The sequence below is a fragment of the Phaenicophaeus curvirostris genome, chromosome 8 (genome assembly GCF_032191515.1).
Source record: "Phaenicophaeus curvirostris isolate KB17595 chromosome 8, BPBGC_Pcur_1.0, whole genome shotgun sequence".
Lineage (NCBI taxonomy): Eukaryota > Metazoa > Chordata > Aves > Cuculiformes > Cuculidae > Phaenicophaeus > Phaenicophaeus curvirostris.
In genome coordinates, this window is record NC_091399.1 from 33,672,081 (window position 1) to 33,779,090 (window position 107,010).

Sequence of the window (107,010 nt, forward strand, 5' to 3'; positions counted from 1 at the left end):
TCACTGATTTCTTTAGTGCCACAAGTCATCTTGTTCTCCACAAGCTATTATTAAAGCTGTGACAGACTGTTTCTCTACTGGTAGGTAATAAGATTGTGCTCTGTTCTGTGTGTCTGTACGTACAGAAGGGACTGGTCACAAACCTTTTTCTGAGTAACCAGAGTAGGCAGACCCAAATATGGGAATGGATAAAACCTGCCTATTCACAGCCACAGGAATTGAAGTCTTAATGTACTGTAAGAAAATGTCTTTTGATCAGTTGCAGTCAGCACTTGTATTTCAGAAGACACTTAAGGACAAATAATGCAGTGGGAAAACTGAATTGGTCTTTATTCTGATCTTCACCCTAAAACAGGATCGTCTGTTATCATGTGGACCATGAAAAGGTTTTATACTTTTTTCTTATGTGGACCCTAGGAGCTAAAGAAACACCCAAAACTCACCTGAGATGTTGAACTCTGTAAGTTTAATTAAATAATTGCAAGTTCTGGTGGTGAGTGCCTGCCTTGTCCTCGAGGTGTATTTATTAAAAAAAGTAAAGTTACTACCTGGTTGCATCTCCTCCTTTGTGCATCCCTTTTGAAGCGGTACAAGCCACAAGAGATGCCAGCTGCTGTCAGCAGCCTCTCTGAGATCCCCTCACTGTAATCTTACAGGCTGTCCAAATGTCGCCTGAGGTTAGTATGGGTCAACCAGTGCCCCCAGTTTGCAGTGTGGAGCACGTGAGCGCTTCTGCTGCACACACACTACAAGCTCGGTGTGTCCTATGCCCACAGACTCTGTTTCAGGATATCAGCAAAGCTCTGCCAGGCCCATCTCTTCTTGGTGACTTTCTCCATGTCCTCTCCCAATCCTGACACCTTCATTGCTGAGCAGCCCTCAGGAAGGAGATTATTTTTCTTTTTAGAATCTGTTTTGGATACCTTCAGCTCTTTAGGGCATACACTGCAGAGATTTTTTTTTGTCTTTACTTCATTCTTAATATATGCCAATATTTTTTTGTTTGTTTAGGATTCTGGGATGCAGAGTTACTGCATACAAGGAGAAAACGGCCTATACATTTCTTCTATTTAACAGCTAATAGTTTTGCCCAACATGTTTTCAAGATGACCTAAGTGTATAGCTCTTGGTCCAGCTCTTCTATCTTGATATTAAAGCTGGCAGTAACATTTGAGCTGAAGATTCACAGGCTCAGCTTTGCATAAAACTGACTGTCTGGAGGAACTGGAAAAGATTCCCGAGGGTTGGACTCAAGACTCATAGGGCAGGAGAAATGCAGAGAACAAGAGAATGCTTTAAGGGACGAAACACAGAAAGGACGTTGGGGAAGAAAGACAAAAACAGAGATGAAAAAGAAAGGGGCCAAAAAGGCTTCATTTTCCCTCAGGGTGATGCTGGATGTGACAACAGGATACTCGATACCTGACAGTAATCAAGGTTTTAATTACTCTATAGAGACCAGATTCTCCCCTTCCAGCAATCTCATCCCCACAACTGCATTTTTTTATGCCTTAGGTTATCTACTGAATCAGTTTGCTACTCTTTAGTTCTCCCTTCCCTCCCCTGTGCAATACAACCAGTGAGGAGACTGGAGCTGTGTGGCTTGTGAAGGAAGCAGGAGGCCAAGGACGACCAGTGTGAGACTGGAGCCGTGCAGCTCGTGCACAAAGCAGGAGGCTGGGAATGGCTGAGTCCCAGTGCTGTGATCTGTTCATTAGCTGTAGTTTGTGTGACTTCTGGAAATCCCTTGAAATAGAGGGTCAGCGAGGGCACAGAGTGCATGGCTCCCAAGGCTGGCTTGGCTCTGAAACATCTGATCTTCTATAGTTTGCCTGTGGCAAACCCACTCACAAGGTGTCCTGCAGGACTCTCAAGAACTTGGATTCTCCTATATTGTAACCCATCACAGAATTGGTCCCTCACACCCTGCTCCATGCATTACCCATCAGGCTGGTGGAAGAAAATACCCCTCAAGCATCCTAAAGTTTGTCCTTGCTGGCCCAGGCATGCATTTCTCCTCAATTCTGCTTTTTCTCCTCCTTCCTTGGCAGTCACTGTGTGGTGCAGACCAGCCACAGGGTACCATAAGAGATGTTACAAAGACAGGGACTCTCCACAAGCTCCTGTCTTCACGGTGGGCAAACCCTTTTAGATTAAAAGGAAGGATGAAAGGGCTGAGAGGTGGCTCCCTTGTGCAAGGTTTCTCTGGCACGCTGCCTTTGAAATAGTTGCTTCCCTTTTTACAGGGGAAACCGTCAATGAAGGAGTCACTCAATCTGGAAAAAAGAAAAAAGGTTCTGGTTTTCCCCCTTTTCTTGCAGGTTAAGCCCAGACCACAGATTTCTATCAACAAAAGGGAAGGTAGAGCAAACAGACCTATAGAGACCAGCTGCCCCCAGCAGAGAGAGGAGGGGAAGCATCTCCTACCCTCCTCCCCTGCCTGTGCTCCTGCCCCTGAGGAACACAGGGTGGGCTCAGAGCAGCATTGGGAGGGATGAAGGGGAAATTCACCCCTGCCAGAGCTGACTTCTGACCCTGGCTTCTGAAGAGCAAGTTTGGAAAGGCATCGGGTGACAACTTGCTCCGCTCCCCATCAGCAGGTAGGGCTCAGGAAAGCTTTGTCCTGCAGCAAATTACTTGGGCGAAAGAAGACAGGACTACACAAGACCCTCCCTGTCCTTTGGAAAAAGAGAGTGCGCAGCAGCTCACCATTTTTCATCTTTTAAGAGGCTCTTCAAAGGTTTCTCCACAAAGAACCTGAAGTTTTAGATCTCATTTTCTTCCCTGGCAGCCCTGTAATATGAAGGGTTTGCTGGGCTGGCCCTGGATTAAGAGATGTTAAGGCAAGGAGCAGCCACCGATGTTTTTTGGAGCCTTGATCATTTGAAGGAGTCTCCAGGAACTTCACTCCAAGGGTATGTTAGCACACAGCCGGGCAGGAGGGTAGGATGAAGCAGAAACTGGGGGCTGAAGCAGGGAAAGGATGGATGGAAGCAGAAAAGAGGAGAAAGAGGGAGGGAAACACATCAGGGAGTTCTCCAGCCCAGCCGGCTGCAGCCAGCAAACCCTCGCTCCTCCTTGCAGCACTCAGCATCAGAAGCACTGCATCTCCCTGGCTGTTTTAAATGGCTGTGGCACTTTTAAAATGTTTTAGTGGTAATGGGGGAAGCTCTCTCATAGCAAAGATCGTGTTGTGGAGGATACTACAAGGGCTCTTCATTTGTTTAAACATTCACCTGCACAAGTGTAGATATTGCAGGGTAAGTCCCCATGTTCAGGTGGATGAACAGGCATCTCACAGGAGGGAAAACTGAAGCATGAATGGACTCTGACATGCCACAGGATGCAAAAAAAGGGAAGCCCGTGCCAGGGTTACACTGCAATTAATGATGCTCTAATTCTTCTGCTGGCAGTCCACTCAACAACATCCACGGTCTCTGTCAATTAGACTAGATTATGGGATAATCCTTGCTAATTATATATTATTATCTAAGAAGCAGTTATCTCCCTGTAAAGGGTGCTCCTGTAATGGACAAACACTGTTCTTGTAGCACAGTCAACAATATTTTGTCCAAGCTGAGATTTTCACATTGCAAACACCACACTCCTGTCCCATATCAGGGAAGGAGGAGGAGAAAAAGGGCTGGAACATACAGAGTCAACTGCAAAGGGGAGGCAGCCCCTACAGCCGGCTGGCATTGACCAACTGAGCAAGCAGGTTTAGTTGCTTCCCTGCAGAAGGGGGGCTTCGGTTTGTCAGGAAGTGGGTTTCTGCTTCCATCTGAGGCCAAAGGGATTAGAAGGTCCCGTTTCCCTTACTTCTGGTCTGCATCACGGGACTTCAGTCTGTGCTGGGACACTGTAGGGAGACTGGATGGCCAAAGGCTGGGCACAGGTCACTGACGGGGAAGTCAGAAATTGCAGGAGTGAGGTCTGAAAGCCACTTGGCTCAAGAAAATAACTCCTTGATTTTCTAGTGCTCTCCTGTCCTGGTTTACCAAAGTTACTTTGCCATTTAACACAGATGCAAGAAAAGGCGATCTGTCCAAGCTGTGAGCTCAATCAGAGCAGAAAAGTAGCTGTAAACCTACTTGTGCTTTAGCTTTTGTATGCTCTGTGTAGAAACAAACAGATAGTTACTCCAGGTCTAGAAATAAATAATCCCCTTTTGGGAAGTCAAATCAAGTCCTGGTTAGCATCGTAGAATCATTACATTGGAAAAGATCTTTGAGATCATCAACTCCAGCTGTACCTATCCACTACTAAATCATGTCCCCAAGCACCACAGTCTACTCACTGTTTAAATACCTCCAGGGATGGTGACTCAACCACCTCCCTGGGCAGCCTGTTCCAGTGCCCTTTCTGGGAAGAAGCTTTTCCTAATGTCCAACCTAAACTTCCCCTGACGCAGCTTGAGGCCATTTCCTCTTGTCCTATCTCCTATCACTTGGGAGAAGAGACCAACCCCCCCGTCTCCCCAACTTCTTTTTAGGTAGTTGTGGAGAGTGATGAGGTCTCCCTTCAGCCTCCTCTTCCCCAGGCTAAACAAACCCAGTTCCGTCAGCTGCTCCTCCTAAAACTTGTTCTCCAGCCCCTTCACCAGCTTCGTTGCTTTTCTCTGGACTCGCTCCAGAGCCTCAACATCCTTCTTGTGGTGAGGGGCCCAGAACTGAACACAGGATTCGAGGAGCGGTCTCACCAGTGCTGAGTACAGAGGGAGAATAACCTCCCTGGACCTGCTGGTCACGCCGTTTCTGATCCAAGCCAAGATGCCATTGGCCTTCTTGGCCACCTGGGCACACTGCTGGCTCATGTTCAGTCGCTGTCAACCAACACCCCCAGGTCCCTCTCCTCCGGGCAGCTTTTTAGCCAGACTTCTCCTAGTCTGTAGCTGCACAGAGTTGTTGTGCCCCAAGTGCAGGACCTGGCATTTGCTAGTTCACTGCAAGAGCACAGAGGTGAATGGCTTCTGGAGGGAGTGGAGCGCCGTGGCCAGTGTGAGCTCAGCGCCCCCCCAGTACCACTTACCTCTCTGGGCAAGGCTGGCATCGCAGCAGAAAGCTTTACTGTGTATTACATAGAATAAACCACCAAAGGGTGGTTGCCTGGTAAGGGGTGAGCACGCAGCTGGTGCTCAGGAAGCTTTTATCTTTCTTTTTGCAGCCACCAACGTAAAACATTGGCTGTTTATTTCCATTTTAAGAGAAACAGGTGAGTCAGCAGAACCTCACTGCACCCCTTGGGCCACATAAATCTCTAACGAGCATAGTGTGCGATGCTTCTGCTTAAGAAAGCATCAGAACATCCTTTGTTTTTTCCAAGCATGGAAACCTAGGATCCATGAAACATTCCTGAAAGGAGAGGGATCTGAGCTATATGTCACAGCCGAAGCATTGCTTTGGAAAGGAGAAGCCCCTCAAGCAACTGGCTCCTGCACAGCGACCCCCAGGGCTGGGTTTGCAGCCCCTAACCCGCAACATCTGCCTGCCTGCAAAAGCAGGGCCAGACCTGGTGTTCTGAGCTTGCGTGAAAAATGAAGCAGCTCTTTCTTAATTACAGTGCTGCAGCCAGAGGGGCCTCAGCCCTCTCCCCACGCCAGCAGCCCAGTGGTGTGTGCACCCAGGCAGCCGTGCACAAGCCACCAGAGAGCCCTGAGCTCTACCTGGCTCTGCAGAGACAGAGCCAGTGTCCCTGGGGTTCTCCAGCACAGGCACCGAGGGGTCACCCAGCCCTGAGTGATCTCCAGAGCTCACTCAGCTGCAGCACTGCTCAGCATCTCGCCTCCCTCATGCCAGGTGGCTCCAGGGGACTGGAGAGCAATGATGCCAGCTCATGCTAGCAGGCACTCTGGCTGTACTGTGCTCCTTCCACCCCACAGCTGTGTCCAGTTTGTATCTTCAGGAGAGCATTCCAACCCTGGGGCTTCTCCAGGCTTCTCACGCCGGCAGAGCATGACTGCCTGCCCCTGAATGGGCTTGCCTGGGGTGAAGGTGGGATCTTCCGAGACTGTCAGAACCTCATGTTGTGGATCATGACACCACGTGCTTGCTGGGAGCACTGGTGGGATGCTCCATCCTGCCCAGTGCCCCAGGCCAGTCCCGGGCAGGGGGACTAGGGTCTTGTGCCAGCAGCAGTGCCCATTTTGGGGCACTTTGACCATTGTTGCTCTTGCCCAATGCAGCAGCACAAAAGCACAGTGCCCAAAGCACATCCCACCACTGCAACACGTTAGGAAAACCTTCCCAGTAAACAGAGAAAATGCAGAGAGCATGGCTGGGATTTTTAGGATATATTAGCCCAGCTTCTCTCTGGTAGAAGCGATTCCCCTAGGGAGGGAGAGGAATAAACCAACCAGTCTCCTGGGGGTTCTTCCAGTCCTGTTTTCTATGATCTACAATTTTCACTGACCATTCTTCATCAGATTTGCATCAGGCATTTGCAGAGAGATAACAGAGGCTCTTGCTTGCGTGCAAGAGTGAAGTCTTTGTCTACTCCAGAGGGATGGGACTCCACATCCATAAGCAAAGCCAGGAGATGGGGGGCTGCATTCTGCTCGGTGCAATCAAATCATCAGGCTCTAAATAAATAATCAGATGAGTAATGGGAGAGCTGCCTATGCTCGCCGCACTCCCTGCCTTCTTGGGAAGTGTCAGGCAAACGCTAAGGAGGGAAACTGAGGTCTGATGTGTGAGGGCAATGGGCACAGCGGCTGGGAGGGAGTGCTGGTGACAGATACCTGCTCCAAAGGCAGCAACAAGTCCTCACCACACAGTTCTGGCTGCGCTCTCCTCTTGCCACAGCTCTTGGTGGAGACCCTGGGTGGGAGTCTGCTGTCTCTGCATCACAGTTTCACCAGGCTCTTCATAGGATCATAGAATCACCAGGTTGGAAGAGACCCACTGGATCATCGAGTCCAACCATTCCTATCAAACACTAAACAACCATGCACTTCCCTGAGTGTCATGTTAAAGCTCAGTTTGGTGTAAAGGTAGGACTGCTGGTAGGTGGGGATTTTCCCTGCTGCTGTGTATCTATTTGCAATGCATCCAAATACCTTTCGCATGAGAAAAGAGACCTGGGCAGTCCCTCTCTCCACACTCTGTGCTTGCATCATCCCTCTCCTTGGCTGCATTCTCTTCCCAACCCCAGGGACTTTGCACCAGCTCACCAGGGATCTTCTCCCCTCCCAGCTGTCCCAATGCAAGATCACATGCTGCTGAGCTCTTCATCTGCAGGGCTGGGGACAAACGTGGTTGCCCAAAAAGGATTGCTGTGGGTGCCACCCCTGTCCTGGTCCATGGCCTGGCCGTGCTCAGCAGCAGTGCTGGCGGTGGCAGGAAAACCCTCTGGACCACAAAAGTGTCCCTTGATCCACTTCTGGCAAGCTTGGGTTGCACAGAGGAGACTGGATGAACACAGATTTCTTATTAAAATTAATTTGCAAAGCTGGAATAGCTCCAGCTCCTGGTTACGCCTCTCCTTTCCCCTCCTGGTCTCTTTCCGTTAGCTCTCTCTGCAGCTCCCACTCATTTTGTATCACATCGCTGATCGTGGTGAGAAACGAGCTGGTGCCTCCCCAAGCTCCACTCTGTGCTGGGTGTCGCTGCCACAGCTGGCTCTAGGTAGGACCCATCTGGGCTGTGGGAAAGGTAAGGGACAGCTCTGGGAGACCTTGCCAAGCCCTTGCCCCCGAGGAGAAACTACAGCCACTCTCCTTGTCGTGCTCAGGAGCTGGGCGAGCGTGAAGCGCCCTGTACACAGAGCCCCATTGATGAGTAAAGGTCGCCCGAGGCTGGGACAGTGACAGCAACAAGGGGCTTTTGTCCTGGGTGGGATAGGGACATGCAGGAACTGCTGCCAGGTCTTTCTGTGTGCGGGTGTGGGATGCTGGGGCTGTCCCACTCTGGGACTGTGTCCCAGCCAGCAGTGTCACACTTATGGGCTGCCTGCAGCGCCTGGGAAAATGTGCTGGGGAGGGGTACCCCAAACATAGAATCATAGAATCACTAGGTTGGAAAGGACCCACAGGATCATCGAGTCCAACCATTCCCATCAATCACTAAACCATGTCCCTCAGCACCTCATCCATCCATCCCTTAAACGCCTCCAGGGAAGGCGACTCAGCCCCCTCCCTGGGCAGCCTGTGCCAGTGCCCAGTGACCCTTTCCATGAAAGTTTTTTTCCTGATGTCAAGCCTGAACCTCCCCGGGTGGAGCTTGAGGAAGTTCATAGGGGCAGGGGGGAGCTGGGGAATCATAGAATCATAGAATAACCAGGTTGGAAGAGACTCACCGGATCATCGAGTCCAACCATTCCTATCAAACACTAAACCATGCCCCTTAGCACCTCGTCCACCCGTGCCTTAAACACCTCCAGGGAAGGTGAATCAACCACCTCCCTGGGCAGCCTCTGCCAGCACCCAGTGACCCTTTCTGTGAAAAATTTTTTCCTAATGTCCAGCCTAAATATCCCCTGGTGGAGCTTGAGGCCATTCCCTCTTGTCCTGTCCCCTGTCACTTGGGAGAAGAGGCCACCACCCTCCCCTCCACAACCTCCCTTGTAGAGAGCAATGAGGTCTCCCCTCAGCCTCCTCTTCTCCAGGCTAAACAACCCCAGGTCTCTCAGCTGTTCCTCATAAGACTTGTTCTCCAGCCCCTTCACCAGCTTTGTTGCTCTTCTCTGGACTCGCTCCAGAGCCTCAACAACCTTCTTGTGGTGAGGGGCCCAGAACTGAACACAGGATTGGAGGAGCGGTCTCACCAGTGCCGAGTACAGAGGGAGAATAACCTCCCTGGACCTGCTGGTCACGCCGTTTCTGATCCAAGCCAAGATGCCATTGGCCTTCTGGGCCACCTGGGCCACTGCTGGCTCATGGTCAGTCGCTGTCAACCAACACCCCCAGGACCCTCTCCTCCAGGCAGCTTTCTAGACAGACTTCTCCCAGTCTGTAGCACTGCACAGGGTTGTTGTGCCCCAAGTGCAGGACCTGGCATTTGGCCTTGTTAAACCTCATGCCATTGGACTCTGCCCAGCGGTCCAGCCTGTTCAGATCCCTTTGCAGAGCCTCCCGACCCTCCAGCAGATCCACGCTTCCACCCAGCTTAGTGTCATCTGAAAACTTGCTAAGGGTGCACTCGATGCCTTCATCCAGGTCATTGATAAAGACATTGAACAGGGCTGGACCCAGCACTGAGCCCTGGGGAACCCCACTTGTCACTGGCCTCCAGCTGGATTTCACACCATTTCCCACCACTCTCTGGGCCCTCCAGCCAACCAGTTTTCCACCCAGGAGAGTGTGCGTCTGTCCAGGCCAGAGGCTGATGGTTTCCGAAGCAGAATGCTGTGAGAAACTGTGTCAAAGGCTTTACTGAAGTCCAGGAAGATACATCCACAGCCTTTCCCTCATCCAGCAGCCGAGTCACTTTGTCATAGAAGGCGATCAGGTTAGTTTGGCAAGACCTGCCTTTTGTGAACCCATGTTGACTGGGCCTGATCACCCGGTTCTCTTGCATGTGCTTCATGATAGCACTCAAGATCACCTGTTCCTTGACTTTCCCTGGCACTGAGGTCAGACTGACAGGCCTGTAGCCCCCTGGATCCTCCCTGCGACCCTTCTTGTAGATGGGCACAACATCAGCCAGCCTCCAGTCCAGTGGAACTTCCCCAGTCTTCCAGGACTGTTGGAAGATGATGGAAAAGGGTTTGGCCAGCACATCCGCCAGCTCCTTCAATACCCTTCGGTGAATCCCGTCCGGCCCCATAGACTTGTGTGTGTCTAGCCGGGCTAGCAAGGCTCTGACCACCTCCTCTTGGATCATGGGAGCCTCATTTTGCTCCTCTAACTCCTGGGTTTGTACACAGACGGAACAACTTCCTTTACAATTAAAGACTGAGGCAAAGAAGGCATTAAGCACCTCAGCCTTTTCCTCATCCCCTGTCACTGTTGTTCCTTCTGCATCCAATAGGGACTGTATGGTCTCCCTAGTCCTCCTTTTATTATTTATATATTTCTAGAAGGATTTTTTGTTATCTTTCACAGACTTTGCCAATCTGATTTCTAGTTGAGCCTTAGCCCTTCTGATTTTTTCTCCACACAATCTCACTTCTCTCCTGTAGTTCACCCAAGAGGCCTGTCCCTTCTTCCAGAGCCCATAAACATTTCCCTTCTTCTTGATATCGCTCAAGATCTCTCTGTTCAACCAAGCTGGTATTCTCCCCTGCTGGCTTTTTTTTCCGGAACATGGGGATGGCTTTCTCCTGAGCTGCTAGGATTTCCTTTTTGAAGAGCTCCCAGCCCTCACGGGCTCCCTTGCCCTTGAGTACTGTCTCCCATGAGACTTTGCCAACCAGCCTTCTGAAGAGTTCAAAGTCTGCCCTCTGGAAATTTAATGCTACTGTCCTGCTAACCACCCTCTTCACTTCACCTAGAACAGAAAACCCCATCATCTCATGATCGCTTTGTCCTAGGCGTCCACCTCCTGCCACATCCCCCGCAAGTCCTTCTCTGTTCACAAACAGCAGGTCCAGGAGGGCACCTTCCCTTGTTGGTTCATTCACCAGCTGTGCAAGGAAGTTGTCTTCCACACCCTCCAGGAGCCTCCTAGACTGCTTCCTTTCTGCTCTATTGTACTTCCAGCAGATATCAGGAAGATTGAAGTCTCCCACAAGAACGAGAGGCATTGATCTAAACATTAACCCCAGCTGTTTATAGAAGAGCTCATCAGCTGCTTCTCCTTGGCTGGGTGGTCTGTAACAGACTCCCATCACAAAATCTACCTTCTGGTGGGCTCCTCTGATTTTAACTTACAGGCACTCAATCTCCTCTTCACCACAATCCATCTCAATAGTGTCCAAGTCCTCCCTTACAAAGAGGGCTACCCCGCCTCCTCTCCTGCCCTTCCTATCCCGCCTGAAGAGTTTGTACCCCACCATAGCTGCACTCCAGTTATATGAGTCATCCCACCATGTTTCTGTGATGGCAACGACATCATAGGCTCCTTGCCCTATGACAGCTTCCAGCTCTTCCTTCTTATTCCCCATGCTGTGTGCATTGGTGTAAATGCACTTTAGCTGAGCTGCCGAGCCTTCAGCTGTTAGGTGATTTGGGGAGTGCAGGATGTGTAGGGAAGGAGGGTAAACCAGCTGGGAGCACGTTTTGTCTGGGAATCCAGAAGGGTTTATCACCAGCAGCACAGGGATGGGGAGGCTTGGCAAAGCCGCGGGCATGCTCTGAGCTATTTGGCTGTTGCCATTTTGGATGGAAACTGGTGCTGCGGAGAGGTGGTGCTCCTGTATCCCGGCCACCAAACCAGGAGGATAGTTGGGGCCCTAAACTCAGGTGTTGCCTCTGTCCCCCTGATGTTCGCTTTGTCCCACAATGCCAGTGTGGCTCTAATTGGGGTCTTCACACTCGGTGATGTTGGGTGCCTGAGAGCATGGAGGACACCTGGCCAGCACTGGTGGTGACAACTCCAGGTTTTTTGCAGAAGCAGCTTCCCAGGGAGTCAAATTTGGACCAGAAAGGGAGGGCCCTGTATATCAGGGAAGACACAGTTGAACAGTGGATGTCAATGAGCAAAATCCTGTGGGGCAGGGGGAGACTGGATGCCAGAACTTAATGGAGAAAATGAGAGGCTGAGAACACTGGATCATGGCCAGAGGAGGAGGAGGGATAGTGCTCAGTGAGCACAGGAGGCTCAAGTACCAGCTCAAGTAGCTACACGGTCTTGCTCTGCCCCACGCTCTTACAGCATCTTCAGGTCCTCTTAATCGCCTGGATATTGCTGTGTGGGGCCAGGAGTACTGGGAAGACTCTTGGCTCAGGGGGTGGACCTGCTTCCGCAGTGCCAGTCCTGCATCCCAAGGGATATGTGCACCCAAGTGCACCTGGGGATGCTCAGGCAGCTTCAGATTGGAACCAGAGCTGGAAACCCTCCCCGGGGTGAATGCAGCAGCGGTCCATATTGCTGCTGGACTCTGGGACCAGGTCCATCTCCTTATTTGAGTACAACATCAACAGCTCCCCAGAAGAGCCCCTGTTGCTCTACAAACTGCAGGGTGCCAGGGGTTCCAGCTGGGCAAGGAGGTGCCTGTCCTGTGGGCTCCCTGCCAGGCACAAGTGGCTCTTTCAGCAAAATCTGGGCTGCCAGGAAAGTTAATTATGTCTTTAAGTTTCTTCAGTTGTCAAATCTTGTAACTATCGTATCAAGCTGACAGTTATATACCTAGCAATTAACTGGCAGCAAGGTTCTACAAGCAGCAGGGGGGTCTGGCCTTGTTTCCCATCTATGTGCACAACACGCTTTCAAACTGCTGCCTTAATGGAGCTTAACAGTGCTGGCAAATATTTCACTCAGAAATCTTGTATTTGCCGAAGTGTTGCACCAACAAACAGCAAATCAATCAGGGCTCTGATAACGAAGGCTCCTCGTCAGGAAGCACGCGCAGATTTGTGCTTTCTTCCCTCCCTAGATGCCCTCTTAGCATCCATAGGGTGGTACCAACCAGGAGAAAAAGCCTCTTGGTCACCATCCTTTTCTTTTACTGCTGCTTCCTTTGATGCTCAGCAGCAGGTACACACCTGTTCCAGCAGCCACGGGAAACAGGACTTTGGTCAAGAAAGCCTTTCACCTATGGGACTCTCCCATCATCCCGTTAAAAATCCTGCAGGTGCATTCCGCAGCAAGTGCAGTGTGACGCTCTCACAGGAATGGCTGGGATCCTCCTTAGAGTGGATCCCCCTTGAGAAGTAGTGCTACCGAAAAAAAAGCTTCTGGATTACTCACTGCTCTCAACTTCATTTTTTTTTTTACCCTTAAATGACCACATCTGGACATTTTAAGATCTCTCACAGCACCACAGTGTGTTTTATGCAGGCAAGGGTGGCTCCCAGGGCTGCAATCACCCTGCTTCTGCAGTGCAAATTCACATCGGCTTTGCCATATGTTGGGTTTAACCCATGCCTGGACAAACACAGGATGCTCTGCTCTAGACACCCACTGTGTGATGCTGAAAGGAAATTTCCTTTACATTGGTTGGGCACAAGAGGCAGTCAAATAACCCTTGTTTGGCTATGCAAAAGTTAGCAGCATCAGGGTTCTTTGGGAGGAACCCAAGTTTCCTCTGGAGGTGCAGGTGACCACAGGACTCCGGTTTCCATGCCTTTGGCTGCTGAGCTCACCTTCTGTGGGGACTATGGGTGCAGGTCTGGCACTATGGATGCAGGGTCCCAGGGGAGCCAGTCCCTCCTGCCAAGGCCCTTATTTACAAGGTTACTAAAACCTCCATGCTTCAACATCTCTCCAGGCTCCGGATCATCACAGCCTGCTAAACCCCAGCAGGATTTTCTCATGATTTTAGACTCCAGGAGTGATGCTGGCACAGAATTCACAGCAGTGGGTGCCTGGATGTGCTGGAAAGGAGGAAAACACAGGGGAGACGAGAGATCACTCTCCTTCTCCCCAGCTGCTGGTGGCTGAAGCCCTCAGGTGAGTCCTGTGAGAAACGGGCAGGTTAGATGACATGCAAAGATCAAATGAGGAGCTCCAGGGCACAACAAATGTGTTTCATCACGTTGCCCACAGACATTCAGAAACATCACAGCTACACGAGCTACATCTATCCTTGTCAAGTGGAGATACCCATAACACAGCCCTAAGGTACCCCCTGCCACAGGCAGGAGTGTGGAAAGTATTTGTTTGGAATATTGTTATATTTGGGGATGGTTTGTACCTTCAAGAATTCAGCTAGAAATAATTGACAGGATGATTTGCAGCCATCAGCAAACAACATCACTTTCCTGAAAGCAGCAGCACCGAAGGGAAAACAAATTGAAGCAGGTGCGGGAAGAGTTAGGAAGCGCAAGAATTGCATTCTTGAGCCAAATGGACAGATTGAGTCAGAGGGAAACAAATTGGGAAGGGAAATGACTGCCTATTGCCCAGATTTTTCAGGTGCTGAGAGGAGGTGAAGGTTGGGTTCAAGCTTTGTTTTGAGGCCTGGGAACTGTGTCTTTGCTTGAGCAGCTGTGTTAGATGTCAGCCTGGAGTGAGAGTAGATTTTGGGGTGTGTTTCCACCCTGGTAAGGGCTTGGATTGCAAACCCTGGAGATCTGGGGACCAGCTTCCTACAACAGCACCAGCCCCACCACTGCAATGACCATGAGGAGCCCCGCCAGGATGCAGATGCTGATAAAGACGATGTCACTAGTGTCTTGGCTCCTGATTTCACGCGAGTCCGTCGCTCCCCTGTCCCGCTGCTGGACATCCACCAGGTTTTCTGCCTGGCTGACCCGGGATGGGTCAGGGCCGGTGATGAGGTTCACTGAGGCTTCCTTCCTCTTCGGTTCACACTGCACCTCATACTGGTGGATATCCTTGTGGTCACCTGCTGAAAAATCAATGTAGAGGGTGCTGACGATGACAGACGTGTTGTTGCGTTTCTGCAAGACAAGGGTTGCAGCTCATCAGGGCTTTGTGCAGCTCATTTGCGCAGGGCTTTGGAAGGCAGCTGGCTATGAATCAGACCAGTATCTACTGGGAAGATGGGGGAGGGACTGGGTATTGCCCTCCATGGCCCGTGTGACTGGCAGGGGGCTAACTGCCTGCTCGGCTTGCTTTAAATGCAAGTTTGCTGACCACTTACCTGGGATTCAGTGCCGCAGGTGTCAAACCTTGTATGTATTTTAAAGTTCCCACCAACCACATGGGCTGCACAGGAAGGAGTCCCCAGATAAACCCTATTCCTCTCCAGCTGGGCCAAGGACTGCACAGGGATCTGTATGTGGAAGTCTGTCCGGGTACAGCTGACATTCATCGGCACAACTGTTGAGACAGAAAACAAGGTCCATGTGAAGTTCTGCTGGGAGGAGTCTCCCCAGGCTGCAGCAGCTCAGTGCAGAGCCACAGCCTGTGTCCAAGCTTGCTCTCCCCATCACACATGAAGCAGGTGACCAGTGGTGCCAGGACTAGCAAGGACATCGACCCCACGAGTTTGTTGTACATTTTGCAGTACCTGGCCTTGCTGCTGTAGGATTCACGTGAAGAGATGATTTTTCAGGAAAAAAAAAAGAAGCAGAAATGCAGAAAGCATTATTTTATATATTAGCATTTTAGCCCTGCCCTGTGCCAAGGTCAGACAGGGTTGGCTCCCAGGCATTGCCCTGCTTTCTGCCCTGGGGACAGACCCCACTGCCATCCCCCTTGAGCCTCAGACTTCTTCCCAGCTCTCTGAGTGACACTGAGTGCCGTCACAGGCGACACCGTCATGCTGTCACTGCCATAAGCAAAGAAGGATTTACCCTGTGAGAGCAGCTGCTCTCCATTATTGCGAAGCCAGCAAAACATCTGAGTTGCTGCCCAGGATTAGATCATGAGAGCTTTGCTGATGGCTTGCTGTGGGCACAGAGCTCTCCTACACACTACAACAACCCTGTGAGAGAGACTTTTACAGTGATGAAAGGGAGGAGATGCGTGTGGAGGAGACCCTGCCTGTCTGCCCTGGAGTGATGTTGCTGTGTGGCTGCTGCATGGTCCCCAGGCAAGGGTGAGCCCGATCCCTGGCCCCAGGGCATCCTCCTGGGGGACAGCCCAGCCTAGCTCCTGTCCTAAGCATCATCAGCTCTCCACCATCCCTGGAACATTATTTTTTTATGGGGAGCTGGTGTACATTGGCAGGAGCTGCTGCTGAGCTGCCCACAATGCTGGGAAGAGGAGCGAGGCCATGGGTGACCCAACCCCTCTCCATCACTCTCTCTCTAGTACTGTATTTGGCCCCTCTGGATGCAGAAAGCACCCATGCAGGGAAAGAAGCAGGGAGAAAAATACCCCCTTTTTAATGTTAATCCTCGCTCAGCTTGAACTGACCACTTGGGCAGTATGAATTATTGAATTATTCCAGCTCCCTCTGAATCTTGGCCTTACGAAACTGGTAAGATACAATAAAATCAATACGAAAATAATAGTGTCACTTTGCTCCACTTAGTGCATTATAAAACCATTAGAAGATTTACCAAATAACTGAAGTGCATTACATCAGGAGGAGCAGGAAGAGAAAATGGATCCTCTCTCCTGGCGTGAAGGCTTTTGCTCAAATGGTTATAAATCACAAATGTCTGTCCCGAGTCTTGCCCTTTTGTGGGCCCAAATGGAAAATATCCACACGGATGAAGAGCTATGGATGTGGAGGCTGAGGTGACCCTTTGCCACTGAGGATTCCCAAGGAAGCTGGTGGGAGGGAGAAGCTGGTGCCTCCCAGCGAGAGCAGCCGCTCTCCTGGCAGGGCGCTGGCAGCTGGATGTGCCACACAGGCTGCTAATTGCGAGCAGATGCCCGAATCGCCTGGCAAACAGAGCAGGCAGCCCTAGCTTTATGGAGAGAGCTTGGTGTCATATCCAAGCTTTTGTCCTCCCCCAACACACATCCGGCAGTGTTTACTGGGGGGTGTGGGAGCCTCGTGCAGCTGTGAGAAGAAGTCATGTTCCTCTCCGTGATGGTGCTTCCCCTCATTCTTCAGCTGGCATCCCATGGATCTGTCTGTGAGCTCTGTTGGGAATGGGATTTCTCCATGGCCAGACACAGTGAAGAGAAGATTTTTCTCCCTGCATACTGCTGTAAAAGAGTAAGAAATAAGCAGGATTGACAGGGACAGACCTGCTGTGCACACTAAACCCTACTAGATGTCCGGCACAACCTCTCTTTCTCCACAGGCTGCACAGAATCAGGACAAAACTCCATCCTGTCTCTTACTCTGACAGCCACGTAACCCCAAATCCTGTCTGCTACACTGAAAACGAAGATGGATTTTGCTGCTGAGGAATAAAAGCTCATACACGCAGAGCCAGCCACCCCCAGGTCCTGTGCCACTGGCCCAGCAGCTCTGCTCTGGCTCCAGTCCACTGGTGAGGCTGCCCCCGTCTGAATCATCCCTGACAAACAGGTCAGCTCAGATGTAATTATATTTAAATACAACAAACACCATAAATTCAATGGCTTTTGAGGTGCTAAGGTTGGTAAACACACAAGAGAGGTTACACACCGCTCCTCCCCACCAGCTGCGGACACACTGGCTGGGACACAGGGCACACGGGCATTGGCAAGGTGCTGGGCAAGGCTGGCCAGGGGGGTTTGGAAGCACCATGTCCTCAGGTTTCTGCCCTTCAAGCTTTGCTGTTGTGTAGGAGACCCCACAGTTCGTATCTATCTGTTCAGCCATGTGCTGGCAGGGCTGGATCATCCTGTGGACATGGGAAAAGATTCGTGATGCCTGAGCTGGTCACCTCCCGTGGAGCTTTGGTTGCCTAAAAGCCCCACGGTTTTTCTCTCCTTGACACCCAGAGAGCAGCATGAGTGTGGCAGTGGCAGAGACGTGGGGAGGAGAAGCTGGAAAACATCTCCTGAATACGAAACACAGTGTGGAGCACGTGCATCTTGCACTCTGCAAGAGCCGGAGCTCACCTACTGCATCTTTTCCACTCCATCCCTAAAGATCCATGTGCTCTGTTCCTGCAGATGAGTATCCTCACTGCACAGTCCTTCCGAAAGTTACATGGTCTAGGGCACATCCCAATAGAAACAGCATTAAGCAGCACCCAGGTGAGACCTTACCTCCCACGTAGGTGATGGAGAAGCCCCTCTTGGCTGTGTTGCGGTCAGTGTGGAGCACCAGCAGCAGCTGGTTGCTGTGGGAGGTGATAGGCACCAGGCTCTCCCGTCTGCACCATTGCCCCAGCAGGGAACCGTTCTCGGTGCCGCCGTCGAAGGCAGCCAGGTGGTCGTAGTCGCAGCCGCCCGTCAGGCTGCTCCGGCCCTCCAGCTCCATGTCCAAGAAGACGACCTTCACCCGGTAGCCCGGGGGAAGCTGGATGGTCCACTGGCACTTGAGGTTGTTGGGGTAGAAGTTGGGATAACGAGGGCTGGAGAAATTCCCTTTGATGGTGGTGAACACCTCCTGACACTCACCTGCTCAGGTAAAAAGAGGAAAAGAAAAAATGGAAGTAAACCTGAAGTCCCCTGAGTGCGGACAAGCTGGTAGCTGAGCAATCACTCATTTTATTGCCAAGGCGTGCTCTGCCCTCCACCTCACTGCTCCCCAGCCTTGTGTTTGGCTGATGGACACCCATCAGTTTTGTGGGATGGCAACACCCAAGGTGGCCAAAGTCCTACAAGAGCAGATGGGAAAACCCATACCCCCAGGGAATGGCATGAGGAAGTGTGAAGGACAGCTCTTGCTCAAGAGAAAGGCAATCCAAGGCCTGAGATAGCCACAACTGATGGCATTTGCACTACGTGGTAGTTTACACTTCACACCATCATTTAATGAGTTCTCCCCAAAGGGTTCCCTTCTGTGATCATCTCCTTTTGCTGCTGCAGGGGGGAAAGCATCATCACTACCCCCTTGGGGACCCATTCCCATGTCCTTCCCACCACCCCACTACCCTGAGATCCCCTCACCTGAGTAGAAATGGGCCTTGAAGCCTCTGCCACCGATGTTGAAGTCCGACTTGAAGAGGATAAGAAGGTGCGAGGTGGAGGAGATAGTGCGAGGCGGGCGGGTGCTGCCGCAGTAGCGTCCCAGGTGGGGGGCGGCAGCAGTGAGGCCATCAAAAAGGGCCACATAGTCAAAGATGCAGCCCTGTCCCCCTTCCACTTGGAAGTCGGTGAACACCAGGGTGACGGGACCACTGCTGCCGGCTCCCCCGATCCTCCAGCGGCACTCGGCATCGTTGGGGTAGCTCTCAGGGTAGCGGGGGCTAACGATCTCCCCAGACAGCCCTGTCAGCTGCCCACCACAGGCATCTGCAAGGAGGCACGGATGATGAGGAGGGTGGGGGAGAACAGATGAAGGGGTGCTCCACCACCACCATCCCTCCTCACTACCTTTCTGGTAGGCAGCGCTGAAGCCCCGCTTGGCCACGTGCCGGTCAGAGCGGAAGACGACAGTCATGACGTGCCAGGCAGAAGAGAAGGACGGCGGCGGGCTGCGGCCACAGAAGGTGCCCAGAAGGTTGCCCTGGTCTCGGGTGGCTCCATTGTAGACCTGGAGGTAGTCATAGGCGCACGCAGCATGGTATTCCAGTTCAAAGTGGCTGAAGGAGAGCAGGATGGAGGAGCCCTCGGCCACCACAATCAGCCACGTGCACTCCGTCTCGTAGGGGTATGGCCTTGGGAAGTTGGGGCTGGAGAAATTGCCAGAGGGTGCTGAAAGCACCTCTCCACATTTGATGCCTGGGGGACACAGAGGTTGATGTGATGTCCTCTTTCTAGGGGAAACCTAAAAGGATGGAGACAAGATGCACAGCGCCAGCTCCACCCCACCACTGGTGCTACTGAAACACCGATGCCCTGCAGATCCCCCTTGGACCCAGCCACCCCTTCTCCCTGGAAAACATCTCCCCTCGTCACCTTTCATCCCTCCATGTAACCTTCTTCTCCCCTCGCTCCCCCTGTGCTGCCCTGCAGTGTGGCTGTAACAGGGCTCGGCCGTGTCTATGAGCTTGTCCTGCCAGCGGCACTGTGCTGTCCCCACCTATTTATTGCTGGGAAAAAGACAGTAGGAAGCGAATTCTAAAGGCTCGGTTGGTCCAGGCTCATCACTGCCCTGGCTACCCAGCTTTGTGCCTCCTGATGATGCTTCCTTCATATAATGGTGGTATCGATGAATTCAACTGGGAGACGTAGGGGTGAAGGGCTCAGTGCGCTTAACCATGAGTTATGCATGTATGGATCGATTTCCTAACAAAATCTTTCTACTGAGACATGGTTATTATAAAACAAGACGGAGGGAGGGACAGCTGCCACCTGCCCCTCAGTCTGATTAGGGTTGGGGTGAAGGGGCTGATATAGTGGGCACATATATCATGTCTGGGAGGGACGCAGACCCTGTGGTAGCCTCCGGGGGACACATGCAGTTTCCCAAGCAAGGCTGGGCACTCATTGCCATCAATCTGGGCCAAGTATATTGCAAATCGATAGCCAGCCAGTGCACATTGCTTTTCATCACGCTTGCTGGTGCGGCAGCCTCCCAGTGAGGGGGGAAAAGGGAGTCCTATGGATGCAGCATCGCAGCAAACGGGTAAGGGGGAGTGTGTGTGCATTGGCACAAGCAGCAGGGCTGGCCAGATCTAAAATCACCTCGCTGATTACTGGGCAGAGGTAACAAGGTAATGTGGGGCTGTACTAAAGGGATAATGTTATTGAACTAAATATCCAAGAGGGGAGCCTGCAGGAGGGGTGAGTAGCCATGGAGCAGGCACACTGATCGAGTAAGGGCTGGGTGCCTCGAGGGGCTCAAGGAAGCCCAGGTGGATGCAAGCAGGGGGGAAACATCAGGGCGGGTGCTTGCCCCTCGGGAGCACTCGCACCAGAGCTGGGGTGGGTTTCGATAGGACCTGCCGTTTTCCAGAAGGCGTTTTACTCGTCAACTGAGTTACTGGGCTGACCTGGCCCACCTTGTCCCCCAAATTACCACGTTGTCTGCAAACCCTGCCCTGCATCAGGGGGATTATTTTATCCAGGTAAGGTGAGGGGTTTATTACGTGCGCAGCAACATACACACGCATACATACATTCACCTATATGTCTGTGTGTATATATACATTGACATAAGCATGTGCAACTCCAGAAGTTAACAGAGGCTTCAGCAAAGCACAACAGGACAACCCCTATCTGCAGTCTTCTGTAAAACAAGCACAAAGCAGAAACTCAAGCACATGGCAGTGTCCTGTCCTTACTGCCACACACAATGACTACCGACCCCAGCTCCTTTCCCCGGGCCAAGCTGGGCAGCCCCTGGCCTCAGCGAACCACTCACATTGTGAGAGCTGAGAGCTGGGACCCACTCGCACCCCAGTGCCACAAGCAGAGCCCCCAAACAGCCCTCTCCTCCCCAGGGACCACAGACGCCTGTCTGGACCCAGACACTCCACCAGGAACTGGGACGGGGCTCTTACCTCTGCTGGGAACATCCCCGAGAGCTCCACACAGCACGACCAGCACTGCCAGGCAGCCCATCCCCATGCACCCCATCGCCCGGATGGCAAATCTTCCCTCACCAGTGCCCGAGCATCCTTTAGGAACTGTCTGTCGGGGAGGAAAAAAAAATAAATAAAGAGAGAAATAAATAAAGAGCAGGAGGACTGTAGAATTAATAGCAGAATGAATAATTCATCGCTTGTTTGAATTAAGAGCGGCAAGGTAACTTGATCTATTCCTCCCTTCCTTCACTCAGTTTTAATGATCTGGATCAAATGTCCCAAGGATTTACACTATACCAGATACCTTGTCAATACACTATATTTAGAAGAGATATTAATGTTTCAGATATGGTGTATAACGGCAGTAAGTCTGGGCTGACAATATGCCCTTAAGGGGCTATGAAAATAATTTAGTTTGCCAGGCAAGCCAGCGAACCAAAATGGGAATTTCAAGCTCACCACGGAAAAGCACCTCAGGAATTAACGTGATTTATACTGCGGCACCCACTGCACAAAGCCAACTGGTGGTAAAGGCTAGAGCAACAGCGAACGGGATTGAAACACAGCCGAGTCTCCACATCGGCTGCCAGGTCAGCATCCCTGCAGCAAGTGCCTGGGCTCAGCGGGATGCTCAGCCCAGGAAAACAGCAGTCATGAGCACTAAAGACAGCAAATCCCACCTCATCCAAGGAAGATTAGAGATGAATGGTGACTTACAGGCAAACCCCATTGATTATTATAGAACCTGCTAAGGCCTTAGAGAATTATCATATTCTTCGATGTTGATTCACGCTCCTTCTCACCCAGGCTCTTGGATGCAACCAGCGGAAGGTAATCAAGTTCAGTGGGAAAGATGTGCTGCTTCTGCTGTGCCATATTAGCTGGAGAAACCCCAAACACAGCAGCAGTTCAATTCCTTCCCTCTTGCCCAGGAGAGGAAAGACTTTCCTGCTGCTGTAACCCACACACAGATGAATGCCAGGAAACAAAAAACCCACAAGGGCCTCCCAGCGTGAGGTACCCGTGCTAAAAAAGTCACCTTCAAAGCAGGAGGGAAAGAAGCAGCCAGTATCTGTAAATCTCAGGCCAGGAGACAAGTTGCATTTATTAATTAAGCAATGAGGATCGATGCCTGAGACATTTCCTGTGGGTTAATGATGGGCTGGGAGGAGCTGATGGCCCGAGGTGCAGCTAAGGACCATTAACGCCAATTGGTCATTAATCCCCAGGAAGTGCTCCATGCCAAGGTCATTAAGTGCCTGCATGTATTTATGGGTAATAATAACAATAACAATATTTGTACAGGGTCTCTCCGTGCTGCCTGGCCTGGCTGGAGACATGCCAAGGGCTCCTGGGAGCATCGGGTCACCCCACCAGGAGTCCTCCATCCTAAGCCAAGGCAGGGAACGTCAGTGCCTCTGTCCCAAGGTGTCAGACACTGCATCACCCCAGGAGTAAATGCACATTTGAACAAGGAGACGCAAGGCAGCCCTCCCTGTCCCAATGCACAACACAAAGCTCCCACTCCAGTGCAGGCTCTGGGAGATTGTTGTGATGCTGCCATATCTCCTTCTGACCTCCCAGGGACACTGCGGAGCTTAATTAGCTGCTTCCCTCACAGGCTTGGAGAGGAGGTGTATCCCTATGCCTCGCACAGCACATGTAGGGCCAGAGCCCACGGCAAAGAGGAAGGAGAGGTCTGGCAGCACAGCCTGTGGTGCAGGGGCCTCTCCTGGGTATTTCCATAACCATGGCCCCAGCTCAGGCAGGACAAGTGCTCAGCTTTGCCGGCTACGATCCCCTGGGCTCGGGGACAATGTGCTCCCCAGCTTCTCCATTACTGCACAATGGAGTGTTCATCCTCGCCACATCCATCTCCAGCAACATCCACTGTCCTCCAGCCCTTCCACCATCAGCCTCAGAGCCGAGGCACCTCCCAGCACGGAGCCGGCATTCGGGACACCAGAACCTAGGCAGCCCCTCTTCTCCTCCCCTCCAGCTGCGCTCTGTGGTCCCACTTGGAGCCGTAAATCAGCAATACCCCCAGGAGACGAGGAGCAGGGCTGTGCAGCACAGCAGCTGTGTCCCCTCCCGGGAGACAGCATCCATCAGCCATCAGCACATCCACCCTGTTCCTGACCTGAGGATGGTCATTCTCTAGCTGGGCCAAGTAGGAGGCTGGAAGGAGGCAGCAAGGGGTGAGATGTGGCAGGGAGAGGACAGAGGAGCCAGGCAGGTCCTTCCACAGCGAGGTCTGGCAGAAAGCGCTCTGGATCAGCCCAGGGTGCTTTGGCTCTGGCCGGGGACACGGTGGGTGACTTCGAAGCGTGCCATATCGTGGCTGCTTCTAATCCTCTGTGGGCAAATTTATAAATCATGAGTCAAACAGACATTTGATTCATTTAAATAGAAAGGATGTGATCAGGACTGTGAGACTTCAGAGAAGATCAAAGGTTTAAATACAGTCCCCAGGAGAAAGAGGAATTATTTAGGCAGGAAATAATGAGATGAAATTAAGAAGGTATTTAGGCTGCACACGACAAAGAAGAAAGGAAGCAGAGCCCCTCTCCCAAGCAGAGCACTGCACAGGCGGCAGGGGCTATTGCCTGGCAGAGAGCATGCGAGTCACAGAATCATAGAATCACCAGGTTGCAAAAGACCCACCGGATCATCAAGTCCAACCATTCCTATCAATGTCCTGCCAGTGGACACCCACCACCACAGGGAGCTCAGGCACCTCCAGCTCTGCAGATTCACTCCCTCACCCCAACACGTGACAGCATCTGCCACCATGGGGTAGTTCCTGGACCCCCAAAGGGAAGGAAACCTCTCATCTTCCCTCGGTAGGGAAAATCCTATCTGACAGCCTTTCCATCCCACCTTCCTGCCTTTGCAGGAGTGCCATGCCAGGCTCTGAAAGGGGCTGTCCCCATGGGGAAGGGATTGGGAATAAGGGACTTGTGTGAGACGCAGCCTGAGAAATGACAAAAGGCAGGAGGGGGAAGGGAAAGAAGGGCACAAACAGAGAACAAAGTGCCCACTGGGGGCTTAAAGGCTTCTTTGAGTTCATACTTCCAAGGACGTCGTCTCCCCCACCCTGGAGAATGTCTCGCAAAGACCCTTGTCCCCTCCGGCACGGCAAGCCAGGCTGCCAGCTCTGCATGCATCACCTCCTCCTGCTCTGCTTGGAGCCTGCCTTTGCAGGATTGCAACCCGCAGCATTCACAGCTTGCTCCGTCTCTCACCACCCTCCCTTTTAGCCACGAACAAAGACGGGAGGCTTTGCAGCAGAACGGCCAGACCAGCTGGGTAGGGTTTAACCATCGTGGCCCATATGTGCTGAAATACCCAGACATATTGGGGTTGCGTTTAAAGGAACAGTCCCAGCTTTCATATAGAAAGTCGCTGCTTTTTGGAAGCGAGCATGAAGTTTTACCGCAGGCCTTTGCAAAAAGGCTGGGAGGATTTTTAGCAAAATCTTAGAAAGGCAGAATATTTAAGGGAAGAGGCATATAAGTAAGGTTTTCACTGTATGTAATATTTGAAGAAAATGTTTTCTCTGTGTTCCTTAGGCAAAAAATAGGGAGAGGAATCAGAGAAAGCAACTCCTTATTTTATAAGCTGCACACTGTGCAGAAGCACCTCCACAACAGCGACTTACGGCAGCTCAAGCACAGTTTAGATGGCAGCCGAGAGCTTGACTGAACCTACCATGGACAACTTCCCTGGATCTCTTTGTGCTAAAAGCCAGAACCCTGCTTTGGGTTATGAAGATGCCTTTCTTGTGAGCCCTTGTTCTGATGAAGGTGACATAAAAGCTGCAGCTACACTGGATTAACTCCACACATTTGGTAACTGGAGACAAATCTCACTGATGCAACGGGATCCTACACTTCCTCCTGGTGTGTGATCAGAGCCATCATTTCAGTCCCCACTGCTTGTTTTGAGTAACTCTTACATGTCCTTTGTGTAAGGGACGCTATTTGATACAGGTGAAAAATTAGGCATAAATGATAATGCAACATCACCTCTCACAGCCTGGGAAACCCCAACACAGGACAAACTGAGAATGACAGAGAAACACAAAGGTATGCAGAAAGGCTGTATTTCCAGATGTAGTTAGTAGCCACAGCAGCCCAGGAAAGTAATAGAGTGGGCAGTGGAAAGGCAGCAGCATCTTGGACTGGAAAAGGAGGAAGGACCCTTTGTTCCGACCCTGCCCCATACGGGAGTGTCCCAGCAAAGCCCTGTGAAGATTCCACTCCTCAGGTGGTGTTCTTGTAGGCTCAGGTCACCCCTTGCATACCTGTAAGAGTCCTGTGATAACAAGAAAGAGCTGTTTATTTGAAAAGAGGTTCAATTTCATGAACCAAGGCTATTACACAACATTTAGGGGACACAGAAAGCAAACAACCATCCTCCCTGACAGAAAGCAGCTACAACCTGGGTGCTTTCTCACACAGAGTTTTAGGATGTGCTCTCTCTCCCCAGGCATCATTACAAGGGTTAAGGATCAGGGTAGGAAACACAGGCTGTGCCGCGGCAGGAGGACAGTCTGCCTAAGTCCTTGCTGGGCATCCCATACAATTCCATCCCCATGGCCTTTCCCATACATGTTTGGAAAGGCTCTTTTCAGAGGAGATTGGTACCTTCTCCTCTGTGTTAGTGTATAACAGGGTAATTGAGGCTCAGAGTGGTTGAAGGAACTTACCTAGCAAGATAATGACACAACCAAAATGAACTGCATGGACCCCAGCGTGCCAGGCCAGTGCTCTGCTAGGGAACAGGGGTCTTCTCCCCAAGAATTAAATCTCTCCTCTGGACATTTAACAGGGCGCAAGACCACTGCAGACTCAGTTTACAAAGGAAGTCACTTGTCTTCATACCATAGCAGAGCTGTGCACTTGGATGTTTGTCAGCACCCTTAGGAGATCTTTCAAAATTGCGTGTTAAGACTTCCATTAACACTAATATGCTGTCCCCTGAGCTGCTGGTGATCGTAGCAGACATTCTAGAGTGGCACCTGATCCTTAAAACACTCTCAAAAGTGAAAATCATTCTGGAGACAAGTATTTGATCGAAAGGACTATGAAAGTATGTGCACAAGGAACTCTTGTATATTGAGATGATTGATTTTGAGCAATGTTTGCAGAGAAAAAAGGATGCCCAAGGCTCAGCCTAAGGTTCCTCAGGTCAGGAACATTCTGCTAAAAGACAAAATAGGAATTTTCATCAATTCCTACAGCTTTTAAGTATCTACTCATGTCTTCACTGAATGCAGAAGAGCCACAGATTAATACAAATGGCCTTCTGCGACAGGAATTTATTATTGTCTTCATCAAGGCTTCATTGAGACGACCAATGTACGTGTTTTCCTGATAGCTCCAAGGAAGTTTTTCCAGGGAAGCTTCCTGAAAAGGCAAAAGGTTTGCAGTGTGACACTTTGAAAAGGACAACTGATAGCTTACAGCTGAATCTCCCTCCTCCCCTCAGAGTACTGTGCAGGACAACTTCACCCTTGTGAATCCAATCCAGGTAGAACCGACCCTTCCCAAGAGCTGCATTCTTCTTCCAAAGCCCAGATCAAATCTTTCCTTGCTGTGGGACCTGGCTGCTCACTCAGAGAGGACTGAACAAAAGCAGAGCATAACTATCGTTAATATACCCTGCAGAACCTTCTCCTTTGACAACCACTTCCCAGTGTGCCTCTTCTATTCCCAAGTCCCAAGTCTACTCTTCTCTATTGCTCCTCCCATTCCCAAGTCTTTTTCTGTCTCATTTCCCTTGACCAAAACTGAAAAAAAGCCAGCCCTGCTCCAAACACAGCTCTGATCCCATGAGAAATATTAGACCCCCCCCCGGCGTTAGATCCAGCAGGGACTACCCTATTGCTATTAATTAGAAGCAGAAGGTACTCAGATGGTGACAGGCAACAGAGTGAAATATAGAGACAGACAGATATTTAATCCTAAAAGGGATGATGCACGAGTCAGTGCTGGACTACAACAAACCTGCTAAGAGAAGAGAACAGAAGAAAGGGAGAGATGTACACGTGGGGCAGACAGTGCTGACAGGGGTCAGGTGGGTTTCTTGCCCTTCACTGATTGAATTTCAAGACCTCTTTACACTCTTGAGACAGCACCGTCTTGAAAAGGGTATTTAAGCTACGTCACCAGAGACAATTACCCATTATTGTCCTGTAAAGCAGCAGAGGGGGTGCCTAATCACAAGTACTTTTCTGAATATCCGATCTCAACTTGCTGAGGCCATATGTGGAACATAATGTATGAGGTAGATCCACCATGAGAGAAACAAAAAATTATTCATCTGAGAAACTAAAAATGCAATGGGATTCATTCCCTTAGCATAAATAATTCTTTCTATATCCTCCCTCATTTCTAAGGGAAGTAATTTTCAACCACCAAATCCATGCAGAACACAGTCAACCTTGGGACCAAATGGAAATTAAAAAGACTGCTCAAAATGTAAGACCACAGAGAGGAATGCCCTCATCCTATGGATTTGGCAGAAAAAGTAATTTTACAGAAAGGGAAACGACTTTAAGAACTTTAAAAATGGGTCAGCTGGGAAAAATAATTGCTGGGAAGTTGGTGCTAACACACTGGAAGAAGAGAGCTCTAGCCCTGAACAACGAATGGAAGATAAGGGCAGATTAAGGCACTGGTATTAGGAAAGAAGAAATAGTTTATTTGCTGTGAGTCTCCCGCAGTCAAGTTTTCTTTGCACAAGTGTTTTGGTGCAAAGTGGCAGGGAATGATCAACAATAACTACGGATCAGCGGGTCCATCCCAACAGAACAGCACTAAGGAGGTAAAGAGGGATAAGCAGCAATACTTGCTTCCCCAAAATTCTCCAGATTGGTAGCAGTGCCAGAATATGTTGCAGATTTATAAACGGCAGCTACCGGATCACAAAATACCCTTGATGACTGGGAGAGAATTGAGATCACACTGACAAGAAAATAGAGGAAGCAGAGGCTCATCCAGCACACAGAACTCTCACACAAACATGCTTCATGTCCATTCATTTACCTGGCTTAGGACGTAAAATATTCTGATATTCCAGTATCGAGCCAGATCCTGGAGAAGAGGTTTCAAATAAATTTTGTCAAAGGTACGGAAGCAGCCAACAAGAGTTACAAAAGTTTCATCCTCTTCATTTTCTGTTATGGACTGGAGGATGGGAAGCATTGGTGCGAGGCCAGTGCCAGATGCCAGCATGAGGAGTTCTCCATGCTAACAATAGAACAGAGAATTTTGAGTAAGCTGCGGTGATGGAAAAGTAGATACGCTTGTGGTCAGTTCCTCCTTGCTGCCACACTGGTAAGAGAACATAGGAAAAGATTATGAACTGGTAAATTCAAATCTCAAAATGTATTTTTCTGCAAAGGGTTACAGACAGCACTTTCAGAGTTTTTACATCAAATCTAATAAAACCATGTTTTACCCAAGTATAATAATTTATTCTAACTTCAGCCTTGATGTCAGTTAATTTATATTTCAGTTTCAATTGCACAGTACACTTTGCTGACCCATTGTGCACTGTTTTCCCACTGTAACTGCGCCCCGTGTTTATCTTGAATACTGCAAAGTACAATCCTGAGTGTTCTCTGCAGGAAATGGTTCGTTTCTTCTCCAACCTGACCCAGGTATCTCCCTAGTGCATTATCTCACTTTTCTCACAGAGCTACCAGCAGCACATCGTGCTTCCCACCAGCAAGGGGGGACATTTGCTCTACTCGCGATAGGGATTTTCAGGCAGTAAGATGCTGTGCATATGAAGAACAGAAGGGTCTCAGCACTTTTCGCAGCTGCCAGCCAGTGCACCAATGCCAGAACTGGGACTTAAGGTCCTCTTAAGCGCTGTTTTGACTGGGGCACTTTACTGTGGATGGATCTGATCTGCCTGAATTTGAATCCTACTGAGACCTTTGTTATAATTCCTGAATAATAAACAGTTCTTCTACAGCAAGTTGTTTTAAAGATTGTGCAGGTGCTTTGAAAACTGCATGTATGTGGATCACCCAGAGAACCCCTGAACACAGACACTTCTAGGGATGACTGACATGTTCTGTCCCAAATGGTTGTCTGGAAGTTCTATGAAGAGAAGGGAACAGTAGCCTAAAGTAGCAGGGAGAGTATTTCAGGAAGCAGAACACAATTGCTTTGTATGGAGCTTGGCCACTGGGATTTTACAGCCTTATTTTTGTTGAGAGTGGGGGGAGAAGAAGAAAAAACAAGGCCTTGAGATCTTAATGACCAGTGTTTCAATTTTGCTCCTCATTTGAAAGGTCAGAATTAAGTAACTGAATTAGTATGTGTGAGAAGCTTTCCCCCGAAACTGGATCTGCATTTCTTTGCAGGGAGCATGGTATCAGCAGGTGGGATCAACATTTGCAGAGTGGCTGGGTGATGTGACACCTCACTGGAGCTGCTACAGTTCAGGGAATACCCAAGAGAGAGATAGATCAACACCTCCCTTCACTCGTGCTCAGTCACTAAACAGCAATGTGGTTCAAACAAGGCAAAACCCAATCCACACTCATTGCTGGTACAAAATACATTCCCTTTGTTAAACATATCAGGAACTTCTAATACAAGTGATGAAAAGAGAGCCTTGCTAATATTTTCCAGTCTCCCATCCACCTCCCTCTCCTCTTCCTTCTCAAATATTCTGCAGTTCGATAAGGTATAATTTCTCCAATTGACTGCTAATGCTGTAGCACTGTACAGTAACCCAGGAAGTCCCTAAAATAATCATGAAAAGAGTAATCAAATTGATGTCTTCCCTTTGGAGCACTAAACAAAGCTAACTGTCACAAGCTGAAACATCCTATGTCTCTAAGGGAACTAACCTTATTAGGTCGATATGGGAACCCTCCGAACGGCCCACGCCAAAAGACTATGTCTCCTTTTTTCCAAGTTTTTATGTATTGTGACATTAGCCCAGCTTCATAGCACTAATAAAAAACACAGCACAAAAGAAAAGAATAATTATACTCTGTTGGAAAGCTTCCCAGCCTAAAGTCAGTTATTAAGTTATCTACATTTAAACAAGAAGGAGGCAAAAAAAACATTTCATGAGTTTAAAAAGAAAGAAAGATCATTCTATTTGAAAAACAACTCAAAGTTATACTCAAAACAAAGACATTTAAATTAAATCATATTGGATCCATTCCAGCTTGATTATAATGTAAACACAACCCACTCTCAAGCAGTCTGAATTTCCAAAACTGGAAAATGCTTATCAGAATGCTTGCTTACAAAGCACACAGAGAAAAGTGTCTTGAATGCAAAGCAGTGTCCAAGCCTTCAAGTATTCTCCAAACCTCAGGATATGGAGTCTGGAAATGCCCTCTGGGTACCGATAGTTATTTAAACACTGCAAAGCTCTTGCTTTATTTCAGCCTCTCAGATGCTGTCTTGATGCAATTAGTGATACAAAGTCAGATTTCTCATTTATAAAACTCATGTTTTCAGAACAGATCATCTGGATGCAAAGGGATGCCTTCACATATTAAAAACAATATGTTATTGTGGGCCTCATGGAAGAAAAGCAATAGGAAAAAATCTGCCTTACTTTCTACCAGTCACAAACAGCCTTATCCAGGCTTTTCCTGCAGGGATGCTAACCTCACTTGTGACTGATGAGAAAGGGCCAGTACTTGCTAGACACAAGAAAGCAAGGAGAGGCTGGAAAATGAAAGGCTTATCTGAGCAGTCTTGTTGCTACGTGCTACATGTATACATATGTCCTATGTGTATGACGACCTCACAGCTAATGAGAACAAACATGAGCAGAAGAACAGCCAGAGTCTGGCCAGAGAAGAAGGGCTGGTCCAAACAGCTGGAGCCAATAAGCCCAACAGCTGCAGGAGACACCGGGTCTCGCACAGAGGCAATGCCACGGATAAGCCTGAGGAAGAGCAACACAACCACAAGTCAAAAGATGTGACATGATACACACCTTCAAAGACTGCAGCCCTTATAGAAGCAGCGTATTTTGGGGTATTTTCTGCAGACGCATTGGACAGAAGCCCAGCTCCACACCCCAGTGCCTTGGCTGGCCACCAAGCTGCACTGCACGCAAACAAAATTGGTGAACCACAAAGAATCTAAGAAAAAATGAATGAGCAAGTGTGTGTTTGTGCTTGCAAGCAGGCTTAGCTAAGAAAGAACATAGATGCTCCTCCCCTCCTAACAACTGCACTTAAACATGATAGTCAAGTATTAACAACTATTAGCACTAGCTGTTACATTCAAAAGGTAAACGCTTAACAGAGACACATCCAGGCTCAGTGTTACTGTTAGAAACATTCCATGTTCAGAAAGTGCTAGATAGCTTCTAAGTCTCATGAAAAGAGCGTGTAGTTGCATCAAAGGAGCGATACTTTATACCTAGCTTTTTCAAACACATAAGGAAACCCAAGGCAAGAGCAGAAAAGTCAGCTCCACTTATTGCCTATTCCCAATGGACCAGGGTAATGGAAACTAAAACAATCCTTCTTTCACCAAAATTATTTCCAAAAATTGAAGTGAGAAATGATTGAGTGAGTTTAAAATGATTTTTTCTAAATAACAAGAAAAAAATAATTATCTCCTGGGGGAAAATTTCTACACCCAGTTTTACATGGAGAGAAACCCTAACATTATAAAATCACTCAAAAAGAGGGTTACGCTCTGTAAATGGCAACTCCCTCATTCTTAACTGTAGTATCACAAATGCAATGCTATAATAGCAGGAGACAGAAGGGTTTGAACAGTGCTTGGATTGCATAGTAATAATACTAATATAGTACTTTCCAAAATTGCCTGAATAGTGTGAAATATACCACAACCTACAGTGTGAGTTATAAAAATGGCTGCTTTTCACCGGGTGCTACCAACCTCTTTTGTCAGTGCCAGAGAGTAACTATAACTCCCTTTGGTATGAAAGGTTCTATATAAAGGAAAGGTATCATTACAGTCATTACTATTATTATTGAAATGCAAAACCTGTGAGTAACAAGCAAGTATAAATGAAATTTCACAGTCATCCTGTGAATGTTTCCTATTAACGCAACTCAAATGCAAAATTTCTCTCCCCCACCACACAGCAATTGTCACAAGAACAGTGAATTGACCCTCCCACAGGTGTCCTATAGAAGCTGTACACTTTCCTAAAGAACAGAGTTTGTGTTTGAATGTGCTGTGCATAATAAACTCCAAAAAAATGTGAAATCCTGGAAGACAAACAGAGGACAAGTGGTCATTCTCTACAAGCCACCTGGGAAATCCAGCACTGTGAATTTCACATCTATACTGAAGTCTGTGTCTGCCCTGAGGAATCATGAGCAACATACAAATGCAGTCTCAGAAGAACTTTCTTCAATTTGATATTCCCTAAGCAAAGTAATCATTTATGAGAGCCCTGCAGACTTTATTTGGACAAATTTCCAGCCAAGCTCTCCTATAGAATCCTTTTGAACTCAGCCAGCATTTTGTGGTGGTCTCCAGAAGAGCTGGGACAATTGTCCAAAACAGGGCTCTGTCACCCCATCCACCCCGATAGCTGCAGCCTGTGCCCTTGGGCCACCTCTCTGCCCTGTGGGCCACGAGGACACTCTCAGGCTGCAGGCAGCTCCAGAGCCCTGACTGCAAACAAGGAACAGCTGCCGATTTTTTGAGGAGTGTTCTTAAAGGAAGATACAACAGGGAGGGTAACGGCTGGGCAAAGACTTCCCAAAATCAGTTGTTCAACTGGACTGACAACTGGTTTCAATTTCAAAGACACCTTGAAAAGGCAAAATGAAATCAGGGAAGCGGAATGGGCACCTCTTTCCATGCTGGCAACTGCAGGGCTCCCAAGAGGCTCTCTCCCAAGTGTTTAACAGGGCTTATGCTGCAAAGCATTTGTTTGTGTGTCACCTTCCTCTGCTTTCAGTTTTGTGGGGAAAACTGCAAGTTTTATCAGCAAAGCACAACTGCCTCAAAACGACACAGAAACAGTCCATGAGGGATTTGAGAGAGTCTCACTTCAAGTGCTGACAGTGTGCTTGGTTCCTGAAGAAAACATAGTTCCCAGCACCTTAGACTCTAATCTATATTGTACAGTCTTACTTACTTTGATTAAAACTTCAAAGTAGCCTTCTGCATTCCCTGGACTAATCGGAGTATAGGCTCGCTGGACCTCCAAACCACTCACCATTCCCCTGAGAAGAGAAATACAAGAACCCACTGTAACTTGGGTCATTGACTGGCATTACCAAACCTCTGCAGTTCTCTAGGGAGACGGGGGAGGCAGCAAATCCTCTTCCCAGTGGCCCACTCTGTGCACAGATGCAAAACATTTCTCTTCCAGAGGTAAAAATCCAGAGGGAACATAATAGCTAAATAGACGTTATGCTTTTCCAGCGGTGGCCCCAGCTGTACCATGTATTCAGCTCGTGGATGCTTCTCTGGAAGGACGTTTGAGCTGTTCTGTGAAAAACAGCTGAATGTGCAAGACTGGAAAAGGGGAGAGAAAAATGCTTTTGCACTAAGTTTGCTCTCCCTTTTGGGCAGGGGTCTCCTTCTCTTTCCATGTTCGGACAGCATCTGGTAATTAAATAATGAAAGCAGGGCACAGCCTTGACCTGAGGTCTTGCCAAGATACACTGTATTTTCCTTTAAGTCCATTCTTTCCATAGAATATATCCAGCCTGTTCTTCCCTACTGACTACAGTAATTGATTGAAGTGACCAAAGCTTCTCCTCCACTGCATCAGAGGAGATGGCTGAAGAGAGAAGTGTGTACTTTCAGCAGCCAGCCAGCTGTATACATCAGCTGTTAACGTACAAATAACGTCAACAGATACAGATCAATGGCATCATAACACGACTTTTTCTATCTGGCAATGATCACCACAGATGGCTGAGAGAGACATAAGCTCTTCCCAAGTGGCTCCTTTCTGGCAAGCAATAAACTACACAGGAGGATTGTTTTGTAAGAAATCACTCAGAAAATGCCTGGACACCAGGCTTAACATCCTGGGTGCTGAGTTACCCCAAGATACATGGCCTAAAATACCAAGCTCTGGGGTAAGTGCAGCTCATTGTCTTCATCCCAACACGGTGGAGTAAATAATCTGTTGTAACATCTATTCTTTTGACTCTTTCTTTCTGCAAATGGATTTTCTTAATCACACCTACTTCTTTCTGACCCACCGACGCAAGGATAATGCCTAAGAAACATACAGCTTTGGCATGCCTTTTACCGTAAAATTAGCAGAGCTAACGAGCTCACGAGTTCTTTCATCAGTGTCACTGTGGAGGTATAGAAATTATGATTTGCCTGGTATGAAGCCTTTGTCTATTGACAAAACCCTACATATTAGCTTACATAATGCAGACTGTTTAACTAGCACAGAGAACAATACCTTAACACGATATGTTGTCCTAAACTCAATCGCAGACTGCCATTTCCCGGTAATTCAAATTTGTACTGGTAGGTGTCCTCTGTTAGCTGCTCCACTGAGCTTATGCTGAATGGAGTAAATGTATCTGGATTCAGCTCTGAATTATTGCTCTGCAAGAACAACAATCAATAATTACTGGGTTAGATGGTGTCTTTTATTATTACATTTTTCTTTGGAAGAAAATGTGCATGCTAATTTAGTGCCAGAGATACTCAAGACTCTAGAAAAACATGTAATAAATGCTGGGGCCCAGCACAAATTTCAGCTTTCTGCTGATGCATTATCATGTTCTGCAGCATGCACTTTGGGATCTCACATGCCCCCTCCCCCCCCTTAAATTCCATTCTTACACCTTACAGCAAGGTCATCCTATTATGACTCACTGTAATAATTTTCTCATGTCTGAAAACAAACAGAAATAACACTGCTAAAATAGCTGAGTGCTGCTTTGGGGCAACTTGGAAACCTACCGATGACCACTGCAAATAGGAAATACTGTTATCTGTTTCAATGTCGATTGTTTTTACTTGACCCAGTGTAGTTAATCTCATGTAAAAAGGCACTGACAAGCTTAAAGTTATGCTCTGAAGACTACTCCACCACACATAATGCAGCTTTTTTTCATCCTCTAAATAGGAGACTAAAAACTAGGAAAAGACAAAAAGGTTAGGAAAAGGAGGTTCTCTGAGGAAACTGTCAAGAGAAAATTGTGATTCTTTGTACCTTTCACCTATTCCCACTTTCCAGAGAAGCTGGCTCTGGCTGGCTGGGGTACCCCAGCAAGGAGGAGCTGCAGATCCAGGGATGTAATGCGACACCAGGGCGAACTCGACACTTGGAAAATCACATTACAGCAGGGAGAGAGCAGGCAAGGGGGGAGGGTGGCTGTGAAAGCAGCGTTTGGGGAATTTCGTTTAAGGCACCACTTTAATCTATTGCTGCATCCCTCACCCATCACAACCCCACACGCTAACAAGTACGATCAAAGAACTGGATCTGGGATGCGATGAAGATAAATGGACCTGCTCCTTCTTTTCCATGAGGAGGCTTTTGTCTTGCTTTGCTCTGGCCCTTTCCCATTGTGCAAGCTCCTTCTCGTACACATCATAGATGCAGGGTTTGCAGCCGCTGCCGCAGCACTGGGATGGAGAAGGTTCCTGGGGTTTGAGAGCCAGCCAGTCGTCCTCATTTCCACTCATTGTCTGCAAAACACAAGCCCTGCATCAAAAACAGCAGGCTGAAGAGCTGCACACGCTCATCAGCCGAGCATTATCTGGAGAAGGACTGAGAAATCTCTCTCGAGCATCTTGCATGTGTATCTCAGGGGACTCAGAATTCTAACTGAAAACCCGAGAGCTAATCTGGCGTCTGCAACACTCCATTTTTATTCAAGTGCTCTCTGCCTCTGCATTGTCCGGTGCAGGAATGCCAGACATTGCAGCCACTGAAGGTGGCACAGCAGACCCCAGCCCAGCCACAGGCTCCGTTTCCCAGCACACCCCTACTCCTACCCATTCTGCCATGGTGATTTCCAACAAAAGAGCACTCTGGTCACCTGGAGCAGAAACATCTTACAAATCTGCAGCTTGGTCCATGAGAATGGATAATGAACCCCAGCCACCAAGATGTGGCCTGCGGGAGAGCTGCTTTAAAATGGGGGGAGGGCAGTGAGCTGAAAGTGGGGTTTATAGGCAAGAGGCAACGTGGTAAAGTCACAGGCAAACGAATACTTTGGTTATGAGCAGATTCCAGTTTGGTTTTATATGCAGACATGTAGGAAAGAACAAGAAGCACAGGCAGCTTGACTTTTACCCCTTAGTGCTGCCCATGCTTCAGACAGACCTGTAGCCAAACCTAAAGTTTCTCAAACCAAAATCAAGCTGCTGCTCTCTAAGGGTCTCTGCTATTTTTACACAACGGTTGGCCCGGTGCTGTTCCCAATGCATTTCTGTCTGTAACATTTAACAAAGAGGAGAGGAAATTATAAAGCCACAGGTGACCAAGCTGAGGAAGAGAACACTTAGCACTTAACGCAGCTTCATTTTCAAGGTGAATTAATTAACTAACCCTCACCCCTGCAACACACATGCGCTCATTCTAATGTTACATGAGAGCAGGCGGCACCACAAGGATAGTGGCCCTGCTGTCTTCCCTGAGCCTGGGCCCTGAGCTCCCACAGCTCCTCTGAGGGCTCACAAGAACAGGACTGGTGTGTGAGATATTAATCTGAAACCTGTGTTAACTGTTTGGAAGTGTTACACTATTATGGCCCAGAAGCATCTGCCCGCCATTATGAACACATTTTTTATGTAACTACTTTTTTTCCCTCATTCTAAAGCCCAGCACTGTTTGAAGACTTGATACGTTTATGTTGGTTAATGTCTGCGAAGTATCCTTCTCTGACTAAAAGAACGTTGGCTAGAAACTACAAGATAGCAGCTACGTGGGAAAGAGGTCAGTTGCTGCTGTGGTGGAAGCATTTAGCTCTTCTCATTAATACAAAAATCATACCCAATACCGAAAACATCAGTAAATAAAGTCTCTAAGACTCATTTCGGAGTTTTAGAAAGCAAACATCCTTTATCAGGGCTGGGCAACATGAGGGAGCGATCTCCGTCAGTCACGTGCAGCAAGATGAGAACTAGGGACAAAATAGTCCCATTTACAGGTACGTGTATAAATATTCTCAGAAATCTTATTCTCGTTCTATTACTTTCCAAGGACTAATTTTAATGTTATTATAAACTTCACAACAGTCAAAACTCTTGGGAATCTGGGGCTTTGGGGGGCCAGCTCTGCCTGACCTTGTGTTTGAGACGAGGAAAGGCTACAAGCAGCGAGGATTACGAGAAGAGACATCTGCTCGGCGCAGAGCAGGCTGAACGCGAGACCTTATGGTCCCCAACGGCGCCTGGAAAAGCACCGCTTGGAAGGCAACGTGCCGGGAGGGGGGCAGCCTGAGGCCCAGGCCGCCCCATCCCCAGGCGCCCGACGCCGGCCCAGGGGAGGCTCTGAACTCCCCTCCGACCCAAAGCGCTCAGTGATTCTCACAAAAAAAACCCAAAACCAAACCCGCAGTCCCTGAGATGCCAGCCAGCTCTGCTCGAGCTCACAACGCACCCACACCCCGGAGCAGCGACGGCTCGTGTGGCCGCCCCGCCCCCCGCGCGGACCTTTAAGCCCCGGCCCGAGCGGGAGCGAGGCCTAGGGCCGGTCTCACAACTCCCCGCCCCCGCACGAGACGGAGGCCCCCACCTCGGCACGGAAAGCGCCGGCCCCGCGCTCCCCTCCGCCCGCTGCCCCGTCGCGCACTTTGCAGACCCTCCCTTGCCCCCGCGGGGCGCGCTCGCCATTGGCTGCGGCCCCTCTGGGGAGGCGGAGGAGGAGGCGGGGCCGCGCTCCCGCCGTGCCGCGCGCGCCAAGATGGCGGCGGGCGGGGCCCGAGGTGCCGGGCCGATGGCGGCGGCGGCGGCGGCGCTGCTGAGGCGGGCGGCGCGGGGCCTGCCCTCTCGCCTCGCCCGCGGCATCCTGACCCGCTCGGCGCCGCCCCGGCCCCGCGGGCCGCTGCCGCGCACCCCCTGGACCACGCGCGGGCCGCCGCCCGAGGAGCTGTGGCGGCTGTCGGAGCGGCCGCCGCCGCGGGAGCAGGTGGAGCTGGACGCCGTCACCTACGCCGGGAGGCAGCACTTCGTGCCGGGGCTCGCCCGGCCGCGCTTCCCGCCCTGGGACCGCGGCTGGCGCGACCCCTGGCACTCGCCGGGGCCGCGCTACGAGGAGATGCCGCTGCGCAAGGAGCGAGGGTGCTTCGTCTGCCACCAGCGCGTGCGGCTGCTGGAGGGTACGGGCACGACCCCATCGCCGGCCCCGGCCCCGTTATCGCCGTCCCCGACCCCATCTCTATCCCCATTGCCACCCCCGACCTCATCATCACCATCCCCAACCTCATCATCGCCACCCCCGACTCCCATCCCTGACCCTATCTCTATCCCCATCACCATCCCCAGCCTCATCATCGCCATTCCCAACCTCATCATCGCCACCCCCAACTCTATCCCCATCGCCACCCCCAACTCTATCCCCATCGCCATCCCCAACCTCATCATCGCCATCCCCAACCTCATCATCGCCACCCCCAACTCCCATCCCTGACCCCATCTCTATCCCCATCACCATCCCCGACCTCATCATCGCCATCCCTGACTCCCATCGCCACCCCCGACTCCCATCCCTGACCCCATCTCTATCCCCGTCACCATCCCCGACCTCATCATCGCCATCCCCAACTCCCATCTCCAACCCCATCTCTATCCCCATTGCACCCCCAACTCCCATCGCCACCCCCGACCCCATTTCCATCGCCATCCCTGACCCCTTCCCAGACCCCATCCCAATCCCAGCACCAACTTAACCCCATCCAATCCCAACCCAATCATAATCTAAATGTTCTGCCAGCCCGGATACAGTTGCTGAGTTGGAAAAGATGTTTGAGATCATCAAGTCCAAATGTACTTGTCCACTACTAAACCATCCCTGAGCGCCTCATCCACCCACCTGTTAAACACCTCCAGGGATGGGGGCTCAGCTACCTCCCTGGGCAGCTGTTCTAGTGCCTGACTGAGCAAGTCCAGAGAAGAACAGTGAAACTGGTGAAGGGGCTGAAGAACAAATGCTATGAGGAGCAGCTGAGGGAACGGGTTGTTCAGCGTGGAGAAGAGGAATCTGAGGGGAGACCTCATCACTCTCTACAACAACCTAAAAGAAGGTTGTGGAGATGTGGGTGTTGGTCTCTTCTCCCAAGTGACAGGAGATAGGACAAGAGGGAATGGCCTCAAGCTGCACTAGGGGAAGTTTAGTTTGGACATAAGGAAAAATTTCTTCCCAGAAAGTGTTATCAGGCACTGGAACAGCTGCCCAGGGAGGTGGTTGAGTCACCATCCCTGAAGGTGTTTAAACAGCAGGTAGATGAGGCACTTGGAGACATGATAGGACTGTAGTGATAGGACATGGGGCAAGAATTTCTTCACGCTGAGAGTGGTGAGGCACTGGCACAGGTTGCCCAGGGAAGTTGTGGCTGCCCCATCCTTGGAGGTGTTGAAGGCCAGGTTGGATGGGCCTTGGGCAGCCTGGGCTGTGGGAGGTGTCGCTGCCCATCGAAAGGGGATTGGAACTGAATGATCTTTAATGTCCCTTCCAACCAAAACTAATCTACAACTCTGTGATATCGTAATAGACAAGTACGGTTGGAATTGATGATCTCAAAGGTCTTTTCCAATGTAATGATTCTATGAACATCCCCTGGCACAGCTTGAGACCATTATAACATATTTTCTTGGGATTTTTTGTTTCAAGGAGTTCGGCAGGCACAGTGGCTCACCAAGACAAAGCTGGTGGAAGGTTTACCTCCAGCTGTGCTCAGCATAGTCAACAACCCAGCTCACCACCTTGAGGGCCTCGAGGAGAGGGTGAAGCATGCGATCTCACATGCACGGTTCTGGGACACAATGGAAGCTGCTCCCAGGAGAGAACATTATTGGTAAGTCCTCGGTCTTAGAGAAGATCTTTCTGCTATGTGGTTATGGCTTTAGCAGGTAAGTTAAGAACCAGAGTTTTTAGTACTGCCAAGAAAATTCGTACATAGACCTACTGTTCAGCGATTCACTTACTGTGGAAAACTGTTAGACCCTTTGTACCAGGTTGTCAGTTTGGAAAACAAAGAAAACAAACACCAACTACCAAAACAAACAACAAAAACACTCCAATTCTGAATATTGGCAGTAGTGCCAATGTAAACACGTCCTCTGTATTAAGGCTGCTTCTAAGCCAAGGTCTATGTTTCAACTTGAGATCTACTTCTAGCTGATGCAGAATGTCAGTTTTTTAAATAACTAATGATAAGCATCATTTCTGCCAACGTGGAATAAGACTGGTGTGTGAGATATTAATCTGAAACCTGTGTTAACTGTTTGGAAATGTTAAAGTATGTGATTTACATACATTAATGTTACAGCGTTCATGTCCCAGAAGCATCTGCCCGCCATTATGAACACATTTTTTATGTAACTACTTTTTTTTCCTCATTCTAAAGCCCAGTACTGTTTGAAGACTTGATACATTTATGTCGGTTAATGTCTGCGAAGTATCCTTCTCTGACTAAAAGAATGTTGGCTAGAAACTACAAGATAGCAGCTACGTGGGAAAGAGGTCAGTTGCTGCTGTGGTGGAAGCATTTAGCTCTTCTCATTAATATAAGAGGGGTAACAAAGCTGCTGGCTTTAAAACTGAAGGCTTGGAGAAAGTGAAACAATTTCTGGAACAAAGTAATTCAGTAGTGCTGTAAAGATGGGCTGCCTTGGAAGCTGGCAGGATACTTGTCCTGGGAAGATTAATAGGGTGTTGGACAACAGCAGAATGGCAGGAGAAGAGAACAAGTGCCTTAGAACTGATTGGTTGGGGATTGGTTTTTTTTTGTCCAAAATCTGTACTGTTGTCTTTCTACATGTTTAATTAAGAAACTGACATCAGCCGTTAACATTGGTATATTAGAAGAAGAACCTAGGGCTGAGCTACTGTTTAACATGAATTTGAAGGTGAGGGAGGGAGTGAGCTTTGCAGAAGAACAGCTTCCTAGAATGTTGATGCCCAAAAGGAAACAATTCTTTCCTGGATGTTACTTTTATTGAATGTAGCCTAATTTCCCTCCCCAGAATCCATTCTCCTTCAGGTCCGTGGCCTGAATGGTGTACTTATGAACTCTATGGCCCCAATACCACCAGTAGCCTCCAAGGAGGAGGTACTTGCCACTGAAGAACATGTTCTGGAGACCTTCTATCCCATCTCTCCTACAATTGATCTTCAGGAAGTGAATGTATACAGAGAACTCAACGATACAGGTAAATCTAGCTGTTGATAATCTTCTGTCAGACTTGAGTATCAAGGTTAACCTGCAGACCTTGTCCTTGTGCGGGAGAGCTGTGGGTAGAGCAGGGATGGGAGTGAGGGGACGCAGGGCGTGTAGTGCAAATGCTCCAGACCTCTGGCCAGTATATCGTGGCCTAAGTGGGACTGTGGAGAAGAATTGAAAGCCCGGTACATTAGTAGTTTCTGAAGATATGGGAGAAAACATTGGCAGCGTAGTCTTGCTGAGTGATTTCTGACATGATTATCTGCTATTTAGGTTTTAGAGATGGTTATCCATACACTCATCCTCACACTCTGTTCTTCCTGGAATCGGCCAACATTCGTCCTAACAGGTTCAGACCAGAACAACTTCGTGCTAAAATGCTGATGTTTGCGTTTGGCAACGCGCTGGCAAAGGCTAAGGTGCTGTACGGGGTACGTATTGGAGGAGCTGCTGACTCGCTAGGCCTTTGTTCTTTCTCCAGTGCTGCAGCTAGTGGAAAGAGTTGGGAAACTCCTTTGCCGTGGCATGTTATGGTAGTTTTCCAATCTAAGCTTTCCAGTCTGGAGTTCTAACTCTAACCTCCAGGTGTGGTTACTGATGTCTGCTGATCCAGAAAACCGTCGCTCCGCAGTGAGCGTGTTTGTGATGTAACACACATTAGAGTGGTAATGGGTAGGATCCAGTGAGTAGGTTCGAAGGTAAAACTCTAACCCATCCCACAGCTCAGTATGTAAATCGATGCTTCGTTGCTGGCTGAAGGAGGAATTTTAATTAAAATACAAAATCTACATTCAGAACTTGTTTGACTGGAGTAATTTTCTGGGCAAGGTAACAATACATTTATTAAATCTTGGCTTTAAACCAAGTGGAAGATGCAGAATCAGCAAGTACTCATACAGTTTCTGTAGTAACTGGCTTTTTAAACAGTCTCCTCCCTCCTTCTTTCCTAGAATGATCCCAAGGTTTTGGAGCACCCAGTAGTGGTACAAAGTGTTGGCACAGATGGCCAGCTCTTCCAGTTCATGGTGTTCCAGTTAAATACAACAGACCTTGTCTCTAACGATGGAATAAAAAATCTAGTCTGGATTGACTCTGATCAGAATCTGTATGAAAAAGCCCAGTGTGTTCCAGAAATCAAGAAGAGAGTTGTTACGGTAAGCAAAACTTGGGAAATAGTCCTGGAAATTCTACCCTTTCACCTCTGCTGGAGGTTTGAGAGCTGGTGTAGAGCTGCAGTGCGGGCTTTAAACCAGCTGAAGGGACCCGACAGAGGCACCGGCCTCGTTCTCAAGCAGGTGTTACTGACAGGGAGTATTTGTAGTGCTGATGTACCGCGTAGTGTGCAAGCCGCATGCCAAGCCTAATACGAACTCCTACATAACGATATCCCCGTCTGTAATCTACCAGCTCATAATACGCTTGTTTAAAATCAACCCATGCTCTGATGAAGGAATTGCTTACATACAACTGTCAGCTCTGCTGCAGAGTAAATAGAGCACGGTGCTGTCAGCCCTGGTTACGCTGGGAGGGTGTCTCAGTTTGATGGGCAAAGGGTTTGTGCCGTTGGAGATTTATACCAATGAAAGTGCCCGCAGACAAACCCGTCTGGGAGGGGGGAGCACAATTTGTAGGCTACCACGTCTGAAGTCTTATTCAAGCGTATTTAAAGCCGTTGTTTGTCTACATTAATCACTTCACTGCAAACTGAGCATCCGTGTCTTTCTCTGCAGAAGCCCGTTGGAATATATGGCTTTCAGCCAGACACATTCAAGAAGTTTCTGGCACTGTATCTGCATGGAACTGTGTGAAATTCAGCTCAAATGAAAATACTTTACCAACTGTACCTGCTGCTTCTCTTTGCTAGAACCATCACATAATTAAAGAAAGGTGGATTAATTTACTTTCAAAAATAAATTATATTGTTACTGAAAGTAAAATTTTTTTAACACTAAATTGTGCACAAAGAAACTCTTTGATTTTAGGGGCTCACCTCTGGATTCGGGTTAGAGAGTCATCAAATGCATCCTCCTGCACTCTTCCACTGTTGCCTAGAAAGAACATGAGCCAGTCATTATTCCTCTGCGCAGGTTCTGCTCTCGGTGTGCTTTTGCACAGAGGTAGATTCAAACCTATTTCCCAAGGCTGCTTTGAGTACCTCTGAATGCGGTGTACGTGGAAGAGACTTACAAAGCTTCAAGGGGGGAGCCTGAGCCGTGAGCCTGTTTCATTCCGTCTGCCTTTTACTTTGTTTTACTCCAGGCTGCTTTGGGATGTGTCGTGCTGCCTTGCGCTCAGTTCCCAAAGCACTTAATCGGTGGGACTGCTTTGTTGGATCTATAGAACTGCAGTTCTTTTATCCCTCAATCCTGGATGAAGAGACCCATCCATTTTGGGAAAGTGATGTAGAATGTAGCATGAAACTTTAGTGCCTGGTAGCTGGTATTCACGACTGAAAACACAAAGGACGAATTTCTTCCTGCCACACAGAGTTAACTGAGCAGGAAGCGTATTCTTTGTAAAATGGAGGGATTAGTGTGGTTTTTGTGAAATGAAGGCTAAATTAGCTCCAGCCAAATGCCAAATGCTTTGCAGTTCTGTGCTGATACCCTCCAGCGCGTGGGGAGCACTAGGACAGCCTGTGCTATTTTAAGGTGTGGAAGAGCATGTTTTCCAGAAATCCGTCTCACTTCAGACTCCTGTAGGAAGAGACTGGTCTGCGCTTTATGATTCTCTCTGACCACCTGGATGACACCCCAGTGGGACTGAGACCGGAACACACCTCTGTCACCTCTGCTCTGCAGGTTTTGGTCACATTTGAGATCAATGGTTGCACCCAGTAAACTGGGATACATTGGCTGTGAGTTAAATTAACAAATTAACAAACCTCTTCGTTGTTAGGAGAAGGTGCTTGAAAGAGAAATAATCTACTGATGTTGCATTGATCTAAATCGTGTTAATTCTGCCTGCTCAAGGGATGCCCGATTCAGCTCATCTATTTAAATCTGTTCAGATCTATAATTTGCACCCGGTTATTTAGGAATGTATTTTAAAACACGCGTGCTTCGTGGAGGCTTTCAGGAGGTGTTGATTTCTCAGGCTGTTGGCTCTGGGCTATGTCACATGGACCCTGCTAGGCAACTGCCCTCCAATTACTGACATCACCTCGCCCTTCCAGCGTTGGGTCTTCACCCATCCGAGGGAGGAAACCCTGTAGGGCAGCCAGCTGGAGCCTTAACATTCCTGAGCAGAGGCTTTCACTAAGGAAGCACGATAGAAGAGTGGCTGGGGTGGAGAGGAGGGGGTAGAGAAATGAAACATCTCTTATGCTTCTTGTAGATGCAGGAATCTGTGAAGATGTTCCACGTGGGAAAGAGCCAGAGTCCTTTTAGGGATGTTGCTGTTAGGACAGGGAGTAGAAGAGAAACTAAGTGAAGCTGGAGCCTTCTTATCTCCAAGACTGAGCAAAGACAAAGCACAAGCACAGGGAGGGGTTCACGAGGGCGGAACAAAGGCAGGTAGGAAAAATGGCAGAAGCAATAAGATGTGGGGCAGTCAGTAAAGGAATGAAGCTTCAGCAGTTCCAGGAGGCATCAGGCAGCCGCTTGAGATGAGGAGACCACACGTAAGTGTGCGAGCCCGTCTACCTGGTTTGCTGAAGGCACAGCTGATCTCGCCTGAGGTGGCAGGGGAAGCAGTGTTGCCTTGTTGCTGGAAGGATCCTTGTGCTGAGTAAGCTGCTCTGAGGCCCAGGGGCGGAACTCGAGGACAGGCAGCGTGGGGCTCCCCGCTCGGCACCTGGGATGGGTGCTTCGGCTGGTCTGTCATGGGGCAGGTATGAGATCCGTGAACCGAGCAGCCTCTGAGAGCAGCCCCCTCCCCCAGGCAGCCGCGTGCAGCGTCCGCAGGTCTTCCCAAGCACGTTACGCGTGATTCACCCTCTCATTCCTCCAGTATGACCTGCTGGAAGCAGCCCAGCTGAGGGAGGTGGGGCAGAGCGGGACAATGGGTCACAGAGGCACAACTGGGTTGGCATCAATAAGTTATAAAGGCTCGTCAGCAGATGAATGGCATTACCTCAGCACAGCCCAAGAGCCAGACATTAACTTTTAATGAACAGCAGACAGGGAAGCGGAACATGCAAGAACAGGGTGGCTGGAGTCCGAGATAAAGGCCCCGCGGTGCCTGGCTGCCCAGAGGAGAGTCTGCAGGATCTGGCCCTCTGGGCTCCACCGTTCCACACTGCCTTCCCCTGAACCGCTCCCGATGCAAAATCCGACTCCACAGGCTGCATTCACGGTGCCAGCAAGTACATACTGTGCTCAGAACGGAGCCCCTGGTTCTTCAGATCCTCCTCCTGCATTTAATTTAATGAAAACTAATGTGGGAGACAATTATCCCTAAGGTTGGGCTCAGGAGATGTTTAGAGGAGGGAAAGTGGCAGTTTCTCATGGTGGTATTTAATAAAATTACTCTGTAACCCAGTAAGAACCAAGGGGAAGGGCTTTTCTCCGTGTCAGGATAAACACGACACGCAGCAATGCTGCACGTTGCTCCAGGAGCTGAGAGGGTCCGGCTGGTCAGCCTGGGCAGGGATGGCTCCAGGGAGCTAGGAGGGCAGGACGTCTTCATCAGTGTCAACTAATTGCCCTTCAGGACTGCATTTCCCAATGATGGGCAGCGCCTGCATGCTGCTTTCTGCAAAGCACAGAGGGATGTGGTTGCCCGGACCAAAACCCGCACTGGGGGGATGGCTGCGAACCTCTGACGCTAACCCAGCTGGCAAAGGGTGTGGAACACGCTGCTCCTTGGCCCACCGTTAATTACATGCTAATGGTCTCCTCAGGCATGATGATTTTTCTGGGTGCTTCCCAAGCCCAGCAGACACCCCGCACCCCTCACGCCTCTGCTCCACGGCAGCTGCAACCGCGTGGCTCTCGCTCCTGGAATTGCAGCAGCTGTGGGTGCTGGGTGGGAGCAGCCCCCAGGAGCAGCAGAGCTCCGGGAGGGCTTGCAGCACCCTAAGCCTGTTGACCGTGCTTGAATGTTCCTGCAAGGAGGGAGGGAAGCTGCAAAACTGCAGCCAGGCATATCTACCTAAACCAGTAAAACGCAGAGGACACGTCCCAGACAGCGGCTCCCCGGGGGCGTTTCAGGCACCCGGCGCTTGGAGTCACCCATCTGAAGACCTAAAATGCCCCAGACTCTCCCCAGATGCTGCACACTGAGCCAGGTCAACCTCACCCACGTTTCTCCATCCCTAGCAGCTGGTCGAGAGCCCGGAGCACAGTTTGGTCCTGCAGTGTTGCATGTAGCCACCCTGCACCACAAAGAGCCCTCGCCCCAGGCGGGGGTCACCAGACCTCATTCCAAGCCTGTGTGTGCGTATAAATGTATTTGGGAAGGTGACACGTGTCCCTTTCCTACCTCCCAGTGGAGCAGGACTCCAGCAACAGGAGGAACAGGACCCAGTGCCTCTCCCCAGCCATCCCCCAGCAATCATCTGCTGCAAGGGATGTTCTAGTTCCTCTGGCCTTTCATGGGGAAAAGCTGGTGGAGAAGGTGCAATACCCCCAAAGCTCCGCTCCACCTGCAGCCAGGGAGGGCCAGGGGCGGGTGCGGTGCCCGGTGCAGCCAAGAACGACCATTTTCCTAGGCGGAAAGCTGAATTTTCAAAATGTTTAGAAGAAAACCCAACAAAGCCAAGTGAACATTATCAATCCAAGCCTCTCGCAGCCCTCTGGGTCCTGCCCTGCAGCCAGATCCCTGCCCACCTCCCCAGCTCCAACGCTGGCCAGTTCTCAGCTCGGCATCCTCTGCTCCTACATCCCAAACACGGCCCTTTGTCCTTGATAAATAAGGGTCGCGAAAAAATCCCTCTCCGGGTCTGGAAACAAACCCACCAGGAACAAACTGCAGAGCACTGAAATCAAATGTTTATGTTGATATTTATTACAGCATGGGGGGAGGGGAGAAGGGGGGAGAACCGTTTCATTCAAAAAACCATCCCATACCAATGAAGACAATAATTTAGCTATTCATTTTAAAATACATTAAAACCGGTCCTTTCATTTCCTCACGTCAGAATGAAAAAAAAACCAAAAAACCAACCAAACCCAAGATGGAAAGCGGAAAAGGAAAAAAAAAAATCGACCCCTTGGGGAGCCCCCAGGTATATTTGTGATGCAACAAATCTGCATTCTGTTATTTCTCAGCTTTGGAAAATATTAACCTGCCTGTAACTATGAGACTGACACCCTCAGACCTCCCCATCCCACCCACTTCTCCCACCCCAGCGACTTCCTACAGGTAAAGCACAATTAAAATGCCTAGGAAAAAGAAGGCAAACATTAAAAAAAAAATCGTATTACACACTAAAAAAAAAAAAAGTTTTGTCATCTCATGTCTTGCAGTCAGAATAATAAAAACAAGCCAAATGTCCCCCAAAAACATTTCAATGAAGGGGTGCGGAAAAAAGACATCCCTTTAATAAAACATTATCAACAAATATCATACACAAACTACAATGTATAATAATTATTTTTTTTTTTCCCCTCTTGGTAATTTTCGAACCAGACTACAAGGTAAGAAAAAACACTGAAACAAGATACAATGCTTTCAATAATCCGCACAAAGGTCAAATCCAAGGGAGAGAATATTTTACAGAATATGATATACATGGAGCAGAAATGGGAGCTGGAGAAAAACAAAGACCAAACTACAGGGTAGTGTCATGTACAGAGATCCCAACCCGCCGCCTCGGCTCGTCCCTTCCTCCGCTGCCTGAAGGAAGGGCCTTCGATGCTTGCCATTAATTTTTATTTTCTTTTCTTATTACATAGCGAGCCTACAGAATAGCAAGGTTACATTTTAACAAGAATTCCTTAAAAAATACCTCCATCCAGTTCCAAATCATAGATAAATGAAACCCTGACAAGAGCACATCTCTAAAGAAAAGAAACCCCTCCCTCCCCCAAACATACCCCCAAAACAAACAAAACCCCCCAAATCCCCAAAGTTAGCTGGAGATCACAGTTTCAAAGTCCCAGGTCAGATCAACCCTTTCTTTCAGTGGATTAAAAAAAAATATTAAAAAAAACCTCAATTATTTTTGTAGTGAACCAGCTGAAGGACTCTGGGGAAGGGAGGGACAGAGATTTCTTCTTGTACTCGGAGAGGGGGGAAAGACTAACACAGTGCATGCCACAGTCACAGAGAGCAAGATCACGATTCATTCGAGGATGTGATCCTAGAAGGGGTCACCTGCGTTAACAAGTTTATAACGAGGTGGTGGAGTCTCTTCCCCAAAGCAGATCTTGTTAACTGGAGGAGGAAGCTTTGTGCTGCAAACGAACAAAAAAAACCCCCAAAAATAGAAGGGAAAAAAAAAGCCAAAACAAAACAAACAAACAAAAAACCACAGGCCTTCTGAACGAAAACCACCATTGTAAACTGTCCAGTTTATTTAAAAAAATGACTACAACAGAGACAACATGAGATTTCATATCTAGACTAGCTTCCTGGTGTTGCACGGCACAAACATACAACAGGTTCGGTTTCTGTCTTTATTTAAAACAAAGCAAAGAGATCGGAGTTGGGTGCTAGAGGCTTCCGTTTGTTTCCAAAAAGAAGTGTCATGTACATATATAAACCCTTCTGCACAAAGAAGGGTCTTGTCATCTTGAAATATTTTAAGTTTTGTCCTTCATGTTTTATGGAATAAAAAGTTCAGCCTTTTTATTGCATGAAACTAAACCTGGGGTTTTGGCCCCCGCCACGCGTCTCCCTGCCCATACACCTAGATTCTTCTTCTTCTTGCATAATTCGTTGAGATCCTCTGAACGGCAGCTGACTCTCTTGATCCTGGAGAGGAGGGGGAGGGAAATCACACACTCATCGTCATGCTGGGGGAATACTGGAAGAGAGACAGAGCCAGGGTGAGAAACCAGACGGGCCAGACCCCCAGGCACCGAAGGGGAATGCAAAAGGAGGCTGATGACAACTATACAGCAACCTAATTGGATCTAATAAATCAGAAGGAGAGGATATGCTGGAGACTCGAATTTATCAGGGCGTAATCTGCTCTGTAACTTGCTTTTCCAGGGAGAAAATCAGCAGAACAGTATGGGGTGAGATGCAATTTAAAACAAATAATTAACATGTACGTTCGTATATGCTGCTAATAGAGGAAGAAGAGGAGGGACGTCTGTAGCCACGCACAGCGCCTTGAATTGGCCAGGCCAGCATGGCTGGGTGCATCTCCACCAGCTCCTCTCCTTCCTGTGTGTCCCTGTCCCCTCGACCCCACAGATCCTCGTCCCTCCATCGGTTCACCCCCATCACACCCAGAACCCAAACTTGCAAACACCAGTGTGTTTCTTCCTCCCCTCTCTGTCCCAGAACAGCTCACGCAGAGCACAACCCAGGTCCAAGAGGAACCCACCACCAACCACCCCAGCCAGGATGCTTTGGGGACCGTCCCCTTCATCCCCAAGGAGGGACTCACTCACATTGTCATTTTGGAAGGAATGGAGAAAGTTGCCTCCCAGCTCCCCATCGTCTCTTGGAGTGCCCGGGGGATTGCTAATGCCACTTATGTTGTTTGGAGAATTCTGCAGGAGATGCAGGAGGAGGTGGTGAGTGGGTCCCTGCATCCACCAAACCGCCACGGGGCCAGGATGCAGCCCCATCTGCCCTGGCCACGTCCCCCCGATGTGTCCCCATCCATCGGGGTCACACCGGCACCCCAGTGCTGAGAAAAGGGGGGGCCACGCACTCGCTCTGCAGCTCACTTACTTTTGGAAGTCCATCTATGTCTCCTGACCCTGCACAGGGGGACACAAAAGGAGAAGAGCCTTATTGAGTGTGCGGACGGACCCCACGCCCTGCTCTGCCCCAGACTCTCTTTCTGATTTCAAGCCAAAGGTTCTGCTTCCAGCACTGGTCTGAACTGGTGGCTGAGCCCAGGATGGGAGCAGGCACTGGGATGCTCTGCCAGCACCCCTGGGGAGCAGAGGCACCATGGGGCTCCTGCGTGGTCGCTCACCTAATGATCCGTTCATGTGATGGGGCTCCATGCCGCCCATGCCGCCCATGGGGCCGTCGGAGCCAGGGCCCATCGGGAACTGCGGAAAAAAAGGGTGACAAAACCAAAATCAGCTACAAAACCAGGCAGCACGTCCCTGAGCTCGTGGGCCTGTGGGTTCACCTATAAAATCTGGTCGTGTGGGCAGACCCAGACCCACGACAGTACACGGGGCTCCCTCCAACCAGCGTTCAGTGAGATTTAAGTCTGCCTGCATGTCACAAAACACAGCACCTCACCGGGCACACAGCTGCCACCACCTTGGCCGGAGCAGCAGGACCGCCGCTCTCTTAATAAGCATAAAAAATTAACAAAGTCACTGAAGAGTTAATCGCTTTTTGATGGTTTGTTTTATTTCTGTTTGGTAACAAATGGCTGAAATCAATTAAACTGCTTTACTCTCAACTGATGAAGTTAATTATGATTTGTTATGGTATCTGATATGTAAATTATTAGAAAGCAGACTTACATTCGATCGACTGCCTGCGGGCGGTACTGGATTAATCATTGTGTAGATGTTGTCACTTGAATTTGTTGAATCTGTGGAACAGTGAAGCCCAGTAAGTTGGGTGATTAATTCATTTCTTAATTAAAACAAACTCATGCCACTTGAACTCATTCTTTTGTATTTTATCACCTAAAATTCCCTCTAAGTACCACCATTTTCTGGCTAATTTGTATTTAATGAAGATCCACAAAGTTTTTCATCACAGAAATTCAACTGTGAAAAATAATTCAACTGCTAGCTGGGAAGCGCAGGGAGGTGATTCTCCACCATGTAAGCTCTCCTCACCTCCCCGAGCCCCGCAGCACCCAAATCCAGAACGGGATATAGGAATATCGGCCAATGCCACCCTGAAGCCAAGCAGCCCGGGCTGCTCGAGCCTCGGGAAGGCAAAAGCTACATGAATTGGATATCGCCGGCTGGGCAGGAGTTGCCCGTGCTCGGCAGTGCAACCGCCTGGACGGGATCTCCTGGCGGAGGAAAGGGCAGGAGCCCCAGCGAGGGGCGTCTCCTACCTGCAGGACTGGGCATGATGGGTGTCCCAGGAGGACCGCCGCCACCAGGCGGACCCTGTGGAGGAACGAAGCAGGGATCAGCTGTGACACTACGAGCACCATCCGCCTCCCCACATTTTCAATCGCCTCCCCCAGCTGGATCTCACACTCCCAAACGCAGTTCGACCCTTACCCTAGCTCTGCTTTCCCCCCAAACCACACGAGCTCCCTGAACCCTAACGTCTCTGCAGCCCGACAACAGGAAAGACAGACAAACAGAACAGGACTCACCACATATGTACCAGGCGATGAAGAAGAGTATGGGATCTACACAGAGAAGAGAGTTGGGTTCAGCTATGGGGTGCACAGGAGCTCCCACAGGAGATCCCAGCAACCCCTGCTGCCCCCTCAGCCTGGCCAGGATGGGGGTCCCAGAGCCCACCAACCCCTGCAGCTGCACCCACCGCAGGGAAAGCAGCACAAGAGCCGCGTTTAGGCTTTAGACGCAGGGGCAGCGCTTAAATAAAAGGCTGGGGAACACTCTCAGCTAATGGGGAATCACCCTGTTTGCGGGACAGTCCCTGACCAGCCCTGGTGTTGCTTCAAGGACCATGAGATACTCACTGAGTTAGCACTGCTGGGGTTAGGCCACGGTCTGCCAGCTCCTGGCCCCCTGGGGTCAAAATTAAATAGGAAAAAAGAAAATGTCACGTATTTATCTGTACAGTCCCACAAAGCTCAAATTCGCAGCCAAACATCCCCCGTGCAGGGTTGCCTTACATGTTAATTCCAGGCATGCCGGGACCTAGGGAGTTGGGTGGAGGTCTCATGCCACTGCCGTAGTTCTGCAACGATAACCAAGGGTCAGTCAACCGTAATGGGAAGGGAAAATGGAGAAGATAAAAAAGGGGAAAAAACTCCACCAACAAACAAAAAAATAAGATGGTTAGTTAGCAGAAATGAGTTTAAAAAAAATATTAGATGACGGTGAACATAGATGCAATTAGCGATTGTGTTGATAAAAAACCCCAGGCAGCTGAATATGGAAGGGAGTCAGGCTGAGCCCCCAGTTTCCTCCCTGGTCTTTGCTGCCACACTGGTGGAAGGAATTAGCCCCCTCCCAGCTCCAGGAGACAAATCTGCCCATGGCCTCCAGGTGCCAGTGAGAGCCATTTGGGTTTGTCTGTCTGTGCAGGAGAAAACAGGGGCTGGAGGAGAAAAGCTTGGAAGGTTATTGCTACAGTGTAAGGACGAAAAAAGCCTGCATGAGTGTCTCCGAGATGGAGTATCCCCTGCTCTCAGGGAAAACCAAACCAGGCTTGTTTACCCTTTGTTTCCCAGATCTCTGCTACATCTCCTGGAGTGGGTCTGAAGCCCTTTGAGACTCAACTCCCAGCTTAGTTCAGCTCAGCTTAGCCTCCAGCCAGGACCAGGAGCCTCAGATCCACATCCCTCATCTCCTAAAACCAGCTCTAGTACAAAGCCAAGCCTAAGGCAGAGAAGGAAGAGGAATCCCCTGAATGCCACGCTCCATTTGGCTTGTGTTTTGCTCCCTGTGCCCTCCGGGTGATGTGTAGCTGGATTTAGGTTGTGCTGCCGCTGCCACTCCTCCCCTCACACCTCCCCCCCCCCCCCCCCCCCGTGCTGTGATGCATCTTTTTGGGCTGCACTTCTGCCATTTTGAGAAAAAACTGCTCGGGCAGGAGAGGGAACGGCTGGCTGCTTCCTATTGCACAGCCCCTCGGAGTGCTCAAGCTGGATTTTAAGTACAATACTTCAGTGTTGTTGTTTTTCTCTGGATTTATGGACACACTGGAACATGGTGCTCTGCTGAGGGCATCACCAAAGTTTGTTTTGAAGAGGCAGAAAAGGGTTTTCCCCAAACAAATTACCATCAAGTCCTTAATTGATCAAAATTCCAGCCATTTACACTGAATAGCAGCATCAAACCCCTTGTTTAAAAAAAAAAAAAAAGAAAAAGAGCTCAGCATTTTTAATTGGAGCTGAAAGGCTGGAAAACGAAGCCATCTGAAAGATGCTCAGGGAGGGTGGGGAGGGAACGCAGCTGTGCCAAGCGACCTGGATGCTGCTGGGCTCTGGCAAGATGCTGCTGAAACCCAGCGAACTACAAACCCTCTTCACAGAGGCACCAGGAAAACTAATCTGCAGAGCTAACCTGCGACTGTTAAAGGAAAAAAGGCAGCGGTGATCAGCTGTTAGGGATGATTCATCGTCAGTTCGTAATAAGTAGCTGTTTCCAGGATGCCAGGCTGGATGCTCTGCAACCCTTTGGAATAATTTAAGGAGTATTTGGGAAGGTCCTGATGCAAAGCTTAATGCAAAATGAGCTCTGGGAGTGCAAGATGTGAGGGGCTGCTGGGTTTGATTCGATATTTTTGGTGGTTGCCAGCACAGGTGCTGGTTCCTGGATGGCTGTGGGGAGGCAGCACCCTGCGAGTGCCAGATTGGGAAGCCCATCGCTTTCCCAGGCAAAGGCTGGCTTCTAAAAACCCTCTCCCCAATGTACCTACACAGGGAATGGCAGAGTAAAAATAAAGCTCTGAACATTTCACAACTCTTGCCGGCTCCCAGAGCTGCTGCCATCCCACGCGGCGCTGAACACGCACTCACGGCTTCCAAGTTTCATGGTGAGTTTTGCAAGTGGGAAGCGAGCAGCCTCTCCCAGGCAAACAGCTGCTGCTCCCCTTGGCGCAGGCCAAGCGAGCAAACGCCATTTTTTATGGATACAGCCCTCCAGGAAAGGAGGATTTTAAGCATAGTAGTAGTGCTATCAGTGGGCTTGTCCGTGAAATGATGCTCACGCAAGTTTTTTATCCCCTGCCCTAGGATGGATTTGAGTGCCTGTGGAGACAGCCGGGCATCCCTGAGCAGCATCCTCAGGCTGGTGTTAAAAACAGATGACACAACTTTCTCTTTACACAATATTTGCTTATCTCGACAGTCTCCGGGGGAAAACCAAAACAAAACTCCAGCACACCCGCTTGTCTCTTGACAGACTCTGATCCTTACGCTACAAACCCGACGTAGGCGACAATGCAGAGAGGATAAACCTCCAACCACAATATGGTAATCGGGTTTTGAAGTCTCATAGAAGGAACAAACAGGAGTGAGTCAACAAGCCACTCCGTAAAGTGAATCAATGGAAAGACAGCATATATTAACCCAGATCTGCTTAATTTCAAGAGTTTACTCCCCTTTCCTGAAATAGAGAGCTCAAGCAGGCAGCAGGAGGGGCAGGTGGAGGGGAACCTCGCAGAGGAAAGCCTTATTCCCCTGCTAAAGGGATTTTTGCCATTTCTTTTTATTTATTTATTTTTAATGAAAGCCTCCTTTCCCTTTCCTGCTGTTAGGGTCATAACTATTTCCCAGGCAGGCAGTGTAATGCACTCAAAGGCTGCTCGGGTGCGGCACTAAGTGCCATCCCCTTTGACGGAAGGGCAGGAGGGTGCTTGCAATACCCTTAATGAGCTCTGAAGACCTCACTCATGTTAAGGAGAGGGATTTCCAGATGCAAGACTAATGTAAAACGCATTAACACTAATGGGGGGATGGGGTGGGGGTGGGGGTAAAACTCCCAGCTATTTGAGCCCCAGGAGGTTGGTTTGATGGCGCGTGGTGTTCGCTGAGCTGCAAGATGCTCTGGGCTTACCTGAGGACCAGGACCCATGGGGCCCATCCCTCGTGGAGGATTCATCCTTTGCATGGGGCCGCCCATGTTAGGGTGTCCTGTTGGGAGGAAAGCAGGGGTGTTAAAAGGCACAGCAGCCTCCTCAGGCCCCAGATCAACAGCTAATAAGAAACGTTCACGTTCAAACCTCTTCTACTGGGTTTACCTTGTTGTCGCGTGGGATCCATCGAATTGGGCAGCAACGGCTGTGTACCAGGAACGGCGCCTGGGGGCTGTGAAAATAAGGGGAGGAAGATTAAAAAAAAATAAAATGCTAAAACTCAGCCTACAGGGAAAGACTTGGGTTGAGAGTTTAGGCTTTTGGGAGGCTCCTTGATGTGCTCCCCAGGTTGCACCACCCTTCCTGCCACAGCACGATTGATCGATTGATCGGTGGCTGGCCAAACACCCTGCATCCCAGGCATCTTTCTATAGCCTCGGGATGTTTGCCTTCCCTTTTCTTTCAGAAATGCCCTCTAAAAACCAAACAAGGCACCAGTGCTGCCTCCTCTCCCCACAGCCCATTCCCTGTCAGGCGGGAGTATTTTGGAGGAGCGGGAGAAAGCCCAGGCAGCGCAGGGCTGAGATGTCAAAGCCAGAGGGGAAAGGAGACTGGCAGCACGGCTCCCCCATTTTAACACTAGTGCCAAACTCAAACAATACAGGTTGCAATGATTCCTTGGCTGCTGGCAGGGAACAGTCCATCTGCAGAAGGCCGGCATCCAGACCTGTCCCCACGCTGGCAGGAGGGGATGGTGGATGCACCCCCACCCCAAACCCAGCTCTGCTTGGGCAATGCAGCTATTTAAAGTTCAAAGGCTGCTCCAAACAGATAAAGAGAGAAAAACACAGATACCATCTGCCTGGGGAAGCAAACTGTAAAAGGTTTTGCTACAGCACTGCCTTTTATTTGAATACCGACACAGACCCCACTGCCAGAGCACAGCACTGGCACTGGGTGGGCACGACTGTTGAGACAGAATCTACCCAATCCCTTTTTTTCAGCCTGGAAGCCGGTAGCAGGAGGAAGATGAACCAAGGGAGTTGTAATGATGGATATTTACACTTCCACTGTCTGACCTTCCTGCCTGCCTATTTATTCCTCTTGTCCCTCTGGATGCGACCACAACCTCACTGAGCTCTGGGAAGGTACAAACCAGTGCTTTATATGCAGTGTTTAGGGGGAAAAAAAATAATCTTTCTAATTAACTTCACCCACTCCTGGATGCTCAGCCCCACTGCACAAGCAACCACCCCAGCCTGGTGCTCTGACTCTCCTACCTGCCCCAGCTCACTGTGCTCACCTCCTGCGGAGCTTGGGACCAGCCTGGGAAACACAGCAGGATGAGGGCCATTAAAATTGCCCATGAGAAGATGCCGTTAACTAATACCTTGCTAAACCAGCCACTAGCGCCCCAGGTGGGAGGCTCTCCCAGCACAGCTGGGCTTGGGGTCCGACAAGAGCTCCCCTTGAGTTTTTTCTCAGCTACATCTCAGCTGTCTCACCATCATTTGGCATGTTCCAGTGATTCAAGTCTCAAATCCCGTAAGCACAAACACTAAGCAAGCTGCTACATCCTATTTCCTGTCTGTTCTCCTCTTTCTGCTAATAAGAGCTACATAAAAATAATAGTTAGATCCAAAACAAGCTCCCAATATAATTTTTGCACAGTCACTTTCACTACTCAAAGGAATTACAGGTTTCCTTTAATTTCCCTTTAATAACAAATAACCCTGGTTCAGTCATTACCCTATGCACAATATCCCTGGGAACAAGACAAATTCCTCAAGCAAAGGCCACGCGTTCAGGCAGCGCGTGGGGTGGAAGCCTCTGCACGTAAGGCCAGAAACAAACTGCCCTTCTTTAAGCTGGGATAAGAGGATAAACCCAACCCAAAAAATTCAGCAGCGACCTGCCCTGCTTGACCCCACCGCTGATCTAAGCACTCGGTCAACCCAGCAGCAGGATTATCTCCATCACTTTAATTTTCTATGATTGCAGGGAAAATCCAGCCCGGGCAAAGAGCATGCGGCACGGCACGGCCGTGCTGAAAGCACCACAAAAAAGAAGTGATACATTCCCCATTCCCATTTACACCCTAGATATGCCTAAACCTCAGCAAAAAATGAAAACCGAACAGTTATGTGACACTTGATGCTCCAGCACCATGGAAACAGGGGATGCCTGAGGGTGATGCTTGCCATCCAAACCCAAGGAAGCATCTGCAAGACACACAGTCCTCATCCCACGCCCCAAATAAAAGAAACCCCCAGAAACCCACCAGCATGGAGCCCGGGAGCACAGTACCTGGTTGCCCATCCTGATGGGGGGCCGGGGACCTCCAGCGTAACGCGGCGACATGAACGGCTGCGGGGACACAAAAGGGGGTCAGGGCCAAGCTGTGGGGAGGCAGCACGCTCCCCACGCACGCTGGTTAGACTGGACACACTGTTTTGGTTTTTTTTTTTCTGGAGACATCCTTTTTAAAAAAGTTAAGTTTCAAAAGAAAAAATAAAAAAAGGTGTCCGGAGTCCTTTTTTAAACATTTTCTCTGCAGATTTATTGTTTGAGAGCGTTTGACATCGGCAATACTAGGTGAGGCTGTTAAAATTAGTGCATGGGAAACCCTGGATGTTAGATACTGTTCAAGTTTAAAATATAGAGATATATTAAAAAAGTGGCAAATAAGCACATACAGACAGGCACACACAAAAAAACCCCAACGCTAAGTACTGAGAAAAAAAAAGATTTAAAGTTATTTTTTTACAGCTGCTGCTACTAACAGAAGCTTATAAACCCACATCAAGTTAAATTTCTGAGGCTACCTTGGGAAGGTAAAACAGTCTGATACCCATGATTGACTTCTCAAGTCCATTGACAACTGCACATCCAAAAAAAAAAAAAAAGGGAAAAATAGGGAAAAAACCAACATTCTGCTTCAGAGCTGGGGTGCCCAGGGGGATGCTCCCCGGACAGCGGGTACCCGCTGCCCAGCATCCTTATAGAGGGAAAAAAAAGCAATTGAGTGCACGTCCCGGTTCACAGCCCTACCCATCGCTAGTGTCTTTACCTGACTGTGGGGTCCCATCATGCTGTTAGGATTGTGGGGTGGAGGCTGTGCGTGTGGCGAGGGCTGTGACCCAGGCGGTCCCTGTGAGGTCAGACAGTAGAAGGAGGTTATAGATTAGCACATGAAAGCGCAGAAAGAGCTAAAAAAAGGATTGACGGGTGGACCTGTTTTGTTGGGAAGTCAGTTTTCCCATTTCTGAATTTTATTTCTTGTTTTTAATTTGAGTCTCTATTCATTTGTAGCTGAACAATAAATAATTATATATATCAAAAAAAAAAATTAAAAATCAGAACATCTGTCAAAATACAGCAGCCACATTGACAGTAAACAGTTCGGTAGTTCAACCAAGTCTGCAATGATAAACACACAGGTAAACACTTCGCAAGGGTGTGCAACAAGGAAGAAAAAATATGCGGCAGAGGACCAGAGAGGTGGGGGAAATACAAAAAATGCCCCCAAACAACAAAAAAAATGATTTTCTCCTCTCTCATCCCAAAGGTTGGAGATACCTCTGGGGCTTTTAAATTGTGGCTCAGTGGAGGTAGTGGAGTGAGCGCAGAGGACGAGGAGCACGTCCCAGCTCACACCTGGTCAGCGTTTGGCTGGCACAACTGGGGCTGCATTGCCAGCCTGTATGGATACAACATCCTTCCTCAAGGTGGATTCCCTACAGATGCGAGCAAAGTGGGTTGCAAGCAAAGAAAGGATGTCTAGGGGAAAAAAAGGAGAGATTAGTCAGTGCAGGTTTAAGACTGCAATGCAGCAGCCACTGACATTTTGGGCTTAAACACCCACATTATTTTTTATATATTTCCTTTATAAGCACAAAATGAAAATTTGCTTGGAAAAAACGTGAGCTCAGTGCAAGAATATAACGCTGCGTGTTAATGTAAGGAAAAAGATGTGTGTGGTTTTTGAGTCAAAGGAGGTGTAATTGGTAGAGAAAGCAAACGAGCGTTGTCAGTAGGTGATGGGAAGCAACGGCAGGCTCCAGGACCCGCGCCGGAGCAGATGTTCTCTACCTGCCTCGTTACTAATTTCAACAAGTGTTCGCCTTCTAGCTGCTGCCAGCAATGGCATGGTTTGTTACCATGAGCAATTTTCTTAATTAACAGACATTAATTAGCCATTTAGCAATTTTGCAAGCATTTGTTTAGCAGCTTTCCTAAACATGAATACCACTGTGATAATGGTACTGATTAGAGGGTCCCCTAATTAACAGTACAGGGAAGGAAAATTGAAATCACATAAATTAAAAAGGGAGGGGAAGTTAATGAAGGCAGGACATATTTGCACCTGCAAATCTTTTGTACAGCGGAAACTTGAGTGCAATGTAAATAAAGTAAGAGGGTGGGGTTTTTTTCTCTTTTTTTTCTTTTATTTGAATGGTTCGGCGGTGAGAGGGAGCCAAGCGGATTTAAACCAGCAGAATCCTGCCAGTCTCCCCGCTCCAGCCACTGTGCCCGGGGAAATAAAGTCTCACATATTCTCCAGGAGCCGAAGGCAGCCCACTCATGCCCTTACTGCTCAGCGAACCTGGGCTGGAAGAGGTCACAGCACCTCAGGACAACCCTCCTGGTGCCAGCACAACTGCTTTTTAACATCCACGTCCCACCAGAACAGCGAAGACAAACCTCTGTGGTCCAGCTGTAGCATCAACCTCCTTTAGCATTAAGTCCTCTCCATGCATGAAACTTGACTTATTTTCGCTTCTGAGGTGGCCAGATCTGCCTGTGTGACTGCAAACCGCACCAGTGACAGCAGCCACCTCCCACCACCAGCTGGTTCATGGAGGGCAATCACCACTGCCCGTCCTACACATCACAGCCACAGGATTTGGGAAGGGGAAGATCAGCAGAGGTGAATCACCGATGAAACCAAGTGGCACCGAGTGGAAGGGAAAAAACAGGACTCGCAGAGACTAGTTCTCAAGTCCCATAAATGCAAGAGTCAACAGGTCCTCCACAGTGCCTGCCTTGCTGCGCCGCAAGGAGGAATTTGTTGTTATCCAGGTACTGACTGGACAGGCACGCAGATCCCATCCTGAAGTTCTGATTAAACGCCTTGACATCCCCACTCCCATATTCCCTGATGTTGGAGGATGTGGGGTTAACAGATATCAAATGTTTGGGGGACATGGCCACCTACACACACCCTGGCTGGTCCTGGAGGTGACGCTTAGGGGCTGCATTTGGGGCTTCAGAGGAAGCAGTGTTTGATTATTGTAGAAGAAGCATCTATAAGACATGGTGGTGTTTTCACCAGAGAAAAATCCCCTGCTGCAATCGGATCTGGAGAGCATCGGTTGTTTGTGCGGCTGAATGCATCCTCCGGAGCGCAGTCCTGCCCCGCCACCCAAGGCTGCTCTCCAGGATGCCCCAGGCTTGGCGCCACTGCATCCTTGCCGTTGCATTATCCCATGTGCCACCACTCCCAGCAGAGACTTCTGGATAACGTGACTGCAGAACGCCCAGCTTGTGCAAATGTCTCAGCAGGCAGGGAGGAGCTGAAAGGGCCTTTTTTCTCTTCCCCCCAACTCCCCCCCCATCATTTTTAGCTTTTTCAAAACAGCAACGAGCAGCAGCATCTGAAACATTTGCTCCAGGCTGCAACTGCCACAGCCCCCTCCCGTGCCCCCACGGCATGGCTGCTCAGCTCTGTCAGAAACACAGACCCTCTGGATATTGTTATCTCTGTAAATATTTGCAGATGTTTCAGGGCTGGGACCTGCGTTTGGCCAGGAACGCCTACTGGATCAGTTGCTTTTACGCATGGGTTTCCCTCGCTGCCGAGGAAGCAGCGGATGATCCTGATGGATCACGGCAGTTGAGACAAGTGTTTTGCAGAGATGACGTGTGGGCTCTAACCAACAGAACAACCCCTTTTTCTTAAAAAATATGTATTTAGCAGTTATTAACGAGTGCTGTTACAAGAGGAGGCTGATCACACACAGTCCTGCTTCCTCCACATCCCAAATGCCCCGGAGTCACATCCCCTGAGCAGAGCTCCATTCAACTTGCTGGGCTGGGTGAGCAGGACCTGCTCTGTAGTCAATTCACTCTTATCTCAAGACCAGCGCTCTCCTCAACCAAAGAAACCCCATAATCTCTCAAGCTCTATTTTTTTGCCCCATCCCGGAGGCCTCGCACAGGGGGAGACTCTTCTCCTTCTGCTAGCTGCCTCAAAAAAAACCCAACAAACCCAAACAGCCAAAACAGCATCAGAGAAAACTGTTTCCAACAGCTGTTGGTGCCTCAACCTCCCCTCTGCTTCATTTTCCCCCCTCTACATCACAGGGCCCTTAAAAGCCCAACCTGGCCGATCAGACGATCCAGTCTGCTGCTGCTGCTGCTTTCTAAGGGGAGTTTCCAAGTGATCAGGTTATTTCCACTCTGTCTTTAACGAGCTTGACTCCTCAAACTTCTTGTAAAATATTAAAGATGGAAAATGGCATGAGTGATCATAGCTCCGTGTGTGTCAATTTATGTTTCCAGCGTAATTCACCACAAATGGATCATGTTTTATGGGCTACATACTTTCAGCTAATGGGGGAGTTTTGCTATTTAAAAACATTTTCAAGCACCTCTGGGGGTGGCAGAACAATGCAGGACGGTACAAGAAGGCAAAGCATCACTGCCATGAGACAATTTAGAGTTAGCAATAGGAAAGCATCTTGTGTTTTAAAACACCCGCCCCTGCCTACTGGTTTTGACATTAGAAAATACTAAAATTTGATGGATATTAATTAAAGACATGCCTGGGTTTATTGGATAGGAACTTTATTCCTACCAAACGCAAGGGAAATTTTGCAAGTTTCCAACAAAAAAAAAATCTCCCTGAAGGAGTCTTTAGGACAGGCGCCTTTGGGGAGAAGGACCATGGCTGCCTTCCAGCGTGTGGTGCCAGGTGAGGACCCAACTGCACCTTCCCAAGAGACAGCAAGGCAAGGCAAAGCAAAGCAAGGCAGAACAAGGCAAGGCAAGACAAGGCAAGACAAGACAAGGCAAGGTGGGCCAAGTTCCAGCGCAGACGGTGGAAGGCAGCCGTGGGCAGGAGCTCTGCCTTGCCTGCAGCTGGGGCTCCCAACTGCAGAAGCCTGGTTTTAAGGAATATGTTTAACACAAGCTCTTCAGGAAACAAACCCGTGTCAGCCGGAGCCAAGAACAGTCACCTCCATCTGGCTGGAGCACCCGAGAGAAAGTTGACTGCAAATCCCACCATATGCTCCAGACGCTCGGTACAAAAGCCTCGGGCATCCTACTAAACTTCCAGAAAAAAAAACTTTCTCTGACACTTGCTTTTCCTCTTTTCCAGCTCGTAAGCCACCTTCCTCCAAATCGTGTCTGGTGCGAGGATGAAGCCGATCTCTGCTCTCTGCCCTGTGCCTTCTTTGATTTCGGGAAGGGCAGCCTGGTTTTGTGGCTCTTGTGCCACCTTGCTGGAACCGGTTGACCAGAGCGCCAGCAGCAGCTCCTGCTACAACCAGGGGCTCGTGGAGCCAAGCAGGGGGAAAATGGTGGTCCCCGAGCAGGGAGCTGGACAACATGGACCCCATCTGATTGCACATGGCTTTACCATCTTCACCTACCATGGACAACCTTACCCAGAGAGATGTGTCCCGGGATGCTGGGAGGAGAGGCGGGGAGAGCAGGGGAGAACAGGGGATGTTGTGGGGAGCCCTCCAGACTCTGGAGACCCCCGTCTTCCCCAGCTCCCGAGGTCTCTCTGCATTAGGGGGCAGTGTGGGAACACCGAGCAGCCGGCGCTTTGTTTTGGTGCATCTCGGCTCAAAGCTGCTGATGCATACCTAACACAGCCGCCGACATTGATTTATGGTCAACTTTCCATTTCATCAGTGTACGGGGCGGTGCGGGGAGTTCGCACTGAGGAGAGAAGGCACGGTCACTGCGGGGGCTGCTGACTGGGTCCCCCCCAGTTTATTTAGTGGTAGGAAGGTGTGGTATTAATTGCTTTCAATTCTTAATTTTGCTTTCTACAATTCCCTGGCAGCCCCCCGCACCCTTCCTCCTCTGAGGGATCTGCACCCCGGCATCAATCCAGCTTTCAAAACAAAAGCAGGAATGCCTCCGATGACCTTTAGGAGGACGAGCAGAGGGTTTGTTTGCTCATCTCAAAGGGACAAAGAGAGAGATTTAAATAACAGCATCTACGCACATTGGTTGTCAACCTGGCCATCTTTTGTCCAGAGCACAGCCCGATGCTGTGCCACCGGCTGTCACCAAGCAGTGCCCTGGCAACCCAAGGGTGCCCAGGGCCTCTCCTTTGCCATCGCCTTGGGAAGACTTTGGGAGACTCTGCAGCCTGCATTCCCTTGGCCCCCAGCCCGAAGGTCACGGCTGAGTCCCAGCGCAGAGAAGGAACTCTCCCTGAAGACAAGGGCTGCGGACTGGTGCTGCAGCTGGGGATCCTCCTCTAAGGGAGGATCTTCTCCTCTAAGCTCGCTCCCGTCTGTTTCTATGCCACTAGCTCCCAGGAATAGTTTGTGCAATTTTTTCCCTCACCCAAACAGCAGTGCACACCTGAATGCATGGAGCTGAGGGGAGTTCATGCACCCCCCACGGTGGCAGCACAGGGTTTCTGCAACTTGAGCTTTGCTGGCAACTCCCTCCTCAGTTCCTGGTGTGATCCCCCACCATGCCAGGATAGGTTCAAGCCCTCTAAAACCTCCCAAAACCCCAAGGCTGCTGTCCTCAGAGATATCCCTGCAGGTCCCTGGTGCCTGCAGTACAATGCAGAAAAGCAAGATGCTGATATCCCAAAGCCCTCTGCATCCTCTAGTCTCTTGGCACATGGAAAGCACTGGCTGAGATGGTACCACCAGGAACCTCACCCACTCCCACAGCTGGTATGCCAAGGGTCAGAGAGAACTCCTTTGCATCTCCTGTGACCTTTTTGGTCTTGCTCTGTTAGGTTCAGCACTTTAATTTCCTATAGAGATAAGAAATTCCCCCTGAGCTGCAACTGGCTTGCTGCCGAGCCACCAGCCCACCTCTGCAAGGGCTGGTCTCCAGCACCTTCTCAAGATGGAATACGCTCCAGCACCCTGCAATAAATCAGATGGGCTTTCACAGGGGGAGAATGTTCAGACTGTGTTAAAAGGTGGGGATTTTTCTTCTCCCCTCCTCCCTTCCATCCTCAGGGCTGGAAGGAGAAACCAGATGTTGGAGGGCTTTCAGGAAAGGCAGGCTCTTGAGATGTCACATGCAAGCCATATGCATTTCACCCATCTTCTCTTCCCTCCGGCAGCTCTGAGGATGGGGAGCACCCCTGTGTGTGACACCTGCACCGGTGCAATTACTTCTGCTGGGTTTTCAGGATACCCCCTGAAAGGTCCTAACAAAGCAGAGCTGCTTTTGATCCCCCCTTCCCCAGCAGCTCCTGGTCCACAAGAGGCAGGGAGCGGGGATGGGTTGCCTGCTTCTGAATTGTCCATCAGCACAACAATGCTACGGGAAGGCAGAAAGGGGGCACAGCTAGGAGGCTGTCAATGGGAAGAGTTGAAATGGGAGCATGTACAGCCTGTCTGGGTAGATGTGACTCCTTTTCCTCACCTTCTCCTCTCAGGGAAAGCCAACCACCCATACTCTTGAAGCTTTGCCCTAACTTCGTGCCAGTTCTGCAGCCCTCGCAGCTCTAGGTGAGATGGGAGCCTGAAAGGACAGTGCGTGTTGCTGCAGGGCGAGATCAGGACTTTTGGAGACACATTTGTTGGAAGCAGGAGCTTGGCACTCAAATTGCTGGCAGCAGCTATGACCTGCGAGATAGCATCTCTGCTGTTGGCTTCACCCCATGCCACTGAGCGCTGCTACAAGATTCGCCTGTTTTAGGGTTCCCGATCAATATCGGATATTCTTACTTTGTCAGAAGCATGTTCAGGAAATGGGATCTCTCTGAAAAGAACCACAAGACCCTCCTTCCCCCTTCCATACACTCACAAAAGGTGATATCGGCCTCAGATATCGCCACAATAAATCACAAGCGCCTTATCGAGTCTGCCTGTCTACTGCCCGAGAAGTTCTCCCATATACAAATCACAAGCCCAGATTACAAAAAAGCAGCTTGCCAAAACAAATATTCCTTTCAACTCTTATCCCATTTGTTACACGAACAAGTGTTTCTTCCTCAAGAAGGAAGGTTTTAATGCACCGAGAGCTTATGCCGCTGCAAACCAGTACAGCTCATGCCATGCAAAGAGATTCCAGAGAAATCCAAAAAAATCCCCACGGTTCAAGTTTTGAAATTCCTTTTCCAAGTGATTGTTGAGATCCTTTCTGTTAGCACCACTCCGAACATACGTTATGCCCTCCTGGGTCCGAGATCGGTGCGGGAGAAGGAAGGAACGAGGGGACTTTGGGGACTTTGCTAGGTATTTGCTTACAAGGTGCCTCGCGGCATTTGGGGACTTGGCTGGCGCCCACTCCTGCCTGCAGCCGCAGCCAGCATTTGTTAATGCTTTCAGTGATTGCATTTGGAAAAAATCAAGTGGTTAACCAGAGGTGGGGGGGGAAAGTTTCAGGAATCAAAATCCAGAATGTTTTCAATTATGCACGTCTGTTAGGACCAGAGAACAAATACAATCTCAACCCAAACACAAACCAAGCAGCTTTGGAAAAAACATCAGTTGTAAATACACAGTAAACTCTTCCAGCAAGAAAGAAATTTGCTTTAAGGCCACAAAAAATAGAAAGCAAACATGGAAGGGCAGCAGAACACAAGCTTTTCCTAGACAGGTCAGCTATGCGAGCATGCTGCTTTCCTAGCATCCCCTTGGGAAAAAAAAACACAGGCACAACAGCGCTGACACCCAGAGCGTAAGCAAACATGTGCAGTGAGGAGGTGAGCATCGGGAGAAGCAGCAGCCTACCTGGAAGAAACCGGGTGGGATGGGGCCCCCGGGCATCCCGTCGTTCGGGGGAATGTTTCCAAGCACGGGACTCGGGGCGGCAGCTGCGCTCTGTGGGAAACAAAACCAGGACAAACATAGTGGTTTGAACTGGAGTTAAGAAAAAAACACATGAAAAAAACCGTCTTTCCTGCCACACCACACTGAGTCTATTACCTCCAGAGCCCTGAGCATCGCACTCTGTGCCCCAAGCATCTTCCCCGCCATGGGGAAATGAGCAAAGGATGCTCAGAGCCAGACAGGCACCAGCCTCTGTGGTTTACCCATGGAGAACATGGCCGCACAAAACCTGGGTATAATTCTGGGGCTTATTTATTCATTTACCCAAGCATTCAGTCTCATTAATCCATCCACGTCACTTCAGGCAGAAGCTGGTTTAAGGCTTTTTAAATGCTTCTCTTACCCCCCGCCCCACTCCCCAGTGTGATTCACCAGTTCGATTCTATCCTCTGAAAAAAACATCCTTCCCTGACCCCATCAGCACTCCAAGGCTTTATTTCGAATTTCCAACCTCACCGCACCTGACCTCCAGGGTCGCGCTCCTGCTCATGCCTCCCCAGGACGAGCCACCCGAGTGGCTCCAGTCCCGAAAAGGAAGGACAAGGCAGGACATGGGGTCCCTGGACACCCAACTCGCTCCTGTTCAGCACCTCTACTTGTATTTACTTCCTCTCTGTGATGTATGTCAACAGGCAAAGAGATTTCTCTGGTGCAAGCAGCATCTCTGGCAGTGCTGAGGGGAGGGTGGCATGCACCGAACTACCTTGGGAAAGCTCCAGCATGATGGGAGGCTCCCACCCAGAAAGAAAACAGCAAGAAAAAGATCTCTCCCTAAAGACTCCTGCTTGCAACAAGTCCCTGTTGAGTTAGGAGCGGTACATGTGCTGTTGAAGTGCATTCTCATTTACCCATCACCAAACTAACCCCCATTCTCAGGGCAGTTACAAGGAGGCCTCAGCGATATTAACTGGGTTTAGATCACTGAACGACTCTGCCCATGAACTTTTATCCACCTAAAATCATGTGGCAGGCAGTGCCAACAAAACTGTCCACCACAAAAAAAAATTAGTGGAAAAATTTTCCACTGAGGAAATGCCATGAGTAGCTGGGGTACACATGAGCTGTCTCAGGCCTGGTGTTACCCCAAAGCTTGGAGCACCCCAACCCCACCAAACCCCATGTCTCAACAGCAGCTGAGACAGCACCGGCCCCTGACTGCATCTGATGCAGTGACAAACTCAGGATGTGAGCAGAGTGGGGAACCCGGGGTGTCAGGACTCGGGCAGCCCAGAAAATTAAGGATTATTATTTAGGACTAAGGCTTGCCGAGGTGGGGCCCCAGCATTTGCTTGGGAATCCCCCTAATCCAGACTCGGAAGCCCTGCAGAGGCAGGAGAGCACCAGGCTAACCGCACTGCCTTGTGTCTTCCCAGGGGCCATCCCTCATGCCCCCTCTTCCATCAAGCTCTCTGGCAGGAGCCAGCGTGCAGGATACGGGATGAAAGCCAGGACCACAACGGATGAGTGGTTGCTTTTCCTACACCAGCACCTCAGACCTGCGAGCGCCGGAGAGAACAGCACAAGGAGATTGCCCCAAAACCAACCAGGGTCTACCAGGCACAGGCCACGCCACACTGCCCTCATGCCCATGAACAAAGCATCCCGAGCTGCCTTCCCCACATCAACAGCAAAGGCTAGATCTGAGTGTTTTTACAGTTAATAAAAATAAAAAGCCCTGGCAGGAAAAATAAGCCTGCCCGTTCCAGGCTCTTTTTATACATCAGACAGCAGCAAAAATAGACGGGAGAGGGATTGAACCCAGTTCTTCCCCTCCCTCCATCCCCCCAAGTGGGTCAGCTATAAAAGTAAAACCAAATCTTAATCCAAGGCCATGAACATATTGCAGTTTCTCTGCAAAGCAGATGACGGTTCTTAATGCAAAAATATATAAGACCGAGCCCCAAACTGCAGTGAGCCCATTTGGAATTTCCTTTATTAAACCCTCTATCACGCAAAACGCTTCTCTCCCAAGGCGGCGAGCGCTGCAATAAAGCTGCCAAGGTGATATTTTATGGTTTCAAGAGATTTCCAGCATACCATAATCCTTTGCTGGGGGAATCTCCCGAACTGAAATGGATCCTGAAGAGGTGTGGAGTGAGGATGGACATGCATTTGGGGATCCATGGGGAAAATATGCTGCCCTCCTCCTTCCCTCTGCAACAGGGAGGAGGGTAAAGCAGCCAAAGACAATCTGGAAGCAAATGCCCATTTTTTCCACAAAACCACAGAGTACTTTTCTGCGTTAAACACCATGAAACCTCACCTATGCCTTCGCGGCATAAACGGGGATTTAAAGTTCCTCCTCGCACATGTGGCGCTTGGCAGAACTCGGTAATTAAAAACCCACAAGTGCCCTGAGCATATTGTAGGATGGGAGCCAAATTGGTCAGCCCTTGATGAATGATTTACAAGGCTGCGAAGTGACATTTTATTTCTTTTTTATTCCCCTCCCCATCACCACTGCTAAGGTAAACACGGAGGCACCTTTAGCCCTGCAGAAGCAATGGGAGTGCAGCCGCGGCTGGAGGAGCTCTGCAAAATCTTTGGGATGCACCAGAAAAGGAAGAAAAAGGAGGGAAAAAGGACAGTGGGAACAAATTTCCCAAACCCTGAGGGTGAGCAGCCAAATCCCAAGAGTGAGTATCCAAACCCCAAAGGCTTTCCAACATCAATTAAAAAAAAAAAAAGGCCTTTTTTGCCCTCGCAGCTTCTCCCACCTGGTTTATTTTCACCATTTTGGTTAACAAACTATTTTTAAGGACTCTGGAGATTTGGCTGGAATTTGCCAGCCAAGCCCCTTTCACCAGGTGACTATCTAAGCCTCCCAAGCCCTAGCAGCACCGGTACAGGCAAGGCAGAGATATTGAAGGCACAGGCAGGAGATGGGCAGTGCCGCTGTGGCACAGGAACACGAGGTGTGCTGTGCCGCCACGTCCAAGCTGCCACTAAACTGAAAGCAAGTCCAGCCACACGAAGCTCCCCGCTGCTATGCGATGCCCTGAATTTCCTTCCACCAAAGCACACTGGGACGACTGTCAGAGACAAGCAAGGACAGCCCAGCACAGCCAGCACGCTGGCTCGTTTGCCTTTTATTAGATGGTAAATTTGCTCTGCGCTGGAAACAAAATGCAGTTCCTGGGGCATGCATATGTAGATATATACAAACACATACTGACATATAGGTTTTTTTCCCCACATACGTTGGATTTTCTCCCCTTTTTTGGTGGAAGTGAGCGTAGCAATGACAATCTGGATTGCCGCATTTCGCTTCCAAACCGAAGCTCTCAGTTAACACACCGGCTCTGTACGCCAGCAGATGCCGTCTAAGCCTTTAAATCGCACACTAATTGCACTAATTGAGCTAACAGTCTCTGTTTCGTCTCCCTACCCTGAGTCAACCAGCATCTTCTGGTACTGCTGTAGAGATCCAAGCTGTTGACTGTAGTGTTATTTTGTCAGCCATTAAACGATTCATCAGAGTCATTAATTGATTTATTACCACTGCCTGCGAGTATAGCTTTGCAAATAAAGAAGGATGGAGGTCAGGAGGCAACGGAAATTGGACAAAACAGCACAGCCAGGAGCTGGGCACTTGAATTATTGGTAGGAGCCTGCTTGTGCAGGACCACTGGCATCAGGTTATGGGGGAAAAACAAGGGAAAAAGAAAAAAGGAAAAAGATGTGCTGCTCGGCTTCACTGCCAAACCATTTAGGTTTTTCAGCTAAAATCTAGGTAGGATGTAAAAGAGCTATTAAAACCATCTTGTTTTCTTAACCTAATCCTTGGGAACAAACCAGGCTATTCTGCTGCATTAATTGCATTAAAGAGTGGCAGGGAAGAGGCACCAGCGTGGCTGTACCAAGCAGCCTCTGGAGCAGCCTGAGCTGCCCTGCCAGCACTCTGGCGTCACCCAAATTTGCTTTCCCAGGCAGGCTGAGCTGGGAACACAACTCACCCCCGTTTGCCCACAGCCCCGGGAGGAGCTGTGAACTGGAGCTTTTAGTTATTTACTTTCTTTAATGCAGAGTTTAGGTCTTTGCTGGGCGTGAAGGCTTGGTGAGAGCAGGGTGTGGTGAGTGGTTTCCTGCCCCCTGCCCTGCAGCAGACTCAACCCAAGAGGAGCTGTGAGGCACCACTGAGGCTGAAAGGGTTTTGGGGGTGAATTTGAAAACCAGAGCAGAGCCGGTGGGCTGAAACAGATCCTAGCCCCAGGGCACCCCCATCTGCAGTACCCAACAGTGCTCAAGTAAGGTTTGGGAAGCTAGAGAGCTTTCTGGATGTGCCATCCCCCCACCTGCCCTTGGGACGCTGCAACTGGATTCCTCCGCTCCATCTCCATCAGCCAGAGCTGGACAAGCCAGAGTTGCCTGCAAGAGTGGCTTGAAGGTAGGATAAAGTGCTGCACCCCAATGCAACCCGTCCTGCAAGGTTTCCAGCATTGTGGTGAGCCAACATCCCACAGGGCTGCTTGCAACCCTGCACGGCTCAGCCTGAGCATCAGCCAAGCCCCAGCTTTCTGCCCAAACCCACCACACTTTGCCAACACAAGTGATGGTTTCCATCAACAACAAAAAACTAGGTCCTAGTTCCCATCGGCAGTATTTACTCTAGCGTTAAACATGAGCTGGTGTCCCCACCACATGCTCAGGGTGAGCAGCTTCGTATAGCACAAGCAGCTGTGCGTCTTGCCCCAGCATCCCAGAGCTGGCTTTCACCAAACACTTTAAAATAACAAAAAAAACCTGACCTCCAAACAGTGGTGCAAGGTGCTGGCAGACAGCAGAGAGGATGCTCCCTCCCTGTAAAGCACCACAGGCACCGGTTGCTCCGCTGTCCCCAGCCTCCATCAACCTAGCAAGATGGGGAGAGCAAATACTTTCATGTCACAGACCCAAAACCAAACTAAAGATGGATGGACATTTGATTTTTTGGCTCAAGATGTTTTTGCCATCACTGTCCTCTCCAGAGGAGCAGACCAGAGGATTTGGCTGCATCTTGCACCTCACAGCTGCAGCTGGAGCAGCACAAGGTACTTGAGGGCAGCTGCCTCTGGTACAAGCATGCGGGGATGCTCACAACACATCAGTTATCTGGTATCTATCTGTTGTCTTTGATTTTGTTTTTTTGCCTAGAGCACAGGCTTTAGAGCCTAAGGAAGAAATCAGCCTGCAGGTCAAGACTTAAGCAGGCTGCGTAAACAGGTAATAGGGAATTTAATTGGACTCTAGTTAAGCCTTTTCATCTCATTAAAGCTGCCTTCATCTTATACAGTCAGGTTTTAAATTTAATAATAGAACCCTCCCACACCTCACAGTAACCCGATTAACGCCAGGGAGGACGGCACACCAACCGCTTCCTTTGGACCGAGCCCTCAGATGCTCTCCTGCATCCATTCCCTCCTTGGGTCGGTGGCAGCATCTGCATTGCATCAATGTGCATGAAAATAAATAAAATGCCAGCCCTCCACAGCTGACACGAGTACGATTGCTGGCCCATGTGCCAGTAGCAGGAACCACTGTGGCTCCCGCTTCAAAAAACACGGCGCTTGCAAAGCCTCTTAGACGGGCTCAGGGTGTTTTCAGGGCGCACCACGCTCCCCAGCTTGGGTATGCCAGAGACCATCCTGCTTGCTCCACTGCAAATCACTTGGCTGGATGCTCCAGGAGACAAAACAAACCAGTTTTGGTTTATTTTAGGGTAAACAAATGATGAGATGAAGCTTTGCCTATTGGCAAGAAAATACAAAAAAAATAAATGAAATGGGCTTGTAGCAAAATCACCGCATATACCACCCAAACGCCATCCCTGTGCTCCCGTGGGACACTGAGCTGTGCACACAGGTTCACCTTAATTACACTTCTAGGAAAGTGCAAGCTTTCTGTGCTTATTTTTTGAATACATCACCTGCCAGCCACCCGGCACGGGAAACCCGGGCACACAAAGTGCCAGTGTACGCCCTGGCCGGGAACAGCCACGCTCCACCACTTTTTTCCCCTCCTTTAAAAAAGAAAGAAACAACGCCCAGTCCTGTGTTTTCCCTGAGCTTTTTTTTTAAAAAAAGGCAAAACAGTTGAATGGTGTTTCAAGCTAATGCAGGGCTTTTTTTTTCCCCCCTCCTTGTAAAGGATAATCTGAGACAGCAGCTCCAGCCGTGAAACAATAGGATTTTAATCTCTTAAGTCGGCGTCCCCCTTATCCCCGGGAAGGAAACCCCTTCAGTCATTTACAAGTTTGTAAATATGGCTCTTGGTAGCATCTCACGGACATCTGCTCCGCCAGCCCGACAGCGTTCCTGCTAACATTTACAAACATCCTTACGCAAACACCCAGCGCGCTCTGCTGAGCTGGCTTTCTCTAAATATATCCCAAGGAAATAACTTGGCAGGGCTGCAAAAATTTCACAGCAACCGAATTAAAGGGCGGGGGGAAAGGGAAGGGATAAGCATGGGAGGTGTAAAACAAACTAAATGCAATTAGGCTTGGTTTTGCACGCACGCGTGTACAGAGAGGTTTACAAAGGGAAACTTCTGGGAAGTTAAGCCAGGCTTGCTGGTAGTGCTTCCCCTGACTTAGGAAGGGCTCTGCAGAAAAGAGTGTTCCCGTGCTTCACGCCACACAGCTGGGTGCATGGATGTACCTTGTCCCTGCTATTTAGGGATGCTTTGCCATCCCGTAACCCCCCGCCCCCAGCTTGGAGCGAAGGTGAAGCCGGAGTCCCAGCTCGGCAGCGGGAGAGCTGCTGGCATCTTCCCCAGTACAAGACCCACGTCCAGCCCACACCTTAAAACCAATGTACAAACCCTCTCTGCCAAACAGTTCAAATGGATCTTGTGCAATTAGCAGCCTGGAAAATGCTGTAAATACACAGGTATTAATTACTACCAATTCTCCTCTAATAATTCTAGCAACAGACAGGCCAGGCTCTTTTCCAGCAATCAATACCATCCATTTCAGGGTTCATCTGCCAAAAAACTTATATAAAATAATTATATAAAATTTTCATTAGATAATGCAATTGCTTAGGACTATTAATCTACTGCTCATCTATCAGCGCAGGATGCTTGGCTCTTCCGAGGGCCACCGGGCCACTGCCACCATGCAGCTCCTTGCACCGACAACCTGCATTCTGTCCTGCACTGGACACTTTGTGGTTCTCCCTGGATTTGCTCCCGACGTCCATACACAAGTTTTACATAAAGCTTACAGATTAATTTCAGATTTTTAAAAATTATTCTTTTTTTTTAAAAAAAAAGGAAACTGCCCCAGCAAGCAAAGGTGCCGGGAAAAGTAATTTGCTGGTGCTTTCTGCAAAGTTGTGATGGTTAAAGCAGATGGGAGTTTACTGCCATTGACACCTCTCATTTTGCACTGCTGCTGTTGGAGTGGTGCGTGTGGGGTCAAAACACCTGGATCCTCGTTGACATGCACACCAGCTCACCCTCCACCCCTGTCTTGAGCACCGTGGCCAAAATCAAGCTCTCTCCTTTACCAGCCTTTGAAAAGCCCAGATTGAGGAAAAATATCACCCCCATCTCAAAAAAAAAAGTAATAATTTGGTGATGAGGTGCAAGGGAAGCTGCTGGCATTGGGAGCCGGACTTCTGCTTCCCAGTGCCTGTACAAATCACCTCTCCTCTGCTTTCTTCCAGACTGAAATTGCCAAGTGAATTCTGGAAGAAGTTATAAGAAAAGCTAGATTTAAAATGGTAATCTGATTTAAAGGAGGAAAAAAAATAAAATAAGCCGTAGTTTTAGAAAAATGACGTGCCACAGCACCACGTGCATTTGAAAAGAACAGAATTTTAACTTGTCCAAAGGATTTACTAGCAACTAACAAGGATACTGCCAATCCTGTCAACTATCTGGCACATTGCAAAATGCCCTCGAGTCATCCAGTGCCCAGCAGTGATTTACCCATTAAGGATGGGTGCAGATAATAAATATATGCATATATTTATTTTTATTTTTGCCACCTTGTGTATCAGCTCGCCAATCTCACTGGTTGCTGTGAGTTCGCATGGGATCCAGCAATGCCCAGTACCTAATCCCCACCTGGATCCAAGGAAGGGGGTAAGACCCCTCCCTGGCGCCTGACTTTGCGGTGCAGCAGGATACACTGTGATCTCTCCAGAAAAACATTCATTTCCATTGTCTGAGCAGTGGGATGCTGCAGGATGGCGCACTTGACATCCTGGCACAGCATCCAGCACTTCGCCCCCAGGTCCAGCTAGAGAGGACCAGGACCCAGCTCTGCCCTGCAGGAAAACATCCCCGTTTTCTCCATCATCCCCCGCCGCAGGGAAAGAGAGGAGAGAATTAATGCAAATACTCCCATTCTTGTCATGCACTTGAATGCCAAAATACCCCATTTGCTTAAGCCTATTTTACTGCTAGCAGCTGCCCTGGTATTATTCCCCAACACCAAAGGCAAAGGGCGAAAGAAGTTGGTCCGGAGCAGGTGAACGCCATCTGCCTGTCCCCAACAAGATGCTGACAGCCACCATCTTCATGTAATAACACAAAGCCCGTTTGAACGCCTGTGAAAGGTTATGGCAATGCTTGAAAAGCAGCGCCGTAACCTTTTGCAGGCGTTCAAACGGGTTTTGTGTACCTATGGAGGCGACCGAGCATTCGTCCCCACTCACAGCAGCCCCTGATGAATGTGCCTGCTGATCTGTGAAGAGTAAATTTTTTCCACAATGAGCTTTTATTTTTTTTAAAAAAAAACAACAAAAATCAAATCCCCTTCTCTAACAAATCAGCAGGTTAACAAAAATAAAACATAATTTTTAACAAAAGTGGCCTTGTTGATGTTTGAAAATGCTTCGTAGCATCTTCTCTGCACAGCACTTTCTATTAAATATGTCAGTGGAGGGATGGAAATGGCTTAAACAGAGGCAGAGGTGGCAGCTGACTTCAACAAGAGCTATGACTTGCTGTGAGGTACAAAGTCCAGCACCTTGTATAAACCCTGGCAAGGCAGATGGGGAGGAAGATTTCAGACTTTGCACGGGAGCAGCCAGCACCGCTGTGGTCAGGCCAACAGCAGCCTGTCAGAGCCCTAAATTAACTGGGAAGGAGTGAGTTATTGCAAATTTTGAGAGCTGTTGTATTTGGCAGCAATTACAGCTATGGGCTTTGGTCCTCCCCATCATACAAATGGCACCCATCCTCTAGCACCCACACCCCTAGAAGTACTGCCACGGCAAGTCCACCAGGTTTAAGTGCCCTTGATGCATCCCAAGAAGCACGTACGGGCTTGGAAACACTTTGTGAGCCTGCTATCATGCTCTGGGAGCTTCTGCAGAGACGGCAGCAGCAGGATGGCACAAAGAAAGCTGTTGGCAAACCCCAGTCCCATGCAACCATGGGTTTTGTGGCTGAGTCATGCCTCTGCTGGTGTGTGTGGAGAAAAGACATAGTGTCTCAGCATGATTCCTACCATTTCTAGAGTGATGTTTTAAAATAGAATCATAGAACTGTTTAGTTGGAAATGACCTTTGAGATCATCAAGTCTGGTAAAAATATTCTGCCCTCCATGCAACACCTCTACACCTAAGTGCCACCCAGGTATGGAGCTGCAGAACATCGTGTATTCCTGCATTCAGCAGCAGCAGTGTCAGCTCTCCCTGAGCCCCGGATGGCTCCTGGTTAGGTTACAGGGCATGCCCCCTCCCAGGTGCTGTGCCCCAGGTTCAGCTGTCCCTGGGGAGTAGGTCTGTCCAAGCAGCAGAGCACAGCACTGAGCGCCACCAATGGTCTCTACGGGTGGGCTTAAAGCCTGAGCAGCTTGGGTTTGAAACACATCAAGCTGAAGGGAAGATGCAACACGTGGTGTGGCGGTAGCAGGAGGAAAATCCCAGCTTTCCTCATCATCTGCTGGTGCAGAATCCCACCCTGGGCCATGGCCGTCGCTCTCCCCCAGCAGCATGAAGACTGGGCTGCTGCTCCTGGGGCACAGCCAAAACCAAAGCGGTGCTAAATGCACCCAGAAATCATCCCTGCACATCTGCCAGGGGTCAGAGATGAGGGGGTTTGCGGAGAAGGGGGGATTGCAGAAACTTTCCCCTCCTCTCTGCTCATCTAATCCTCTGGGCTAATCCCTTCCAGCCATATGGAGCCCCCGCAACCCAAACCTGTCCCGGGAAGCACCCACTGCTGACCCTCCGCACCCTGTATCCCACTAGAAGCAGTGCTTTGGATCTCAGAAGTGATGTATGGGTGGGGAAAGGGTGCAAGTCCTCCGCAGCTGCCCCCAACAGATTGTGCATGCATGGTTTCTGATGAAAATTTTCAATAAAAACACTTTAAACCCAGGTGAGCACAACCCCTGTTTCCATTTTCCCCTTCTTTAACAGCAGCAGTTTTTTATTGCAGTTATTTGTGGGTGCTGCCCCCCAAAGTACTGTTTCCTAGGTTCGGTAATTGCTCAAGGCATTTGAAAATTAATAGAGCAGCTAGAGAAAAGGACAAGAGGAGTAAATCTGACGTAAGCCAGCATGTAATTCAGCGCTGTTCCCAAGAACTGGTGGCTTTCTCCAAAGCTGAAAAAAGCCAGGGGCTAAGCTCACTTGGAGGGGTGCAGAGCTTCCCTGGTAGGCTGGGATTTTTCAGTAGCAAGAGGATGAATGGGAAAAGTTTAATTTCCAGAGCATTTTAAATACTACGGCACGTTTTGGAGAAAGAGAGGAGATGCGTATCCACGGGACAGAAGGGAATTCACCAAACCACCTCGCCTCTAGCCCTGCTTTCTCTTGCCTACGCTAGGATAGGAAACACCCCTGTAATGTGGCCCCAAGTTTTACTTACCTTAACATCAGCTCTTCTCATTGCTTTGGCACTGCTGGCAACAGCAGCCCGGGCACAGCCAAGCTGCGGTGCTTCCCTATAGAAATGACCCTGCAGGGTTGTAAAACTCGAGGAGCAACCTCACAAGGTGCACATTGGGCTAGGGAAGGATTTCTGATAAATATATATTCTTGAAGAATTGGTCACTTTTTTTTTGCATACGTACAGAAGGGTCTGGTGAGATAAAACACCAAGCTATGTTGCCCTTAAAGCTTAAAAAACTAATTATTTTACTTCTAAGAGCACTTCTCCCTATCAAAATAAGGTGGTTAATACAAACCCCCCATTTATGAACTGGGAGCTTTTTGAAGCAGGCTCTGGAGGGATCCTATAAAACCAGCATGCAAACCTCTGCCCCCTGACCCAGCAATAAACTAGTTCGTGAGGCAGGAAAACTTAAAGTCTTGAGAGCGAGGAAAAAGAAAAAAAACAACCTAGCCGCAGGCTTTCAGACAGCAGAGTGGGGGAGGGAGCGATGTGAGAGCACTAAGCATCACTGCAAGGTCTTGTTTAGACTGGCAGCACTGGGGAAAACCTGGTTACAGAGTGGGTGGGCAGAGTCCGAGGGACAGATGGGGATGAGTGTAGTGGTCAGGGCCATGAACTGCTGATGAAAACTTCCTGATGGGCTTCTTCTCTTTTTTCACATCCACCATTTGATATCCACAGGGAAGAGGAGCTCCTACGCTTGCCACAGCCAGAGCCGCTCTCAAGCACCCCAATGCTTGGATCTTGCAAGCCCAAGCGCATCGCCTGTGGGTCTGCACCAGTGGCGCACCCCAACAGCACGCTCCTCTCCACCGTTACATATCCATGGGTGCCAGGTTGAAGCCCGACCCCCACGGCAAACCCTCCTTGGTTCCCAAAGCTGACCATCCCACAACGTCCTAGTTCTGATGGCTGCTGTCCCGCACCTCCCTGGCAGCAAAACACCCCCAAACTGCACAGGCAGCCACAGGCAGACCCCGAGCTCCTCAAAAGGCAGAGGATGCCCATGGCACTCAAGTTTTTCTAAGCCTCAGTAGAAGCTGGAGAGGAGCCTTGCATCCTTGGGATGAAGATGCCCTGCCCGCTGCTCCCAGGGCACCCTGCAGCCCCATCCCGTGCCTGTGAAGCCTCCGTGAAGTGGTCTGTGGGGTTTCTTCCTCCTCTTATCCTGGCGGAATGGGGCATCCATACCAGCAGTCCCCTGCACCCACCACTGTTTCAGTAGGCAATGGCCTCTCCTGGGAAAACTCTTCCCAGCTGCAGCATGGAAGTGACATCAGGGACGAGGGGCTTTTGTGTGAGCAGCACCCCGCTAAGCCACACAAAGCCTGGGGGGTGGGGGTGGGCAAAGGCTCCTGGTGCAGGGAAGGGCCCTCTCCATCTTCCCCCACACTGGGCACCAGCTTTTGTATTGCCTTGACCGGATTCGTTAACTCCCCTTCTTGGAGCTGGGGCCTCCTCTGTCTGCAATCCCTGCGGATTTTACCTCAAGGCAAAAGCAAGGAGAGAAAAAAAAAAAAAAAAAAAGAAGAAGGGGGGGTGGGGAGCAGCCCAAAGCCATAAAAGAGCCTGGTAAAAACAACAGACTGTGGATGGGGGATAGATACACGATGGCTTTAAAAAAGTGCACCACCAGAGGAGAGTTTGATGGCGCTGCCAAAAGGAAAGAAGTGTCTTCCCACTTGCAAACAAGAGTTAATTATAGAAAAAAAGGCCCAGGAAAGTGTTAAAACCATCTGCGACACGAGGAAGAGGCTGGGGCCGGGCAGGCGCAGGCAGCAGCGATGACAGCTGCTGTGTATAGGCAGCCTGGACTGCTCCCCCTGGCTCCCCCCACGCTGTGCCCTGCCATCCTCCCACCCTGCCATCCCTGCCGTGCCATCCTCCCGAGCCCACGGCGCTGGCAAAGCCACACTGCTGCGAGGTCCCAGCCACCCCAGCATGTGCCAAGGGTCCCACATGCCACCCCCAGCAGTTGCGCTCCCAGGCAGGAGCTCTGGGTTTGGTGGATACCGCCAAGCCCCAAGTACCCCAAGGGGTGCTGGGCTCTTCTCCCAAGTGACAGGGAACAGGATAAGATGGAATGGCCTCAAGCTCCGCCAGGGGAGGTTCAGGCTTGACATCAGGAAAAAATATTTCACGGAAAGGGTCACTGGGCACTGGAACAGGCTGCCCAGGGAGGTGGTTGAATCGCCTTCCCTGGAGGTGTTTAAAAGATGGGTGGATGAGGTGCTGAGGGGCATAGTTTAGTGATTGATAGGAATGGCTGGACTCAATGATCCAGTGGGTCCTTTCCAACCTGGTGATTCTATGATTCTATGATTCTAAGTGGCACAGAAGGGACATCCCTGGGCTACACAGCACAGCCTCAGCAGGAGACTTGTCCTAAGCAACGTCCCACAGAAGTATCACACCCTTATGTTCCAAGGGACAGATCTCTAGGCACTCATTTTTACCCCAAACCCTACGGCAACAAGGCTGGTGTGACAAAGCATAGCATCATCTCTGCTGTCTCCTTGACAAGACCGACGTGCCCCCTGCCGTGGAGGATGGGGTCTGGGAGGCTGGAGACCAGCCCACGCAGCTGCACAGCACCGCCCGACCCCGCAGCCGGATCCTAACTGCTTCACAAATATTTACCTAGCTGGCTTTTAAACAAACCCGAAATGCCAGAGAGTTTAAAGTCCACGTCCCAAACAGCTCCCGTCTTGCTCTCGCCTGCCCTCGGGTCCCCAGCCGCCTGCCCTGGCAGCCTCTGGGTTCTGTACCCTGCCCTGACCCCTCGATTTTAAAGACACTGCAGGCAGGCTCCTGCCTGGCCAGGCAACCAGGCCAGCGGCAACACTTCTGCCTCTTATTTTATTAGGGACATTCAGGCTGGATGATGCCTGAACACGCAACCGGTGCATTTCAGAGGAGACCTCATGCTGATGAGCTTGCATATAGATTCACCGCAGAAAATAATTAGCCATAATTAAGGGCTTCTGGTTTATGGCTCCAACAATTGTTTAAACAGCAGAGCCCTGTTCAAATTAAGTTCAGGACTCGCCCATAAATATTTCTTTACTGTGGTACGGTTTAGTTTCAAACTCCTGCTCCAAGCAGCCAGCCTGGGCTGTTCAGATCAGGGCCAGAGCTGCTTCTCCTGCAAGGAGGCACAGAGCCCACATGGCTGGACCCAGCCCCAAAGTCATGCTCTTTTGGAGCAAAAAATCTGTTGGGGGTAGGAGAAGGGAAGGAGGAGAATGGTAGGGAAAAACTGCCGGGAGCTGGAGAAGACAAGAGCAGACAAAGAGCAAGACGGTGTCACCAGTGGGTAGATGGTTCCGTGGCACAGTGTGGCAACCAATGCCCGCGGCATGGTCAGATCAGCTGGCATTTTGCCTCACAGAGTTGAAGGAGCAGTTTGAGGCTCTTCCACATAGCATCTACCCACCAGGCTGGCCCACACCCCACCTGTGGCGCTCCCTCCCTATGGACAACATATGGCATGTCTCACCTCATTAGAGACATAACTAGCAGAAATAATAAGCAAGTTTGGTTCCTCTGCCACGGCGTGCTGTTTGAAGAGCAGGATCACCACACAAAATCTAAGCTAACACTCTTCAACACTGAGATTTTCTGGTGTCCCCCCAAAAACCCTGCTCCCAAAGCCAGCTGCAGTCCCACAGCGTGCTCATTCTCCACATCAGCCAGGGCAATCCCAACTGGGTGAAGCAGAGTTAAATGCGAAGATCAATATTCGTATCGAGGAAGCTTCTAAGCAGTTTCAGTTGGTTAAGCAGCCTTGAGATTCTGGCCATGAAAGGCGGTGGCGCTGATGTGACCGTACGCTGCCCAGGTGCACTCAAGGGTTACCTGTACAACTGTGCTCTCTGGAGCATGGAGACATGGTGAGGGAGTCCCATGCTGCTACAGCAGCACACAGGAACCATGCCTGGGTGGAAGCCTGCAAGCGGCTCCACAACACATATGTTGATAGTTTACTTTTTTTTCCACTTTTTAATTAACGCCAGCCCTCCATTATCACTGGTGAAGAGAAAACCTGTTGGCATGCCACCATCCAGCACAAGGCACCATGCTGCGATGCAGTCCCACCACACTGGATCAGGTAAAGGGAAGAAAAGCCCATATGACGGGCTGGGCGGGACTTCTATTCCCAGCACGGTGGGGACGTCATGCAGAGAAACTGGCCCTCAGCCCACGTAGGTTCTCCTCTCCAAGACAGGTCCTGAAGCCACCTCAGGGCCACTGAATATGGAAAGTCCAGATGTTGCTACAAATTGGTAGAAGTCTTTCCATTATTTATTTTTTGAGGAAAAGGAAAGTTCTTCCCCACTTCTTCTAGCAGATGAAACCTCAGAAAGTACTGGGAGCAAAACCCTGATGCTGGTCTGACACCCAAAGGGACATCTTCAAACACTTGGTGTGCCTTCCCAGAGGCACAAGCCAGGAGCACCACTGACTCCCACCAATTGCAAGTTTTTTCCAAGTATGACCTAGGAGCACCGTGAGAAGCGCACAGGGAAAATAGCCATATCATAAACCAGCTCAACTTTATGACCTGAATGTTTTAAGACATAGCAGGAGCCTTTGTACTATGGCCATAACTGCAATATATCAGTGAGCCATCGTTTCCACCAAGATCTAGCGCTCTAGATTTCACAGCAAATGCTGACTTAAAGACCCATATCAAATACATTATGATACCACTGTTTCCCGTTACCCACGCTGATGATTCAATTAATTTAAAAACAGCACTGAAATTTAATTTTGCTATTAACCCTGCAATCCCCAGAAACTGCTAGCAGGGAAGACAGCAGCCACCTGCCCAAGTTTGGATGGACCTAAGGGGTGAGAGGAGAGCAAAGAGATGAAAGATGAAGAAATACAGATGTGAGTAGAGAAACAGGGCAAGGCAGGATCTTTCCTAAGCCTTCTGCAGGGGTAGAACATGTAAGAAAGTTTGCTGGAGAGATGGGATAGGGAGCAGACAAGGCGCTGCAGAACAGCACCTGCAAAAGGCTTTATTTGAAACAGGCTCTTTCTTGTCACAAAGGTTCACTTTCCTCCTTCCACCTTCTCCCACCAGTGCAGCTCAAATACACATGGTCCCACGCAACTCCAAAGACAAACACAATGCAGAGTGCAAAATACACCTGTGGATGCCCTCTAGCAAGGTAACCACCAGCACCTGCCTGGGTCTCGTCTCAGATCCATCAGTAGGGCCAAGGGTTAACAGGAATTGTCATATGCACAAAGGCAAGCTGTTCTTTGAGTGGGGGAGGGTAAAAGGGTGTCCTTTAGAGATCTGCAGTGATGGTTTGCATGTAGGCTCAGGCCTTGGGTCAAGCAGGGCTCACCCGTGGCTTCATCAGACAGCCCAGCTCACTGTAGAGGAACAGCACAGAAGGGACATGACCGCCCGACGAGCGCTCCCCAACACACAGCCAGAGAAGAATAGTTAGCCCAGGCAGAGCCCTCCCATCTGCTTTTGTTTTCCAGTCTTCAGTCCCGGGCTCCGCTAAAGCCCCTGAAGTCACTGGGCATCTGTTCTCCTCCACCCATTGCAATCTGCCAGCCACCGCTGCTCTGACAGCCATCCATCACGCCGTAATACGCTGACCACAAGACCCAGTGGGACATCATTTTCAAGTCAAATGCAGCAGTTAGCATAAAATAAAGCTTTGCCCTGGTTTGTTTTTTTTTTTTTTCCAACGATTCTGCAGCTGCAGCTAGGGACTCAGTATGCAACAAAAGTGAGGGGGGAAAAAAGGCACAGGAAAATGGCAATTCTACTCTTCTGAGTCATAACAATTATGACGTTGTGATAAGAAACATTTTCTATGAATTTTTAAGTACCAGTAATCCTGTTTTGCAATTGTCCCCCGGGAACAAGGCGACAGATTGAATGGGGCTGACAGTTATTTCCATCCTGATGAACGCAGCTCCGACGCGCCGTCTCCTCCCTCCAAACTTCCCGGCTCGGCATTCAGCCCACTGCTCCGGCTCCATGAGCCAACGTCTGTTTGGTGGTGGCCACCAGTGTGACCGAAGACAATCCCCGATAACCCTGTGAATGCCAAACTCTGCACCCTGCCAGCCCCAAATCCCAACCACTTATTTATTTGTGTGCCTGTAAAGCAGAGCCGCCCTCTCTAAGCGTGCATGGGGAGCAGAAGTACTCAATAAAGCCCCTTTTCCTTGCACAAGTGGCTGTCCCCTCAAAAAACTTTCATCTGTAAGCTACAAGGCAAGTCAAGGATCTTGACCACCCCTGGTCCAGCCACAGCAAACACCCTCATGGGGTCCTAGGAAGACATTGATCAACAGCATCAGATGCTGAGGAAGAGAATCGCTCGACATCTTAGTATTTGAGACCCCCAAATTTCCCTTATCACCCTAAAACCCTGCAGATTTGTGTCATTGACACTGGAATGGGCTGCGGGAGAAAGCGGCAGGGAAACACACCTTTTTGTTAAAGTCTTTTAGAGCAGGAACAAAACCAGTCCCTTTTACCTCTTTTGTAAAATGAGCACCGCCATCAGAATCAGTGCCGAGGAGCGAATTTGTTTTGCAGAGGATCAAATAAATAATGGATGATGAAAGAAAGCTGCCACGGCGAGACTGCTCAGGAGATGCTCTGCTCCACGCAGCCTTTCCCGATATGCTCGTTCTTACAGCTCCTCATGCCAGCACCAGCTCTAGTCCCAGCAATGCTCCAAAAACACAGGTACCAAGGGTTGCACTGGCCAAAGCGACACACTCCAGGACATTGGTGCCTTATGACTGTTGTCTTTGGCAGCCTGTATGTGCAAGGACGGGTTTTAATTGCTGCTAGGCAAGGAGAGAGATTGTGGGATGGGCTCCTGCAAACCCAGGGCACTGCATGAGCTCCAGGGTACCAACAGCACAGCACAGAGTGGCATTCCCAGAGAGAAGCCTGGCTTCCCATCCTCCAGCGCCAGCCATCCTCAATAAGCCTGTCAATAAGACTCAATCCTTTCAATAACATGTCAAAAAACCAAAGAAAAACTAAGTTTCTGCTTCCCTGTGAGCAGTCGCCTCATGCCTTTCCCATCTCTGCCCTCGACTACTCTGTGCCACTACTCCAGCATTCTGCACGAGCAGGGACAATGCTTCGTGCCCACCTACAAGGGAAGCCTGGGCCTTTAAATGCTATATAGCCAGAAGACATCAAAATCAGTCTGTCAATTTAGATGCAAATTTATTTTAGATGCGACAGAGGGCTTACAAAAGAAGGTGAGCTAGATGCTGTTTGGTTCTCCTAAGGCTGTTCCGATTTGGCTCCCAAATGTTGGATGGTGTTGGGATGCATACTAGGAGGCAGAGGCTTTCACCTCCGGATCAGTCCCTGGCTGAAACCCAGCTCCATAATGACTAGAAGTCTTTGGGTTGAAGGCTGTACAAGCTTCTGCCATTAGAGAGGTGCAAGCACAGAAGAGTGCCCACCATCCCTGTCTCCTCTGCACCTCTTCCCAGCAAGTCCTCCTCAGTATGATGCCACTGAGACTAGCATCCTTTGTTTTCTGCTTTGTTTTCCTTCCCTAAGCCTGGACAGTCCTCCTCCTCCTTCCCATCCCCACCACCACCACTGCCGCCCCAGGGCCAGGCTGCAGCCTGGTAGGTCCCCGGGGCGGTTTCTCAGAAAGCGTAACCGTTTCTACAGAAAGTTTGGCAGCTTGGGCCAATGGCAAGAGTTTCTTTAATCAACTCAAATTGCATTTTCTGCAGATAAGTCTCCCACTCTTGGCTGCCAAGAAAAAGCCAGCCGGACGGCAGCAAAAAAACCCCTAACACCTCCCCCCATGCAGGCTGCAAAGTCACCGCACAAGCTCGCGGGGTGATTATTTATAGCCTTTCCCTCTGCAAAAGCCAAAAATAATTGTTCCAGCCCAATTACTGAATTTCTGAGTGCTCGGCTTGGGGGTAGCCACCAAACCACTGTGCCTTGAGCTAGTCACAATTAACAGCCAGCAAGGTGGGATGGGTAACAGTGGTGGGCATCTCCAGAGAGCCAACACGCTGTCGGCACAGCAGCACATCCTGGATGCCAGATTTTGGCAAGAACTACATGTCTTATAAACTTAACCTCCATCAGGTTAAGTTGGGGCTCCAAAGAGGTTCCCGAACAGTGCTGGGCTCTAACAAGGTTTCACTGCAGCCTGTGCTGAACCACAGACGTTCCTGTAAAGGTCTGACCACGCACAGTGGCTGGAAACACACACGGGGAAACACTGAGTTGGGTTCCTTCCACCCTGTTCTGAATCCCAGCAAGATCAAAGCCTTCCGCAACACCCTGCACCACTAGCAAGGCTCCTCACTGGCTTAGACACCTTCCCAAGCCATCTCAGCCCTCCCTCAGCTTCCCATCTCTCTTTAGGAGCCCTGTAGTTTTGTTTGGAGAGCGTTTTCCTTCTCCCTCATCTCAACCCACCCACACCACTGCTGCCTTTTCTATTGGCATTGAAAGCAGATGAAGAGAAGCTACTGCTTTGCACGGGAAGAGGGGGGAAGTGCCAGGTGCCTGCCCCAGGCCCCCTACCTCTGAGCACCTTCCCAAATATAAAAATAAAATGACATCTATTTACACCAAAAATGACAGTGGCAGAGCCAAGCTAAGGACAATTCAGGGCTGTGAAGATACCATGCTTGCAGTCAAACCTGATCTCTCAGGTTGGGTATCACACATTTTGTGGACGTCCACCTCTTGACAACCCTGTACAGAATCACCCGACCACCGACAAGCCCGCATGAGCCCTGCTGGGCAAGCGGAGAACCCCTGGCACAGCTGCTAAGGACAGACAGCAACCACTGGTGCCTGTGGGGGGAGAAAGGCCAGGCTCCTGCTGCACCTCACTTCTGCATCTGCTAGTTCAATCCGTTGGGAGGTCTCAAAAAAATACCAGTTTTGTAAAAAGCAGGTAAGACAGAGGGAAACCCAGCTGCTCCAGTGGCCCCAGCTGAAGAGCCAGCAGGAGCCCAGCTGTGGAGGAACCTGCATGAGAACCTGGAGACATTTCCAAAGCAAACCCACAAATGCACACATGCATTCCTTTTCAGAGAGAGCCTATTTTTTTTTCATACTGACAAGGGAAATTTCCTTTGGTATCTTCTTTGGCATGACCAAATGTATTGTGCTGGGGTGCTCACGTGACAGCAATCATCTAGAGTCCCCATAAGATGCACCCTATGCTGCAGAGCACCCTGTCACCAACACACGCTATCAACTCAGGTGGCTAGTGAAGACCCATGTGCTTCTAAAAACTTGTTTTAAAGCACCCAAGCCCTGTCCATTCTCTTCTTCATAGTCTCATCCCATCCCACAACCATCCTCATCCTCATCCCCAGCATGATCCTGGGAGCTCTTCCTCCCAGGCAGAGGAGGGAGATGCAGACCCTCCTGTGGATTCACCTCCACGGGACATCTCCAACCACAATCCGCTGGGGCGATATGGGGTGTGGGGACCCCATCTTCACCCCAGGAAGCTCTGGCGCCCCTCTCTGCAGGGCTGTGCCAGCTCCAGCCGCTCCCACGATCCAAGCGCAGCAGATGGCACGCGCAACACTTACGGCTTCGCTTTCCAGCCGCCATCGCAGAGCCTCTTCTCAGCAGGGCGGAGGCGGGGGGGAGACAGCGTTTTTTTTTTATTTTCCCTGGGAATTTTGATTTTCTTTGAAAAAAACATGTATAATCCTGTGCTTGAGACCCAGGAGCCCCTGGCAGGCAGAGTGCAGTGCTCTGTGGATATATGGTGCATGCTGGCTGATTGTCAGTCTGTCCATCCGTCTATGCCTGGGGAACCAGCTGACTGCCCAAAATCCTTGTTGAGAGGGACAAATCCTGGAAAGCCTCATGAAACAGAGATGGGGGGTGGGAGGAAAGGGATGAAGCAATCAAAAAAAAGGCTTTCTAGGGATTCTGCTCGCTTGCCTGGATTTCCACCCTTTTGATGGCTCATCCCAGGTTGCCAAGAGGCAGCTTCTGCCTCTGTCACCCCATTATGGAGGACAGGGGGTTGGAGAAGCAGAGACCACCAGGAAGCAAAGCTGAGCTGTGTTTTGGAAATCCAGGACTTTGGTCCTTCTTTGTCCACTGGCTAAGCTGGAGCCAAGGAGATTCTGTCCCACTTGGGGCGATGACAAGCTCTGGGGGCATTTGCCAGCTGGGGGACCAGACCTGGCCAAGCCTGATGCCGCGGCATAACATGGTCCTCTTCTCCTACACCGATGGATCAAACCAGGTTTTTGCTTCCCGGTGGAAGCCAACACCTAGAATGAGGCTGAGAAACCATAAATCTGGGCATCGCAGACACCAGATTGCTTTCAGCAGCCACACTCTGCACAGAGCTCGGCGATAAGTAACAAAAAGTCTGTGCTTTGCGCCGCTGATTTCTTGTCTGGGGATGCATAAAACCTGGGAGATGACAGATCGGCACCTCAATCCAAGAGCATCCCCACACTCGCTCTGCTGGAGAGGTGGATAAACAAAGGCAGCTCTCCCCAGCGTCCGCAGGCAGCTGCCACCACCGCTGTGCGATAGCAGGAGGGGAGAAAAACAAAAGAGGTCTGCACCACCAGGATCCAGGGGATGGGATGCTCCTGCGCTTTGGTACCCACAGGGAGCTTAGCCCCAGCCCCTCAGACACATCCCTTCCCTGGGGGTCTCCTTGCCCAGCCACCATGTCTGGATGCCAAGGGCAGTGCCATACGCTGAACCATTTGGCATCACACAGAGAGGAGGAAAATATCCTAGTTTTGGGCAGAGAGCAGCTTGGCCTTCGTGGCAGAGCTCAACGATGATTTGGACCAGGCCGCAGCATTTTTGTTCTCATGGGCACTGTGGGGTGTGACAGATGCCCACTCAAACCCTGCACAGGCAGAGGAGTTTGAGCGCCTATCTGACAGCACTCGGAGGTTTGGTGAGGTCAAATATTTGGCAGGGAAGTTTTCTGATGTAGTTGCTTAACTTAGACACAGTCCCATCACTGGCAAGGAGCAGTGGGAACTCACCGAGGCTTCTTCGCACAGGGTGGTCACAACAGTGAGGAAAGAGGGAGCGCACTGGGAAATGCCACCTTACAAAGAAAAGGGCCGTGGCTAGGGCACTGAAACACCCAGGTCTTGGTCCATCCATAGGTGGGCACGTCCCAGTCACGCTTGCCTGCCATTGTGAGCTCTGATCAGCCTAAAGCAGCTGTAACATCACTGCTGCACTCCTCCCAAACCCACCGTCCTTCCTTCCCCAGAAGACTGGCCGGACCCTTGTATCTCATCTCCATCACCTTTACAACCACCGCGGACGTGCGCTCCCCTCTTCAAACCCCATTGGTTTCTTGCTCAAGGCCCAGCTCGTCACGCAAGAGCCCCGTTGCTGGGCTTCACCTTGACAGAGCAGGACACACCCCAAAATTCAGGCTTTGGAAGTGCCAATGAGAGCATCTCTAGCTTTTGAGAGACACAAGGATTACTACTTCAGGCCACCACGGCAAATCCTTCGGAAGGAGGGAAGGCAAGGCAGGAAACCATCTTTGCAACCCTAAAGTTGAATAATTATCACCTGGGTTGCGGGAAGCCCATCTCCAGGGCACCAGCTTCCAGGACCCAACAGTGGCCAAGGAAGGGACCAGGAGGGGCCCATGCCGGCAGCCCCCCCGGGCTTTGCCGAGGAATGCCGGGGGCGGCAGCGGGGGGAGCAGCCACGGCGGCGGCAGTGCTGGGAAGGGAACCAGCTGGAGAGCCGCAGCCTCATGAAATAATGAAATGCCAAACCAACCCCTGCATCTTCCACAGTCTCTCAGGTCACCTACCAGATTAGGAGGCCTGTTGCTAAGGCAACCATATCTTGCAAGTGCTAGCTGAACTTCCCCATCGTTTTTAACCCTTTAAAGAGTCAAAAAAAAAGAGAAATATATAAAAAAAGATAAAATAAAAGGATAATGTCGATGATGCAACCCGCGGGAGACTGGCGGAGGCAAGGGGGGGTGGCTGGGAAAGGGAAATAAAAGAAAAGGCGCCCCAGAAGCCGCCTCCCACGCGATGCATGCCATGCTGGCTCCCTTCCAGGCAGCTAATAAAATTATTCGGCATCTGCGCACACACACGAGACCCAGCAAACTTTCGATGTGCCTGGCATGGTAGTGGGGAAGGAAAATAAAAGCAACAAAAAGTCAGGTTACGCATACGAAATGGGGGCAAACAAAGCAAAAATGGAACTTTCTTCTTTTATTTTTTTTCTCTTTTTAAATACAAGCCCTCGTGGCCTTGCCGACATTGGGCAAACGCTGCTGCCGTGGCAAACAGCCGGCAGGCCGGCGCCGGGCAGGAGGGGACAGATGGCCAGCGCTGCGCCCGGCAGCAACGTTGGGATGGAAGCGATGGGTGCCTGCGGCCACCCTGCCAGTTCTGCAGTAGTTGAGGGCCAGGAACATCCACGATGGGAATGCGCTGCTTGTTGTGTGTGACAATAAAATAAAATACAAATAAAACCAGTCCTCTCACCACCCTAGGACCGTGTTCCAGAGGGGTGATGGGAATTGTGGTCCCCTCCACTGGAAGGATAAAACCCCATTTTGAAAGCACACAAGCAGGGAGCCCCAAATATTGCAGCTTGCTGGGATAACAGGGAGGCCTGTGAGCAATAAAAAAACAGGAGCAAGGCGATGCACAGGCAGCACAAGGGGAAAAAAAAGGAGGGAGGGGAGAAAGAGGCATGGAAACGAGGAGAAAATGTGGAGCGGCATAAATCAGGCGCGCAGGGGGAGCGGAGCCAGGGAAGCACGGCAGCACGTGCTGCGTTCCAAGTGTGCAGGCAGCGAACGCGGCTGGTTCCTGCCTGGCGGGGTTTGCACTGGGAAGCAAACCGACCTTGTGCCCAGGAAAGAAGCTCCTACCCCCTGCCCCAGGGTGCTAATTCAGCATGGGGTATCGGCTCTGTTACCCAACACACCATTGTTGTTCCCCTGTCAAAACCTTTTTGGGAAAGAAAACGGCTCCACTGCCATGGGTACAAAAGAAGCTCAAGGGTAAAAACTTAGGGAATCCTCCTTTTTGCAACTCCTTTCTCACCCTTAGGTCAAGGTGGGGTCAGCAAGTACAATTCCTGTGAATTCCTCTCAAATGAAAGCAGCAAGATGGGAACTTGCTCCCAAAGCCACCTTCTTCCCACTAGCCCACTTCAAAAATCATCCTAAAAACACGTGCAAGGTTCCCTTTGCTCTGGGGCTGCAGCGAGATGGGTTTGTGGCCAGGCCACTGCACCAAGGGGCTGCTGGCATTGCTGCCTGCTCTTGTCCTGCCTTCTGACCTCACCCCGGCTCCAGAACCCCTGCACCTTGCCAACTGGCTGGCAGGAGAAACTTAATTAGCCATGTCCGTCAACCCCAAACATCTGTAACCAGCAAAATTTACAACCAGAAATAAAGAGGAGTGACCTTCGTGGTGTTGAAAGACAGTTGGGTTCTTGTATTACAACGGCAGGGACGGGCAAAATTCATTATCTCTAATAGCTGTCCTTATAATCAGATTAAACACAAAGGCAGCAATTCCATATTCCTTGACCCACCACTATCCCCATCCCAGGTGGAGAGGAGCTCCCCTCTGCCACAGTGCCACTCATCCCACTGCTGCAAATTCAACTGATGTTTATGCATGCAGCTCTCTCCATCCCTCCTCCCTGGGAAACACAATACCTTGGTTGTCCCACCTCACCAGGCTGGGGACACCCAGCTAGTGTCACATCCCTTCTCCTGGTCCTTCTCCAGGCAGTGCCAGGGAGATGCTCGGCTCACCTGTGAGCATCCCTGGGGTAGCAACAGTGAGCTCCCTCCTACACCAGGGATGCCGAGGTGGTACGCACTGCAGATGCTTGCTCACAAGATGCAAGGGGAAAACACCTGGTTTCCAGCACCCAACCAACCAGAGTCTGACCCTCCAGAAATAATTATCGTCGCTAGTCAACACACGTACATTCCCGAGCACGAGGGCTTTTGTCCTGAAGATACAGCCAAAGCTTTCACCTCGCACTGTGAGATGGACGTGGTGCCAATCACTGGCCGGGGAGCAAGAGCTTGTTATTTTCATCAGAGGACATTCTCCAGGGAGACCTTCAGCTGCCAGCTAGGAGAAACAAGCCACGGGAGAAAACTTGAGCCTCCTAATGGCTTTTTCTTCATCATCCCCAGCCCTGGCAGTAGCACAAGAGCAGACCCTTCTGTAGAAGATGAGCACCAGCAAAGCGGGCTGGTTTCTTCCAACAGCAACAAGTCAAACCATTTGGAAAATACTGAAGGGGGGGAAGCTTCCAATGGACCAGGTGCACCACACTGGAGCAACAGTAAAAGTTAAAATTAAATAGCTGGCAGGATGACAAAGAAGCCATTGTGCAGAACGATGGGGCAATCCAAGTACAAAGGCTTTATATAAGTCATGTTGAAAACTCCTTGATGATTGCAGGTAAGGATGGACAAGCTGTCAGGACATGCCACACACCCTGAAGAGCTCTGGGACAAGCAAGTAAATGTGTTTTTAATGATGAAACAAGCTCCGGGAGACCCAGTTTGGACCTTCTCGCCAGAGGAGACTGGCAAAGGCGTGAAGCACCTTGGTGCTATCAATGCTGCGATGCTTAGGATTAAAACAAAACCAGCTGGTTTGTTTTGTTTCATGGAAAACAGCCCTCAAGCTCAGCTGAGGATGCCCGTGCGCAACACAGACCAGCACTTGCTCCTTCGTGACTCCTCACCTCCATCTCCACCAAACACACCCCTGACAGAAGCCCACCAACGCAATCAAGCGCTCTGGAGCGGGGCCACCCCTACCTCAAACCAGACCCACCTCCTGGTTCACACCTCACAGCCCGTTATACCCCCACGTGGGAGAAAGGAACCAACAGGCCGTGGGTTCTGCTCCTTGGGGAGAAGCACGCCCCATCCCAGAGCCGTTGGGGATGCAGGAAAGGGACAACGGTGGCTGAAGCTGCAATGTAGTCATCCTAATGCTGCTACTAGCCCTGACCTCCCCCCATCTTCACCTCCCCACCTTGCAGGCAGATGGGCAATGGTGCAGGGGGAGGCCGAGTGTGATTTACACACCACCAGCTGCGCTGTTCTCCCACAGAAAGGAGACAAGGGGGAGGGAAGCACCTGTCTCCTCCTCCTCTTTACCAGAAACATCACTCCCATGCAGGGGGACATGGGGGCTTGAGCAGCATCTGTGCCCCATAGGCAACCCTTAACCAAAGGGGGTTCCCCCAAAAAACGGGGAGGAGCACCCAGCCAGGGCCAGACACAGCAGGAAGAAAAGGAGGATGCTCTGCTGGGCTTTGGCTGGGGAGCAGAGCTGAGGGTGATGCTGCAGCCTTATCTGCCCACTCCAAACCAGGCTGCACTGTGAGGAAGCACCCTGCCCCCTCCCCCGGCATGCACTGCCTTTTTTTCACTGTAACAGAGAGAAAGGAAAAAAAAAAAAAAAAAGGCAAAAACCACAAACCCAATAAACCAAGCTCCTCCCCAACCCAGAAGCTGAGGTGCAGCTCAGGACAGGCAGCAGCTCCCTGTGTGGCCAGGGAGGTAGAGCCGGGCACCACTTGTTGCCCATGGGCAGGGGCTTTTCCCCCCTCATGGTCAACAGAAATGAGTACGCGAAGCCGTGCCCTGGGACACCCTTGTGCAAGACTGTGTTCGGAGGAAGGGGATGCCACTTGCCTTAGCAGTCGCCCATCAGTGCTGGACCAGGTGTGATGGCAGCTGCACAGGTGGAAGCTAGGGCAGGAGGAAGATGCAGGAGAAAAACCCATCTCGGGTAGGAGAGACAAGTTTTGGGCCGGCACGCTCACAGGGAACAGCACAGGATGCTGGCAGCCTAACCATGCTGGGCAGATCATGCTCACCACCAAGGCAGAGCCGCAGCAGAGAAACCTCTGCTTTGATTTGCAACAAAAAAATCCCAATTCTAGGTACTAGCTCAGCCTTGTGATGCTGTACAATACCTGCCCAAATCCAGGGAAAATGGGAGGGAGAAAACCCCACCCTAGACCCTGTTTAAGGCAGGCAGGAGGGGCAGCAAGAGCTCATTTTCACTACAGAAGGCCCGCTGCACCCCGGGAGGAGAGGCGACAGATCAAACATTCAAGGGTTGATGCAGAAACATTAAGGAAAAAAAATTAAAAAGAAAATGTTAGCTTAAGACACAGCCAGAGGTCTTCCTTTGGACTTTATCTTGAGGCAGCAGGCTGCAGCGGCACTGCCTCACACACAGACAGACAGATGGACCCCACAGCCTCTTGCCTGGCCTGGGGAGCACAGAAAGGGGGAAACCACCAAACCTGGTGGCAATGGCGATGGAGGAGGAAGACTAAGGCAGGTGTGAGAGCACTTGATGGCTGGGTGTGAAGCACTGCTCTGCCTCACCACCTCAACCACGCACCAGCTATGTGAGCGCATGCACCTATATCTATCTATATATATATATCTTAATTCTGCATGTTGCATAGATACACATATATGCTTTGCTTAGTTCTTATGTTAAGAGCCTCCCTGCACTCAGCGTTCAACTCAAGCAGACGAATGGGCGTTTGCCCTCTCCTCCAAAAAATACATGATTTTTATGCATAAATCTGTGACAAAAGAAAAACCGGCCTTATTGCAGGGGAAGCTGTGCCCACCCATGGCCAAACCTTACCCAAAGCCTCCAGATGCCCCTCTCACCCTGGCTGGGCACAGGGCACGTCTGTCACTGATGCGATGGGAGCAGGAAGGTGGCGAAGGGGAGGGAGGGATCTAGGTCCCACCATGTGTGGGACACACAAGCAGCCTCCTTGTATTTTGGAAATCCCCCAGACTGCACAGCTGTAGCTTTGAACTCAGCTCCCGGCACTTGTGGCCATAAGCAGGAGTTTTGAGAGAAGGGAAAAAAAAAAACCAAAAAAAACAACCAAGAAAAAACCCCAAAGTGAGGCAGAGGCAAGGCATTTGTTTACTTGCAAAGAGCCAGTTTTGCTCCCTGCCAACCCAGAGGAAAGAACAGCTTCTGCCCTGCTCAGCACCCCAGCCCTGGGGTGCAGGGTGTCTTCCCTTGAGGTTCTGGAGGGTCAGGACTCTGAGGGAGAAGGTGCTGGGAAATAAGCAGGAGGATGTGCTTGTAGGTCAGGGCTGAGCAGAAGGCTCAGTGGGAGTTTCATAACCAGGTCCATGGGCAGGATGTTGGCAAGGTGGCCAGAGTGATGCTCATGGGGACACAGCCCACCCCGTGGTCCCTGTAAGCAGAGCAGGGCAGACTCCCAGCACTGGCTGGGCTGGGATACACAGGAGAGGCCTGAGCTGCTCTGGGGGCTGCACCTCTCCCCTCTGTTTATAAGGAAAAACAGGACCAAACACCACTGCAGCAGCTGCCCCAGATCCTCTTTAAAGCAACCCCCCACCAGTGAAGGTTTTGCACTGCCAGGTGCCATTTAGGTGCTGCTGGCCCTGCAGTGGGGATTTGGACATGAAAGAGTAGAAAGAGATGAAGACCCCTCGCCCATTCCCCAGGACTGGCTACAGCAGCTGTTTCTAATAGATCCAGGGACAGCTTTACACGAGAAAAATAGGGAACAAAAGGTAGGAGAAAATCCAAGTTTCCAAGGTAAGGAAGGAAATGATCAGAACAGGAAAGCCTCACTCGTACCCAATACACGGCATCCTGACCTAATGAACCTCCCCACTGTCCGCCCCAGCAGGACAGGGAGCCCCCCAACCTGGTGCAGCCTCCCTGGTTCGCCCCAGCACAGCGGCTCATGGCCCCTCGCCCTCTTTGTTCCTTCAAAGGGACCCCAGAAAGCAGGGGAGGGCAGGGCTGCGAGCTTTGTGCTCGCCCAGAGCTGAGCATCTGCCGGGGACAGCCGCTCCCCCCGCATCCCACTGTGCAGCAGCGGGTCCCCTCGCCGGCCTCACCGCGCTCGCCCACGTGGCCGCCGGGGCAAACAATGGGATGGCGCGGGCTGCCGCGCTTGCCACGCAAGGCCTTCCTTCTCCTCTTCGTCACAGGCTTCGTCTGCCACCGGGAGCTCCCCCCACAAGCACCAGAGGGGATTAAAAAAAAAAAAATATATAAAAGCCCCCCAGAAAATACAAAGAGACTCAAATCCACCTCGTTGCTGCAGATCAGATCGTGAGAGGTGACAGCACGCTGCCCCACGTGCACTGAGGTGCCATGGGGATGGTGGAGCGGGACCTCCCCAAGTAGCACCCACACCCACCCCAGCACCCAGGGGGTCCCTGCCCACTGCACAAACCCCACCTGCCCTCCCAGCATCAGCCAGGATTGATGAAATCCACCCTCTCCTCCCATTCCACCCCCAGCTTTCCATGAGTAACCCCTCCCGGATTGGAGCTGGAGAAACTTTGCATCTTCACATGGTTTGTTGACATAAAATCCATCCCCTGCTTTACTTTTGTAGAGGCACTCGGGGTGGGGTGGGGGGAACGTCTGTTTCCATTTGAAACTGTCAAAATTAGCATTCAGTAATTAAAAATCACACCCTTTCTCTTAATAACCTAACCAGCATGATACAATCAGGTTGTGCCAACTCTTTAATCTAATTGACTAATTACAGATTTTAATTTAGTCAGTTACTGAACAACTGTTGACAATTTGTTTTCATTAGGGACAGAACAGGATAAATATTTAGGCTCCCCAGTCAAAGACTAAGACATAAGCTCTGGGCTCTGACCTCCGGTATCGCACCAGCAGCTTCCCCATCAGCATCACCCACAGAAAGGTGCTGCTCCAAAACGCCCTGGCCAGGCAGCGGGAAGTGTGGAAGTGGAGGCTGCCCTGTTGCAACAGCCAATATTGTTTAAAATATAAAATTAAACTAATACAGCTTAGCACAGCACTCCAGTAAAAGCAGGGCTTTAGGGACTCTCAGGAGGGATGGGCACACCAGTATCCTAAACTAGGAAGGAAGGTTGAGCCCAGTGTGCTGCCAGAAGAGGGAATTTCTATATTTATTCCTTTTTTTAATTATTTTCTTTTTTTTTTTTGTAAAGTGATGTGGAGTTTTGCAGCTGCTCCTGGCAGCCTGCCACTCCTGAAGGAAACTCCTCTCTCCAGTTACCTACCAGGGAACCCTGTCCCTGCAGAGCAGAGCTGGATAGAGACCAGACAGAGCGCGCAGTCCCACATGGAGATGGGCTGGAGCTGCGCGTGCCACTGGCTGAGCCCCGAGACACTGATGCCCACAAAAGGACCACACAACGCAGTTTCCAACTTGTGTCCCTGCATTACGTCAAATCTGCACCCAAACTACCTGCGCTCCTATCCAATACATTTATAATACGCTGGCTGTAAAGGGCACACTGCGGAGGTGGCTCAAGGACCACCAGTACCATGATGTACACAGAGGTGCTCAACAAACCCCACCAGCACCACCATGATGTGCGCAGAGACATTCAACGAACGCCTCCCCCACCATGCACGCAGAGGCGCTCAATGAACACCACCACAACACACACAGAAGTATTCGTAGACCACAACCACGATGTGTGCAGAGGCTCTCCTGGACCACCACTACCACCACCGTTGCAGAAGCACTCATGGATCACCGTCATCACACTTGTTGGTCCCACATCCACCCCATACAACTATGCACACTTGGAGCAAGAGACTCCCAACCTTTGCTGGTCCTGGAGCAAGACGACAGCGTGGTACGGGACAGGTGACAGATCCACTGAACCCCTCATGCATGCAGAGCATCCTAACCCATGTGTCCATCTCACCTGCCCATTTGCCATGCCAGGAAGTGGCCACATGGACCTCAGGGAGCAGAAGATGCTGTGACAACGAGGACATGTCCTCCTGCAGCCCAGGGATGTTGAGGCAGTGAAGCCAGGACTGGCTGCCTGTCCCACAGCCAGCTGGGGCCCAACAGGTAGATCCAGCAGGAAAGGATCATTTCACACGTCTCGCTTCCAGGGAGTGGCTGGGAAGGCACTTACAGCAGGGAAAATGGGCAAGTTTGGTGTTCACAATCAAGCACTTGGATGACACCCACAGCCCTGACTGCCAACAGGTCAAAACACTTCCATCCCTTGGGTTTCCCCTCACTCCCCACTGAACAAAATCTTGCGTGCTAATGCCAGCAGCAAGCCTGGGTGCTCCACCCATCCATCTTCAGGAGCTTCAGAAACCCTCTCATCAAGATATCAATCCAGACAGAATCATTTCAGATGGTGGGGAAAGGAGGAGGAGCTCTGGTTGTCCCCAACCAGGATGAGAAAACACACGCCCATCTTTTCCCAGACCAACTGCCCTTGCTGCAGCAGAGCTTCGAGATCAAAGTTAGAAAGAACTGCAGCAACTTTCCAAAGTTAAAAAAAAAAAAATAAAATCAATGCTTTACATTAACAGCAAATGGAAGCCACCACTGCAAAGAATACAGGATTTCCAATGCTCCCAAGTGGGGGTCCTTCTTAGGAGGGAGCTGGGGGGAGCTGAGGAGGGGAAGGGCACAGTCGAAGTCTCCTGCAGCCAAAGACTACCCTGATTTTTCTCTCCTGCACATGGATGTTCTGAGCTGGCCATGCAGGCAGAGCAATAGCACAAAAAGTATGTAGGAACAGTCAACTAGATTTAAGTTCATTTTCTGTAGCTCGAGGCCAAAATCGACTGAAGTGGTTCTGGTGATCAAGTTTTCTGCAATTCCCCTTTCTATATATTAGCTCTTTGACAGAAATTCACTGCGGTATTTAAACTGGCAGTCATCACCGCTAACTCAAATTGTATTGGCTTTCACGGCGTTGAAATGCTCAACTGCGACCAGCCATCGGCCAATTCCCAGATAACGCGGAGGCTGAAATCCCCTGTCATGCCAAGCGATCCTGTTGCAAGCTTGCCGGCTCCGGGAGCGTGCAGGAGCACACCACAATGCCAGCTCGCTCACCATAGGGCTTTGCTTGGTGGAGGAGACCAAATCAATGGCTTTGGGTTGAGTTTTAGGGCTTGATGGATGCTTGCAGCGTGGTTAACTTGGATAAACTCCTTTGATACAAGCGGGAGAGGCTGATTAATGACCCTCCAACCAGCACAATTCACTAGTTGCGTTAACAGACACAGACAGCTGTGATAGAGATAGAAGGAAAAAGACGCACGGTGCTCCTCCTGCCTGCACCAGGTGAATCCCTGCTCACATCACCCCTACCACAACAAGCTCTTTTCTACCGAGTCCCAGCAGCATCTTGTCCTGGTTGAGGAGAAAAAACACAGGGGAAAAGCAAGAAGTAATATTCCTCAGCCATGGCAAGAGCCCACAGCTTTCAAAGATCCTCCCAAAAATGAGGGGTGGGATTCTCCCTTTTTTTCCTCCTTACTAAGAAGAGCTCAACATTAAAAACTGGTGGGGGAAATTGGCAATTTGACCTGCTGTTCCCGACACGGTTACACTGGGAAATGGAATGGAAATGATGCAGCATGAAAATCCCACCGTTAGCACCCCGCTAACAAAGCGCACCTCTCCCCCTCCCAAATGGCTCTCCCAGGCGAGCCCTCCTCCAGCTACGAGATGGTGGCATGCCAAACTCTGGCTGGCCCGGCACCACTGCGCTGCTCCCAGAGCATCCTCCTATTTTGTTCTTAGAGCAGCATAGTAAATACATAATCTTTGGGTAAATAAACAACGTATTCCAGGCAAACACCAAGCTGATTGCACAGAGGTTGCCCATCGCTGGCCAAGTGCAAATACAATGTTCTACCAATCCAGGCCAAGGCTTATATCAGAATCTTTTTAACCACAACCACCATATGAAGTGATTCATGAGTCACTGGTTCAGCCTCATTCGGGGCTCAACCCAGTTTCCACTGCTATTTGCTGGCTGATGGATTGAGGGGTTTGAAGCCTGATAAAAACCTGTGCTTCAGCTCTGGTGCCCACTGGTGAGGCTGTTTGCCATTGCTCACCAGCACCAGCAGCCTGCCCCGGCATGGAAGCTGACAAGAAACAAGGCGCTATTCACACTCCTCCAGTTATCATTTGGTTCTTTGGTCAATATTTAAGTTTTGGCGAGGCAGGTCCCTCGCCCTGTAAAGTACATGCTGTGCTGGGACAATGCCGCTCCTTGAAGAGGGAGCCTGCCGTGAGCATCCACCACCGGCCACACCAGGGAGGAGAGGCACAACCCTCTGTTTTGAGGCAAAAACGTGCCTGGGGAAACCAAACCAGCGCCGCTAAGCCAAGGCATGGGAGAGTGAAAATCTTCTTACGAGTCTTCGTGGTAAAACCCAAAAGGTAAAGCACTTGGGGCTGTTACAAAACTGCATTACATTGAGAATTAAAAACAATCAGGATTGTGTCTATTTACTGTAAGCTTAAAGCAACATGTATTAAAGAAGTTTATGCGAATCATCTAATGCACTCAGGCCTATTGTTAGAATTATTACCAAGCTAAAAAAAAAAGATTAATTTTTCTAAATACATTAAATCCTCAGATACGTTGAGGAGGCTGCTGTGAATGCAGCATTACCACATCTTGCTCGCTAATGTCATCTTCACCTGTGGCTTTGCTGCCCAAAGATCTACCTTTGCCTTGCTCCTGATGAGCCTGATGTCCCCCCCGGGCTCCAAAATACCCAGAATTTGGCCCAAAATGCCCAGGAAACAAGCAGCTGCCCACGCTGAGCTGAGCACTAGCCACTACTGTCACTGGTTGTCAGCTCTGACCCCCAGTTCAGGAGTTCACCATCTTAATCCAACCCAGCGAAAACAAGCGATGCAGAGGATGGCTGTGGGGACGGATGGACAGGCTGACAAACCCCCCACCTAGGAAATACCCAGCCCCATTTCCTCCGTGCCCCAGCAGGATGGGCATTGTTCCACCCTGGGCAGAAAGGAGAGGCAGCTCAGCAGCAAGCCGAGGCTCTCTGGCAGCCCGGCACTGCCTGCGCCCCAGGGCAACCGCTGCGTCCAGCGCCAGCATGCAGAAGCGCCGCGGAGGTCCCCGAGACACTCGCCCAGCGCTGCTTGCTGGCCAAATCCTTGCGGATCCCAACCCAGGCATGTTGAGGCAACAAGAAACTAGGGAAGGGAGGAAGAATGTTTTCCATACCATAGGCTCTCCAGAGCAGACAAAACCAGCTCCTGCTACAGGGTTTAAACTCACTCGACTAGGGTCCAAGCCTGCAGCCAGGTGACTAATCCTTTGATACAAATTCCTTCCAACACAGAAGATGCAGGCAACATGCACAGGAGCCTACCCATCGCCCACCGGAGCCGACACGCTGCACGCTCTTGCCAAGAGGTGTCTTTTTGGAAGGCACCTCACTCCCAGCATCCCATGCCAGGAGAAGCATCCCTAGGTCATGCTAGCACCTCTGCCGAGAACAACCTAAAATACCGGCAGCCAAGACGCACACGAACAACCAACGGAAGATACCAGCCTTGCCAAAGGCAGGGAGATATTCATGGGGGCATTCAACAGCATTCTGGGGAACACACCTCTCACTCCCCACCGAAATCCAATCCCTGCCCACCCAGCAAGGTGTCCTCAGCATGAAATCTCTCACAATCGATCCTCTAGTAAAGCTTTGTTGTCCATTGCTATGCAAAACTGTTTAATTCTACCAGTAGCCTGAATGCCTTTAAGTGCTTAAGATAAGTATCTGAACTAATTTACATAATTGCAACATTATGAAATACAGTTCAGTCAAATCAGAACATTGTTGGTTAAAAAAAACCCATGCTTTTGCCAGTGGGTTACGTTGGCTCTCGGTGCGCCAGAGAAGCTGGAGCTCCCCAACACTGTAATTACCGTGAGGATTAGAAACTTGTTACTCACATAGTCATGAAAGGCTTTCGCTTCACTCGAATGTTCACAAGTATCTCGCCTTTCGGGAGCTGCGCAGTAAAGGTCCCAGAACACGCTGTGCAGTGGAGAAAGACAAGAGAGAAGGCAGTTACTCATCAGGGCTCATGCACTGAGAGGGGGGTCACTGGGGGTCTGCAGCTTCCCACCCCAGTGGGCCCACAGCTGGGAGGGGGACCCGGCTGTGCACCCGAGCTTGACACCGATCAGACACCTGGACACACCTGACCTGGTGCTGTCCCTACGATGGGCGATGTCAGGTGCTTTAAAAGGCAAGAGTAGCCCTTAAGGGGTAATAACTGTGGTACTTTGGGGACCTCTCCAGCCCTCCTAGCACTTTGGGGACCCCTCCCTGCCTTCCCCAGATCGCCCCAATGGCCCCGCCACAACTCGGCCTCTCTGGCCATGCCCGGTGGCTTTCCAGCTTCACTGCTGCCAAGCGCTGCCAGGGCACGGGGAGACCACGCCTTGACACCCTACGAAGAGCGGGAGCCAGGGTGATTTGGGGCTCTGCGAGCTGCTGCTGACTCACACCACCACCGGGGCTTTACCCCATGGGGATCACACTCTGCTACTGCAATCCTCTGGGGCGCCCACCCTCGCGACAGGGGGCACCGTGGGATTCTAAAACCAGCGATGGATGACACTGTAGACTGCCCCACCTGACAGGAGAGCCACCGCGGGTTTCTCCTCTCTGCCACGGGGGAGCCCAGGGTGCCCCCCACCCACCACAGGGTCACCATGGGGTTCCCCCACCTTCAATAACGGGGCACTGTGGGGCTGCCCCCAACCCGCACTGGGGGACCCAGCGTTCTCCCACCGGCAACGGCAGGACCACAAACTGTCTCTTCCCGCAACAGGGGACACCACATCAGCCACAGAGTGACCTGGGGCTCTCCCACCCGTGACAGGGGGCACGGTGGGGCTGCCCCCACCCACCATGGGTGGCAACGGGGCTCTCCCACCCATGACCGTGGGCACCACCTCGGGCTTCTCCCACCAGCGACTGGGGGCATCACCTCGGGCTTCTATTACCGGAGAGCGGGGATACCTACGGCTTCTCCCACCAGCGAGTGGGGGCACCACCTCGGGCTGCTCCCACCGGAGAACGTGGGAGGGCACCTCAGGCTTCTCCTACCCGAGCCCGGGGGTCACGGCGGGGCTGCCCCCCGCCCCCCCCCCGCCCGCGGGTTCCCTCCTCCCCCGCGGCACTTACCACCACCAGGAGTGCAGGAAGCCGGGGGGCTCGCCCAGCGTGATGTTCTTCTCCCACCGGATCTGCGGGCGAGAGGGAGGCGGGAGGTGTGGGGGGTGCCGGCGGGCGGTCACGGGCCCCCCCGCGCGGTGCCCCCCGGCGCCGCCGCCCCGCGCAAGATGGAGGAGGAGGAGGAGGAGAGGAGGAGAGGAGGAGGAGGAGGGCGTGCGGCGGCGGCGCACAAAGGGCGCGGGGCTCACCTCGGACAGGAAGGTCTGCGCCGACTTCTGGGCTCCGACGTGCAGCAGGTATTCGTAGACGTAGAGCGCCAGCCTGCGAACACCGAGCGCCGGGTCGGCGGGGAGGCGGCCGCCCCCCCCCCCTCCCCGCCCCGGCCCCGCACAAAGCCGCCCCCGTTCCCCCTCAACACCCCCCGCGCCGCCTCCTCCCCCGCTTACTTCTCCCGCGCCTGCCCGTCCGAGGGCACCGCCGAGCCCTTCCCTTTGGCGAACATGGTCCGCGCCGAGGGGGACGGGGGGGAAGGGGGGGGCGGCCTCCGACCGTCGCCGCCGCCGCCGTCCTCCGCCGCCGCCGCCGCCGCCGGGAGCCGCTGTGCCCGCCGCGGAGGGAGCGCCGGGGGCTGTCAGAGCGCCGGCCGCCGCCGCGCCCCCATCGCCCCGCCGCTCGCCGCGCCGCTGGCCGCGCACCCGAACGTGGCCGCGCGCCGCCCCCCCCGCCCCCCCCCCCAACAACTCCCCGCCCCGCAGCCGCCGGGCGCCCGGCCCCGCCAATCGGCGTCCGCGACACGCCCCGCTCCCGCCGCGGGGGGAGGCGGCGAACGGCGGCGGCGCCGCGCGGTCCTAGCGTCCCACCCCCGCTTCGCTTCGCTTCGCTTCGCCTCCACCCCCACCACCCCCCCACCCCCGCTTCCTCACTCCGGGCGCGGCGCCGCGCGAGGGCCCTTTAAGGCGCCGGGGCCGCCGAGCGCAGCGCGCGCCGATTGGCGGGAAGGCGGGGGGGGTCCTTGAAACCGCCCGCCGTGGCGGGGGGGGGGGGGAAGAGTGAGGGAGAAGGCGGGGGGGGGAGCGGGCGGGACCTGAGGGGAGGCGGGACCGGGCAGCAGCCCCGGGGCTCCCCCCGCCGCTGGCCTCGCCGCTGGCCTCGCCGCCTCCGCTTCGTTGCCCTTAAAAACTGAAGGAGGAGAAAGGCGCCCCCGCGGGGGTGCCCGAGCCTCGGGGGGGGGAAGGCGAAAAGCCCTTGGCTTTTCGCCTTCCCCCCCCCCCCCCCCCGAGGCTCGGGCACCCCCGCCGGTGGGAGCAGCACGAAAATAAGGGCTTCGAAGAGCTCTCTCCCCCCCACACCCTGCCCCGAGCTCCGAAATGGGTCGCTGAACAAAAAAAAAAAGCAGCCAAGGGAAGGCTGTGCGCTGGGTGGTGTGTTCCCGATGGTTAAAATCGGAAGGTGCGCGCCTGGAGCCTGATCCTGAGAAGGTTTTGAGGAGTTGGAACCGGGCTGCGTGTGCCCAGGGTGGGTTTGGGGAGCAGGAGTCGCTCCTCCGGCTGCTGCGCCCGTGGGAATCTTCACGGCCACCGGGACCTGCCTGAGCAGGGCCAAACTCGCTTTAAAACAAACCGGGGGGGGGAGAAAAAAAGAATTATCTTCTTGCAATGCGGTAGGTCGAAAAGGATCGGCGCTTGAAGGCATCTGAGGTTCTCTCTCGAAAGAGGGAGCGCAAGCTGGTGTTTTCCACAAGTTTTGCTTTGCAGGGTAGTGGCTGGGGTGGTGGTGGAGAGGATGGATGCGATGAGACAGTGTTAAGGGCTCTGCTCCGTGCATGCCTCTGCGGCAGAGATTGGAGGGCCAGGCCAGACAGATCCCAGACTTTATGTCTCCCAAGCCTTTGCATCCCTCTGCTGCCCCGATGCGCTCAAAAATAACTGGGAGCCTCCCCTGGGACTGAGGCTATGGGATAAATTTGACCCACCGGCAGCACGTGAGGCAGTCGCTAAATATCCTTGGTTAAAAATAATACCCTCATATTCTATACTTTCTGCGTAGAGGTGGAAAGCACTAGTATCATCGGCATGATGGGCACCGTGACCTCAGCAGCAAAAGGGCCTTTCTGTGCTCAGAAGATCACCCTGCTTTGCTCCTGTTCATCAGGAGCTTGTTTTCTTTTAACTCGCTGATTTTCTGGGATAGGTGAGTAGGCAGAGCCCAGCCACCTCCTTTCTTTGACGTCTGGGGTTGTTTGGGACACGAAGCAAGCCCAAGGAAATGTGATGGGAGCTGGGATCTCTGCTTCTGTAGGTGCCTTCAGCGGTCTGACTGCAGGTCTCCAGGCAGGAGGGGAGGACATCTCCAGCACGCTCAGAGAGAGCAGCCTGGGGGCTAGGGAGCCGCCTCTGCTCTCCCTCGTCTCCCCCAGGCCAGCTCTGGTTCTTGGCTGTTGCTAGGGGAGATGGAGAAGAGCAGTTGATGGAAAGCTTCCCATAAGCGACACCAAAAGAAAGTATGAATATTGCCATCCCAGGGCAGCAGAGCCCGACTCGCCACCCGCCAAATGCTGACTGGCAAGGGTGGAAACTCCCAGCCCGTGTGAATTCACTAAGTACCAGCCCTGCCTTCACATCTTCCACGACCTGGTGATTAGAGCAAATTATAAGCTGGTGCTTTGGACCAATTTAAGCTGAAGATCAGACAGAAGACTAATTTCATATCATCACCACCGCAGAGCACAATTAAATGGCTCTGCAAAGTTTTAACGCAAGTTATGACAAGAAATTTAGGAAAAGAAAGACATCCCCACACCCAAAGGCAGCAGTTCTGTCTAGCTGAGTCACAGGGGGATGTACCATGGCTACCAAACGCTCCCAAGACTCAGGGGGTGACCTGTGGGCTACCTTACTCAGCCGGGCTTTCTCCTCATTGGGAGATTTTCTTGGGCTGCAGCAGTTAAGGAACCAGAATCCATTAAAGACTCTAAACCAAGACTCCATTTGGTTGTTTTAATCACCCGCCTGTGGACCGCTCCCAGCTGCTGGGGTGCCTTCTTCGCTGGGTCTATGGTGCACAGCACCTGCCCAGCAGGTACTGGACAGACCCCACTCTGTTGAGCCCAAAGGCAGGAGAAGGCGCTGCCTCGTGCAGGGGGCCGGGGTGGGGGGGGGAAGAAATGCAGCATCCTGCAGGCACAGCAGGGAAGGCATAAATGCACCAACCGGGCACTGCCAGTGGCTCCGCCAGGGCTGCTGTGGGATCCCCGTGGGCAGGGATGCACAGCAGGAAGGACAGGTTTGGGAGGGAGTAGCTGTGGGAATAGTGGCCTCTCGACATTGCATATTAACGCTCTGCGCGCTTTAATTGCGGTGGGACCTATCGCATGGAGCCGTTAGCATGCAATGCAGAGGAACACGTATTTTTGGGATGCCTTCCTGGCTCTCAGACTCTCAACCACGGGAAGGAGGTGGGCTGTGGGATGCAGGGAGAGGTGTCTCATTCCCCCAGGGATGCCACTGGAGTCGCAGCTCCTTCCTTGAGCCCCTGAATCATCCCTGCTGCCATCTGCTGCACCCTCGCTCTTCCCCACAGATGTCCTTCCTCCTTCCCCAGAAGGAGATGAGAACCGAGGATGAGGTGCCAAAAGCGACTTCAAACAGCATCTAATAAAACACGGGATTAATTTCTTCTGACTGGTGTTCAATGTCTCTGATTAAGCAGAGCGGGATTTAATTAGCTTGTTTGGACTGCCTCGAAACCTGTGCCAAGGGTGGGGGACTTTTAGTGGGTGGGTCCCCTGGGCCCCGACCACAAGATGACAGGGTCTGGCAGGACCTTTGGCCGGTGGAGCAGAGCCTGCTGCCTGCACAGCCAGGCTGGCAGCTCCTTCGGGATCCCTTAAACCACCCTTTACCACCTGGGGTGGGTGCCTTTGGTTGAGCTTAATCCCAGTAACACCCACAAGGCAGGCATGGGGGACAGGGAGGAGCAGGACAGTGGGGAGATGTACACACAGATGGGTTGGTGGCCCTGCCAAGGGCACAATTCTGTCTTCCCAAGCTGTGTCTCACCCTCTAAGCCCCACGCCTCTCAGCATAAACCAAACTTGCCCTGCCACCAAGTCCTTGAATTTAAAGTAACCCTGTTCTCTCCCTGATTTACTACCAGTTGCTGGCTCCTCTCCTCTCTCTCTGCCTGTCTCCTTTAACCCATTTCATTATCTATGCTAGCTTAGGCTTGTCTACGTGGGAACATCACGGTGAGGTTATTGCAAAATAGATGGGCTGTGAATGTAAAGCGCGGCAGCTATTCCCCAGCAGTTCCCTGCGTGGTGGCTCAGATTCCTTACCCACAATACCTGCATTAACCTCTGCTGCAGGCAGGCACTGTGAAGTGCAGAGCAGGAGCACCCATGTGGGACACAACCCCCTGGGCTTTCCCCAGCTGCCAGGAAGGCTGGGATGCAGCTCTGCATTCCCAGAGCTGGCTCTCCTGGGATTTTAACTTTGCAAGTTCCCGTCATAGCAGAGGAGGCAAACAGGGGTAGACTTGAAGGGAGAAAGCACCAAAGATAACAGCCCAGGAGCAGGACTTCCCCGTCTGAGGAGCACAGACAACTTGCGAGCCCAAACTTGCACTCTGGTGTGTGGCTGGACTCCTGAGGAATGGGGCAGGCTGTGCAAAGGCAAACAAATGTCAGACACCTGTCACCCCACAGCCCTGACAAAGTGTCACCTTTGCCCACCTCCTGCCAGTGTCAGCCACTCTGGGCAGGTCAGGTTCTTCTGGTCTTCACCTGCCTTGCTGCTAGTCTATATCTCTTGGCAAGGGATGTTTTGCAGTTAAATATCCCCTCCCCAAGCAAACCAGCACACAGGAACTGCAGTCCTGCCCTGTGCAGTGACACGATGATAACCCCCATCCCGGCTCCTACCGGTGACAGTGGCATTGCCATGCTGCGCTGTGTCTGATCC

At 50.7% G+C, this 107,010-nt stretch overlaps 4 protein-coding genes and 1 long non-coding RNA gene across 10 annotated transcripts; 2 read left to right on the forward strand and 3 right to left on the reverse strand.

The window, feature by feature from the left end:
• Window positions 1-13,299: 13,299 nt before the first annotated feature.
• Window positions 13,300-23,559, reverse strand: CDCP2 (CUB domain containing protein 2). 3 transcript variants are annotated; one of them, XM_069863166.1, is made up of 7 exons: window positions 23,112-23,559; window positions 20,948-21,077; window positions 18,876-19,223; window positions 18,450-18,794; window positions 17,604-17,957; window positions 14,644-14,822; window positions 13,300-14,440 (listed from the first exon to the last, which is right to left on the reverse strand). In XM_069863166.1, the coding sequence occupies exons 2-7, from the start codon at window positions 21,021-21,023 to the stop codon at window positions 14,126-14,128; spliced, it is 1,617 nt and encodes a 538-aa protein (XP_069719267.1). In that variant the 5' UTR covers window positions 21,024-21,077; window positions 23,112-23,559; the 3' UTR covers window positions 13,300-14,125. The 3 variants fall into 3 exon arrangements, with proteins under 3 accessions (XP_069719267.1, XP_069719265.1, XP_069719266.1); XM_069863164.1 differs by having other exon boundaries at window positions 18,876-19,269; XM_069863165.1 differs by having other exon boundaries at window positions 22,941-23,559.
• A 1,174-nt stretch (window positions 23,560-24,733) lies between these two features.
• Window positions 24,734-35,652, reverse strand: CYB5RL (cytochrome b5 reductase like). 2 transcript variants are annotated; one of them, XM_069863171.1, is made up of 6 exons: window positions 35,449-35,652; window positions 34,388-34,536; window positions 33,095-33,182; window positions 29,847-29,951; window positions 28,024-28,227; window positions 24,734-26,382 (listed from the first exon to the last, which is right to left on the reverse strand). In XM_069863171.1, the coding sequence occupies exons 1-6, from the start codon at window positions 35,623-35,625 to the stop codon at window positions 26,179-26,181; spliced, it is 927 nt and encodes a 308-aa protein (XP_069719272.1). In that variant the 5' UTR covers window positions 35,626-35,652; the 3' UTR covers window positions 24,734-26,178. The 2 variants fall into 2 exon arrangements, with proteins under 2 accessions (XP_069719272.1, XP_069719273.1); XM_069863172.1 differs by having other exon boundaries at window positions 34,388-34,534; window positions 35,530-35,630.
• Window positions 35,653-37,882: 2,230 nt separating this feature from the next.
• On the forward strand, window positions 37,883-43,280 carry MRPL37 (mitochondrial ribosomal protein L37). The gene is made up of 7 exons (XM_069863167.1): window positions 37,883-38,264; window positions 39,776-39,959; window positions 40,512-40,627; window positions 41,131-41,316; window positions 41,601-41,758; window positions 42,278-42,481; window positions 43,058-43,280. The coding sequence occupies exons 1-7, from the start codon at window positions 37,883-37,885 to the stop codon at window positions 43,133-43,135; spliced, it is 1,308 nt and encodes a 435-aa protein (XP_069719268.1). The 3' UTR covers window positions 43,136-43,280.
• Window positions 43,281-48,765: 5,485 nt separating this feature from the next.
• Window positions 48,766-102,621, reverse strand: SSBP3 (single stranded DNA binding protein 3). 3 transcript variants are annotated; one of them, XM_069863170.1, is made up of 18 exons: window positions 102,496-102,621; window positions 102,298-102,370; window positions 102,059-102,120; window positions 100,816-100,900; window positions 66,053-66,142; window positions 58,168-58,248; window positions 57,405-57,464; window positions 55,263-55,329; window positions 55,079-55,155; window positions 52,189-52,253; window positions 52,033-52,081; window positions 51,700-51,735; window positions 51,430-51,484; window positions 50,879-50,949; window positions 50,371-50,449; window positions 50,121-50,149; window positions 49,835-49,936; window positions 48,766-49,187 (listed from the first exon to the last, which is right to left on the reverse strand). In XM_069863170.1, the coding sequence occupies exons 1-18, from the start codon at window positions 102,549-102,551 to the stop codon at window positions 49,062-49,064; spliced, it is 1,263 nt and encodes a 420-aa protein (XP_069719271.1). In that variant the 5' UTR covers window positions 102,552-102,621; the 3' UTR covers window positions 48,766-49,061. The 3 variants fall into 3 exon arrangements, with proteins under 3 accessions (XP_069719271.1, XP_069719269.1, XP_069719270.1); XM_069863168.1 differs by having other exon boundaries at window positions 48,766-49,239; window positions 102,496-102,620; XM_069863169.1 differs by lacking the exon at window positions 58,168-58,248 and having other exon boundaries at window positions 48,766-49,239; window positions 102,496-102,620.
• Window positions 102,622-103,400: 779 nt separating this feature from the next.
• On the forward strand, window positions 103,401-105,885 carry LOC138723298 (uncharacterized). The gene is made up of 3 exons (XR_011337846.1): window positions 103,401-103,564; window positions 104,096-104,239; window positions 105,545-105,885. It is a non-coding gene; the product is annotated as an uncharacterized lncRNA (long non-coding RNA).
• The last annotated feature ends 1,125 nt before the right edge of the window (window positions 105,886-107,010 follow it).

What these genes read in the sequence shown, in the direction of transcription:
- CDCP2 (XM_069863164.1), bottom strand. An exon ending in CGGGGATGTTCCCAGCAGAG is followed by an intron (nt 19,270 to 20,947) that starts GTAAGAGCCCCG and finishes CCATCCTTTTAG; the next exon opens with GTTTCCCCTAGAAAGAGGAC. An exon ending in CCTGCGGCACTGAATCCCAG is followed by an intron (nt 14,441 to 14,643) that starts GTAAGTGGTCAG and finishes CTTGTCTTGCAG; the next exon opens with AAACGCAACAACACGTCTGT.
- CYB5RL (XM_069863171.1), bottom strand. Translation starts at nt 35,625, where the DNA reads ATGAGTGGAAATGAGGACGACTGGCTGGCTCTCAAACCCCAGGAACCT. An exon ending in TCATGGAAAAGAAGGAGCAG is followed by an intron (nt 34,537 to 35,448) that starts GTCCATTTATCT and finishes TTGTTCTTGCAG; the next exon opens with AGCAATAATTCAGAGCTGAA. An exon ending in GGACAACATATCGTGTTAAG is followed by an intron (nt 33,183 to 34,387) that starts GTATTGTTCTCT and finishes TTCTCTTCTCAG; the next exon opens with GGGAATGGTGAGTGGTTTGG.
- MRPL37 (XM_069863167.1), top strand. Translation starts at nt 37,883, where the DNA reads ATGGCGGCGGCGGCGGCGGCGCTGCTGAGGCGGGCGGCGCGGGGCCTG. An exon ending in AGGCTAAGGTGCTGTACGGG is followed by an intron (nt 41,759 to 42,277) that starts GTACGTATTGGA and finishes CTTCTTTCCTAG; the next exon opens with AATGATCCCAAGGTTTTGGA. An exon ending in TCAAGAAGAGAGTTGTTACG is followed by an intron (nt 42,482 to 43,057) that starts GTAAGCAAAACT and finishes CTTTCTCTGCAG; the next exon opens with AAGCCCGTTGGAATATATGG.
- SSBP3 (XM_069863170.1), bottom strand. Translation starts at nt 102,551, where the DNA reads ATGTTCGCCAAAGGGAAGGGCTCGGCGGTGCCCTCGGACGGGCAGGCG. An exon ending in TTCCTGCACTCCTGGTGGTG is followed by an intron (nt 100,901 to 102,058) that starts GTAAGTGCCGCG and finishes TCCACTGCACAG; the next exon opens with CGTGTTCTGGGACCTTTACT. An exon ending in ACCCCAGCAGTGCTAACTCA is followed by an intron (nt 51,736 to 52,032) that starts GTGAGTATCTCA and finishes TTCTCTGTGTAG; the next exon opens with ATCCCATACTCTTCTTCATC.